This window comes from Diadema setosum, chromosome 6, assembly GCF_964275005.1.
Source record: "Diadema setosum chromosome 6, eeDiaSeto1, whole genome shotgun sequence".
In the NCBI taxonomy this organism is placed as follows: domain Eukaryota; kingdom Metazoa; phylum Echinodermata; class Echinoidea; order Diadematoida; family Diadematidae; genus Diadema; species Diadema setosum.
The window spans coordinates 15,565,794-15,709,972 of NC_092690.1; the positions used below are offsets into that span (position 1 = coordinate 15,565,794).

General features: G+C 38.5%; 2 protein-coding genes, 1 non-coding gene and 1 pseudogene across 3 annotated transcripts; 3 read left to right on the top strand and 1 right to left on the bottom strand.

Moving 5' to 3' along the window:
• Positions 1–4,048: 4,048 nt before the first annotated feature.
• On the bottom strand, positions 4,049–103,310 carry LOC140229972 (contactin-5-like). Its single transcript, XM_072310169.1, has 17 exons — positions 103,139–103,310; positions 92,691–92,842; positions 92,252–92,396; positions 78,375–78,554; positions 75,867–75,959; positions 61,221–61,336; positions 46,754–46,931; positions 38,395–38,519; positions 33,052–33,208; positions 31,329–31,491; positions 29,509–29,660; positions 28,236–28,387; positions 25,001–25,118; positions 19,998–20,167; positions 16,957–17,077; positions 9,869–10,018; positions 4,049–6,071 (listed from the first exon to the last, which is right to left on the bottom strand). The coding sequence occupies exons 1-17, from the start codon at positions 103,224–103,226 to the stop codon at positions 5,854–5,856; spliced, it is 2,478 nt and encodes an 825-aa protein (XP_072166270.1). The 5' UTR covers positions 103,227–103,310; the 3' UTR covers positions 4,049–5,853.
• On the top strand, positions 9,108–9,180 carry Trnas-aga (transfer RNA serine (anticodon AGA)). The gene has a single exon. It is a non-coding gene; the product is annotated as a tRNA-Ser (tRNA).
• On the top strand, positions 67,320–68,612 carry LOC140229866 (uncharacterized; annotated as a pseudogene).
• Positions 103,311–120,232: 16,922 nt separating the features above from the next.
• On the top strand, positions 120,233–140,008 carry LOC140229973 (vacuolar protein sorting-associated protein 26C-like). The gene is made up of 7 exons (XM_072310170.1): positions 120,233–120,324; positions 123,863–124,006; positions 128,741–128,890; positions 130,464–130,619; positions 134,483–134,660; positions 135,218–135,343; positions 139,749–140,008. Exons 1-7 carry the CDS (start codon positions 120,268–120,270, stop codon positions 139,829–139,831), a joined length of 894 nt encoding a protein of 297 aa, XP_072166271.1. The 5' UTR covers positions 120,233–120,267; the 3' UTR covers positions 139,832–140,008.
• The last annotated feature ends 4,171 nt before the right edge of the window (positions 140,009–144,179 follow it).

Here is a 144,179-nt window from a genome sequence, read left to right on the forward strand (position 1 = left end):
GAACAATTGTATTCTTTATCTGGTATGTGTTTGTTTGTTGTTTGCCATTTTCTTTTCTATTGTCATGTTTGTATAAGCATGTACATATAACTATCTTTTCATTTTTGAATCACCATGAGTACTGAAAGGTGGACCTATGCGCTATGTAAGTAGCCACTATTATCATTATTAGTAGAATTTGGGTATCTATTGAGTTTGAAATTACGGTCGACTTCATTTTGGTATAAGAAATGTGCCGAATTCCATCTTTATATGTATTCCTAAAGGTTTATGAAAGTCGTTTAGTACATGTATTACAAAACTCAATAATCTATGTGCATTAAGTCCTACTTCTTTGCAATGGAAGTATCCAACATCGAATCGGTAACTACTGTCACAACTTCACGTCACTATGCACGTTATGAAATCACTACGCTGATTATGCTGTATGTGCTGATTATGCTGTATGTGCACAACTACATGTCATTGTGGGGAGACTTTGCTAAAATACCAAGCTTCGTTATTTCATAACAACTTTATACAGTTCATTACGAGTATGCTAAGATTCCATAATAATTCTTTATTTGGTTAAAACAAGCACCCAAATAATTTCATCACCTTTGCACGATACATGTTTAGCAGTGATTCTATTTTGGATATTTCTATTGCAATCAAGTGAGAGGTAGGTATGTCAATGAAGCTTTAAGGATTAAAAACGGATCAAAGTTGGTAAATTTGGTAAATCAGTGCTGAAGTTGTAGGCCTATATCCGTAAATGAAACCATTACATAACGTTGAACCAAACGAAATACGGGCAACTAATTTCGAAAAGAAAGTAGCTGATAGCTCAAATTCAACTGATTTTACGCACATTTGGCAAGAGGGAATGATTTCGTCACCATGAAAGGTTTGTTTAGGAGCTATTTGATTTTACATACTTTTATAGCAAATTAATGATAAATTCAAAAATTCTTAAATGGCTTTGGTGAAACTTTAGGAATAACAAAGACTGAATTTAGCAATTCGAAAATCAGAGCTTTAAGATCCACATTCCATGACAAAGTTTGTTTCGTCACTTTGCCTGAAATATCTACGAATGAAGTGTGACTTACTTAGTGAGAAACGAGCCAAATGATGTTTAACGACTGAGGACACCAGAATTCTGTACATTCATAAAAAGGGAAACTACACATATAGATGCTACAGAATCTTAGATGAGACTAATATCTTCATTTCCAGATATTTAAGTTGAGATCCAATTTGTCATCCTTTCTCTACAACATAGTCGACATTAGTTATTTGACATAAATGAAACATAACAGACTTTGTAGGCTGGAATTTGGTAAATTCGTCAACATTGACATTTTGTTTGTAAAGATTTAGCAAAATGCCTTACTTCGTAACCCTAGCAAAACATTCAAAGATATATTAGCAGTCATTGGATAGGACATGCCTTCATTGGAAACAAGTTAAAAGTAGTGATTTATCGACTTTGTCATACAAAATTATTTAAGGAAGTTTTAGGGCATAAAAAAGCTCGAATTTGGCACAGCCTGAATATAACTTCCACTATATCGCTGATTCTTAGTTCTTTGCAGTGAAAGCACATAAAATCAGGGGCCCATTTCATAAAACTTGTCAGTGACAAGTTGTCGTAGATGTGACAAGCTACCGAAATCCTTGCATCTGATTGGATGAGAGCACATTTGTCATAGAAATGTGGCAATTGTCACTGATGACAAGTTTTATGAAACGGGCCCCAGGTCTCTGTACAATATCGTCAGATACTTGTGCAAGGACCATTTTTTTTTTTGTCAATTCTGATGATTTTGACAAATTTATAATTTAGTAAAGCTCCCTCAGTGTCATTAATTGTGGCAGAACTCATGTAACATCACTTTCTCAACTCAGTTTTAATGGAAGCATTGTAAATCCGATCTCCACTATTTTATATCTGAAATTCTGCCGTAAAAGTGCCAAGATCTGCCGCGTCAAAGGCTGTACAACATCTAGTGCCACTTTTAAAGAATTCACAGAATTTGGGCAACAGTTAAACAAATCTGATACACTTGTCTTCTTTTTTTTACATGAAAGTTTACAAAGCACAAATCAACTAAAAAACCTTAAGTCATTCAGCCAGATACACTAAATTGATTGATTCCAGAAGTGTGCGATAAGAATCTACAAATTTCAGGACTTTGTTGGATTTGCGAATTTTTTTATCCTTCAACAAATTAATTTAATGTAGAAAAATGCTACTTATATTTTGATTTTCTAGAAATGAAAGTTTCACACACCTTTGGAAGGGTGATGAATTAATTCTTTTTGAACTTGATGGAAATGTTACTCATCTTGACAATTTCAAAGAATTTTAGCCTAAAAACTCCATAAAACTTTTTATCAGTGTCATAATTTGCAATAAACCTTCTCAAATCATGTATTGTGACTTTGTTTCAATGCAAGATCCACGTCAAGTAAAATATTGGAAATGCTGCCACACAGTTGATATGAGTCTCGTCTCCGATCAGGTAACCACTAGGCCTACTAGTGCCTTTTTGAATGAATTTGCAGAATTTAGGGTACATGTATCACTAAGCTCCCTCAAACTTTATTTTACACATGCAGCTCAACAAATATGACATATTTGTCACATTGACTTTTTTTTAAAATGGAAGGTGCCCGCATCATATCAACAGATTTTCAGCTGTTTAAAAAAAAAAAAAAAAAAAAAAAAAAAAAAAAAACTACTTCATTTTCGATACATGCAAAATTCCCTGAAGTACTTGAATGTGCAAAATTTAAACTTCATTTGTCCTTAAAACCAGAACCTCCATAAAATGCTAATTCTTACTTCTTTGCACCTGAGTTCAAGTCTCTCTAACACCTCTTCAAACACTTGTGCAAGGTGATGAAATTATTTTTTAAGATCAAAATGACACAAATCTTGACAAATTCAGCAAATTTAAGCTTAGAAACTTAGCAAGGCTTCAAGAGTGTCATAAATTGTGAAAGAACTCATGACATGAAACATTCAGAATCTGTATTGCTTCAATCAGGTATCAGTGCACTATTGTTACAATGAACACGGTTATAACGAAATTTTGTTATAACAAAGTAAATCATCTGGTCCCAAAATTATCACCATTAAAGTCTATGTTACATAATTCGCTTATAACGAACACGGTTATAGCGAAATTTTCAGTATAACGAAGTCTTTTCCGAGCGCCACAGACAAAGGAAAAACAAAAAAAATGTGCTCCGTTATAACGAAATGAGAGTTGCTTTCGAAAATACGTAGCGGAACAAGCATTTATAGTGTCTCTGCATGGGCAAACGCTTCACATCACTGTGTGTTCGCTCCTTGTGTCACGCACAGTTTCTGAGGGGAACTTGCATTTAATAATCCCATCACATTTCACATAGCTTTCCAGTGTATGATGAGTATTCAGCAAACAGAATATGATATATATGTTGTTTCCTTGTTTTCATTATATATTGTATTTGTTCGGTTATAACGAAATTTCGTTATAACGAAATAAAACTGCTGGTCCCGAGCATTTCGTAATAACGGGAGTGCACTGTATAAATGAATACCAGATGGGAGGGATAGTTGATAAGGGGGTTTCATTGCAACAGTTCTGATTTGGCAACAAAAGTGTGTTCATTGCGCCTGTTTCTCTTCCATGACCACCATGTGTTCACTGTAAGTGATTGGTGGTACTGATGGCATTATTGAAATGCTGGTGTTCACTAAACATGAATGTCAGATAGTCATTGTTCTTGCTATTTTGAATTTTAGATAACATTTTGCACATGCATTTTCACTAAAATTCAGGGTTATGAAGACAAGAATGTGACTCAGGTGATTTTAGTGTATTTGTGTTTTGTTGCGGCTGGGTTTTCAACATGACATGTGCCCACTCGGTATACTACAGGCACACCACAGGCACACACAGACACAGTTCAGCACACACATCCTGCAATTTTGCTCTTATTTTCATCTGATTATTATTTTTTAAACATAGTCTTTCACCAGGAAAATAAAAGTGTGCATGAAAAAAGAGATGGTCCATTTTTATTCCATCTATTTACACATTCTAATTAATGTAAATCTGTGACAAACATGCAAACAATTGGGATTATTGATAAACAAATTGCACTTCATTGACATAAATAAACACCAATCACTCATTACTTTTTACTATAGCCATGATAAAAAGTCATGGGCATACATACTCGGGTGGGATGTCAAAAACTTGATGTGAGAATCATTAATTCGAATTGGTGTTACACACAATATTTTTTGAACATAAATAAAAAGTTGAGGCAAATTCGACATACATGGAAATCAAGGTTAATTTTGGTGAAATCCTTTTCTTCAGTCCGTATCATTCGAGGTATGCAGGTGTGATTGTATATTCCTACTTACAATGCATCATCCTTGACTGCACATCCCCTTGGCTGTTTGCAAACATTTAAACACAATTTCTGCATATCAGTTGACGATGTACAAGTGTGTATGTTCACAGTAATTCCTCATTTTGGTCCCTTGGCAGATTAGCTAACGACCGTATAAATTGACCTTTGAATAGCCCATTATTTACAGCTTATGCATATTGTTATGTTTGACTAAGCTACACTGCGCAACATCAAAACTGCCCTCTTCAAAGCCCTCATGTATCACAAGCACTCTTATTTCTAAAAGTGCAAAAAAAAAAAAAAAAACCCAACAACCCCCCCCCCACATTTTAGAACTACTGTACACTGTCTTTCAGCAGTATGAAGTTATTTCAAAACTTAAATATTTTACAATGTGAAAGAGCGTATAACACCAGCAGTGAAACAAGACGCAGCTACAACATGAACTTCACATATGATTCTCTGATCTGATTCCCTTATGCACACATCTGTGTGATGTATGATAAACCTAGAAGCATAAACTTGAGTTCATGTCATTTCACTCAGTACATCATTCCCTAACTGTTCTTAGGTCCATATTCATGTAGAAATAGCATTTTTAATGATTGTGCCTTTCACGTTGGCCCTTTGTTGGTTTTGGAAGTGGGCTTTTAAGCATTTGCCCCAGCCCTTGTAATCATGTTTAATCATGCAACATGCATTTCAGCAATCAATGACAAAGCACATATACATGTAGGCCTTGACAACATATTGGATGATGAGCCAACTGAGAGTCAGTTCTGTCCTAGGTTATCCTAGGTTATACTCAAATATCCACAGTACATGGGGTCTTCAAGATTGAGATGTTACATTCTTACAATTATGTACAAGCCATGTATTATGGGTCAATGTTTGACTCGAGTCTTGTCCTAAAGTCAACTACTGTAATGAAGCCTAGGTCACCCATATAAAAGCTGGCACTGGGAGAGTAGCATCTTTTTACTTGTAGAAGACTCGAGGGGCAAGTTAGGTACTAATGCTAGTCAATCTGAAGAAATAATTGTATACATACCTCCTAAAAACTAGTTTTTATATTCAAAATTTGTACAGGCAGAGCAATACAAGGGTCAAGAAAACTAGAGATCAATAATGAATTCATTTCTACATATAACAAGATGCAGACACCATTCTGCTGAAGTCAATGAGTTTCGTCTTTGCATCTTACATAATAGAGATGCTAGCAAATCTTCATTCTGCACAATTTTACATAAAAGCATGTGAATGACAAAAAGGCTTACAGATATTGCAACAGTTTTCAAGATCATTGCACATATAAGGTAAAAGTGTAGAGGCAACATGGCACAAAAGGCAAAAATTAGATATTGCATGTTCCATATTTACATACAACTTTGACTTTGACTATGAAGTCAATGAAGTATATATATCTCTTGACCTTTCTTTGAAGTCAAGGACATTCTAGGGTCCATCTTTTGCTGTGTTGTTGGACTCTTTTTGAGTGCCATTTGAGGCATTTTTGTCACCAGTTCCACTGCTGTCTGTAGGCTTCACATCACACAGCTCAAGGTTGTCAGTGGTGGCATTGTCTGCACTGCCATAAGCTGGGTTGACATGGGATGGGCTTTCCTGAATGGCATCCACTAAAGCTTGGCCATCCTCAATGCCATCATTGCGTTCTGAAAGTCAAAAGCACAAAGAAAATCACATTTAATGTTTAGCATCTTGCAACTTACTTCACTCAGAGGAGGGAATTTCTTTAAGTTTTGTCATAAAAGCTTTTCCACTGGCACACAAACCTCCATCTATCTATCAGGACATAATTTGAGGTGGATGAGGTAGAAAGAAGAAAAGGCCTTAACCTTCCTTGCAAATTCTAGTACACTGTATGTGCATAAATGTCTTTTCCCTGTAATCATAGCCATGCCAAAGGCCATATTCTTTTGAAACATCTATGTCTTACATGAATCCTAAAACCAGAAGTTACCTTATCACCAGAAATTTATCTGAAAAATGAGGAGTTGGGGAAATCCTATGAAGAGATTGTTAAATATCAAGGTTTACATATCAAGTTTTATATACGTAACACAAAAACAAAGAAAACTCAACTTCGATTCATTACCAGACAGTACATTTGATAAGGTTTGTTGAATGGGGCATGCGCATGGTCAGTAAAGGCAAAGGAGGGTTGGAAAAGAAAAATTGCGTAATTATTGTTAAAAACTGAAATGGTGTTTTATTATGCCCCATGAGTGGCATCCAGTCAAGTGAACTACAAATGCAAAACTGTGGCACTATGACAGAAACACAAACACAAAACACTCAATCTGACCACAGACACAAACGACAAATAAGCAAACTCTAATCACATATTCAAGAGAAAAACAAAATGAGGGTAAAAACAAAATATTGATAACAGTCTTCAAATTAAACTTCAGTAGTGGGTGTAAACACCAAAGGCATTGTAAACAGCCTGACATCTCCTCCTTATACTGTTCATCAATGTCCTCACTCGCTGTTAAGGGATGGCATCCCACTCCTCAACCTGGAGCTCGTGGAGATTGGCTAGTGTGGACTGGGCTAATAAGATGATCTCCTACAGCTCAGCTGTGTTCATCCTACAAATGTCCTATGATGATAAGATCTGGTCTGTTTGCAGGCCATTCCATCAGGTCAATTCTGTCCTCAAGGATCTCCTTGATGATCCTTGCACTCTGGGATGCTGTTATCCTGTAGCATAGCATTTGGCCCCATGTTAGGAAGATACAGGAGTGCTATGGGCTGATGAACCTCATCTCTATACTGTTGGGCATTGAGGTTTACTAATGGCAGAGTTGGTCTTTCATAGAATGACATACCTCCTGACTCTATCACATTCCTACCATTAAATGGCATTCCAGTGGTGACACAAGAATTGGTTCGCCTCACAGACACCCAAAGGGATGGAATGCATATAGATGAAAACCTGTCGAACACTAAGACAGAGTACATCTGATGGCCAAGGCACTGTGTCTTGCACTGGAGAACAAATCTTAGGACTTTAGGAGGCAAGGCTTGATGCTCACTGGGCGATGTCCAGATGAGTCCATACCTGGCACAACTTGAAATACTAAGCGTTTCAAGGTTTAGACACCAATCCAATTACTCCAGGGTGCGTAGACAAAGAGAACTTGAATGAGTATCTATTGATGAATGCTATATGAGACCACTGTGGGATTTCCTGAGCAACCACAAATTGCCTGACCTTGAACATGACCCATCAGTTGACACAGAACTGCCTTCTGCTCTGGTGAACTTATGTGGACCACACCTCCTCATCTGAAAACGTACCTGTGGGATGGAACAAATGAAGAGAACCTCTCCCAACCCCGACGGGATGCCTCAGTCACAACATACGGATGACGCAGATGAAAGGGACTCCCTTGAAGAAAGAATTTGTGAGTAGCCCACATCTGACTGAGATCTCTGACCTGCTAAATTTACTCAGAGTATTTCTGGTTTTAAACAGCATTTAAAAAAAAAAATCTAATAGAGGGTTCTGGGGTCCTTCTATCAATATGTATATAAATTGTTGCCCTAGTGACAATGCACTGGCTTTGGTGACAAATTTAACCATGAGTTTTAAGATGAAGAAGAAAATGTGCTGTCCCCCGAAGGACCCATCCCTCGAAGTGTTATAAACAGACTTAATTTTGCAGTCATCAATCTAATGACTTAAAGCACTAACTTAACTTATCACTTCTGGTTCTTAAAATGAAAATCTGTGAAGATTTCATAATTTGGGGACTCTGTCTCTTCCTCCTCACCTCCATGGGACAATGTGCCCCTGGGAGACCCCAAGTGAAGAATTTTGCCTAATTTGCACAAATATATTCTCTAGGCGATAACACCTGTTAAGTTTGGTGAAACTCTGATCATGCTTATTCAAGAAGATGAAGATGAGGAAAATAGAGTCCCAACTTGAAACCCATCCCTGCATCTGTAACGAACATACTAGAAACCAAAGTCACCAATCTACTTACTCACAGCACTAACTTAGCCCTCTCTTCTGGTTCTAGATTGATTCATAAAGATTTCTTAGATTTTTGTTACTCATAGCACTACTTAAGTCCATCACTCATGGTTTGACAGAAGATTTGTAAAGATTCCTTAATTTGGGGTTTCTGTCTCCCCCCCCCCCTCCATCACCACTGGTATTGTGCTCTAAGGGACCCCCAGGTGGGGAATGATGCCCATTTGTACAAATATAATCACCCAAGCAGTAATACTTGCCAAGTTTGGTAAAAATCATACCATGTATTGTCAAGAAGATGAAAATGCACCATTTAGGCCCAAATTTTGGACTCCCAGGGCTCCAAGGGGCCTATTTTATATCATGCAATGGGTACTGTGTAATTATTCAAATTCATGAAATTCTTCCGTCGAGATGTTTTCATTGCAACTGATTGACAAATTGCCCTACTGCATGCTAGAAGGATTAGAACCAACACTTGCTGTCGGGTGGAAGCTCGGTGGTCTAGTGGAGATGACACCTGTCCAGAGATCAGGAAGTTGTATGTTCAATTCCTGCTCGAGTATGTACGCACATGATTTTTTATCATGGCTACTACTAAATACACTTATCAATTCAGTGCTTATTTACGTCGATGTAGGGCAATTTGTCAGTACCCGCTGCATGCTATAAGGATTAGAACCAACACTTGCTGTCGGGAGGAAGCTCGGTGGTCTAGTGGAGATGACACCTGTCCAGAGATCAGGAGGTCGTAGGTTCGAATCCTGCTCGAGTATGTACGCCTATGATTTTGTACCATGGCTACTACTAAAAAACACTGATCAATTCAGTGCTTATTTATGTCGATGTAGGGTAATAAGTCCTCCTGGAATCTTCTGAAGGTGGCAGTCCTCCATGATGTGATGCAGGGTTTGGTCAAGATGGCCACAGTCACATGCCAGACTATCCAAGAATTCCCATTTATGTAGGCAGTGACCTGTCCTTGCATGGGGGGTTTGGATGCATTCAGGGTAAGCCACTGCTTCTGAGGGAGGTTGAAACCCTATGGCTTTGTTGTTCAGTCAGTTACAGTGTTTGCAGGTATTAAACTTGAATGGTATTGAAGATGGCATGACATCTGGGTAATGACTGCACATATGCTAGTACTATATCTTGTACAATGTATCACACAATGAATATAATTATTGCTCACATGCCCATGTATTGTGTTTGTGTTATTTAAATGTTTTTCTTAGTCCACATTCTGTCAATTTTTCCTCTCCTTTGCTTCTGCCTGCTCCGATTCCTTTGTGTTCCAAATATTAATGTACTTTTGAGTGTTACATGATAACATCATTTTGCTGCAAGTGAGAGATCAGTTTCGGTTCGAGTGTTGCATGAATGTTTCATTATACATCAGTCCCTTCTTGTGTCCCTCTTTTTGGGTACAATTTTTTATTTTAATTGGAATTGTGATGTACTCACTTCTAATGCTGGACGGGTCTGGCTTGCGTCTGCAGACAATGACAACGACAATTATGAGGATGAGCAGGAAGAGTCCTCCAGCCACCCCAGCTCCAATGTAGATCAATTTGAGATTCTCTTCAGACAGCCCCAAGAACGGGTTACCAGTGTCTGCAGGATTTAAACAAATTTTTAGCTGTTCTACTGGAATAAGCCCTAAGAGTAAATTCTCTACTAAGGCAAATCACACTAGCATATTGGTAAAAAGAATATTGTTAAATTGTACTCGAACTCATACAGATGATTTTGGCGATTGAAATGATGTCAAATATGAGAGACAAATCAGAGAATGTATTAAGATAAAACAAGTGGGTTTTGACAAGTTACATTTGGACACACGCCACGAAGAAATACAAAAATGTATATTGTTTCACATGAAATAACTGACCAGTATAAAAAAGAAACTAGAAATGTGGCTATGGCGACTGGTACGCCTCCGCCATAATGCACGGTTCTCCTAATAGGTCTATAGTACATTGTCTCGACAATGTGTGATGACAGTTTCACATAATATGCAAAATATCAAAATGACAAGTTTGTCACAAATGTGTTTAATGTTCACTTTCTTTGAACTAGGTTTAATTGGATGAATGGCTATACAGTCTAAGAGTGCAGGTATTTGGGGATTTGAGGACTTGAGGACTTGACTTTTGACCATTTTATAAGTTTATGCACTGAGCAATTTTCAAGTTATGGAAAAAGTATAATTTCAGTGTTAAATAGTAAAATATTAACATTTTAAGCAAGCCTTTGACCCTTGACCTTTGACCCTATGACCCTGAAATTCCCAAGAGGATCACTGTCAGGTAGAACATGCATAAATATGTACTAAGTTTCATGATGATACCTAGAGTCACTTTTGAGATATGGAGGAAGAAGTGAAATTCAGCACTTTCACTTGACCTTTTAACCTTTGAACTTTCGGAAAGAAACTTCCCAGGAATTCCCAGAGAATATCTATTGGGAAAAAATGTATCATGTATAAAGTTTCAAGAAAAATCCTGCAGGCACTGTATAAATATGAGGGAAATAGTGAAAATTTGAGGAGTTGACATTGACCTTTGACCCTTGACCTCTGACCCAATTCTCTAGATAATCACTGCCAGTCAGGACATGCATATGTACTAAGTTCCATGAAGACAGCTTGAACTATTTGCAAAATATGGAGGAAAAAGTGGAATTTTAACATCTTCTCTTGACCTTTGACCTAATGACCTGAAACTCTTTCTGGATAATCTTTATTTGGTAGTACATGTATACACTAAGTTTCAAGAAAGTACCTTCTGGCATTGCATAGATATGGGGGATACAGCAAAATTTTGAGCATTTAACCTTGACCTTGTGACCTTTGACCTTGAGCATGTGCAACCAAAAGTTGATAGGCACAACTTTGCATACTCATACATACACATGCCAAGTTTCATTAGGATACCTCAAACAGTTTTTTAGTTATGCTGTCCACAAAATTGATTACAGACGGATGGATGGATGGACGGACAACCTGAAAACATAATGCCTCTGACGACACTTAGTGGCAGAGGCATACAAATGGTGACAAGTGTGATGACAGAAGATGTTACACAAAGTGAAAGATAAGTAGCCCTGTACAGGGCAAAGCAAAGTTTAATAGAGTGGTCATCTTTCACCTAATGCAAAATCTTATTCCATTTCATGAATGAAGATCGGTATTTGATTTTTACACCTTGGACTAACATCTGTGGTCCACACTGCTTCCTGAATACAGTACAATGGCCTTTTTTTTTTCAGGAAAAGCAAATGGTAAAGTATGAGGTGGTTAGTTGAAATTTTCAATAGTAAATGCTTGAGTAGGCACTTGTCACAGATTGAGTATGCAATGCAGAAGTATGCTTATTGTGATATCAAAGGAGTCTGATGGTGCGAAACTGTGAGTTCTATTAAGAGCCTATCATTTAAGTAAAGAAATCTGGTTGATGATGTGAGTGTGAACGATCCAAACCAGCTTGACAAATATGACATTCTCAAGAATGCTTTAAGATATTGTATTGGTGTGTCACAAAATTCATTATACAAGAAATCTCTTTTCTTCATATGAAAAAACCCCCAACAAGATGGCATTGTAAGCCTTGAGACAACCTCAAACAAATAAAGGTAATAGCATTTTCATTTATGGCCCACATCACTGGACAAGCATATACTTTGTCTTACTTTTTTTCTAAAGAAGTAAACTATGACTGGAACAAGGCAAGTGCCAAAATGTGTCTCATCCATTTGCGTAGAAAAAAATTAATATTTTGTAAGTCCCGGAAGTTCATTGACCACGCCTATAACCTTTAACCTTGAGGTGAACTTCAACTCCCCAAGAGACATCTACTTTCCAAGTTTGGTCACAAACGGACATATAGATCAAAACTTATGAGCCACAATAGAAATGCGCCATAAAAACTTAAGATTGGCCCTAAAAGTTTGTTGACCCCTGTCTGTGACCTTTGACCTTGTCATGAACTTCAACTCCCCAAGGGACATCTACCATCTAAGTTTGGTCACAAACGGACATAGGGATCAAAAGTTATGAGCCATAATCGAAACTTGCCGTAAAAACTTAACATTGGGCCCTAAAAATTTGTTGACCCCTGTCTGTGACCTTTGACCTTATGGTGACCTTCAACTCTTCAAGGGACATCTACCATCCAAGTTTGGTCACAAACGGACATAGGGATAAAAAGTTTTGAGCCATAATCCAAACGTGCCGTAAAAACTTAACATTGGGCCCTAAGAGTTTGTTGACTCGTCTGTGACCTTCCACCTCGTGGTGACCTTCAACTCCCCAAGGGACATCTGCCATCCAAGTTTGGTCACAAACGGATATATATACATCAAAAATTATGAGCCATAATTGAAACACACCGTAAGTAAAGTTCATTGACCCCTGCCTGTGACCTTTGACCTTGAGATGACCTTCATATTTAGTAAAATGTGTAACTTTGTATAACTACTCTTCCCTCCAAGTTTGTTTGAAATTGAAGTCCTCAGTAGAGAGTTATTGAAGTTTTTGTAGCATTACCGACGGAAGGACGGACGGACAGTGGACAGACAGACGCCGCAGGCGATCCCTTAGTCTCTCCTTACCTCCGGTGGGCTCAAACAAAAATAGTGGGACTATTTCTTATTCTTACTTGGAGAAAGTATACATTCATTTCATCAAAGTAGGCCTGTACGCAAGAATAGAATTTAAAAGGACAACACATTGTGAGTGTAACAGGCAAGAGGCTGAGAATCTCCCACCATAGAATGTGACATTAGGGCCATTCTCCCGAAAAGTGTGCAAAACTGTGATTTTTGTGTTGCCAACATGTTTATACAGTTTAATTCGATATTTTGTCCCTCAGAAATCAATTTTTTTTACTTAAATTCATCTGAGAGGTCAGACCTGTAAAATACATATCAATAAAGCTATTGGGACATTCGAGATAATATTAGAAATACGATCCGAAGTTTGATGTAACCCTAAAAACCCCATGTTGCCAGGACAGGAAGTGTTCATATAACAAGTTGTTACTTGTTAACATATCATTCAGATCAAATCTTTTGTACCTCATTACATTGCCCCTTGAGTGCCTGAATGAAAAATAATATTACATAACAATATGATGTTTTGATATTCTTCTAAGAGATAATTTATATCATCTTATTATGACTTGCTAAGAGGATAGTTCTAAGAGGAATTAGAAGTTTATTTGATGAAAATCGGTTTTGAAATGGCCGATATATCCAATATAAAGTAAAAGAATGAGTTTCTAACAAAATGTGGTGGCTCATCTCCTTTTATTTGGACATCTTTCTTGTACTTTATTTTGGACATCTCCGTCATTTCAAAACCGTTTTCATGAAGTAAACACTTAATTCTTCTTAGAGTTATGTGCTGTAAAGTATTTCGTGTAAGTGGATTTCGATTATCTTGCAAAAGGTTAAAACCTATACTCATCTAAACCAGAAATGTACTATTGATCACTTATTGTGGCATTTACAAAAATTACCCTCAGACATGTTACAAATTCATTTTCTTTCTCTGCTTTGTTGTGTTTGTGTGTGTGTCTGTGTGCGTGTTTTGTTCCACAATAACATAGAAAGACTTTAAGGGCTGAGTTTTGGTACCCACCTTTTTTTTTTTCAACTTCACAGCAAACGCAACTTCATAAACGGTCTACCTTTTATTATTACCTTTCATTATAATGTTGCATCTTATTTACGTAAAATGGGGTTAGTATTATGATTAAAGTCAAGATCACTCCCTTCATTGCAGGTTTATGTTCTGAAAATGACGATAGGATTTGATGTCTAACAATGTCTAAGGTTTTGCATCAGGTTTTTTAATTATATGTTTGAGTGATCGGGGTTTGATGTAAATCGGTAGTTTATTATGTCAATAAACATAAATACTTTGTCAGATACGTTACCATCGCTTATTGGTTCTTCAGACCTAATTTATTACAGACAGCAACAAAAGAAATTGAATTTATATTTATCACTTGCTTATATCTTTTCCAAATTCATTCTTACCGTCTTCTGTGTATCATAATAACAAAATTTCGGAACTATATCAGAAAAGAAGCATTGTGGAATTGTGCCTGCTTGACTCTCGTATTTCACGTACATCTCAAAGTTTTATTGAAGAATGATCTTATCTTCTATATATGACGAGAACATTTTTTACGTTTAGAAGTGCAGTGTTTTAACGAAAATAATCATACTGTGATGTTCTTACAAGTTAAAATGAATATATTGGCATGATTGGTGTTGGGTTTAAAATTGTATACTAACGGAACGTCTGATGCGTCAGATAGGTTACCACACATCGTTCTTTTTTCGATCCGAAATGTATTTAATCTGGCAGAGATGTTACCTGGCATTTGCTATTTATGAGAAGTATGATACTTGTTCATAAATTTGCATACATAATCAATGAGATTATTGTATAATTCAAATGCAGGTAAAAAGTTAGATAAGGGCAACATATTTCAAGCCGAAATATGTACATGTTCTTGATTTTTATTTAGCCTTCATTTTATAAATTACGATCATTCTTATTACAGATTAGATCAAAGCTGACTCCAAAATGTTTCCTCGATGCTTGTAGACATTTAAGCTTGTAGTTTTACCTTATCATTGCCACTTTAAAGCAAAAAATAAGCAGACAATCAACAGTTTTGTAAGATGCTAACTGGTAAATGGTAACGTATCTGATATTTGGTTTTAATATGCAAAAACGGACTCTACGTTTGGAAATATTTCTAGGAAAAGTATGGGCTCTCAAAAATCATCCATTGATTGTATTGTATTCCTAAGGGATTGAAGTTTCTGAAATGATGAAAAATAAATGAAATCTCTGATGCTGAATTTTTGTCATTTCTACAACGGTAATTGCACACTTTATCGGAGAATGGCCCATGAGATGGATCATCGTGGGGATATGAGAAATCTTTGAGACCATCAATAACCTTGTTGTATGAAATACTGATTATGCACTGTTTCCATGTATGCAAATCTGTGAATTATAAGTCTTTCATAGATTCCGAGGCCTATGTAAGTTAATAACATCCCCTAAAAATTTGAGGATTTGTTTAAAAACAAGGCAAGTGACAAAATGTGTCTAACCCATTCGTGTAGAAGAAATTAATGGTTTTTTTTAACTCCCGGAAGTTCATTGACCCCGCCGATGACCTTTGACCTTGTGGTGACCTTCAACTCCCTAAGGGACGTTTACCAGCCAAAATTGGTCACAAATGGATATATGGATCAAAAGTTATGAACCATAATCGAAACGCGCCGTAAAAAACTTAACATTGGGCTCTAAAAGTTCATTGACCCCTGTCTGTGACCTTTGATATTATGGTGCCCTTCAATTCCCCAAGGGACATCTACCATCCAAGTTTGGTCACACTTTCAGTTCAATTTCAGTTTGATTTTATTTCTGCATTTTTTCATGAAAACAATATCACGTGTATCTGACAACAAAAGAGAGAGAAAAAAAATACATACATAGTAACATAATCATTAGTATTTGGACATCATGCTATCAGATCAAAGAAATTGATGATACACTTATTTACAGGTGAAGAGGGAAAAAATGTAGGATCCTGCCATCTTGAGAAAGTGGTTAATAGTGATGGCAGAATCAGAGATAATAATAAACATATACACATACAAAAATGGGCAATGTTTATGAATGCTATTTGAAAATTGCTCAAACAATAACAATAAGGACAAAATAAGTGAAAATCAATTTCTTTTAAATGCTGCTGTTGCTGCATAAGATATCAATGGTGATTAAACTACAACTGACCACATTTTCCCAAAAAGTTGTTGTAATCAACATTAAATTGTTTTGTGTAAAAGCCATTTACCCTATCATTCTGTTATGTTTTTCTAAATCATATTGTACAAAGCTTAATCAACCATTTGCAATCTTTGAAATACAGTGTTCAACCGTTAATCGGGAACCGCTTAAGGGGAACCCCGCTTAAGTGCAACAAAACCTGATGTAACAAAACTTCCATGTGTTATTTCCACCGCTTAATCAGAACCATGAACTGCTTTATCGGGACAAATCTGGCTGAAAACACGTAGCTGCCTTTTTTTATAAATTCATAGGGTAGGCATTGTAACTTTATGTACTTTGAACTCTAAAAAGAGTTATATTTTGTGGATCAAATGAATAAAGGTTTGTTCCAATGATGCATACCTTTGCCCAAATATGTGTATTTTCTTATCACCGTTTTGTGTCTGCGTGTCATAGCATATGCATACTTGTTGCTGTGGTTATCCACGGGTTTGAGAACTGTACATGGCTTAGTGTGCTGGCCACACTGGGCTTCATGTTGTGTGGTTTGCACAGGCCAATATCAGTCACTGCTTAAGCGGGAGCACCGCTTAAACGGGGGAAAAAAACTTGTCTCCAGACCCCTCCCAATTAAGCAGTGAGTACTGTATTTCATATTTCATGAGCTTCCATGACAATGGAATCAACAGCTAGTGATTTCAGAATATCTGATTATGATTGCATGACTCACCTCCTGATGCTGAAGTAGCAAAGACTTGCCTCAGGATGGTGCCTTTGCCTAGTTTGTTTGTGGCCCACATGCGTATCTCATATGTTGAATTGGGCTGCAGACCTTTGATTTTATAAGTTTTCTACATGGAGAATTAAAAACAAATTACAGTTAATTCAAGTAAAAAGGGATCACATGAAAGTAAATTGTATGTGATTTTATGAGTTTTCTACATGGAAGTTTAATGAGAAATTAATGTAGCCACAGCAGAATTGTACCATACAAATCATGATGGAATGGCTAATTAATCCAATGAGACTTCCATCAGTACAGGCATGCTGTTCACTAAAGCATATCACACAATGTGCCTGGTTGATACCGTTTGCCAACTATTGCTAGTCACCTGGGGCGAACCACTACGGGTCTGCGTCATTCGCCTGTTTTCTTGTGTGGATAGGTGGGGGAATTGTGAACAGTCTATGATATACTGCTTAAAGATAATTCAGTTTCAGTTCAATTTATTTTCATATTTCCACTTTTCTCAAAGAAATAACAAAATAATCTACAGTAATACAACAAGAATACAAAATGTATACAACCATGTCTTTTTATTGAAGTAAAAAAAAAAAAAGGGAGAACATACCAAAGACAAAAGTTAATGGTCATTATCAGGATATACAAAATTGTCAGGATATACAAATTGTAAAGGTGTCACAAGGAAATTACAGACATGCAGTTCTGTATGATAAGGCCTACATAAAAGCCAGCTAATGATAACAATAATAATAATGTAACACTGTAATTGGAAAAAACAAAGAAACTAAAATAAACATTCAGATAAGAATGTATAAAACAATACATTTTCCCAAATATGGGCAAAGTCAACTCTCAAGCCCTTCTCCTTCCAAGGCTATGACCTCACAGCCCTCTAGGCCTGACTTTGTCCACTCATACAAACCAATACCAAGTTTGATTAAGATAGCTCAAAAGTTCTCAAGTTACACTGTCCACAAAATTGCTTGCCAATGAACAGGATGGATGGACAGACAGGATGGACAGACGGAAAGACAACCCAAAAACATAATGCCTCTGGCGACACTTCATGGTTGAGGCATAAAAAGATGCAAAGCATGGTCCAGTGTATCGTTATACTTTTTGCTGATAAAACATTGATTGTTGCCAGCACATTGAAAGAGAGACAGAGAGAAGGAGCAAACTTTTTGCTCTGTGTGTGCCAAGTTCTAATAATATTTGTATTATATTGATTTATTCAAGCACAGGAAATAAGAAAAAAACTTGCTTTCAGCTAAAAAAAACTCTTTTCCAGCAAGTCCTTGCAAGTTACTTATTAGGTTCACAAAGTAAATACAAAAGTGATAGAAATGTATATTGGTACGACAAAGTATTTCAAAAGCAGCAACATCATTCATCCTTCTGGAATATTCTGATGTTTATCTCCATGATCCCCCTATGTATAGGGCCTACACCTGAGGAATACTGTAAAAGTGGATATTTTTGTGTGAGTAATTTTTTCGCGCTCAGCCGATAAGATGAGTTTTGCATATTTTTGACTCCACGGAATCAAGACATTGACTACTAGCACATATGAGAGAAAAAGGTTTGAGGTGACATCATGTGTATGTAGTCCTTAACCAGATCGTTGCTTGGTATAAGAGCCGCCTAGAAAGAGGAGAATTGAAGAGGGAAGTGATATGGGGGTTGTAAGGAGGGCAAAATGTGAAGAGTGGGGAAGTAATGGGCTGGAAGTTGAAGTCGCACTAGTGGAGATAGTAGAGAAGGGAACAGAGACAGTGGTAAGGACGAGTAGAGTGAGAATCAAGTAAGATGTTTGGACATTGTTAGGAGGAGAAAGATGAAATGGAAGGGAAGAGGAAGAGGGAGGAATTGAAGTTTGGAAAATCATGGAGATAGGGGAGAGAAGTGAAGATTCATGAAACCAAAGAGAATATCAAAGTCAACAAACAATGAGGACTAAGGAAAGAGGAATCAATGGAGAAAGGATGAATAATCCCGCGGAGGAAAGGTAAATCAATGAGAGCTAGATGAGACTATGTTGAGAGAAGGGGGGGGGGGGGGAGAGAAAATTACCAAGAGAAGAAGAAGAAGAAAAAGAAAATAAGAGGAATGAAAGTAAAGAAAGTAAAGGGGAGGGGGCTTGGGTGGATCCTAGAAATAAATGCTGCAGAGGAGAGAAAATTGTGGAGAGGAAAATTAATGACAGTTAAATCCTGAAGAGGCTCCTGTGGGAGAAAGGCAAAATGAGAGATTAAATAAAGTTACAGTGTAGTCCTGAGGGGAGAAGCCAAGAGAAATAAACCTGTGAAGAAAACTGTAAATTAATACGGTGGTCCTGAAAATGACTGTTGAGTTGCATGGAAGCAAGAAATAAAAGAAGAAGAAAAGATAAGTAGAGTAGAAACGGATAATAGTGTAGGAGAGAGAGGAAAGATAATTGAAATGGCCGGAGATTGGAGTCGGGATTAGATGGGGTGGAAGCCAGTGGTGTGGATGACTTGCGTCAGTGAGGGCGTCTTCTGGAACCAGTGTGAGTGGCAAGCAGAAATATTTGCATGCTTTTACTTTTGCACTAGTTTGCTGGTTGCAAGAACTGCATGAAAATTTCAACACTGCAAAATTTCCACTTTTACAGCATAATATGTGTGTACTGTGCATGTTTGTGTGTGGCAGACCATCCCCAAGGCTGTCTTCTTTTTTTCTCTCCTCTACAGGTGGTAACCAAGAATGGCATCAAATGGTGTCTGCAGAGTTCTTTCAGAAACTTTCATTTAAAAAAACAAAAAACAAAACAAAACAAAAAAACTAAAAATAAACAGAGGTCTTGTTTAAAATGCCCCTTATTCATATCAGCAAGCATAAAAGTGAATATTTGTAATTGTGGCACAGATCCTGTCAATGCTTTAGAGGAGGTTTTACTTTTTTACAATCCCATTTTCTCAACAGTCTCCTCTGCACCTGAAAAACAAAAGCATTTAACAATACATGAAGGGTTCAAATTGCTTTGGACATCGTATGAAGCTTACCATATTTGGCTCCAGTTTGCCCATGGACCACTTTCCAGTCTTGGGTGAAATCATCCTGTACTCATACTTGATGCTGGTTACTGGGTAACCACCATCTCCAATGACATTCCACTCTAACCTCACATTAGTTCCCTTGGGTTCTAGTTCCAGGTTCAAAAGTGCTGGTACAGCTGAGAGTATGAAAAAAAAACCAAATTAATGTAATGCATGGACAAACATTATTAGAGTTACTTATATCAGCAATTCATAAAACATTTTAATGCTTACTTTCATTGTGGATGATATGTGGTTAAAGAAAATTGTGTACTTACTATACCATATCCATAAGGGCATCCCATGTAAAGTTCAGTTAATTTGTTCTACTGGATAGAGATATGATGATTAAACTCTATAGTATGCTGACCATTGGATCAGCAACCTTTTTTTATGACCGCCATGGGGACCACACATACACATTTTGGACAACCTCAAATTCTCCTCCAATGACATGATTCTTGCCAAATCTGATAGCACATTTTGAAGAAAATGATGACAAGCTTAATTCAGAAAAGGACCCACCCCTTGAACTGCCATGAAATCTGCATTGCCTTGTAGGCATCTGCATAGATCACCACAAGTGTCCTACTTGATTTGGAAATTTGATCTACACTTGGATGCAGTGAACTGGGATCTCAATTTGGTGCCAAATTGGGCCACCACTGTAGGCTGTCCTGAACAATCCACATCCTCTCCATCAAGGGGCATGTGAATGTAATATGACGTGATTGTACTTTTGCTAGGTCTGATTTTTTTTTTCACACAGTCTTGAGCCTTTGGAGCCCATCTCCAGTTCCCTGTGGGAGCCATTTGAGAAATGTGAACAAATCAGTACCCCTCAGGGGCAGGGTACATTTTTCAAAGTGTGGGGCCGACTTTATGGGAGCACAGACTTAAATTTGTTTTTAATGATGATGGGGGGGGGGGGGGGGAAACATTTTCCTGCAGGTGTGTGGGGCATGGTGTCCATCTGTAAGAAAATATATTCTGTCACTTTTTAGTTTCAAGAGAAGGTAAATTGCAAACATTCCAAACATATAATTTGGGGGCTTTGTATCATCTCCTTTAGTGTGCATTGTGCCCCTGAGGCCCCAAAGTGGAGAAAAGTGCCCTTTTGTACAAATATGTATTCTGTCATTTCAGTGATAACATGTGCCAGAGTTGGTGAAAATTTGACCGTACCTCTTCGAGAAGATATGCAAATCTTCCAAGAATACCTTGATGCAATATAACATAGTTGTTCAATTGCATCTGCAGATCTTTAAAATCAACTAACAATTGTTTCTTTATTTTTTTCAATCTGCCCCGGATCCCAAAGGAGACTACTAAAACCATTTGAACAACTTTGCTTCACCTAGAGCAAAGAATGATTCATGTTGAGTTTTGTGCAAATGTGACTATTTGTCTTAAAAGGAGAAAATGAAAATCTTAATCCTAATCTGTAATCACAACAACCCAAATTTGTTTACCCTCTTAATTGTAGAGAGCCAAAATGTGACTCTTTAATTGGTATGTTTTACTGCCTCTTGTTCTACTATCAGATGGTCTACTCCCCAGTTTGTCTAATACCACTATGACTAACTTCATTTGGTCTACTATTAATTTTGTCTACTCCTTACTTGGTCTAATGCCCAGTTTGGCTAATTATCACTTCATCTAATGACCAGATGGTCTAACTGTCATTTTGTCTACTTGGATCTTTCCCACTTCATCTAATATAATTTGGTCTATTGTCAGTTCCTCTTAATTCATTTTGTCTATTTAACATTTGGCCTATGGACACTTCGGCTAATTAATGCTTAGTCCACTGCCTGATCGGTCAATATTTCACTAGGTCTAATAGGCAATTAGTCAACTCCCATTTTGTCTAATTTTGATTTGTCAAATTTCAAGTTAGTACACAAGACGATTCATCTAATTAGCATTTCATCTTAACACTGTTTCAGCTAATCACCTTTCAGTCTAACTTTCCCTTGCTCTAATTTCCAACAGGGCTACTCTTGTTTCCTCGACAAGATGCATGCAATACTTACCGACTTGGCTGCCATTGAAGGGGCTTTCTTGTGTGATATATTCACCAAATAAATTGTGACTTCATCTGTCTATTCCTGCATGTGCCATTGTGTAAATTGTGTATTCACCACCTGAAATTTGGCTCATAGACTACTGTGCCAGCCTATAGATATAATGCCTCATCACAGAGGTGGAAAGAAAATCTCTCAACCTCCTCGGTGGATGTATATCTCTTACATGTATTATAAAGTTGTACAGTGATCATGCACAGGAAAATAGACTATGAAAATACATATAACTTACGAACAACTAGCTGCTAGCTCACCATCAAAGCACTGATCTAGACTCTAGAAAATTAGTCATCCTGTGATTTGCACTCCACATGTATCTCAAGAAGACCCATATTGGACAAATGCAACTGCTCAAATTCTGAAATCTACTGGGTATACATTGTTGTTAGCCAACGTGAACATTGGACAAAATGTACATTAGACTAAGTGGTCATTAGACCAAGCAGTTAGTAGACTTACTTGATAAGAAGCCCAACTGGTTATTAGACTAATTGAAAAAATGTCGAAGTGGATATTAGACTTAGTGGTAGGAGCCCAAGTGCGAATTCAAACAATTTGAATATTAGACGAGCAAGCGATAAGACAATGTGGTAATAGACCAAATTATGGATATTACAGCTCATCTAGTAAGTAGACAAACTGGCAATGAGTCTAAGTGGAATTGGACGAAATGGTTACTAGCTGAACTAGATGGTTACTTTACTAGAAGGCATATATTTTTGCTCAATCATATAATTAGTTGTTTCTTCATTTCTTAGGCACTGTCATTGTATTGATGGTATAATTGCACTGTATTGTATTGTACTATTTTTTGTACCCTTTCTATTTTCTATTTTCTTTAACATTATCTGGAGAGAGCAGCAAGCTCTCTGAGTAGTTTGTAACTAGATATAGCACTATATTATACAAATATTGACTGCTTCAGAGGGGGATGGTAAAACTATTTGCATTGAGGTGATTTCTCAACAGTACTATACCCCAAGACGAAGTCGAGGGGCATGGCACTGTTGAGAAATCACTTGAGGGCAAATAGTTTTACCATGACCCTAAAGAAAGCAGTCAATATTTGTTTTATATCCATCTCAAGCATTTTACTAGAGTGATGACAAGGTTCCCTTTTGGAAACGTGTAGGCTTAAACGTTAGTTCTATAGGCCATGGCAGTGCAGCAGTGCATTCAGCGTGTAGCGAACGACACTGCTGTGTAAATGTAGGCCCTAATAGGCCACCGTACGATACACTATACATATACGGTATTCACCATAGTTGATTCCTCAGACTCGAGGTATAGGCCTACAGCTTAGAACTGCAAGAGGAGGTCTAGGACTAGAAGTAGGTCTACAGTGGCTACGTTATCCAGATCATCTTTAGAATTGGTCTTAGCTTCCTAAAATAATTCCTAAACTGTACCTGATATGTTGTATTTCTGCTGCAATTTATGAAATTCCTCTGTTACTTGAAGCAGTCACTTTGTCAACTGAGCTGAATTGCATTGATCACACACACACGCCATCGCACCAAAGATTACTGTGATGCCATCGGCACACACCGTACCGCGCTAGCTAGCTACTGTCTGCAGTATCGTTACTAGGCACACTGCATACATTCTAATGTGAGAAATTTAGATATCGATCACAGAATCTTGATTACGTGCAAATCGTGGATTCCCAAATGTACTGTATCACGCTAAGTCTTTGCACCGCATTCAGCTGCGCGTAGAGTTCTAGTAAAACTACCCCCTTTTTGTGTTCGGTACAATTATATTTCAAGAAACTTTACACAAGGGATATAAAAGAAATTACTCATTATTATTATTATTATTATTATTATTATTACGAACTGATTGTCGATGAAACAGTTTTGGACAATGTGGGTTGAGACTAAACAGGTATTAGACCCCGTTTACAGTGCGAGGCTCGGCCGCGGCTCGGCCGCGGCCGAGTCCAGCCTCGCTTCAGTGTAAACGCGCAAAAGGCCAAATGCGAGGCCAAAATTGGCCTCGCATTTGGCCTCGCTCTGGAGGTGGTCTCGGCCGCGGCCGAGCCCTGCCCCTTCTTGGTGTAAACGCAAACTGGGCCAAATGCGCGGCCAATTGCGCGGCCAATTTTAGTCTGGCTTCCAAACCCACTGCCTGTATCCTTCGCTATTCAGGATATTAACCCCCTCAACGTCGAAAACCAGTATAGTTTAAGGTGGTTTTGTCCTGCAAAGGATTCTTTCCTTCGGCAAAGGCCTTTGCCTGAACGGCGACTTCGTCGCCACGGAATTCATTTGGCAAAGGGTCTGAAAACCAGACAATACCAAATTGCGTTTGTTTACAAGCAGAGCGCCACTACGACAAAATATTGAAAGGTTTGAATCAAAAGCGCGGCCGAGCCCAGCAGTGTAAACGGACAAAATTGCGAGGCTCGGCCGCGCAATTGAGGCCGGACTCGGCCGCGGCCGAGCCGCGGCCGAGCCCGGCCCGGCACTGTAAACGGGGTCTTAGACATCATGGGAGTAGACCAAGTGATAGCTCACTCTCAGTACATCGGGTCACTAAATACCACATTGTGTTCAGTCTACATGCATTTCCTCCAGTCCCACTCCAAGTGGACTTTAAATACATATCTATTGCTCAAGTTATGACCTGATTTAATACTTGTAAATATGGAGAAGATTTTAGAATGTGACTCAAGTTCTGGTCCTTGGGGACCTCCTCCCTAGCTCCAAAGGCAGCCATTAGTACCATCTGACTAACCTCATATCCCCTAAGAATGATTATTTTTATGTACAGCTTTGTTAATACCTAAATAAGACAAAAATTAATGGACAACAGAAATTACAATATCTTGAGTGGGCCTTGGGTCCAATAAAGTATCAAATGATAGAAAGTGGTACTCACAGTTTACCCGAATTCTCACTTCTTGACGTGCCTCTGTGATGTTATTGCTGGCAAGACACAAGTAGTGACCACTGTCTCTAACAAGAAGTCGCTTGAATTTGATGGTTCCACCAGAAATCTGTGGGGGGGAGGGGGGGTGATGAAAAAACTCACAAAATAAGGCTGGATACAGAACAATGGAAATTCAAAATGCTATAGAAGTAAGTTACACCATGTTGTGCTGGTAAAATATTGAGTACATGTGGAAATAAAAGGAACACTTTTTTAAAGACAGGCCGACCAGACACAAACACACACACTCAATGAAGATGTCAATTTTACAAAACTGTGAAACTGCACAGTCCATCTCCTATTCCTCATCTTGTAGACTGATAATGTTCTGATGATAGGATACATTCACACTGCATATTTCATGTTTACAGCAAAAGCGATCACTGCAGCAAAACATTGCATATTGATTTAGTAGAGCTTTATATTCATACGGCATATGGTTATAGTATGTTTGTGTTTTTAATTTCATAATGAACTGGATTTATCACTTGTCTTTTTTTTTTGACCCTAAACATGAGGATTGGCGTTTAAATCACCAGATTTCTGTGACTCATACTTTGCCTGTTCAAAGGCCTGCATTTTGCCAAAATGTGAACTGGCTTACCACAGTAGAAGCAATTTGGTACATGCTTCCTTCTTGCTAGTCCATCAGAACCTGAGGCTGCGTCTTCTGTGAAATCATTAATTCCACAATTTGTTCCTGCTGCTATTGCATGCACTGGCTCAATGTTGCTTGCTGATGAAGCCAACTGATCTTTCACATCTTGCTCAGCATGCAAAACAGCAGCCTCAGTTTCCAATGGCCTATCTTCCACTGACATTTCACTTACAAAAGTCTGTCTGGCCTTTGGACGCTTGCTATTACACTGGTCAAACAAGTCTAATGCATGGCAAGAAATCTTGCCAGGATTAGCAAGTTGTAGCATAGAGCAAGGCTGCTTGCTCTGGCAACAATCCTCATCAATGAAAGATGAATATCGCAGGAGAGATGAATATCGCAGCTCTTTAAATGTTTTGCTTCTGACCATTTGCAGGAGTTACACTTATAATGCACCATAAACACAAATCGGGGTCATTGAAAATTGGTTGAAGGATTCCCCCTTGTGCTGCACACATAACTCCTTTTACAGCAACTGCAATATCTCTTTAGAACCAAGATACTAAGAGTTTCAATAATTTCACTAAGGACTTGAAATCTGAGGAAGAGGCAGAGTGACCTTTGACCTCTTGACGAGCATCTCCATCAAAGTGATTCAAAATGACCTGTGCTTTTTGACTGTCAGGGATGTCACATTGGACACAATAAATACCTGTGTCCAACTCTGTCTAGCCATTGTGCTTGAGGAAGTTCCCCAGCAGTGGTAGGTCTCCAAGAAAACCTGAACATTTTGGTGCTTGCAAATGGGTCAGTCTACCTCCTGGTAACACATTGGTTAGATTCGTGATAAGTTTCTCTACCAATTCATCAACCTCATTTTCTTTGGGCTGTATAGCCATCTCCAATTTGCTGCCACACTTACTCTGTAACTGAAATTCACTACACCAACAAGTCAAGTTCTAAAGTTTCAACACACAGCTAGGAGGGTGAGGTAAAGGTTCAACTTCATGACCAGATATGTGAGTACCATGTAACCACACCCCTACAAACTTTGAAACATGTGTAGCATGCACCCATCACTTGGACAACAACATGCCACACACAGCTTTGCATTGGAGACTTGTGGTACTGTAAAGAGCGTGTTTCTACTGAGAGCACCTCGCATCCCTCGCATCACCACGAATTTTGTCCAACGCAGCACCTCGTATTTTACGACCACTCGAGCTGTTTCTACTGAGCGATAAAATACGCGGTGATGCAAAGGTGACGTGCAAATGCAGTGATTCCGGAAGTCAGGTATTTTTAGGTCACATTATCGGGTCACGCGCGCACTGCCGGCATGCCTTATGGGAAAGTAAACAAAAAGAAGATGGCACCAACCAAAGACAACATGTTTCTTCTAGCGTACCTACATTTACTCATATCAGCCTTAAGCACGGGGAGCAGTTGGTAATACAGGGGGCATACTTTCAGGATGTCATCCCTTCCTTTTCCTGAAGTGGTCAGCCTATCAGCTTTAAGCGTTCCCTCAAGTACTTTAGCTTGTTCCTGATTGCCGCCTGGACAGTCTTCTTGTTTCTCTCTGTTAATACGAGCCCTGCCTGCTTTAATTGCTACTGCCTCGGCTATTTTTTGATAAGCCACGGTATTTCTCTTCGTCTTCCCATCCAATATACCCCGAACTAACATATCCTGCCACTGACTGATGAGAAATCTTTGGAGATCGAGGGTCCAGTTGAGATTTTCTCCAGGCTGCGACATACTAATGTAGTACTCTCGCGATTCGAGACGATATAAAATGAAATAACGCGGTGTAAAATCAAAGTATGTGATGAGGGCTCAGTAGTGCAATAATAGGCTGTTAATCACGCGAACAATAGACGATGAATGCCACAATGCCTACACCTAGTACCTACACATGTATACAAGTGAGTTGGTACAAAGCATAATGCGAAAATGGTCGCTGTGTGTACACACGTATTTTGTACACATGTGTCGGAGGAGTGCGTGCGATGAACCAACTGAAAAGCGCAAGGAGAAATTCTAGACGTCCGGTATGGGGTAGCAACACCACGAATTTCGCTACCCGGTGTGTTTCTACTGAGAATCGTCCCTTGCGTCACCACGCATCGACCACCTCAGAAGGTGGACGACGGAGCACCTCGCATCAGCGCGCATCGGCCACTACCCGATCTGTTTCTACTGAGGAAAAATTTGAGGTGTCACCACGCATCGGCTGGCATCGGCTGGCATCACCTCGAATTTTCGTCGCTCAGTAGAAACATGCTCATAGATGGATCTTTGCCCTATGTATTAATGCAGCAGTACCTTAGCAAACTTTTTACACCAATGTACTTCATTTACTGCAATGTGTATGCAGGGAGGTATGATCAGCAGGTTCACAGATGTAATTCCAAGGAAGTTCAGGAGCGATTCATTGTGCTTTCAGATGTTTCAGACATTGTAAATGCAGCATTTTCACTGCCCCGTAAGAACAGTCATTTAAAAAGGTGAAATCAATCTCAAATATTTTGATGAACTGCAGTGTCATCACCACAATTGACTAATGAAGGAACTAGAGCTTACCATCCTGTGAGAGTCATTGAGTAAGTGGAGGCCCCTGTATATCCACTCAACTACAGGGGGAGGGCTGCCTCTTGCCTTACATTCAAGCGACAACGCCTTGCCTTCATCTCCCTCATACGTGGCTTTGAGTCGTGGGTAAATCACAACAGGCTCTGGAAGAATATAAAACATATTTAGCATCACATTACCAAAACTAAACCAAGACATGAAAGCATAGTATCTACAGGCGGATGAAAACCCTGGGAAAAATAACAAATGGCATGATGAGATAGAGATAAAATAATAACTTTACTACCAGAAATCATCTTCATGGTATCTCCAAGAAATACGATCCTGGTCACACTTACTACAATGAACGACGACTACTGTTGGGTATCCTCCCTGTGACATCTCAATGTCATGGATTCTCCAGAGAGCAAAAAGACTCTTAGTTTTGCAACATTTTTGCAAAACAACATTAATGTTGAAGTCAAATAATATGGGAAAATTGTTTTGGTTACATTAATAAGTGTTCTGTTTTAAAACTCAAATCAAAATTTTTGATATTCAAATTGAGCTAGGATTTTTGATGCATGGCAATTGAGACAAGAAGTCTTGTCACTTCAAGGGCAATGTATGACATACATGTATTTAAAGAGGCAGATTCAAAATACAGATTTTACCAGCTGGATGAAATAAAGAGGAGAATACCATTTTTTATGGTTGCTCATCATTACTCCATTAACTCAGCATCATCAGTACACTGTACTTTCTCATGCACTGGAGCAATGTTCAAAGTCTACATTCATAATAGTATACTAAGAACATCCTGATGTACCTTGGGCTCCCGTTCTTGCAACAAGACAAAATTGCAAATTGCAATGCCCCATAATGTTCACAATGAAATTTTTCTTATTCTGAGAATATCAGCATGAAAACTTCAAGACTTTCTTGCAGATATTAAAATCATTTGATGAGATTCTCAGCCTGCCTCGTATCACAAATGCCATACAAACACACATAGTTGCTAACTGACATTGCCCTAATCTTTGAGACATAAATACTAGGTTCTGCATAGTTTCTGTGCTTTAAACACACTCAAAACAAACAATGAAATCATACCATATTGATTTTTGCATTAATTCACATTTTCATATTTCATTAAAATGACAGTGAAGTGGAGCAGTCAATGAACAATGACTTACATAATGACAGGGGAGCATAAAAACTGTCAAAATGGACAGGAAACAGTTAAATGTCATGGAAGTCCTCTTTCTAGAGACATGAACCTCACCAGCAAGTAAAACTGTGGTTTCAGCTTCAATGACTTCTGGGTTTTCTTTGCCTAGCTCTGTGGCACGACAGGTGTAGGTCCCAACATCCTCAGTGGAGACCCTCAGGAGATACAGTGTGTTGTTCATCAACATAATCTTACAGGAAGGGTTGCTGCATGACAAGCAGAGAGAGAGAGAGAGAGAGAGAGGGAGAGAGAGTGCAATAAAACTATATACATGTCTTGGTTCATTCTTCATAGTGTCTGGCTCTACTGCCCAATTTTTACTGTCTCATATCAAGTGCTGGATCCTTTACATTTCCCCATTGTGATTCTGCTTCTATTCTATGTAGAACAAATGATAAACAATCTTTACTCATTGGTTCAACTGCTGAGAATTAGTGACTTCTGCACTCTGTGTCAATGTTTAGAATAGTTTCTCATAGTCCAACACAAAGATTATTTCTAAGCTCATACTGAGCATGGACTGGTAAACTCACATGAGGACATAATTTACACAGCCTGATGTCATGGAAATGACTATTGTAATCTTGACAGTCACTGCTCTATCAAATATTGATGACTTTTGTAACATTATGAAAACAATATTTGTTTACAATGTTTGAATTGTTATGATGGCTGAATTGTAAACTTACATCACAAAGCCAAACTCATGGTGTTATTAAGGTAGAGTTCATTGAGCCTGAGACTGTAAATGCACTACAATGAGTCCTATGTCTTCAGTTAAAGGACAAGTTCACCTTCATAAACATAAGGATTGAAAGAATGCAACAATATTAGTAGAACACATCAGTGAAAGTTTGAGGAAAATTGGACAATCGATGTAAAAGTTATGAATTTTTAAAATTTTTGTGTTGGAACCGCTGGATGAGGAGACTACTACAGCTTGTGAGTCATATGCGTACAACTGTATAAAGGAAATGTAAAGAAAATTCAACATATTTTCACTTTTTTCGCATAGTAAAAGAGCACTTGACCTGTCTCTTTCTAAAGGCAGGGGGAATAATATTACCCATAACATTTGTCGGTAATGAGTCAGGGGAATGTGTACTTTTTTCAAAAGATTAAATTTTGTGAAATTCTCTTTATATTTTCCTTATATTGTTGTACGCATGTGACATCTAAGTTTGCACTAGTCTTCTCATCCAGTGGTTACGGCACAAAAACTTCAAAAATTCATAACTTTTTAACCCATTGTCCGATTTTCCTCAAACTTTCAATGATGTGTTCTACTAATATTGCCACATTCTCTCAATCCTTATGTTTGTGAAGGTGAACTTGTCCTTTAATAATGGTAAAAAGTGAAATGGCAGCATAACAGACCATGTGCTGGTTCAACCACGAAAAAGCAGACTTTATTGTGATCGTGCTAATCAATACTTACCATAGTTCATAAAATATGACTGTTAGCTTGATACAAAGTTTTGTGACGATCTGTAAAGGAAGTTCTCTTCACATACTTATGATGTATTCACGTACAAGGCATGGGCGACAACATACTTATATTCATGGTGAACAAAGTAATGTAAAATGAGGAATGTTAACGTGCATTTTAATTTCACGAATTTTGTGGGCGCCAAGATTCGCGAAATTAAAATGCACATGAAAGTTTTTGTCTACACTATGTGCATTGTAATTTGAATGCCAGTGGCAGTTCGCGAAAATTTCATGCCACAAAAAAGGCCGTCGGCTCCAATTCGCGAAAAATTCATGCCGCAAATATGTCATGTTTTACAGTAATATTCAATGCAATAAAGTAGGGAATAACATACAAAGATTGCAAAGAGTAGTCAAACGGTAACATCTGCAGTGTGTCATACCTATCAGCCTGATCTGGTGTGCACTGAGTTTCAACTGGCATCCCGTTCTTAAGCCATTCAATGCGAACACCACGGTCAGCTCCACCCACTTGGCATGGTAACTGGGTAGAGTTGCCCTCCTTCACAGCTACTAGTCGTCCAGCTCTCTCCACAAAGTAGATTCCTAGATGTCAGTTTAATTATGCACAATTATCATCTTCGTATACGTTTCAGTGATTCTTGGCATAATCTTAGATGCTGCCAATAGTAATGAACATCAAAATGTTTTAAATGAATGTTGTGCAAGTGATGGCTTCTACTTTTTGTGAGAATAAACAAGATACAGAAACGATGGAATTGTTAGCTTTCTCATGAACATATATGCTACAATGACAACAATGAGTATAATATAATGCTCTGTCATATGTTGTGGTGCTGTAAAGTGATTTATAGTATCATCCCACTCACTTCTCACAAGTCTGTAAGTGCATATGCTCATCAAGGTATTATATAACCTGCACACTCATATCAAAGAAATAAGAAGACCCCCTGTAATCTGACTGCTCCATTATCATGTAATCTTTTTATCTGGCAGCACAATGCTATCAAAATAATATCTCTGATATACACCAAGAATCAAAAGCCACAGTTACACTGGCAAAACCTCTTAAAGATTAAGTTGCCAAAGTTTGGCCAGTGTGAATGCAAACTTCCCAAATATGTTCTTTATTTTTTTTTTTTTATAACTTTTCATGAAACTTCTTTTTCCCTTATGTAATGTCATAAGCAACAAGTGCAGAAAATCTTCCTCTTCACAGGTTGTATTGTGTTCTATATTATATCAAACTATAGTCAGTACAGAGTTTAACCTCTTCAGGGAGAAAGGTTTGGGATAACACCATGCGTTGATAGCTTCTTTTTTTTTTTTTGGATGTAAACTATGAAAAAAAAAAGACTGCTTGTAAAAATAGTGTCCTACTTATCAGAGGTCTGCGCTCCATTATCAAATGAAAATAGCGTACACTGAAAATGTTTCTAGGAGGCACATTTCCTTCACCATACAAATCTTCAAGCAACATATAACCTTCCTTTTTAAGAATATTTGGGTCCATTTGAAACAGATAATTTTCACAGATTTATTCTGTGGATCAACAGGAATTGTGTTTTGGTACAGAACTCACTGTATAATTGGGAGAGACTGGGAGGAGCAAAAATGGCACCTGTAAGTGGGGTGCCTCAAGGCATCAATAATACATACTACATAAATACCTATACATGCATATGTACATTGTATGGTACATAGTAAGCACCACTTCACTGTACATTATACCTCCCCCATCCCTATGTGGCTGGCTAGCTTTTTGAGTTGCATGCACACAGTTTCAACTGGGTGCATGGCTCATGCACTATCATATGGCTTGTTGCTTTGAGATCCAGTAATATTTTTTGTTCTTGTTGCAGCAGCCATCTTTAACATTGTTTTTTGTTCCCTAGCTCAAGGCGATGTCAATTTCAGTTGCAAACACACCAGCAGTTGACTGAATTATATATGATTACAGTTTAATCATGTTACAATCCATTGATCAAATGAGTGAGGGTGCTGTGGCATAGTGGATAAGACTCCCGACTCCCAATTGGGGGACACGAGTTCGATGCCAACACAGTGCTTACGTCCTTGGACAAGATGTACTACAATGATCACATGTAGCTTCAAAAAAATCACAGACAATTAATCACTCCTCACCAAATATGTCAAGTCTGGTTGTTCCACTGTAGACATAACCAACATCGTTGACTGCCTGACAGGTGTAATTTCCTGCATCTGTTGCTAGGAGGCTGTTGATAGTCAGTAAGCCATCCCATCCCTCTTGGACATGAGTATTTCCTATGCGAGGAATGGCCTAGAAAATGGAACTGAAAATAATCAGCTGTCTGAACAGTGGGAAGTTGTAATTCATGTGTACTTTGTTCGTAAACAGCCATTGATTTAAGACTGATGTACATTTCACTCAACTGCAACATTTTTATTTTTAGGATGCCAGCCCTGAGGGTTGCATGTTCACCTGAGCCTCAAAATAAATTCAAATCTGATGAAAGTCATCATGGGTATCATTAACTGATTTGTCAAATACTGTTCAGAAGTTATCTGAGTGATTACTATCCTCCACTTAAAAAGGTGCTGCTTGCAATTTTGAGCATTTTGGCCCTTGAGGGACCTGGCCCTGTCCAATGACGCCTATGTAGACAATGTATGGTATACCTTTAAGTATCTATGTTATCTACTTTAAAGATACTGCTGCTAAGTGTGTTAAAAATCTGTGACATGTAGTTAGTAATGAAAAAGTAACTTTTTATTTTACTCCAGAAAAGGCTCCTTCATTTGGTCCATATTCCTCCACATATCTGCCATGTAAGGCAGCAAATCTGATTAAGTAATAGCATAATATATAACAAGGGGTATCAGGCTGTGTGCAGCTTATGTATTTCCTATGTTTTGTAATGAGCTCCGGCACCAAAACTTGTTTAGTGATATCACGTTAATAAAGAAATAAGGTCAATATCCACACTATCCATACACTTTGTTGACTTCATTTCATTCCTTTGACCTGATTTTCAAGATCTATCCTCATCTGAGGATTACTTCCTGAAAAGATTTCCTTAGATCATATGAGTCAAAAGCCCAGATACATGTATTAAATGAGGTCAACTACTTGACTATAAAAGCAAATGGGTAGAAGGACCGATGTGATTCAGCCAGTTCTGATCAAATGTCATCCATGATTGTAAGCTTTGGCTTCGAAACAGAAAACTCTAAGGTTCTTGTGTTTACTCTGTATCTCAATATTGCCACTAAAGTAAAGACTTTACTGCATCTACACACTCAGTCATACATCTGTTGCTAGGCAGCAGGACAACCATGGATTGAAGTCTCTGAAGTCCAAACTATCATAGTTTGTTCCTCAATTGTCCCAAGGTGTGAGATTGGCTTAAAAACAAGGGTGTTTGCTGCAAATCAAGTATTTCACACATTTGTCGACAGCTCAATGGAATAATACAAAAAATTAACAACATATTTTGAGCAATTGAAATATCCACTTGAAAACATCCTTAACCCCTGTGGTACATGGACTGATTTTGCTACAACACGCATTTCCCACAAACATCTGCCTGAGTATTCTCGGGACTCGTCTTTAACAGGTTAAGAATGCACTGCCAAGGTAACAGCATCTTTATGTAAAACATTATATAGATGATGACTGGCAGGGGAGGGAACATACCGAATGTTCCATCCGAAGGGTTTGAAATGCTATTGAGGGAGGTTATAAGTCCCGAGATGAAGTCGAGGGACTTATAGCCTCCCGAAATAACATTTCATTCCCTGAGGGTTGAACGTTTGGTACATGTTCCCGACAACAAAAATCATCATCTGTTATATTACATGGGCTAGCCAAATCTGCTTTTTCTCATAGGCAAATTTATCCTATCGATTGCGTGAAAAATATGATCGTTAATCGTTTGGTATCGTTTGTCATTTGTTACATGAAAATGTTTTAACCTGGGAGAACATTACAAAAATGTTTTGTCCATGGGCAGACATAACCAATGTGCCTCCATTACGTGACTGTGTTTAGCCAATCACCAACCGGTATTTGATTAACCCATTTAATATTGTGGATTGAGGTGATTTTCTCCCACGTAGGTGGGGGTATTAACCCGTTCCTTCCGCAATTCTCTGAGTGCCTTTAATGCTCCCAAACGAGATTCTTTTCGCCCGTCGACATAGAAGCACACAGGTTGGTAATCCAGCTGTGTGAAGGCAGTCAAGCGGTTTATTGTGTCCCCCTTTCTACGGTCAACTACATGTGCCCGTGAACAATGGAAATATCGATTGGGTGCGGGGTATGAATAGAGCGTGCGCTGATGAGCTCTCAGAATCTTTTGTTCTACACAAAACCAGGTACCTGAATGAGGTGACTGGGGTCAGCGAAACCCCATTCTAACTGATCTCAGCCTTGATCATTATGTACATGTTCGTACGAGTTTACAGCAGAACAAGCAAAAAACTAAATCAGGAAAAGGTACATAATACTGTAAAACCCCCCTGTTTTTAAACAGCAGGAGAACAAATCCTGATAGAATAAACTCTGATCTTTTTATCAAACCCACTTTTCTGAGCATTTTAACACAAAGAAACATGAATTTAGGCCACTGAAGCAGGCACCCTTGTCTTCATTTGGGAACCTGGTAAACCAGGTTCCCGTATATCAGTTGCTCCCACGGGAACCTGGTAAACCAGGTTCCCGTATGGAACGGGTTAATTACATTCAGTAATAGTTTTTGTTATGTCCATTGTGTAGCCTTTTTAGCCTTACCTAGAAAGTTAGATTTGCTTGTTTTTATCATATCTTTATGTCATTGTTAATTCAGAGTACTGTAATATCTATTTTTATGAATATGATTGTAAACATGTGCAATTCAGGCTTTGGCTGGCAGACATGATTTAAAGGTAAAACATAGTTCTGGTACGCCTGAACAACTGACAAATTTTACTCCAAAATGTACATGTATGCCTAAGAAATGTGTGGAATAATGCTGTAATAAAGAGATATATTGCAACTGATAAACAAATTGCCCCACATTGACGTAAATAAGCACTGAATTGATCAGTGTTCTCGGGTATGTATGCCCATGATTTTTTTATCATGGCTACTACTAAAACACTGATCAATTCAGTGCTTATTTACGTCGATTCAGGGCAATTTGATAATCAGTTGCAATGAAAACTTCTTGACAGAAGAATTTAATGAATTTGAATAACAAGATATTTGTTGGGTAATGACAAAAATGCACATTATCAACCAAAAAGGTTTGCCTCTCAGAACTTACCCAATCAGGGTCAGGCTAACTCGGACTCTGGGACAATTTGGCCTCGCTTTGACGGCAGGGCCGAGTTGCCCCTCTAGATTGTACGATGTTGTACTATGGTCACGCTGAGCATTTCTGGCAGGTTGCAGTTATGGGCCGAGTTGATACAACACACGCATCAAAGTACTTCTTTGGCGCGCATACAAAATGAATGTGCGCCTATGTCTAGAATGTGACCATCATGAGCTGCATGTAAATTGTCTGAAATATGGCCGGGTTGTCCCTGAGATCAAATTGACCTGGATCCCTCTGGAATACAAGAGACCAGGGGTCTCATGCTCACCTGAGCATCACAAGTTCACCTTCCACGCATTCTTGCAGACACTTCCATGAGAACATTGGAAACTTCGGACTATAGTCATCAATGTACAATTAACTCATAGTAACTTTGCTTTATCACTTCTGGTTCTAGAGAAGAAATATGGGGTGGGGGGATTAACAAATTGAGATCTTATAACCCCCTGGCATATTACGTGCCAAGTTTGGTAAATATTCATCAAGGGGTTTTCAAGAAGAATATAAACATGTACAATTTAAGTCTCCATTTGGACCCATCCCACCCCACTCCCCCTGGGTCCCAAAGTGGGGGGCACCCCTGCAGGGTTCATACTCAAAAATTTAATTCACTGACCTTCCATGACCTTTCTAGCCAGAATTCCATGACCTTTCCATGACTTTTATACATTTTTTTTAACACTTTAGACTGAAAATTGATCTCAAATCAAAGCGAAGCAAAGGACATTGATTATTTACACATCTCACACAAATAACAGATAAATTTCTATAATTTTTGCAATTCCATGACTTTCCATGACCTTTCCATGAAAATATCACTTTTCCATGACTTTCAAGGCCTGGAAAAAGACTAATCCAAATTCCATGATATTCCAGGTTTTCCATGACCCGTATGAACCCTGCCCTGATTCTACCACGAACAAACTTGAAACAACAGTCATCAATATTCTGACTCATCATTGTATTAACTTAGCTGAATCACTTCTGGTTCTTGAGAAAATCTCACTGGGGGTGGGTTGAGCCCCTTGGGCATGGTGCCCATTTGATGGAATTGAGATTCTGTCCCCCTAGGAATGCTACCTGCCAAGTTTGGTGAAACTTAATTATGGGGTTTTCAAGAAGAAGATGAAAATGTACAATTTAGGCCCCATTAGGACCCCTCCCCACCCCCTCCCCTGGATCACAAGGGTGGCACCCCTGATTCTACCATGAACAAACTAGAAACTACAGTCATCAATGTACTAACTCATTAACTTAGCTCTATCAATTCTGGTTCTACCGAAGAAGATCTTTTAAGATTCCTTAATTTTAGGGGGTTTGGGCCTCCCAGCCCCCTCCCCCCACCCCCCTCCCCCGGTGGGGCATGGTGCCCATTTGAACAAATTGAGATCCTATCCCCATAGGGATGCATCCTGCTAAGTTTGGTGAAAATCGGTCATCAGGTTCTCAAGAAGAAGATGAAAATATAAAAAATTCATGCACGACGGACAACGCACACTGGACGACGCATAACGAACAACACACGACAGACGCTGGACCAAGAGCGATCGCAATAGCTCACTTGAGCCTTCCGCTCAGGTGAGCTAAAAAGTCGGTATACCGACTTTATTATTGATCTCAAAATATCCAAAACAACTCATCATCTCAGCAAATCGCATCAGCCAGGTAACTTTCTTGGTAGCTTCTTTCGAGATATTGCAAGCAGATATAAAATGGTGCAAGACAGGTTCTCAAACCCTTACCTGAACTATGTTTTCAATTACTATGAGACTTGTATATGAGCTATGCATAAAATATTTTAGATGAGCAAATACATGAACAAATTTCAATACATTATCTTTCTGACTTGGTAGACTGCATACTACCGTACCCAGTTATAGGTCAAGATGAAGCTACTTGTAGTGCTGCCATACAGACAATATGGATACGCAATGTTGGCCTACTGACCACAAAGAAAACGGGTTGATATTTGCAAAGCTTTCAGGTACTCTGTAGTACTTTTGTCAAAGTAGTAAAAGCACAAATAGCTTCTACCGGAGGTATTCCTGAACATGTGTTTGTCTAGCAATAATACTGATCTGTAACATGTGAAACTTGTTGAAATGAAAAGAAAATAAATAATCATATGAGATGGTCCACACATTACCCGTCCATTCCTGAACCAGGTGAATCTTGGGGGAGGAAACCCCAAGGCTGTACACTCCATGGTAAGTTGCATCCCAACATGTGCTCTTCGTACAGCAGGGTGTTGTGATGTAATCCTTGGGGGTGCTGTACACAGGCAATTAAAGTAATCAATTTTTATTCATAATAAGCAATGATGTTCATAAGGCTTCGCTATACAGTTTACAGTGTTCTGCACTATAGCAATCAGTGAATACTCTGATCATAATGGAAACACACAGGTCATGTGTAAACCACACTAACTGACACAAAACATACTTTATTTCTTCACAAATCAAAGCATGTTATAAACAATTCTAGGTTACTACCTGCCCACAGGCAGGTAATTACAAGGGGAAAAAATACATATTTGGACCGCTTCAAAACAATAGACAAGGACACAAATATGCACATATATTTACAAACATAATACATTTGATCAGCTGTTCTAGGGCAAAAACAGAAAATAAAATTATTTCAACATACATATTTAACCTAACACAAAATAAAAAAAACTAGAATTATCACTGAAGGTGATTAATACCCCCGCCCCTAGTGTTGCTTTATAGTATGTGATGTCATGAGGGCAATGACGTTAATACCAAGTTTGTGCACTTGTCGAATTGGAAACAGAATAATTTTAGTTTACTGTACAATTACAGAGTTGACACTGAGTTCCACAAGGTTTGGGTAAAAAGTGTGGTTACCATGGCAATGCATTGTATGATACAAACACAAGGGACATTTTGCATAACTACACTTAAAGACCATCATACACACCAAATTTGACCTTCATAGCTTCAATGCTTTATTTTGATACAAAAATGAGTGGTTACCATGGCAACACATTTTCCTTAAACTAACACATTGGTGTCTTGCAAAACTACACTTCTAGATCATGATACATACTAAATTTGACTTTAATTGCTTGAATGATGGAAAATTTATTCAATCTGCAAGGTTTTGGTAAAATTGTGGTTACCATGGCAACGGTTTGTGTGACAAACACAAAAATTATGTGTTCCACATCTATACCTCAGGGCCATAAAGCCTACCAAATTTGGTTTCAATTGCTTGAAAACTGTGGAAGAAGTTCACTCCACAGGATTAAAACTAGAAATGTCGCTATGGCGACTGATGCCTCCGCCTTAATGCATGATTCTCCCAATAGGCGTATAGTACAATGTCTTCACAATGTGTGATCCATGACATTTTCACATAACTGGCAAAATATTGAAATGACAGGTTTGTCAGAAATGTCTTGAACTGTGTTTGCCATAATTTTCTAAGAGTGCAGGTATACATATTTGGGGAATTTTGGGGAAGTTTATGCATTGAGTAATTTCAAAGGTATGAAGAAAGAGTGTGATAACGGTACAAAATATATATTTTTATTGGGGGGGGGGGGGCATTGAAACCTGGCCTTTGACCTTTAACCTTTGACCTTCAGGCTGGAAATTTCCTGGAGAATCTCCATTAGGTAATGCATGTACTAAGTTTTGAAACTAATAATGCAAGCATTGCATATACTAGTATATGGGGGAAATAGTAAAATTTTGAGTTGACCTTGACCTTGACCCCTGACTATTGACCCATGACCCCTAAATTCCATAGAGAATCCCTGCCAGACAGTACATGCGTATGTACCAAGTTCCATGAAAATACATCGAACCATTTGCGAGAAAAGTGATATTGCAACATTTTCACCTAACCTTTGACCTTTTGACCTTTGACCTTATGACATGAAACTCTCATTGGAGAATCTTTATGCAGTAGTACATGTCCACACCAAGTTTCAAGAAAATACCTTCGGGCATTGCATAGATATGGGGAAAATTGCAACATTTGTAGAATTTGACCTTGACCTTTTGACCTTTGACCTCTTGCCAATGTCACTAAAATCTACTCAACTAATTGTCCCATCATACATCATCCTTGGACCAAGTTTGGTGAAAGCTGCTTCATCCAGTTTTGGGTTATCACGTAAACAGATAAATTTTAGGATTTGACCTTGATCTTTGACCTTTGACCTCTGTCTGATTTCACTGAAAAACTAATCAATTAATTGTCCCATCATACATCATCCTCCAACAAAGTTTGGTGAAATTTGCTCCATCCAGTCTTGAGTTATCGCGTAAACGGATAAAATTTCATGATTTGACCTTGACCTTTGACCTTTAGCCGATTTCACCAAAAATCTTATCAACTAATTGCCCCATCATACTTCATACTTGGACCAAGTTTGGTAAAATTCCAGTAAATATTACTCAAGTTATCGCGTAAACGAAAGCGGACGGACGTACGGACGTACATACGGACGTACGGACGGACGGACAACCTGAAAACATAATGCCTCCGGCACCACTTCGTGGCGGAGGCATAAAAAAACAAACATGCGGTTACCAAGGCAACGCATTGTCCGATACAAATACAAAGGACATTTTGCAAAACTACACTTAAAGAGCATCATACACACCAAATTTCACCTTCATAGATTAAATGGTTCAATTTGATACAAAAATGAGTGGTTACCATGGCAACACATTTTTCTTATATTAACACATTGGTGTCTTGCATTACTACACCTCCCCATCACCATACATACTAAATTTGACCTTAATTGCTTTTATGATGTGGAAGTTATTCAATCCACAAGGTTTTGGTAAAATTATGGTTACCATGGCAACGCTTTGTCCGACAAACACAAAAATTATGTGTTCCACATCTATGCCTCAAGGCCATAATGCCTACCAAATTTGATTTCAATTGCTTCAACACTGTGGAAGTTGTTCACTCCACAAGATTTCGAAGAAAACATGCGGTTACCATGGCAACGCTTTGTCAAGTACAAACACAAAGAGTGTCTTGCATAACTACACCTATAAATCATCATAGATACCAATTTTGAAATTGACTGCTTAAATACTATGGAAGTTATTCAATCCACAAGGTTTTGGTAAAATTATGGTTACCATGGCAAGGCATTGTCTGACAAACACAAAAAACATGTCCTGCACACCTACACCTCAATATCATCATTTACCCTAAGTTTCGTTTAAATTGCTTCAAAACTGTAGAAGGAGTTCGCGACTCAAGATTTTGCAACAGACCGACCGACCGCCCGACCGACATCACGGTGATTCCTATATACCCCCTTCACACTATGTGTGGCGGGGGTATAAAAATCTGAACTGAAACTTAATAGTATAATAGACATATGGCAATTTAGCTCTCTTTCAATACAAAAATATTTGATACACAAGGGAATTTAAAACAATGATAACGATAATAATCTTTACTCAGAACAGAAGTACTCAACTAAGTGCTGGAAAGCAGTTGAATGGAAAACAATACAAATAGGGAATGATACAAAACAAAGACAACACAGAACGAAACAGACAACTTGCATGCAAAATTAGATTGTGATTTCAGTTAAACTTTAAATACAACAATATTGTGAGTTCCCTGAATATCTATTGGCAATTTATTCCAAAGTTATGGACCTGCAGTAACAAGAAATGAACTATCCCCTATTCAGCATGAACTTTTGGTACAACACATCAACAGTCGCATTTACAACTTCTAACAGCGCGATTTTTAAAATCATGATATTTTGGTTCCACCGTTTACGCTTGCGCCAAAAAACATGCAAAGTTTGAGCTTCACGAAACATCGCGATTTTTTGGTCGGTAGTGCGCATGTGTAATTTACCTCTCTTCAACACGGTAGACGAGTGGAAGCGCGGGCTATTCGTATTTATTGCAGTGCAGTCTAGTTTGCTCAGAGTGTAAGAGTGTAAACTTATGGTAAAAATATATGGGTAGCTTGCTATATTAGATCAGTCACATAATATTATGTAGTTGGTGTGTAAAACTTCAGCTTAGTATGGGAAAGTTGATGAAAGTAGCATTCAGGAGGATCATGAAATTTCGCCGATATGACGAATGTGAGAAGTAGGACTTGAAGTTAGGACTGGTATTTCATCAGGCGGCAGCAAGGACTCACCACTGTTTTACCGACACTTGTTACGTACTTATACTGAGAGCAGTATGGGCACTCCCAAAATCAACGCATTTCTGGGAGAACATTATTTTGTTAAGTCGTTATGGGGTGATGATACGTGGTTGGAGAACTTCAGGTTTGTTACTAGTTTTCATATACAGCCCTACAATATAGTTCCATCAGGGAGGTGAGAGACCACGAGATCGACCGTTTACCTGTACAGCATGTACCCTGTACTCTGGCCTGCGGCCGACATACTCTCTACATGTTCCACAGAGGGATCGGGAGCACGCATAAACGCCCGGTGCAATCTGATACCGAAAGTCATGTGATGAAAATCGCAATATTGCTGCAGCTTGGGTTTACACTCGCTAAACTTCTCCTCAAACATCGTGATTTATCAAAAAATTGCACTCCGGCTGGCGATTTTTCTGGCGATGTTTCAAGGGCATTTGGGTGTAGTTGCTTAGCAACTTGCACCCAAATGTCGTGATTTTAGAAAAATCACAATTTTTCCAAGCAAGTGTAAATGGGCCTAATGAGGTTCAAGAGATAGAGTTCCAATTGGCTGTGATTATCCAAAAAGCTGTCAGTTTTCTACAGATAGACAAAAGAATTCCACAAGTGCATTTGTGCCTTGATGATTGTGGTTCGATAGTGACATCTTTTTGAGCAATCTGAAGATTCATTTTTAATGCTAATATCACATTCAGTATATTTTGCTTGTTCATGCATTAAAGGAAATTAAACTTCACTTACCGGTAATGATAAAGTATACAAAGCAAAAGTCAATCCCCCCCCCCAAAAAAAAAAAATATTGTGAGAAAGTGTAAATCTGAGCTGTATGTCATAAAGTTGTGAAATTGAACTCTCCTGGAAAGTCAAATTCATCATTTTTCTGATTTCTGACAAATGAAACTGGTTTAGTACATTTTTTTTCAGATAATTATTTACAAATTGATATGTCAGATTATTGTCCAGACATGCCAAGGACTAGCAATTCTCATTTTTATATCAGCAATATTTGCGCAATTCTATTCGCACATTCCCTATTCTGTACCATCATTTACTGTTCATCTTTGATAAGTAGGGGATGGTGAAAAGTCATTACCATCATAAAGACATATCTTCCTCAGAGAGTGTCTGGTCATCATGTAATGAGACATGAATCCATCAGTTACATTCAGACAGTGATCCTTAACTTTGAGGATAAGCTAACTTCTAGGATAAGCTCATAGTTAAGTAAGGGGCGCCAAGAGTGGCATGGTCTCTTTTATCACGAAAACAGTCAATTTGTCACAAAATTACAATTTCATCGACAAAGTTGTCATTTCTTTGACGAACTGTCATTTCGAGAAAAGAAAAATGACCGATTTCATGATGAAAGATACCATGCAACAATTGGCACCCCATACTTAAGTACGAGCTTATCCTCGAAGTTAAGGATCACTACTGTCTTCCTATCTGTGGGGCAGACCTAGTTTGGCACATACTTCAAAATGTTTGAATGGCAACATCCAACATGGGACCAAAGGGAATAAGACTGTTGAGACTTCATCCCTGAAACATCCTTGAACACAATAATCAAATGGAGTCAGAGAAGTATTAATACTGTAAAGTTCCGTGTATAAGACGCACCCATGTATAAGACGCACCCCTACTCTCGGACCTAAAATACTTTCTTTTCACGGTATTCATCGGACATCGGCAAAATATGGAAGACGCAAAATGTGAAACTTGTCTCGGTACTCACTTGCTATGGTTTTGCCTTTCTATCGTAGGGGTACAAGGGTATGGTATCATCAAAGATCGTACTCAGAGTGTACAGTACGATCTTTGCTATCATACTCGCATATTGGCGCGTGTCAGACTGGAAGCACAATGTTAGAGGGATCGTACGCCGAGACGTACGGTGTGTACGGTACACTCACTGTTGTTTCGCCTCGGATTACCAGTAACACATGTGTCTCTTGTACCATGCTTGTATGCAGTGCTAGCCTTTTGCAATAAGGCAGCTCGCTATCAGCACACGCACACAGACAGCAATGTAATGGACTTGCACACGCAGCGCGCAATGGGCAAGCGCACTCTGATCCGATCGCTGTGTGCACGCGAGTCCATTGTGAGAGCCTCCGCCACCTTTGCAAAAGGCTATGTGAAGAGCTAGCAAACGAACGCCATGGATATGCATACTATAGTGCATGCTTGGCACATTGTTCACATTTTACGGTGACATAGGGTCGATCCTACTCCGTATTTTACAGCTTTTGTCTATGGCCAGATTGATACTAGTACATCGATAAGTTTTATGGTATCGGTAATTCAGTAATGATATCTGTATATCGTGTATTTACAGCTACTAGGTTGGCTGTTGGTAGCTTGGCAGACCGATATACATCGGTATAGTTTTAATGATACATCGCGTATTTACAGCTGTTGTCTACGGCCAGATTGATACATCGTTACTACACAAGGCCAATGTAAGTTTATCCCGTATTTACAGCTGTTGTGTGTGTCCAGATTGATACATCGCTCGTTTATCCGTACGTTGTAATGATTGCTTACCCTCCGGATGTCGATGGGCGTAAATGACCCCAAGTTGACCTTATAAAATTGGGTGTACGTGACAGATTTTTTTCCGTGATTTGACTGTATAAGACGCACCCCCGATTTTTCATATTTTCCGACGGAAAAAAAGTGCGTCTTATACACGGAACTTTATGGTGGTTGCCTATCACAAAGGTATACTGAACAAGAGAAATATGGGGCTGTGCCATGGGCACAATGAAACATGAACAAGGGGATTTTGAACAGAATTTGTGATTCTATGAGCAACCAAGGTAATAACTGAAGCACAGGGGTGATGGAATCATTTTTTTTTCTTATGTGAGTTATCATATGTGCAGCTGTATTCTGAAGTTTTTGAAGACCTGAAAGCTGATAACCGGGCAAATGAAAGAAATGAACATTACAAACATCTATTTTAGAGGATATAAAGGCATGTACATGAATGAAATTTATGATTTAAATAGTATGAGTAAGTAGTTGTTAATCATCATTTGTGATGATATTGCATATGTATGTATGCATATATGCAGATATACTGATATCCCTGCAATATTGAGAAAATCAACTATATATGAAAGTGTTAAGTCACCTACGTATCATCATAGATAGCATCACAGACATTACAGAATTAAAAAAAAAAATCTGCTGAATAATATATGGCTGAAAATATCAAAAATTGTTAGCTGTGAGAAATATCATGTTTACAATACACATAAAACACATTGCAAGTACATTACAAGCGATGGAACTAAAACTGAAACATATTGACATAAAATATATCATACACCATTACATTAACATAATACTTTGTACATCAATCCATCATATACAACTAAAGCATGTACTATTGACATGTAGGACCCCGTTTACAGTGCGGGGCCGGGCTCGGCCGCGGCCGAGCCTGGCCTCAATTGCGCGGCCGAGCCTCGCAATTTTGTCCGTTTACACTGCTGGGCTCGGCCGCGCTTTTAATTCAAACCTTTCAATGTTTTGTCGTAGTGGCGCTCTGCTTGTAAACAAACGCAATTTGGTATAGCCTGGTTTTCAGACCCTTTGCCAACTGATTCCGTGGCGACGATGTCGCCGTTCGGCCAAAGGCCTTTGCCGAAGGAAAAATCCTTTGCAGGACAAAACCACCTTAAACTATACTAGTTTTCCACGTTGAGGGGGTTGATATCGTGAATAGCAAAATAGTACGGGCAGAGGGTCTGGAAGTCAGACTAAAATTGGCCGCGCATTTGGCCCAGTTTGCGTTTACACCAAGAAGAGGCCGGGCTTGGCCGCGGCTCGGCCGTGGCCGAGACCACCTCCAGAGCGAGGCCAAATGCGAGGCCAATTTTGGCCTCGCATTTGGCCTTTTGCGCGTTTACACTGAAGCGGGGCTGGGCTCGGCCGCGGCTTGGCCGCGGCCGAGCCTCGCACTGTAAACGGGGTCTAAGTTTTGTACAATTATTCAAATGACAAAGTGAATGGACATGCTTGTTCTATGTTTTCTTATGTATGTTTTGTAGGTTGTCTGTGTCTATGTGTATGACTAGTCTATATAACAAGACCTATACTTACAGGCTGTAAATACATCATCCATCTTTCTATAACTTAGACAGCTTGTTGATATGAGAGTACTAAAATGTGATATGTCTTAAACGCTATTTTTTTTTCAAGCCCTCTTGGAGCACAGTGGTTATTTGAGTGTATTTTGTGGTGACAGTGAAAATGCGTTGAAATCAAATATAAGCAAACAAATAAGGCAATAATGCATATGATTGACTCACCATGGACAACGAGCTCAAAGTTGTGGATGATCTGCTGGTTCACATTGGTCGCTTCACACTTGTACATCCCATTGTCAGTGACATTAAGTGTGTCAAAGGTGAGTCTTGACCAGGCCACCCTTTCTGAGTAGGTCACTTCAATGATGGTGTGACTGGTGTTGGTCAAGATCTCATCATTCTGCAATGAGTTTGAATAGACAATTGAAAGTCATTTGATGATAGGATCACATCACATCCAGCTAGTGCAGTCGCTTGTCAGGGATATACTTTCTACTTACAATGTACTCACTATTCATGATCGACTGTACGTACCTGCCACATATAAGCTATCTGGAAGCCAGCCTGAATGTGTTTACTCTACTATACTACTGTGCAAATATATGAGAATCCGTTGTGTTCGTGTTAATTTGGTTTATTTTGGCAAAGATGGGATTAATCACCTATCAGTGCTCAGATATACTAGCACATTGGGCTTGGAATGCATCAACAAGAAAGGGATCGCAGGGAGCATTACTTTGTGGGATTATTTTTGCCACAGACAAAATAACATCACTACGATGATGTTTTTCATTCTGGCAGTGTACGGATCATCATGGGAATCAATTGCTTGATCTGGTCAGTGTCCATGTTCCCTGCACTGACGGAACAACACCATGCTGGCAACCTGGGATGATAAACGCACATACCAAAACACAGGAAAAAAGCACAATACACAGGAGGCGTCCAACGTGTACGGAATTGCACTGCATGATATAAAGAACAAGCGGATGCAGTGAAAGCTTAGAGTGATAGGTACATTGTAAAAGCTAAAAATGTCCAGATATTTGCATCATGATGGTGAAAGACAATCAAGTCCTGGTTAAAGATTTGGTTCCTGTACTTTGGTTAAAAATGTCATTCTCAAGCTAAAATTCAGCTTGAAATGTCATTGGTATTTCTATTTGGTAATAGAAATAGAAATAACATCAACAATTATTGTATAAAATGACAGGGCAATAGGTCGAAGCTCAAGGGTAAAAGTCATCAACTTCACAACTAAAATATAATTTTCTGATAATGAATTTCACTAGGTAAAAGTCCATGTATACTTTTTTTTTTGTGATGCATGGAAATAGATAGGAAATACTTTTTGTGTGCAGAGAAGGTTAAGGGTAAATCCTCAGTCAATATCAATGAAATTATGAAAAAAAAAATGTAATGTTATGTGAGGGAACTATGTTCTTATTGACGATGTAGTAAATGCAAGACAAGCAGACTCTGATGCATCTCAGTTGAAAAAGTGGAATTGCTTGAGATTGTCACACAAGATGATTTTGGGCATCAAGAAACGGGCATAGAAATTAAGCTGTATGGCTATTTTTTCAACTTTTAGCTATTTTCAAAATAAAGACAAAAGTGGGAATTTCAGCATTTTGTCTTGATCTTTGCCCCCCTGGCCCAAATCTTTCCCTAAATAATCATTTACCAGTATGCACTGAGCCAGTATGTACTAAGTTTCATGAACATACCGAGAGCAATTTTTGAGTTTTAAAAAAAGTGAAATTTTAGCATTTTCACTTGACCTTTGACCCCATATCCTAAAACTTCATGCAGAGAATCTTTACCTGGTAAGACATACACTAAGTTTCTTGAAAATTGTAGAGATATTGGGGGGTGGGGGACTTGACCTTGACCTATGACCTTTAATCTTGAGCTTGTGTGCCCAACAGTTTACAGTCACAGCTTTGTCCACTCATACACATGTCAAGTTTCACTTGGATGCCTCAAACAATGCTTAAATTACACTGTCCACAAAATTGATTACAAACAGACAGACAACCAGAAAACATACCTCTGGCAACGCTTTGTGTTGTGGAGGCATAAAAAAGAAAAATGATATAAAATGACCAAAAGGAGAAACATGCAGGTTACTGCCCTTCTATGTTCATGGTTGTTGTCTCTAAGAAGAATTTTCACTCTCAGTAACAAAGGATTAAGTCATGTGTTGATTTCGCAACTTAAGTTTCCTGCGTGCATTCCACAACATGTAGATACAATGTACAGCTAAAATACCATCATGCAATAACCTAACTCTAAACTGCTCTCCTGGAAAAGTTTGAAAAACAGGATGCTAGTCCATTTATAATGCATACATGTCCATTTGTCACACCTACTGCCCCTCAGATCAATAACATGTGCCAAGTAATTCTAACATTGTTTAACATATGCCTGTGCAGCCTCTCAAGTCAAGTCTGTTTATTTTAAGCAAAATATGATTTTGAAATGAACAATGGATTTCACACGCACACATGGACCGTTAGTCTTGTTGACATTGTCTATATCTTGATCTGTGCATGTTCAGCCAGATTAAATATGTATTCCCAAATCTAAGGAATGAAAAGTCTAAGAATCAAAGCTTCTTTTACTAGCAGGTTTGAATGTATACAACCAAATTTTACACTCTAAATCACATTATCTATATTTTGACCTCACCCTGCAACCTTTATCCTCTTGTAACAGATCCTAGTCTGTTCACATCCAAATGGTCATAGTCTAGTTCGAGTTCAAATGTCCTTCACTTATCATGGCAGTAAGAAATCATTATACCTTAAACAGAAAGGTGGATGGACAGAATAGTAACCCTGAGATCATTACAAATTACAGCCTAAACAGTCAAGGGAGCATCTCTTTTAACAGTATGTATGCCATTAGCTACCTATCACACCGAGAATATAATGTGATATTTTGCTGAGTTACATGCCTAATTCATCACAAGAAAATCTGCACCTCATTGAAAGAAGAAAAAGGAATGAGAGAGAGAGAGAGAGAAAAAAAAAAGAAAAAAAAAGCTGACTGCTGCAGAAGCTGACTTGGCCCTTTAGGCTCTGTTCAGGGAGTCCCCCCTCCTTCCTCCTGTTGAGTCACACATTAATACCCCCTCACCACTTCCTGTCTCTCTCAGCCAGGTACAACACTCTCCCTCTATGTCACATGACCACAATAAAAAAGGGTCAGGAGACTGAGTGTATGTGCATGAACACATGCCTGTTATGAAGACCAGCGTTCCATTTTCCTTGTCATTCCACATGACCCAACTATACTGATTGATTTTGAAATACTTAATCTTCTCTGACTGTATGTCTAGTGCTCAATTAAAAAGCTGCAAATCATTTCCAGTGGTTCCAGCTGGTTTATCACTGAATTTCTATTTGATTTTACATAACACTTTGCACAGCCTCTAAACAATATGGATAAAATAAGTAAATAAGTGAGAGGTAAATGTAACAGACGACAATTTTTATGAGACAGCTGACAATACACTGTACATGGAAATCTCAATAGATTTACATTGCAGAAGTGACTCTCGGCCTAATTGTAATAGCCCCCTTTCACAAGTAAATCCAATCTTCTTATTCCATCATTATATTCACTGACAAAACTATTCCAAAATGATCAACATTACTAAATACAGGAATACAATACATAAACTGGGGAAATTGAATGGAAAAGAGGAAGCTGAAAATAATGAAAGTCATGATAAAGACACTATTCTACAGTTCCACACAAATATTCTAACATTTACCTCATTCATGATTCTTGAAACTACATTTGACATTTGGGCCAAGTACTGCACATAAACATTTTATATTGACCAACATTCTGGTTTGACAACATTAAGGAAATCATCTCTGACTTTCCTCACTGTCTGCAGATGATTATTGTGAGTGAAATACTATGACAAATTTATACTTGGCATTGCATCATGAACAAGATAAGTCATATTGTTGGGTTATCCTACAGAAACAGCCCCTTTGAAATAATGAGACAAATTTAACTTAAAGAACTTATTTTACATGGAAATATGTTGTGGTTACCTTACGTAAACTTGAAGGAAAAATTATGAGTGAACATTCTGGTGAAATCAGATATATGTGATGCGCTCCGTCGGAATGAGTCAAAAGTCGCAAAAAATGAAATCGTAGTTATGCCTATATGTGAATTCTACAGACTCTAAGCTTTACACTGATATATAATACAACTCATTTCGACATCCCTATAGATCATAAAAACGAATATTAACTACGCTTATGATGTCAGTCCATTTTCTAAATAACGGAGAAAATCGCTCTCAAAGTTCAGGCTATGTTCAAGCTCACGACCTGTTTCTTTCACGGGACGAAACAATACAACAGTCCTGCTTAGCGACGGCGTTTACGCTCCATCGCACGCACTACCATATAAGGCGATAGCTTGGGTGTGTAAGATAATTAACCAATCGCAGGACAGGGTCCCGTTGCTAGAAACTTTGCGTTTAAACGCAACTTGCAACTGATTGTCACTGGCCAATCAAAATCATTGTTGCATGCATGTCTTCTTAATAGGGCAGACCCTGAGCCAATCAGAATGGTTGTTTCAAAATTAGCAATTATTTGCAATTGATTGCAACTTTCTTGCAACGGGGGGGCCCAGGTCTATCATTAACGATTCTGACCAATACGGCAGCCCGAATGTAAACTTCGGTGCGTTTGTCCGTTTGTGTCCGTGCCGCTGCCGCCGCATGAATGAGTCGGTATGCGTTGTGTGTCGGCTGCGGTGTAGTTTGCCGCAAGTTTTGAACTCACAAACAATAGGAAACAGTAGAAAGAAAAAAAGGCACGCAATGCGTATTACGAGAAGCGTCTTTTAGTGAGGGCGTTGATCGCTTCCATTCTCCTCCCATGTTGTTGTCAATGGAAACGTTTAGCAAGTTCCAATAGCTAAATAGAACCTGTGAACCCATTGTAGAGGGGAGTTCAAAAGACAGCATCGGTAGAGAAAATCAATGAAGTTGATTAACGATAGTCGTCTTTTGAGATCGTGTTCTTTGCATGTACTAAAAACCCTCAAATTATGCACATGGTCGTAATGTTGCAGAGCATCAAAGACTGCTTTCGCGTCTGTTCTGATGCAGCTGTATACAGTCGTAACATTCTGAATTCCCGCCATATTAGGCACATTCCTTTATAGACGTTGCGTCCACAGTAATTATCGCTTATCACACTTGCCAATGCTGCACATACTATACGTATCAGAAGCAAAGGTTGATGTAGGCCTGAGAGCTTCACGTTGGGTTTATATTATGATTGTATCATAAATATACTTCTTATTCTCGGTCACTTTTGTAATGCCATAGCATATAAAGAACCATTAACTTGTGGCTTAAGCTTAATGTTTTTTACATCATATTTTTATAGTTACAATCTTTCTGCATTTGAGATAGATAATTATACTGACAAATATTCGGAATCAATACTTAGGCCTTCCTCATTTCATTTTGTATTCACAAACCTTACTGAAATAAAAATGATTGCTTGATTACTTTCGGGTAAAGGAACCACCGGAAAAGGAACCGCATTTGATTTTCTTGTTAACGAACCTAAGCTAATAGCAAACCATATTTCATTGTGTGATTAACAAACCTTCAGAACAATCAATTGTATTACCCCCCCCATAAAAAAGCATTTCAATGTCATGCGTTGTCAACAGTGATAAAAGGCCCGTTTTTATTTCGTAGTGTGTCTCAGTACTCCTGTGTTTATTTTTAAGGATGTGCCTCTCTTTATGATTGCGATTGATGTTCAACTATTTCTTTCCCGCAAGCTTGAAAAGGAAGAAGCTAAAATTGAGGCAAGGAGACGAGTTTTCTTCCATGAGATACAATCATTAAGACATACATCTATTCCCGAAAGTTGTGTGATTGCTTATGCGCTAAAGAATTATGTCCATTACATGTATCAGGCACTATACAAAACGGTTGAAATGTGCTGAAAGTCGAACTTCGTTTTTCTTTTTCTATTTCCATTTCAAGCGGGGATAGACTAGAAATTAGTTTGTCTATACTGGCAGGAGACATTAGTTTTCCAGTACATACTCCGCATTTAAACAGTCGCCATATTTTCGTGGTCAGAATCAGATAATGGACATGTGATATATTATAAAAATGAAAATACAAAACAACGAACATGTCATATGTACAAATATTATGAATTTATACTTACCTGTAATATTCTGCATAAAAAACAAGCACGCCAATTAGATAATTTAATAGAATTAATAGAACACACTGTACACAGCGATATCATGCATGGCAGATCCACCGATCAAATCAAATTCAATTGGTGAGAAAGCTAAATGAAGTTAAAAAGTTGACTTCTTTACGTTTCTCTTTCAATTTATGAAAACAGAATTACATTGTACATCTATTGAAGCGGATTGTCTCTGTTGCGAACGATCGTCATACATGTATATAGCACTGTTAGTCTTCTGAGCAAATCCGAAACCCTAGATACTTTAATTTTTGCTTGATAATGTAATAACCCTTATAACTTTATAAAGGACTCGCAAATTCAAAGTTTCAAACCGTATACTAAAACATTACATTGTACACGATGTATTTTAATGCGTTGTGCGTTAATAGCATCAATCTGCCTTTTATTTTCCGTACGTAAAGCGCACAGAAACGTAACCAAATGTTACCAAATACAGTGGAATGCATTGTACGGCGTGGTATACTATTATCATTAGAAGTATATCCCATTCCTTTTTACTTTTATTTGCTTGAAGCAGTAGTCAAACCATGTGTCATTTTCGTAGCGACATCACTTAGGAATTAGAATGTATGAAGATAATCGTTACTTAATTATTTTGCGCTAATAGCATTTACATTTTCCAACTGTTATTGACAGGATTATGTTACTGTGATGGTTACGATTACGAATGTTGGTTATGAATTCAAAAGACTGGTTCATTAATCGAACTATAAAGGTAATAGCCGTTTTGAAAGTAGTTCGGTACAAGTCCAAAACGCAATCGAAGTCATCGTCATAGGGGGAACTGATAGCTCTAGAAAACCTGTTTAGGCCAGTAAAGATTGCCGTATGCAATCTTTGTAGAAAGTTTTGACTTTAGCCATCTTTTGAGTATTTTGAGAAATTACATAAAGAACTATTTGTTTTGATTATGTCAAGAATTAGTTTGAACTATGAGAATAAAAAGGCGCGGTTACCTCAACAATGTCGTAGTGCGATTAGACATGATGGGTAAAGTGAATTCATGACTTGTTGACTTATCCTTACGGAATTGATGATCACTTCTGTAAACCATCAGTTAAATCTTGTAGATGATACCTCTGTAATCGTAGTCAAAATTCTTTTGAGCGATGAGACGAAAACAAACAAACAAAATTCCATGTATCATCACTCGAGTTTCCAACATTTGGAGTCACCCGACCAACAATAAGTGCCGAATCAAATGGAACATTATATTGTGGGATAGCAGACTGTGTTACGATTTTTAAATATTGCGAGCAATTGTTAAAAAAAAAGAAAGAGAAAATGGGGCAAAGTTCAAGAAATTCGAAAAAGCATGTAAATGCAGGCGATCATGTTTAATAGTCTAAGTAAGAGATTACAATCGGCCATGCGGATGTATATGATTGCCTTATTTACATGTCTGATTTTTGTAAACTATGTTATATTCAAATTTAAGTTTCCTTCCCTCGATAAAAGTTGTGTTGGGTTTTCGCTAAAGGCATTTATTAGGAAACGCTATAAAAACGACAACAAATGCCTACTATACATCAAAAGATGACCTATACATACATGAAACACAAAAATTCTGTACGTTCTGATATAATGCAACTGCTTGTTTGTTTGTTTGTTTGTTTGTTTGTTTTGAATTACCATGGTCTTTGTCGGGGTAAAGATGAAGAAAAATAGTAAAGTGTATCACTCTCAAATCCGGATTATTGCGATATGTGTGTATTCCCGCCCTTTCTATACAGGTTAACGATTTAAGCTTGGTATGCTTTTATAAAAGCCTGGTGTCACGCAGAAGAACTGATTCCGCAATCGCTTTTAACTTTTCATAAAATTCACGTTTTAAGATAGTAACGATAGCTTGTAAGAGAATAAAGTAAGTTAGCGTCCCTGACTGTGGTTCTGAACACAAAAGGGGACTGAAAAATTCTTTTACAAATTAGCAGACATAATGCCAATCCTCCAACACTGTTGCTCCATTACAGTATGTCACTGATTCTGCTATCAATGGCGAAGAAAGAATACTGGTTGCGTGATTATCCACCCCTTGATAGCAGGAAGTTTACCTCTCATTGTTCAAGGCTTCGTTGATGCGGGGTTTACTCGGATAAAAGGCGTGAACAGTGTCGCCCGAGTTCTTTCATTCGAATTCCTCACAATACACAATTCAATAGGCAATTAGTGCTGCTACTTCGCAAAGCTGTTAGCCAAATTCTTTGCAGACTTGACCTCTCACATGTCAGCTACACGTAATACACGACAAACAGCTATCATTACAAACATTCTGATAAAAAAAAATGAAGAAGCACACTTTTGAGTAGCGACACAGCTTTCTGTCACTTTCTCAAATAGGTCTTACTTCTAAAAAATACACAGATGACAAGAGTCAGAATATCCTCCAAAGGGAACACGAGCTATTTGGGCATAATAATAATGTTTGTCTACCGATTTCTCTCCATGCCGTCACGGCCCAAACCATCATAAGTAAATAGGGCAATAATTTTTATTAACCAGGGAAATAATATTACGCATTACATACATTTGGCTAATTATCGACTTTATAAAAACGAGAATAATTGACAACTTAGGCCCTACTATATCTCCAAAGATGAACTTTAAACAGCAAGTCACATACCAGGGAACGAAAGTTATAATCATTTGACCGAATTCATTAATGAGGCCAATAACCGTTGTAAAAGTACCACACGCATCACTAGAGAGGTTTCATGTTCGAATATGTGATCATTTTAGCTCATTGATAAAGTATCATAAATTTTGCATGATCGTCGTTGGAATAAAATTTTTCAGCGCCATTTGTGCGTCGCATCAATCACCACTTCATGAAATGTGGTGCATGTATCAAACGCAACTCGCTGGTCATGCAATTGATAGCCTTGGTCAGCTCACTATTATTGCGTAATTCTAAAGCCCTCGCCGCCGCCGCAGCCGCACGCACCATGCTTTGTTTTGTCTTCAATGGGGTCAAGAGCAATGCTTCATTAGCATAAGCCCTAGCAACGGAGGCGGAGTCTCGATCGGGCGAGAACAATAGGTGCGAAACGCAACGCAAAGGCGAGCGTTCGAAAAAAATGTAACCGAAAAAAATGGTCTCAGAAAAACTGTGATTTGGGACACTTGTACTCATTTTTACACGCTGAAAGTTTCTGTACAAATAGATAAAACATCAAGGAATCAAAATCCGTCATAAAAAAATTTCGACCCGAGCAGTGCTTCCCCTTCATTTTCGGCTCATTACGGGAAAACTCCCTGTGCGACATATGACTCATTTTGTTGGAGCGTCACACATATACCGAGGTGAAATTCACTTCAAATATATATATGCCAGTCATTGACCATGATGTTCTTTAGGGATATACACTCAGAAAAAATAAATAAATAAAGAATGCAAACACTTTTCCATAGTTCATATTTCCAAATAGAACATTTGGCTAGATATTGATGTCTTATATACCACGTTAAAGGTAATTCAATTGGCTATCAACCTGGTAGGTCATTGACTCTTCATGTGCCATGGTGTGGTGTAAATCCCATGTGTGCCATATCATTCTACAATAGTAATGTAGTCATGCTTTGGGAAACGTTCTGCTCTTTAAAATCTTAGTTAATTTTGCGGCATTTGTGTTACCCTGAACATGTAAAAATGAGCAAAGTTGTAGAGAAAATGCCACGCTTTGCTTTGATATAACTTGGTTCTCAAATCGATGATTTTTTTTTTCTTTCGAATGACCAATAGCAGCATTATCATAAATGCATGAATTTTCCATAGAAAACAGCGTCAGAAATTTAGAATTTACTCACAAAATCAGTACGGTACACCGCTTCATAGTCAATCACAACATATAATGCAAGCTACATGTGACAGGAATAGAATTGCAAGAAATGCTTCATAGCACTGGGGCATTTGGCGATTTAACAATTGGTTTGTGGGTTTAGGCACAATATGCGAATTTGGCGTGCAGTCGGCTGAGTCAGGCATGCGAACGTGGCACATAAAGAGTTAAATTGGGAAACTTTAAGCATGAATGACTACATTCATTTGTCTCTTTCAAGGCACAAAAGTAAAACTTGAAAAAATGGACAAGCTCTAATTCATGTGTATGTGCTCTTCTATGTAACAATGAGAACAAAAGATAATGTTTACACAATACATTAAATAAATACAAATTAACTTATAAATATTACCAACTGACCTTCATCTTCGTGGCCCCAAAGATAAAGAAAGGTAAAAAAATAATGGAGAAAATGAAGGTTCTTCTGTAAAAACTCAAATATAAAATGACATTAGAGAAGAGGAAATATTAATAAAAATCGTTCAAATTTGAAATGTTCTTTGAAATAAAAAAAAAATAGAAATGATATTTGGTTCTTGAATTTGTCTCATGAATTCTTCAAATACAGAAATAATAACCACTTTAGAACTTTTGTGGTTTTCTCTCTATGTCATTTGAATTTGAGTTGACAAAAAAAATCTTATTTTCCCCTTTAGTCTGACTTATTTTTGTTTTTCATTAATGTCTCCCACTGTATTTAGTTGATCTTTTGTTATCAATGCTCATGAATGACAAAATATCAATTTCTGCAATTGTTACTTTTGTGCCTTTGGAGACAAAAAGAATTTGTTCACTCATGCAAAAAAAAAAAATCTTGTTCTATTAACCTACTGGGTTGGTAGTCAATTATAGATAACCTTTAATATGGTATATGACACAAGGATTTTTACCAAAATCTTCTTTATGAAAAATATGTAATGGAAAATTGTTTACTTTCCTTTTTCTGCTAAGTATACAATGATATAGAAATATCTAAATACTTTGGTGTTCGGTACAGGAATGCATTCCTGTTGAAAGAAAAAAAGAAAATATTTACAGTTAGATACAAAGTCCAAATATATGTTTATCTTGAGATCTGTATATGTAGTAATATAATAATACACTATGAAAGCTTCCTTTGAAAGTGTCATACAAAAATTAGACCCCAAATGTAATACTAGTACTATTTCCAATTCAAATTAACAAATTTGTTTTAACAATTTGTTTACAGGCAAAGTATCAAATTTACCTATATTAGTAAGATTTCCACCTTTAATCCCTCTTCTGACTCTTAGCTAAGTCTACATATAGTATCACTTGTGTGCTGGCACCTGACATATGTTAAAATTACACCAGAGCTGAAATATTCTCTATCTGGTTGACAGGAACAATCAATTTACGGGGAACCTAAAGTGTATGGGCTTGGTGCATAGCATTCTCTCTAGGCTAAAGGATAAAAAAAAAAAAATCTTAAACACATGTTATTCAAGCTCTGTACTATGGGGAAATGCAATCTTCAAACACTATTTTTTTTTAAACTATTCCTCCCCATTTCCAGCATTTTCATAAGATAGTCATTTCATTTCATTTATCATTTCATTTATTGTCTGTTTTTAAGTTAATTTATGTATTCAGATTCTCTAAAAATCATGATTTTGTTGGAAATGGGAAAAAATATGAAATAAAAATGGACAGCAGACACTGACGTTCTACAGAGTTATGTGCATGCACACATATACACAGAGATATTGGAAGAAAGGGATAGACATGAAGCCATTGTAGATCTATATTCTAGATGAAAAATCATGATACTTGTTATATCAATTTGTCATTAAACTACTTCAGGCATATAATCCCATGTATTACTTTTGACTGCACAGGAAGCTTCATATTTTGATATGCTTTAACATCTTTGAAGCTGTTGTATAATCTTAGTCTTGAATGCTATTAAAATACAAGAAGGAACACATAAAGTTCATATTCTCCTAACTTTTTCAAAAACATCTTTGTAGAGTTTTTGCAATATTTTACATAAAGTCTAAAAACCTGGAACCAATTTGGATCTGTCTTTCTGGTCTTCCTCACATCAACAGAATTCTTGCTCATTTGTTGGTATGATTTGGTATTAGAGTCTGAGTCACTAATTCTATGTGCATTTGAATGTGGCAAATTAAGGATTACATAGATTACCAAAACTGTCCTGTCTACAGTATTCTCCTTGAATGAAAAACCTTTTTAGACAACAAATGCCAAATCCTCATCTATTCATTTTTATTCAAAACTTTTGAAAATCAGGAACACCTACAAGCATAGTGATAGCAAAACTCATTGTTTTCAAGCATTGGAAAGCTCAGCAAAACTATGTAGGCATGTCTTAATCAGACCAAAATTCAAACCAGCAGGCTATTTTGCGGTTTAGGTAATGTGACATTACAAATGTGCATCTTTATTAGCTCAAATACGGCCCACTTGGGAAATAAGCCCGAGGTTGACACATGCGTTCTCAGCTCGCAAATTTCGCACAGCCACAGAACTCTATGTAGAGTTTTGGATATCTCTCCATCAACCCAAAATTTTCTCAATCCCATCATTTCAACCGCATGCTGAGCCCACAGAACTCTACGTAGAGTTCTGTGGGCTCAGCATGCGATTGAAATGATGGGATTGAGAAAATTTTGGGTTGATGGAGAGATATCCAAAATAGTGTGCTATTTCACAAATTAGACCACGATGTTTTTTGAAAATATCTGGATCGAATAGCATGCTATTTGCTACTTCATTGCACAAATAGTGGGTTAATTTGACATCAGGCTAATTTCCTAGCCACAAAATAGTGTGCTATACAATTAAAACCTTGGTCAGATGAAGACAGGCCTAATATGCGTTTTCACATCAGCCCGATGTTTTGAAATAGCGCGCTATTTTCTGACTTGGGAAATTAACCCGATCACGAAATAGTGCGCTATTTGATAATGTGAATACGAATTGATCGAGAATATTTCTCCAGTCCAACTCGGGAAATTTCTGAAATAGCAGGATAATTAATGCGAACTAGCGCGCTATTTGATAATGATCGGGTTGATGTGAATAGGAAATGAAATAGTGCGCTAATTTGCGATCGCGAAAAATATCTCGAGCTTGGATTTTTATCAGGCTGATGTGAAAACACCTACTGTTCACTGCATTCGGGATTTTCCACCTTGGCATCTGTTTTACTGCTTGTATAATACACATCTCATTATGCATTCAATTGTACAATGTATAGGGGTGCATCCTGTTTAAATTACATGCCATTACAGTCAGCTTGTCTCAATACATTCGAAATTAATGTCACATAATTAAGTTGTGCTGGGTTGGGCATATTTCCATCAAGTTTTGGTGCTATCTAGGTAACCATAGTTACTGTATCTGCATGCATACTAGGTATTGAATGTATCATGACAGTGATACAATGAGAAAAGCCAGATGTCATATCTCTTCTTATACATACATGCAAGGAGGTTTGAGAAATGGAGTTTCAACTGGTTGTACACATTCAAACAGCTGTCAATTTTCTTTTGATGTACAAAAGAATTCCACAGGTGCATTTGTGACTTTGATGATCGGGGTTTGATGCCGCTGTCTTTCCGAGCAAAGAGATGATTAATTTGGAACGCTAACATAACGTCAGCTATATTTTGTTTGTTTTTGTATTAAAGGAAATTAAATTTCAGTTAATGAGAAGGCATATGAAAAAGAAAGTAACTCCTGTCCAGGATTATGTCAAAAAGTGTAAATCTGAACCGAATGTTGACAAATATTTGAACTGCACCCTTATTGGAAAGTTGATTTTATCATCTTTCCAATCACTTCCGACAAATGAAACTGATATGGTATAATCTTCAAGTGTAGTTCTTCATTCATTTATGTGTTAGATTAGTGTAAAAACATCTAAAGTCAGGTAATTTTAATTATTATTTCATCAATTTTTGTGGAATTTTTATTTGCACATCCCTGTGTCTGTACCTTTATGTACCGCTCATGTTTCATATCATAAGAAGGGACAGCAAAAAGTAATTACCATCATAAAGACATATCTTCCATTGAGAGTGACGAGTCATGATGCAATGCAGAGACTCCAACTCTCCCGTTTTCGACGGGAGATCTCCCGCCGAAATCCCATTTTTGCAAAATCTCCCGTTCTCCCGTTTGAGATTTGATTTCTCCCGCCCTGGCTCTTTGTCTCCCGTTGGAAAGGATTTCTTACATATTTCTATCGTATGTTGAAAAAATAAGCCTTAGATAGCACCAGAGAGCATCTAGAACCCTGGGAATTTCTCGCTTCGCACACATCAACTTTGAGTCTCCCGTTTGCTAGGGGTTTCAGGCGGGAGAATCTCCAGATCAGAAGGTACTTTGGGTTGGAGTCTCTGGCAATGTCACATGAATCAATTGTCTTCCTATCTGTGAGACAGCTCCACTTTGGCACATACTTCAAATATTTCTGAGTGGCGGCATCAAACATGGGATCAAAGGGAATAACACTGTTGTTACTCCATCTCTTGAATCTCCTTGATACATGTAGACTAAGAGGTAAACTACCTGGTACCACAGTAATCTGGCATGGGGAAAACCAGTCACATTACACAGGAGAGTGATGTTGTTCCCTTCCCTTTGGTCTATCACAGATGGAGGCACTCGCACAAACTTCAGTGGCCCTGCACAGAGATATATGATGTGAGACATTAGGTCAACATTGATATCATCATTACAAACAGATGAAGGTTACTATATCATTTACACTGTGTAACAGTACAAAAGTAGATGAGTTTATTTCTGTCTCACACCTTTATTCTTACATGTTAAGTTGTATTCTTTCCCCTACTACTATTTTCCCATACATAGTCCTGCTTTCAAACTTTGAATACAAAGGGCATGAATTAATTCTGTTTCCTGATATTTTGCACACTTTCCCATCCTTCTCAAAATAAAGACAGATATATAATCTTGGAACAATATTCAATCATGGAAGAAAATAAAGAAAAACAATATTAGATACACTGTTCCTCTCTCACACAGCATATAAAGGATTCCAAAACAGTCCTTAATTTGCATACCAGTACTTAAATATAGCACATAGCTAAAAACCAATCTGATGTCAGAGGATGACTGCAGCAACAGACATGACAGCAGCTGTGCTCAAGGTCACTTAAAAATTTTTACAATGTATGGTGCAAAAATAAAACAAAAGGTTCCTATTTATCTACAGCATTGAAATAGCACAATTATCATGAAAATAAACTGTACATTTAGAGGTGAAAGCACAAAGACAAAAAAATAGAACACTAGATTCCTCACCTCTTGGAAAATGTCCAACCCTAGTTTACAGAGTAGGGTAGGAGGAGGATTTATAATCTACAGAGCAGTGTATGGGTCAACATTTTAATCCCTTTTCATCTAGGTAACATGCATACATCTATAGTTATGTGCATATGTTTTATTAAAGCATAAACCATTCCAAAAATATTGATGAAGTATGCCTGCTTTTGGGAGCGTTTGCACTTTTAATAGAAGTGAAATTTAATGATCTAGTGAACAATTTGTGTGGAATATTTGGAAAATTGTCAATAGGGAGACAAATATACGTAAAAAAAATCAAAACAAACTGAACTCTTTCATTGTGTGATTTAAAAATAAATCAATTTTGATAGAGCAGACCCTATATACTCACCAGCAGGGGTGGGTAATGTTGTTTGGTCACTGAAACCCCCTAGTAATGGCCCTGGACAGGCACTGATTCTGGCATGTGAGCTCAAAAGCCCACACCTTGTAATATATCCAATCACAACATTGCACAAGGGTTTAAGGTGTACCAGTTGATTATTTACAAGTCACTCCTCTTCTGAGAGTGCTATACTGGTCTCCAATTTGTAAACAAATATCATTTAGGAGCTCACTGCCTATATAAACCACTTTGAAATACTGATTACATAACTGAACTATTACTGTAAAACCAGAAAGTTTCGTATGCATTTAAATTTCTCAAATTTTGCAAGAGCCAAGATTCACAAAATTAATATGCACATGAACGTTCTTGCCTTCATCATATGCAATGAATGCCAGTGGCAATTTGCGAAAATTTAAGAAAATGTCTTGCATGTACATGGTTAGTACTATTATAGATCTCTATAACACACTCATAACTAATTCAGTCAGACACTCTCTTTTTACAAATCACAGCATGTAAAACAAAACTAACATTAGGAGACCGAGAATTTGCCTGTGCAGCTCCAAAGGTGAAAAAATTAACATTAAAATCAGGAAATCCCCAATTGTAGGAGTCTTTAAATCAAGATTCACAATGTACTTTGTTTTTTAATCTAACTGTTCATTATTATTAAGACTATCAGGACTTTTAAGAGCACAGAATTAATATTATTATTATTATCATTATTTGTTAAAGAAAAGGTCAAAAGATCAGAGGTCAAACATTGAGATCATCACATCAAATCTTATAATATTGGCAATACTGAGATATTCTTTAATAAAATGTGGTTCATCTACAATGAAATGCAGTGTGACCAGGCAAGTCACACTGATTGAAGATGGGACAAAACTTTGGGAATGTCCCAAATGAAACATGCAAGTTAAATTCTAATCATTAGAATATTGGTCATTTTATCAAAATAGCCAGGATAAAGATGCAGTACAGGAAAAAAAAATCATTGATGAAACTTGATGACATAAATGGTACCCTGGGGTACCAAATAAAAATCAGTCATGTTATTGAATTATTATTATATCTTTTTTTTGAAGGTTGTACCCTGGATTGCCAAAAAGTGAGAAATTATTTTGGTGCGATCAAGTTTGAAGCCAAATTAAGCCACACATGATAGCTAGCTGGAGCTAGCGCACATTAGCCTCTGCACTGCACTGAAGCACATGCTATTGCTAGCACAGCGTACCATGCATGCATAGTATAACATGCAGTGGCATGGGAATGACTATGTACACGCACACACAGTGCATGCATTTCTCTGCGCCTGTCCTTGAGTGGACGTGAGGTGGCACTACACAACATGGTACCCTGGAGTACTACGGTACCCCAGGGTAACGCATGATGCATCATATGAAGAAACCTCAATTTAATATCAGGTAATAACTGAAATTGAAATTGGTAGAAGGAACAGTCCAACAAACATCAGTCCTCTTATATGTTCTTCCCATTTACAAGAGCATTACAAGCAGAGAGTGTTGGAAATGATCATTGACAACAGAAACACTTTCTCCATTAAATGACAACATCATGGTAGTCCCATTAATGGATTCATGTAGCTGGGTGTTGTTGGGTGTTTAAAAACTTAACTAAAGTTATTCATGGCTCTTCCCAGGGTGATCGACACCACACTAAGCCTCAAAGTGAAACCCTATGCATCACATAACAAGAACTCATGATCGTCTTCAGCAAAAGGAGGTATCATATCAACAACAAATCAGCCTGAAATCTTCCATATGGGTAGGGAATGCAGACAATGCTATTTGTGGTTCCTATTGGGGCACAGGGGCAGTTTTGGGTTGAGGGGATTATCTTTTTGTAATTAGTACTGATAAATTGTGTTGTGTGAAGAAGAATGATTGTCAGTAAGTCCATTTAAAGAAGCTGTGACAATTAAAGCTCACATGAGCACAAACAACATAAGCTTGTAACGGGGATTGGTTGATATGCACAAATGGAGGGGGAAAAAAAAATCACATCAAAAATCCAAAACATTCAACGCCCCCCCCCCAAAAAAAAAAACCACCAAAACCAACAACAGCAACATGTTATACTTTATTATTCTCTCAGAAAGCATAAATTGCCTTCTGCCAGTTCATTGTAAGCTTCTTCTCACATTCTGTCAGGTGCTGAAGTTTATGTACACAGTAAAAACTGCAGATTAAACTATTGGGGGGGGGGGGGGGAGGAGGGAGCTAGCCTCTTGTTGATTACCCAGTCACTATTGGAGTCAGTTCAGTCCGCAGCGCTTGCAATAATGAGGCACGAACGACAATTCTATTCAGAATCACGTTTGCGCAGTTGGTGCCCTTGAGACTGATGAGATTTCGCGATACTCTGCGAGAGTTTTGCAGAGGTCGCTAAAACAGCTTTCATATAGCTTTCGCAATGCATTGGTCGACCCAGGATGGTTGGGTAAGTTATAGAGCTGATTATGCTCATTAATTTGATACCTAATTTCCCTATCTTTGATCTCAATATAATAGTCCATTTTAGCATCAAAGTAAATGATTATTTTGCCAGTGTTTCGGGAGCTTTTAGATCATAGTTTGATGTTTTGCTAGTTCCTGACTGCTATTGAAAATAGGTCTCTGTAATTTCTTCGATTACACAATCGTAAAACATGAGCAAGTATGATCAATTAAAAAATGAAGAGAGGTACCATGTTTAAGGTTGTGAACATTCCTGTTGAAAACAGGGCAAATTATGTTTTCTTACCGAAAGTGGGGTAGTGAATGAACACGCGTGAGAGCGATGTGACGTCGTAAAGTGAGACTACACTTGTGCGAGTTGCGAGTGTGTGTCATTATTTCAAAGGTATGCATTGTCATGCAAGTGTTTTGTCTAGAGATTATATTACATCTTGCGCCTGTGCACGTGTGTGTATTATTTCGTCTTTCAGTTAATGTTCCATGTGATTCTTGCTTCCCCCTTTTTGGAAGAGTGAATCATATTCAATGTACTACGTGTTACAAAAAACATTTCCCACTTAGTTCAAAAACTATATATTAGATAACAATAACGTTGATATGAGCAATAACTGAATAGTGTACAATTTTGTTGGAGGTAATTTGAAAATGAAAGCATGATTCAGTTTTGTTAAATTGATTTTTCAGTTAGGTTTCAGATTTTGCTCTATTTTCAACCCTATGTACTAAACTTTAACTTTGCACAGGGGTTATTGGTGTGTTTTGGAGTGTGTTGTTGATACCCAGACAATGGTCGTGGACAATGACCGGGATTGGAATGCTTCATGAGGAATTCCAATATTGCAGCTAGTCTTTATTCATTCTGAAATGTGGTGTGTGCAAGCACATGGAAACATGTGCTTACTTCTTTCATGTGCATACATTTCACCCTGTGTCAAGAATTCAGACTAGCAGTGCTCAGGGCAATCCACATGAATAATTGATATAGCATTCATGTGCCTTGCAGCACAGCTCTGAACAGGTGGTAGCCATGTCCATTGTTCAGGGTCATTGTAAGCACACACTCACATACACATCATTGAGCGTGTTTCTACTGAGAGCACCTTGCATCACCTCCCATCACCGTGAATTTTGTCTCGCGCATCACCTCGTATTTTACGACCACTCGAGCTGTTTCTACTGAGCGATAGAACATGTGGTGATGCAATGTGACGTGCTAAATGCCGTAAATCCGGAAGTCACATATTTTCAGGTCACAGATCGGGGTTGCGCTGCCTCAGCCATTTTGTGGTAGGCCACTGAATTTCGTTTAGTCTTTCCGTCCAAAATGCCCCTCACCAACATTTCCTGCCAGTTGGTTATTAGGAATCGTTGCAGGTCGAGGGTCCAATTAATGCTCTCCCGGAGCTCCGACATACTAACGTTAGTATTCCAGCGAAAACGAATTAGGGAATCTACAACTTCGAGACAATACGATATTATGGGAAAATGAACTCAGTGTAAAAATCGGAGTATATACTATGATAGGCTGTCGGGCACGCAAACAATAGACGATGAATGCACGCGAATTCACAACATGTACCATACCACCTCATGTATAATAGTAGGAGTTGGTACTGATGCGTGCGAAACTACGCGAGATACGGTCGCTGTGTACACAAGTGTCGGAGTGTGCGACGAACCGATTTGAAAAGCGCGAGCAAAAGCTCCCAATAATTCCAGACTTCCAGTACACCGCAAATTTCGCTACCCCGTGTGTTTCTACTGAGAATCGTCCCTCGCATCACCACGCATCGACCACCTCAAAACGTGGACAACGGAGCACCGCGCATCACCGCGCATTGGCCACAACCCGATCTGTTTCTACTGAGGAAAAATTTGAGGTGTCACCACGCATCACCACAAATCACCTCGCATCGCTTGGCATCACCTCGAATTTTCGTCGCTCAGTAGAAACACGCTCATTGGTTCCTGTGTAAAGTTCAAGTTTTGTACAGAGGGTTAAAATTCAATCAAAATCTGGAACCTAACATTGAAATAAATCACGGATTTCATGAAACTACTATATAGGCTTTCATTTTCAAATTACCTCCAACTAAATTGTACACTATTCAGCGATACTACTCATATCAATGACAGTTTTATCTGATATCTAGCTTTTGAACTATTAAGAACCAAAAGTGGGAAATGTTTTTTGTAACACCTAGTACAAAGTATGAACATGTATTATCTTATTTCGGAAGTCTTGAAAGAGACTTCGATGCATAATGAGTAATAATAGGAGAGCCCGCAAGCGCGTCCAGCAATACGTTCGCGTTCGTTCCAGCCGACAGGACGTTCTCCAGCTTAGCTCCGCGGTTGGTTCTTTTCTTAATTTTCATCGCCGGAATTGATCTTCTCGCGAGGTAATTTTGCTTCGCCGGTCATCGCGAACCAACTGAGAAGTGTTAAGACACATCTTCGAGCCTAAACTATATGGTGGCTCGATAAATATGAGCTCGAAAGCAGCACGATTCATCCTTCGCTTTACGTGCTACACGTGGACAGGAGGTCTGTGCCACCAAGTTACCACCACCAGCGCCTCCCTCCGGCGATGCCGGTACAGCGCACGTACAGAAGAATGTGAGCATCGGTAAGGCTAAGTCTCCAGATTCAGGGAAGAAGCCGATGAAGAAAATTCCCAAAAAAGCTCCTCATACGGTATCAAAAGCCCTTCCGAGGATCGGGCGTCTACCTCCGGGGACGATAGTTTTCGTCTAGACAAACTTGAAAATCTCCTCGCTGAAGTGGTAAAACACCTTCCCCAATCGCATGATAAAACCACTAGCCGTGCTGCTGTGGTACATTCAGGTGCATCTACATCTAGATCTACAGCAGAGGAATTTTCCCGCTTGCCTACTGACGTCTGCCATTTTGTTGGGGACGATTTTGATACATCTGACGACGAGCGTGATGGACCGTTCGATTTTGACGAAGGGGTGGAAGAGGTTCCCCCTGCTGTACAGCTACCACCTTTGTCAGCAAACTATGCTATCCCCCTCGGGATTGGGGAGGCAGTTGACGAGGAAATCGCAAAATCGGTGAATTACTTTATTGGCAACAAACTGGAAGATAAAGCCATCGAGGAAACGGTTGGAAAATACCCCTTTCCGAGCAACTGCCCCCACCTCGATACACTTAAAGTGAACGCTCCCATTTGGGAACACCTGCAGTCCGTCACGCGTAATCGAGATCTGAAATTACAGAGAGTGCAGAAATGTCTGACTCGCGGTATTGGGGGCTCTTCTTCGCTCTCTTGACGCGCGAGATATCTCCGAGTCTCAGCAGGACGCACTTGCTCTATTGAGTAATGCGCACTTCGAACTGAATTGCGTGCGGAAGGAGCTGATTAAACCGGACATCAACTCGGAATACATGCATCTCTGTAAGCTGTCGACACCAGTCACGCAGCTGTTGTTTGGTGATGATCTCACTAGACAGATGAAAGATCTAAAAGAATAACACAAGGCCTCTGCTGGGGTCATGAAGACCCAGCAGAAACATACTTCTCGTCCGAGCGGCTCTTTCCATCCGTACAGACGACCCTTCAACAGCGGAGCTCGCCGGCAGGCTCGCGATGCGGGCTGGACGGGCGCACGTAGTGCTGCAGCCTCGCGCTTCGTGCATGGAAAGGCAAATCGTTCTTTTTTAGACCAGCGCTACCAGGGGAAGTTGTGACCTCCCCCTCAGCAACGGCCGCAGAGCAGAGCTCATCCACAGGCCAGAAGCAAGACTCCCCACAACAAGTAACCAAATAGCCCTCCTCTGAAGAGGTAGGAGACAATGATTCAACAGATTGCTCATTTGCACACAACTGACCATGATGCATTTCCATCTTGTCTAGAAGAACAGTATTCTAGATCTACTCCTCGATTTACTAGATCTATGGAATCTAGACCTACCACTTCATGTGTAATTGACCATCCAGTTGGAGGTTGACTGAGGCTTCATGCATGTAATTGGGAGAAGTTAACTTCTGATCCCACAATACTACAAGCTGTGAATGACTATAAACTTGAATTCAAGCCTGAATGTTTTCCACCTTAAAGGCTTAAACCTTTGGTTCAGTTCAAAGTAAAGAATGAAGATTTGGCCAATATCCAAGCTGAAATTGATTCACTGGTAGCCAAGAATGTTATTGAACTTTGTTCACATGAAACAGGAGAGTTCATCTCTAACATTTTTACCCGCCCCAAGAAGAATGGCAGCCTTCGGGTCATTCTTGACCTCTCAGAGTTGAACAAAAGCCTAGTCTACCAGCATTTTAAAATGGATTCCATCCATACAGCAATGCAATTTATTACACCAGATTGCTTTCTAGCCTCAGTCGACCTTCAGGATGCTTACTATTCATTACCAGTTGATCCGCAGGATAGGAAATACCTGCGATTTGTGTGGCAGGGCAAACTTTGGCAATATTGCGCACTGCCAAACGGGCTTAGTACAGCACCGCGTTTGTTCACAAAGCTTCTCAAACCAGTTTTTGCTCATCTGGGATATGGTAGTGGGATACCTTGATGATACTATCATTATTGGGAAGAGTGAGGCTTGCACTCAAAGAGCAGTCGATGCTACGACTGATCTCCTCGAAGACTTGGGGTTTCTTGTCCATCAGACTAAATCAGTGTTAAAACCCACTAAAGAAATCATCTTTTTGGGATTTGTCCTTAACTCTGTGAACATGACAGTTACTCTCCCTGAATCTAAGAAGGAAGATATCACTGCTGAGTGCACAGGCCTGTTGAATGCCACAGAGTCTTCTATTCGAGAAGTGGCTAGAGTAATAGGGAAACTAATTGCTACTTTTCCCGCAGCCCAATATGGGCCCCTCTACTACAAAATCTTGGAAAAAGAGAAGATTTTGGCATTGAAGGCCATTAAAGGTCATTTTGATAGGAAAATGAGCCTGTCTAATAGAGCCAAACAGGAACTGCAGTGGTGGATTGACCACATTCAGTACACCTCTATCCTATCGGTAGACCCAGGCATACAATAGAATTGCGCACAGATGCGAGTGGGTCTGGTTGGGGAGCAAAGGACATGTGCACAAACATAGGGGGACGATGGAATGAAGTGGAAAGAGAAAAGGCTGTTAACAATGAGATAAATTATCTAGAAACCCTTGCAGCAGGATTGGCATTGATGTCCTTTGCTCTAGCCTGAGAAATGTTCATGTTCTCATTAGACTGGATCATACTACTGCAGTCTCATATATCAACAATATGGGGGGCTTCAGATCACTGGACTGCAACAATTTGGCACATGACATTTGGAAATGGTGTATTGAAAGACAAATTTGGATCACAGCCGCCTACTTGCCAGGACGGCTCAATACCACAGCAGACTTCACGTCAAGGAAGTTTAACGATCAAACAGAGTGGATGCTAAACAAAGCCCAATTCACTGAAGTGGTAGAACATTTTGGCCTCCCTGAAATAGATCTTTTCACTTCCAGACTTAATGCACAGCTACCCAGGTATATCACTTGGCAGCCCGATCCTTCGGCAGAGAATGTAGATGCATTTACAGTGGATTGGGGTCCATTATGGTTCTATGCTTTCCCTCCTTTCTGCCTTATCCCTAAATGTCTGCAAAAGATAAGGGCAGATAAAGCCACAGGGTTGTTAATAGTACCAAACTGGCCTACACAAACATGGTTCCCAGCACTTTAGGACATGCTGACTGAAAAACCACTTGTTCTACGTAGACATGCACAACTTCTTGTTCAACCTGTGTCTTTAATGCCCCACCCCTTACACAAACATTTGGATTTGCTCTGTTGCAGGCTTTGGGCCAACCCTTCAGGTCCCAGGGATTGAGTGCAGGGACCGTCAAGGTCATCATAGCTTCTTGGAGGAAATCTACACGACAACAATATCATAGCTTCATCAGCAAATGGAAAGTTTTCTGCACTGCCAACAACAGTAACTATCTCCAGACATCATCAGAATGGGCACTAGAATTTCTTTCAGACTTGTTCCATAAGGGAGCCAGCTACGGTACCATAAACTCTGCTAGAAGTGCACTGGCTTCTTTTCCGACACTCACCGACAGTTCGCTTTCCATAAGCACACATCCTCTAATAACTAGATTTGTGAAGGGAGTCTTTCACTTACGACCCCCAAGACCCTGCTACACGGAGGTGTAGGACGTTAGAACTGTCCTCAACTATCTGAGGAGGAAATCACCTGCAGGCAAATTGTGTTTGAAAGAGCTAACATTGAAATTGACAATGTTATTAGCGCTTCTCTCAGCACAGCGGATACAGTCATTGAATGCTTTGAGAATAGACAAGATGACATTCAAAGACAACTCCGTCAAATTCTTCATTGATGACTTGTTAAAGCATCACAGACCTGGTAATACAGGCCAAGTCGTTAGTCTAAGAGCGTACCCTCCAGACAGAAGAGTTTGCATTGCATGATACCTTCAAGAGTATCTAAGAAGGACTCAGATCATTAGGAAGGACCAAAAGTATCTGTTAATAATTTCTCGTAAACCTTATCACAGGGTTTCTACCCAAACTTTGTCTCATTGGATTAAGACAGTTATGACAGAAGCTGGGATTGACACCAGCTTGTTCTCGGCACACTCCACAAGAGCAGCCTCGGCGTCTGCTGCCCAGAGAAAAGATCTGCCTGTACATGAGACTTTGGCACAGGCAGGCTGGAGTAACGAGAAGACATTTCAAACATATTACGCGAAACCCCTCAGGGAGGAGAATGGGGGTTTCAGCCAAGCAGTGTTATCGTAAAAGGTAAAGCCATACCCCTCAGTGGTAAATACGGTCATTGGTACAATTCTGTATGGCCAAAAAATGTGACTACTGGCTTTAAAGTCTCCTATTATTACTCATTATGCTCGTAGTCTCTTTCGAGACTTTCGAAATAAAATAGAAAATTTAAATGAGAACTTACCTGTTTGAAATTTAAATTGTATTTATGAGGAAGGCGAAGGAAGAGACTACAATCCCTCCTCTCCCACCCTTCTTCATAATTTCAGGTAGTTCCCATTAGCAGTAGGATGACTGTTTGATTGGAAGTCACATTTTTCGGAGCTACTAATATTGCTAGACGCACGTGTGAGCTCTCCTATTATCACTCATTATGCATCGTAGTCTCTTCCTTCGCCTTCCTCATAAAATACAATTTAAATTTCAAACAGGTAAGTTCTCATTTAAATTTTCTAGTCCTGAACAATTATTTTTGGATGTAAATCCTTTGGGGACACTTTACCTTGCGCCATGAACCAGAGTTGTTCTACTCTATTGTTCTTTCCAGTACAGATTAACCTGCACATACATGTATCCATGTGTGTATTGAATGCAACAGGACTTACAGGCGACATTTCATTTAATTTAACCTCAAAGCTCGTAGCCGACAGCATCGAGTCAGCAGCCGATAGATATTACGTAATGCGACATGCCATGTCTTGCGACAGATTTCGACCAATCACAGACCTGGAATTCCGGTGCGAACGCGAGGGTAATTTTTTTTAACTCGACGCTAGACATTTCTCTGAATTTTGCTAGTTCCTGACTGGTATTAAAATAGAAATGAGAAAATGTGCCCTATTAATGTGATACAATATAATTTAGCGGACATAGTCTTCACCATATATTTTAGAGGGGCAAGAACCGAACTCGAGAGAGATTTTGATATTCTATATTCTTCTTTTCCGTTTTATTTTTATCATGAGCACATTTGTTGATGTTTTCTCTTTCAGTCGATGCTAAAAGTGTTGAAAACTGACAATACTCGTTCTACACGGATTTATTCATGACCATGTATCTGCTCATTACATATGCAAGCAGCGCTCAGCCATGCATACGACTTGAATAAATACGGCGATTTCGCTCGCGCTGCGGACTGACTGGAGTCTGTAGAGTCTATATATCTTGGGGGAAATTCTGGTGAGCAAAATGCCTCACATTCTTTTCACAGTGACACATTTGCTCCTGTGACAATTGTTCCGGGCTTATTTTCTCCAAGGACTTAGGGCTAGGGGTATATTTGTAAGTAGAATTTATGTTTGACTTAGTGTGCAGATATTTCATAGCAGCATGCAACTGTCGTAAGAGCAAATGTTATTAACCCGTTGAGGACGAGTCCCGAGTACATACTCATGCAGGTGTCTACGGGAAATGCATGTTGTAGCAAAATCAGTCCGTCCTCAATGGGTTAAGGAACCCGTTTTGACATCAGCCAAGAAATGTACAATTTGTAATGCTGAAGAGTGATTAAGATTCAAATTATCATCCATTCACACAACTGAGGAAGGCTTCAACAATGCTGTGGCTTTGAATTTTAGAGTAGGGAGGGAAGGTGTGGCTTTTTTTAGAGATTCCATCAATCACTCTTGAGCGGTAGGTAGCATTCGCTTTGACTGTTTTGCTATCCGGCTGATCACCAAACTCATTTGACTCTCTTGAAGTGAACTGAAGAGGGATATGCGATCACACAACTGCTTTACCTTTGTGAGTATTTGAGGAGCACATTTATTTTTTTTTTTCTTCAGAAGCGGTTAAAAAGTCACTCTAAGTTCCACTCCCAAAACCTGATTTTGGGGTCAATCTGTACACACGACTGTTTCGTTCCATAATTCTGGCATATTGTGATAGGAAAATACCTCCAGGGCCCTGTTTCATAAGGCTGTTTGTATAGTTACGAACAACTTACGAGCGACTGGTGATCAGTTCCGATGTGCTATACCTATCAGAATTTCAATAATTCAGCACAAGATCTGATCACCAGTCGCTCGTAAGTTGTTCGTAACTTTACGAACAGCTTTATGAAACAGGGCCCAGATCATTATTTGAAACACAATTGGAATCATGATTCAAAGCATCCTCCATGCTTATGTCATGATTGGTCAAGGGGCAATGCTTGCATTCCCTTTGTTCTTGGGAATATCAGACTGAAGCCTACCAGCACCCCTACCTTCCCCTATTACAGTACATACTTCATTCCCCCAGCAAGATGAATTCACGAAATCAAAGATTCTAATAGTTGAATAAATGTTATGAGAAATGCATTTTATTGCAGTGAAGGCTACCAAATCTTATCTAAGAGGTAAATATAACATACCTTCAGATGTTGCCACAATTCTGTCTCATTAAAGTAGTGTCAAAGTTAATTCAAGTCCCACATGAGTGGTGGTGATAAAGTGGAAGTGACTAGACACTCTTCTAAAAAGTCATCTCATGCTCTATCCCCCTTCTGGCCATTACCAAAAGCCATTTGAAATCGGTACTTCATGTTGGAATAGCTGATAATTAAGTGAGAGATTAGATCGCTGTTCACAGTGATGAATAGAGGAAGGGCCATGAGACACCGATACTGGGGTCAAAAGCAAGAAAGACATTAATCCCATATTATATCTATCATGTGTGGCTGGATAAACACCCATGGTGTCATACGCTTTACAAGCCTTGAGAGACAGAAGGAAAGACCGGCATTTCAGGAAGCATTTTCATGATGTGCGAGTGTGGGAGGGGGTACATTGTTACTTTGTCAAGCAGATATCTAAATCTAAATATGAATTTGCACATAAACCACTCAGATTAGATGAAAATATTAAAAAATCACAACAGAACCATCACAGATGGAAGAATTTAAACATGTTGATGCCTTCCAAATTAAGATAGCACCGTTGGTGTTCTGTTTTGTGGGACTGAATATTTATTCTATGGGAGGGGAACTCACTTTTGTGAAAACTTTCAGCATATGATACGACTGCAATAACTATTGACATTTAATGGAGATTGTGTTTTCATAGTTACAAGATACAGCTGCAAAAGGACTTTGGCATACTTAGAGATTCACCATTCATGAAATATATTTTACATTTTCATCTTGAAATTCTGACGGAGTCCACAAAAGGAGAACATTTTTGTGACCTGTTACAAAAAAGGATCCGAAAGTCGGGTAAGGTCCATTTTCTCAAAATGACATGGCATTATTCATGCACTCTTGCACTTTAATTTCATATAACATGACTTACAAAATAACTCAGTTGCGGAGATATTTATGATCTTATGAGAGTATGTTGAGTGGTCTAGGAAAGCAGCGTTTAGAAAAAAACGCCTTCACAGTTTTCCTTTGATGCAATTGTGATCAAGGGGAGGTAAGACAGTTCACCTCTTGACAAAAGAATGTATGCTCCTAGCAACCTCCGCGATGTTCATTCAAGCTTAGCGCGAGTAGTCTATGCATGATCAATCAGTAACCAGAATGCCACGCACTGACCAATAAGATCACTCCCTTGTTGTTAGGGGCGGAGTCTATCTGTGGTGTTACATCCAAATCTTTGGACTCGTTTCTCTTCCATTGAAGATCGGAAAATCATGGCCAAGAAAAACGCTTATTTCTTGCCTTTCCATTCATCATTTAGCTTCAAAATTTCGGCAGATGATAGACGATACACTAGACTACAAAAGTATGCCAAAAACAGAGATTCCATGTTTTTGACAGATTCTGAGGATCTAATTTCAAAATCGATTTTCTCTGCTCAGCCGTCAGTGACTTTCGGATCCTTTTGTTGTGGCAGGTCACATTTATCTTTTGCCAGGCTTCTGTTATGATACAAGGCTTGATGCAATTGATATGACATAAAGAGAATTATCACTAGTCCCTGCATGCACCAAGTCACAACCATAGCATTTGCATGTGATACAATATAACTGATCTGTGACTTGCCCTGCATATTGTATCTTAGTGTGGACAAACCACATTTAGTGAAACAACAAAAAGTATTCATCTGAGTTTAGCAGACATATTGATAATGGTAACCTCATTGTATGACCTCTGATTTTATATCTCAATTTACAATTGTAGATCAATATGCATTAATTAGCTTAATCAAATTCACATAAGTTATATTTTCATAATGTAAATAAAATAAAACTGAGAAGCTGACGGACTAATGAGGACATTAATTGTGCTCTTCCCAAAAGGAAAAAATTAGGATAAAAATGAGAAAATCTGAAAGCTGGTAGATACTTACACTGTATGTTGACAACGGTGACAGGACTGATAACAGACCCATGAGGATTGGCAGCTTGGCACTGGTACTGTCCTCTGTTTGCTTCTGTCAGTGCTGCAAAGAAAGAAAAAAAAAAGTCCAAAGAAATACCTTTTGCCCATGTTCATTGGTATATGAGACAACTGTTCAATCAAAAGGCAGATCTCATCAGCTTCCAGCTAAGCGGCGCCTTGCCTGAGCAGAGCACATGCTTTAGAGCATGAATGCAAACCTCAAATACACACTGCTTGAACTCCTAAGTTCATTAACCCCATCTGCCAAAAGATAAAAAAATCCTTCGAAAATCCATACAATTTCTGGATTACTACCAAAATTTGTAATTATATGTTTCTAGTGTCATTGTCAACTTTTCCTGCAAGTTTCATTCAATTCTGTTCGAAACCTTTTGAGTCATTTTGCAAACAGACAAACAAACAAACCAAAACCGATGAAAAAAACTTCCTTCTTCCTTGGCGGTGGTAATAACAACAACAATAATAATAATAGTAATGATAATAATTCAGGTTTGTGCATGTATGTCTGCAAATGAGGTACACTGGACTCCTGGACCGGCAGTTTTCATTCGTTGTATCGTAATTTCGTTATAACTGAACATATTAAAGTATGGTGAACAAGAAAAAAAGCACGATATTCATAAAAGAGGTGATTTATACATTTCTGGAAAGCTTAAGTCTCTAGGAATATGAATAATTAAAGGGACTGTACAGTACTGGCTGAGGTAGGGATTCACGTTTTGAACATTCCTAAGTGAGATAATGAAAAGCCTCTTAAGAAATATGAAAGAGCATGTAATTTTAAGAAGGATTCAACGTTTATTTGATGAAAATTGGTTTTCAAACGGCTGAGATATCCCAAAAAGTGCTAATAATAAAAGGTGACATGCCACAACTTTATTAGGATCTCTTTGTTTCACCTTGTTTTTGGATATCTCAGCCATTTCAAAACCGATTTTCATCGAATAAACTTTTGATACCCCTTAGAACTGCATGCTCTTTGACATCTCATAGAGTGGTTTCTGAATATCTCGCAAAACGTTAAAAGCTAAATCCTCACCTCGACCAGAACTGAACACACCCTTTAACTTTCAGAAGGTAAAAACGTCTCTAGAACGATGGAGAGATGGTGTTTTGAGACCCTTTTTAGACCACCTGTACCCGATCTGATGGCGAAATTTTGGTGACCAAAATTATGACGTCACAAAATGAACGAATCAGCCCTGCGATGATGCGCTGTGCTACGCACTCCATCCAACACAGTGGGCTCCGTCTATGGAGGGCCGTTGCGGACATGGTTTGTTTGGGGCATACGTATAGAGCTCTAGGCAGTTGCATACGTATGCCCGTTTCCATACGTATGCCCCAAAAGAGTTGTGTCCGCAGCGGCCTTCCATATCCGTCGCCTCTCCCTCGCTTCTTCTACCATCCCGAATTTGCCACTGTCACTATCAGTGTCATTGTCACTGTCATCACTCAATTCACTCTTGATTTCAAACTCAAAGTCTTTCCGTACAATATAAGGTAAAAATTGGGCGTTTTAATGTCTCAGCCGAGAAAGTACATGCGACTAAAGACAAGCCAGATATTGTATTCGCTCACCAAGAAATATGTGCTTTATGAATGGCGGCCTCAATGTCCCGCTGCAATCGTAAAGGGTTTTGTTCATTTCGTGACGTCATATTTTAGGGCTCGAAAAAGACGGCTGTTCTGGAGCGAAAATCGGTGAAGTAAATCAGTCAGTTTTAACTCGCGATTTCTCAGTGGCGTGAATATCTTTTAATAAGTCACATTAAACATCTGTTTTAGGAGACATTTCCCTCTGCTCTGACACCTTTTATATGATTTTTCTTGATTTTAATGTCTTGCTCACCATACTTTAACAATAAAAATACATAGAGAGTGTGGATAATGTTGCAGCCTGAACTTTGTTGTAAATGGAATTTTGTTAAAACAGTGTCCGTGATTTCTTATCACTTTTATACTGATGTCAGAGGTGAAATGCAGCAGAAAAAAAAAAAATGTTTGGCCTATTCAATTCCCCTTCTTTGTTCAACCTCAGACTCTTATCTGTGCATAATGTGCATAAATGTGAACTACATGCAAGACACTGCATCACGCGGCAGACCATTGAAAATTTAGGATTTTGCTTGCTGACCAAGCAACTGTGGGGGCCATTCTGGAAACAGATCTACATCAAATACATGTGAGACAGCTGGAAATATGTAACCTTGGTGATCTGACAATATCTGATAAAGTGACATACAGTGTACAATACCACTTCTTAACATTACTGATTTTTCGAAAATATCAACAATGCAGCAAACTAATTTTGTCATAATTTTTGATGGGTATTGCTCAACTAAATTTGCTGGTTTTATGAGGGCCTTGTCCTGACAAAACTTCAAAATAACTTGCAGTAATTGGTTTTGGGTACATTTTCAGTCAGTGACAAAGTAAGGATAAGAGTACTCACAAATGAAGGTAAGGTCCAGACCACTCATGCGAATGCTCATAGATGGTCCCATGGTGCGGCCATTTTTCCTCCAGAGGACTGTGGGAGCTGGAATAGCCCTTACTGGACAGGTAAGCACTAATGACCGTGAAAAATTACCTACTACTGAGGTCGGGAAGGTATCAGTCAGCTCAGGGCCATCTGCAGGGACATAAATTCAGAGGGTGCTTTTAACACACATTAATTTTGCACAGCTCGCTCTGATTGTAAAAACAACATAAAACTAGAAATATCGCTATGGCAACTCATGCCTCCGCCATGATGCATGGTTTGCCCAATAAAAAGTCTATAGTACATCTTGACAATGTGTGATGACAGTTTCACATAACTGGCAAAATTAAAATGACAAAATTTTGTCACAAATGTGGCAATTGTTTACATTCCTTGAAGTAGGTTTAATTGGATCAATGGCTATATTGTCTAATGGAGCAGGTATTAGGAGATTTGATGATTGTTATTTGACCTTTAAAGGGTGTGTACAGTTCTGGTCGAGGTGAGAATTTAGCATTTAACGTTTTGCTAGATATTCAGAAACCACTCTATGAGATGTCAAAGAGCATGCAATTCTAGGGGGTATCAAAAGTTTATTTGATGAAAATCGGTTTTGAAATGGCTGAGATATCCAAAAACAAGGTGAAACAAAGATATCCTAATAAAGTTGTGGCCTGTCACCTTTTATTATTATCACTTTTTTTCGATATCTCAGCCATTTGAAAACCGATTTTCATCAAATAAACGTTGAATCCTTCTTAAAATTACATGCTCTTTTATATTTCATACGAGGTTTCTCATTATCTCACTTAAAAATATTCAAAACATAAATCCCCACCTCAACCACTACTGTATAGTCCCTTTAAACCTCTTAGATGCATTGACTAATTTCCAAAGCATGGAGAACTAGAAATGTCGCTATGGCGACTGATGCCTCCGCCATAATGCATGATTCTCCCAATAGGCATATAGTACAATGTCTTCACAATGTGAGATCCATGACAGTTTCACATAACTGGCAAAATATTGAAATGACAGGTTTGTCAGAAATGTCTTGAAATGGGTTTGCTATAATTTTCTAAGAGTGCAGGTACACATATTTTGGAAATTTTATGCATTGAGTAATTTCCAAGGTACGAAGAAAGAGTGTGATGACGGTACAAAATAGATTTTTTTTTTTTTTTTGGGGGGGCATTGAAACCTGGCATTTGACCCTTAACCTTTGACCTTTGACCTTCTGGCTGGAAATTTCCTGGAGAATCTCCATTAGGTAATGCATGTATTAAGTTTTGAAACTAATAATGCAAGCATTGCATATACTAGTATATGAGGGAAATAGTAAAATTTTGAGGATTTGACCTTGACCTTTGACCCCCTGACTATTGACCCATGACCCCTAAATTCCCTAGATAATCCCTGCCAGACAGTACATGCATATGTACCAAGTTCCACGAAGATACATTGAACCATTTGCGAGAAAAGTAATATTCCAACATTTTCACCTAACCTTTGACCTTTGACCTTATGACATGAAACTCTCTCTGGAGAATCTCTATGCAGTAGTACATGTCCACACCAAGTTTCAAGAAAATACCTTCGAGCATTGCATAGATATGGGGGAAATTGCAACATTTGTAGCATTTGACCTCGACCTTTTGACCTTTGACCTCTTGCCAATGTCACTAAAATCTACTCAACTAATTGTCCCATCATACATCATCCTTGGACCAAGTTTGGTGAAAGCTGCTTCATCCAGTTTTGAGTTATCATGTAAACAGATAAATTTTAGGATTTGACCTTGATCTTTAATGACCTTTGACCTCTGTCCGATTTCACTGAAAAACTAATCAAGTAATTGTCCCATTATACGTCATCCTCCAACATAGTTTGGTGAAATTTGCTCCATCCAGTCTTGAGTTATCGCGTAAATGGATACAATTTCACGATTTGACCTTGACCTTTGACCTTTAGCCGATTTCACCCAAAATCTAATCAAATAATTGCCCCATCATACTTCATACTTGGACCAAGTTTGGTAAAATTCCAGTAAATATTACTCAAGTTATCACATAAACGAAAGCGGACGTACGGACATACGGATGTACGTACGTACGGATGTACGTACGTACGGATGTACGTACGGACGGACGGACAACCCAAAAACATAATGCCTCTGGCACCACTTCGTGGCAGAGGCATAAAAAGTGTAATTTCAGCATTAAACAGTAAAAAATCAGCATTTTAACCTGCCCTTTGACCCTTGAACTTTGACCCCATGACCCTAAAATTACCCAGGGAATCACCAACAGGCAGCACATGCATAGCCATGTATGAAGTTTCATGACGCTACCTTGAGCAACTTCCGAAATATGGAGGAAGAAGTAAAATGTAGCCTTTTCTCTAGCCGTTTAGCAAAAAACTTTCCCAGAGAATTTCTATTTGGTAATACATGCACTACATACACTGAAAATCCTCCAGGCATTGCATGTTTATGAGGGAAATACTGTAAAAGTGGATATTTTCGCGTGACTAATTTTTCGCGCTTGGCCGGGTCGGAAGAGTTTCGCTTGTTTTTAATTCCGCGGAATCAAGACATCACGCACAGGCACATATGGCAAGCAAAAATATTCGTGTGCTTTTATTTTTGCGCTAGTTTCTGGTTGCGCGAAAATTTGAACACCGCGAAAATTTCCACTTTTACAGTAGTGAATTTTAAGGAGTTGACCTTGACCTTTGACCCCATGACCCCAAAATTCCCAAGAAAATCATTATCAGGCAGTACATGCACATGTTCTAAATTCCATGACAAAACCTTGGACCATTTCCCACATATACAAAAAAAGTGAAATTTTAGCACTTTCACATGACCTTTGACCTTACATCCTAAAACTTTCTCGAAAGAATCTTCCTTGGGTTATACATGTATGCACTAACTTTCAAGAAAATAGCTTCAGGCATAGCATAGATATGGGTGGAATAGTGAAATTATGAGCATTTGAACTTGACCTTTGACCTTGAGCATGTGCACCCAAAAGTTGATGTAGGCACAAATTCCTCCACCAATGCATATATAAATATCAAATCTCATTAGGATATCTCAACCGGTTTTTAGTTAAGCTGTCCACAAAATTCATTACCGACGGACGAAAGGATGGACAACCAAAAAACATAATGCCTCCGGCGACACTTCATGGTAGAGGCACTACAATGCACACTAATATTTTTATTTTTTTTTCCAATATTGTTTTGAGTTTTCTTTGACTCTATCAAAAAATATTGTATTTTTTAACAAAAATGTCAAAGATATAACGCCTTTGTGCAGTTCTGGCAAAATAACACTTTGTAGCAAAGAGCAAAAAATATGATGAAATGCTTTGGGGACAACTGTGATTGTCAAGATGAATTTGACACTGTAATTATTCACATGCAGTGAAACGGCAGTGAAATTCAATGTTAATAATCAACATTGCAAAGTGTTGTTTTCATGGTATATCAAAAAAAAAAACAAACAAACAACACACAACCTGCTTAATTTTGGTTGAAACAATTCCATTGTCCATCACTAATGTCTGAATATGGCAATGAAATCAAAAGAAATAATCACAAATAATTTCCTCACCAAAATATTTATTTTCCAAAACAATCCTACTAAACAATGGAGTGGCACTGCACTGGTGGTGATATCAAGCACCATCAGCTTCCACTTAAAAATGAATTTCATTTCTTATTGTCTGTCAGTCTGTTGGTGCTGTAGCACTTGTGTTTATCTGTTGCCATTAGTTTTCAGTGCGTGGTTTAGTGCCATTCTTCTCAACTGGTGGGCCGTGATGACAGCAAAAAACACCAACAAACAAACAAAAAACCCCAAAAACATGATGATACTTGGTCTACTGGACTATACTTTAAACAGATTTGTAGGAGCCAAAGTGGGCCTCATGTTGAAAAAGGTTGAGAAGTATGGTTAGAGTAACATGTTTTGTGTGGGGTGATTTGTACGAGTCAGTATCAGCTACCGTTTAACCCATATCTGCCGATCTACGGGATGTCTCATAGTTTGCACGAATACTGCAATCACCTATCTATGGAACAATCCATAGCAGAAGTTGACCTGGATGATGACATCATCTCCAGAGCTTTTTATAGCCTGTGTACTCTGACCTAACATCTTTATACAGTCCCTTGCTTTGCTTCCTGTCACTAGAGATATCAGTGATGTGGATTGGCATTCACTTTTGAAATTTACAGCAAACAGAATAGGTTTACATCTATGTGAGATAGAACAATGTTGTACCCATACATACTTTACTCTCCATAGTCCCATCCATAGTTTTATGAGTTAAACCACACTAGTCCACAGCTACATTGTATCTACCAGTTTCCATTCAATGTAATTTTCATATTTGCAGGTATTGAACCCTATGAGTACTGTAAAAGTGGAAATTTTTGCACATAGATATGGGAAAGCTTTCACTGTGACAATTTCAATGATAGTCCATCCCTTAAAAAACTAAGTTTTATAAATTTCATAAAGTAAATATTTATTCATCAGAGGACTATAGTTTACATCTCATATCAAAGACCATTATTTTTTCTTTTAATCAATATATGTATACTTTCAAGTTTCTACACTTTTCTTCTCATAAGTTAGTGACATTAATCTAAAAAGATGAGAGAGCACAGTTGAGTGAATGTGCATAATATAGACTCCTGCACCAACACCTTACAAACTGCATTATGCGACCTGCGGACATGAGATAAGCACGATGCCCACTTAAACAGGTGAGAAACTTGTTTCCTAATCCCTCCCAAGTAAGTTGGGGCCATTGTACCAGTAATCATCACAGCAGGTAAAGCTATAAAATTGATAGTGATTCTGATAGCAGCAGCCCTTCACAATGCCATTGCTCGCTCTTAGTTCAACAAATTGCCATTGGCATTTTCTCCTGCTTCATTAGATGTTAACAGCCCAAAAGAACAAAGTATTCATATTATGTAAGTCAGCCCTGCTGCCTGCAATGTGAGTGCATTTAGGGTGCTTGTTTTGTTTTTATTGTTTTTTTGTATTTTTGTATTTTTGTATTTTTGTATTTTTTTTTTTTGGGGGGGGGGGTTACTGCTGGACATTATTCAGTGCTCAAAGGGCCTTACTTGGGATCAAGCTCGCCCAATACCTCAATGAAAATTGTGTTGTGCAGGCCCACTAGCTGATGTTGTGAGGATGTTTCTACTGTTACTGAACTTTCCATGACTTACCCTAAGATTACTTATAATGGACCAAGGTGATATTTTAGAACAAGTCTCTGTCTTGTCTTGAACAAGGGCAGCACTGATGACAGTTTCAAGAACTTTAATAATGAATGTACAGGTGGAAATTTTCATGCATTTTAGCAAATTAGCATGAAAACAAGAGTGCATGAATAGTTTTGCTTGTTATACGTAATAATATCTGAATGTCTTGTTAGATTACATGGAATTACAAACATGTGCTTTTCACTCCACCTGAGTGCAAAAAAAAAAAAAGTATACATTTACAATACATAACTTTGTGGTATCTATACCTGGTTTTATTGTATATAAATGGAATTTGAAATCCATGTAACAAACAACCCTCCATCCCCCACTTGGCCAGCAAGCATCAATCCAAACCAGCCTACAGACCCCATGGTGAGAGACATTTAAATGGGGCAGTGACTTGTCCTTTCATATCTACTAAAGCCCCCCTTGGCTGAATCCCAGACTTGGACCACGCCTTCCTTCCCAGGGATCCATATTCTTCCTACAAGAGCAGACTTCTTCCTCTTGGGAAATTCTGATGGCATTTAAAGTGTCTGGCATTCAGAGTATCTGGATGCATGATGGTGCTAATTGCGTCTATTCATCAAAAGCCTCAATATGGAGATGCTGAATTTCGCACTAAACGCAAAACAAAATCTGCTCACAACAAAAAGGTACAGGGAATTCTTCAGACTTTGGATTAAAAACCTCCCTCTTTTTAGATTTTTAGATTCACTTTCTTGCCATCGACATACAATCAGATCATGCATTCATTTTATATAACATACAAAAACTCATTCCACTTTGCTGCTCCTAAACGTGCTTAAAAAGTAGATTTAAAGGTAGGGGATACCTTTTACAGACCTCCCAAAATGCAGCAAAACATTAAATATGTACCTCAGGGGACTTGTTTAGGCCACTGCTGAGAAATTTGGAAGTCAACAGTTATCTACAATTTGAATAATGCACAAAACTCAACTACTCGGTAGTTCTGTGTGTCAGCCACACTTAAGCCTTTTTGTTGCAGTCTTCTGTATTTTTTTATCTATAAACACAAATCTAAAAGCATAAGAGCTGATGTAATAACATATAGAGTGTGTGGCAAGAATGTATATAGAAATGTTTGTAAGTTTTGATGAACTTTCTTCACAAAATATACATGATGGACACACATGCATTGCATGGGTCTGCAAAGGTAGCCTAGTAATGTACTGGAATTTACGGTGAGCCCCGAAAAAAAATTCAATTCAAAATCTAACGGTCAATAAAAATGTACTAAATGTTACCTTCCACTTTCAGTACTTTATGGGAGTTTCTAAAATGATACTCTTTTCAACATACCACTGTATTTATACAACTCTTCATTTGAGGCATGCAAATGGGATTCCCTACCTTTAAGATGTCAAGTAGTATATAGCTATATGATGTGGCTGCATAGTATTGGATCTGGAGATGAACAATTTACAAAGTTTGGGCTCTTGTGGCCCATCTCTACCATAAAACATCATTATGTTCCACATCTTTAACTCTTTATGTGCCATGGTGTAAACCCTCTGTGTGCCAGATTATTCTGATGAGACAGCAATGTAGCCATGCTTCAAATGGGGAAAGCATTTTGTTTCTCAAATCTATCTAACTTTTGTATATTTTTGTAATCCTTGACATGTAATAAACAAAAGTTGTACAGAAAATGCTAGGCTTTGCTGTGATGTAAATTGCATGACAAATCGGTGATTGTTTTTGTATTAAATGATCAGTAGCCACATCATTGTAGAGGCAAGATTTTTGAACACAAAATAGCAACATGATTTAAAATTTACTCAAAAGCCCAGTAGGGAATACACTTGATAGTCAACAGGTCAAGGGAAATTACCCCCTGAGCAATTACCCCGGACCCTTCCCCTGGCCCCTAATCCTAATCCTGAACCTTATCCTAACCCTAACCCAAACTCTATCCCTAAATCTCACCCTAATCCTAATCTTTACTCTAACCTTATCACTAACCAATATTTTGTTGGGAGGTAATTGTCCTTGGGGGCTAATTGCCCTGATACAAGTCAATCACCATATAAAATGCAAGCAATACGTGATAGGAATTGAGTCGAGAGAAACACTTTTACTGTACTGTGGCTATAGGCAATTTATCGAGGTTTGGGTGGGTTTGTGCGTTTGCACAAACCCACCCACCCATGCATTTTTTTTCTTCATGTACAAACAATGGCCCGAATTCACGAAGGTGGTACAAATGAAACCATGGACAAAAACCATGGAGCGCCAAGGGTCGCACGGAATATGTTACAAAATTGGTAATTTCGTCGACAAAATTACCGCTTTGTTAACCAAATTTTCATTTCATGGAGGAAATGTTCATTTAGTTAGTCAACGAAATGACTGATTTCGTAACGAAATATTCCATGCCACACTTGGCGCTCCATGGTTTTTGTCCATGGTTTAAACCATGGTTTCATTTGTACCACCTTTGTGAATTCGGGCCATAGTGTTTTATTTGCTGCATATTAGTTGGTGTTGTAATGCTGGTGGAAATGCCACTGACATAAAGAATTACACAAGAGACCCAGGGGTCTCGCGCTCACCTGAGTATCGCAAGTTCACCTTCCATGCTTTCTTGTAGACTCTTCTGAGAACGTTGGAAACTTGGTGGGGGGGGGGGGGGGGGCAACTTTGAGAGCTGGGGGCATGGTGCCATTTGCATATTTCATCACACTGGTAAAAATACTGCCCAGCACACTGTACTTTATAGAATGTTGAACTATGCAGTTTGGAAAAAAAGATTAGTTGCGAGCTATCATGTGCCCAGTCTTCTATTTTGCCTGTAGGTCAAAATTTACTTTTAACCAGGCTTTTTTTTTTCCTTTTAAAATAGTATAATTAATGACTGGCACTAATCATGAATGATCATCTGTACTCAGCTGCACTGCCTGCGAATCAAAAATGCATAGCAACTTTTTTTGTGTGTAGTTCCTTTAGTTTGGAGCTTGAACCGGCCTGGAAATCTTATTAAAGTGCCTGCCACAGATTTTAAATCATGAAACCATTTTCTGAAACAAATACTGCACATTACATGGTCCGGCCTCAGTGAATAATTCATCCATCTATTAATGCCCTGTGTATTGTACCATGGTACATCATTTGAATACAAACAACTTGCCTTTATCAAAGAGGCCTCTGTATTTGCCACTTACGTTTGTCTCCTTAAGCATTTTACTGGCTTGAAATGCAGCATTATGTAGTGTCGAGCAGCACCATGCTCTTTGTGTACACACTCCAAGGTGGTTTATTGTCAGAAAGTATGAACAATTCTTGATCTTCCACATTTAAGTATCAATCATCTCAGCATTTTTCTGAGGGGGACTGCAATGAACATCAGATTGATTATCTTCTCCTGTTGGGAACTCCATGAAAGTGACAAAATGTAATGCACAGTTTAGTAAACTCAAGAAGTTAATACAGTGCTAACCTGTATAGAGCAACCACGAAAGACAAGTATGCCACAGCAATGCAGTTATAATGAGCCCTCCTCACCCAGTCCATTGCTGTGTGTAGCATGAGCAAAAGCGTTACCACTCAGTTAACATGGTGTTCAAAAAGGTTTCCTGTTTTGGGTAGTGTTCTTAAGGGGACCTCCGGATGATTTTCAGACTTTTACATTTGAACAACTATAAATCAGTTAAACTGAGTACAGACTTTCAGAATTTATAGTGACTAGGATGAGGAATGAGAATGTTTTCAAAATCTACATGAAGGTTATAGCGCCACCATCGAGGCAGCACGATCATATAGATCGCTCCTAAGTTTTCGTCTCTTTTTCAGACTTTTCGTGAGTTTCATGTCGGTAGTAGTGCATTAAATGGCAGAAGAGATTCTCTAGTACAGTTCTGTCATTTGTTGGACTTTTGAATTGACTTCTTGGTCGCTGATTCTCGAGCCATGAAGACCCGCTGTGTGCTCCCATATTCGGAGAAACAACTATCAGAACAGCAGCAGGAGACACCGGGTGACTTCCCCGTGCTGTTAAGCCCAGCTTACTCCCCTGTCTGACTCTGTCAACTTGAACTCATGCTGTATACGGTCTTCCTACTCTGGACTTTTATTGTCCAGTGCCCTTTCAAACGCGAAGCAGTGACCACAGCTCTTTGTGAAGAACTGAATGGAACGAGTATGTCTAATCCTTGTGACGTTCATTCAGCTGTGTCGACCGTGAGTGGACGATCTTGTCCTACTTTACGTTACACAAAAAGACAGCTCTTTGACATTAAGCGCTCCATCAGAGGAAGAGGCACATCTGTATGTGACTCTGTGGTTGATAACAATATTGGCATCCTGGCTCTCACTGAGACTTGGCTCACCAACACAAGTCGAGATCATCACGTGTTAGCTACAACAAGAAAGACACTTCTGAATTATGACTTCCATCAGGTTCCCCATACATCAGGTAAAGGCGGTGGCGTTGGTGTATTGCTCCACAAGGGTTTTACCGTGGCGGCCAATGATCAACGCAACTTTTCATCTTTTGAGTACAGTGACTTGCTGATTACATCACCTACTGGCAGCATCCGTCTAGTCACTCTGTATAGACCACCTACTAGCAAGAAGAACAAGTCTACCAGAAGCGATTTCTGTGATGAGTTCTCTTCTCTCCTTGAAGTCCTTGAAACTTAAAACCATCCACTGCTTGTTTTAGGAGATTTCAACATCCACGTTGACAACTCAGCTGATCATGGCTCAATGACATTTCTGCGCCTCTTGGACACTATGGGTTTCTGCAATCACATCTTTTTTCCAACTCACGTAAACCACCATACCCTTGATCTCATAATCACCAGGAGAGATGATTCCATTCTGACTGATGTGCTGTCTGATCAATCGCTGCCTTCTGATCACTTCGCAGTTACCTGCAATCTACATCTCTGTAGACCGCCTCACATTCAACGGAAGTTCAAGTCTAGGTCGTTGAATAGCGCAAATGTTGCGGAATTTCGGAACGATATACGGTCCTCCACAGTCGTCAACGATCCCTCAGAAGATCTGGAAGTTTTAGCTGATCAATATAACAGTGACCTCCGCTCCATTCTTGATAAGCATGCACCGGAAGTTCAGAGAACTGTTACACTTCGTCCGCACGCACCCTGGTACAACCAACACCTTAGGAAAGCCAAGCAAGAACGCAGAAGGTTAGAACGACGATTCCTGAAGCCAAATTCACTACAGATCGATAAAGAGATGTATGCAAAGCAGTGCAAGGCGTACAATACTCTGCTGTATGAGACCAAGCAATTATATTTTTGAGACAAGATAAAAAACTCAGATGAGAAGCAACTTTTTCGACTGATTAATGACCTAACATCACCGGAAGTAGCGTCACGCATAGCTGAGCATCATTGTCCTGTGAAACTGGCACGAGATTTCAGCGATTTCTTCACAGCGAAGATCCACCGTCTTCATAACAGCAGTGGCCATGAGATGTATGATGACCTTTCAACATCTCCACTGCTAACGCAACAACAGTTCTCCAGTTTTGAGGTGGTTTCAGAAGCTCAGGTCTTGTTGATGGTAAAGTCATCGTCATCAGCGTCACGCGAACTTGACCCGCTTCCAACACTCTTGATCAGACGTTGCATTCCTGACCTGACTGCGGTCATCACCAAGTTCATCAACTGCAGCTTGCAGGCAGGTACAGTTCCATCAGCTTTGAAGAGGTCTATAGTCACCTCTAGGCTGAAAAAACCTGAATTCTCTGTAAACGATCTTGGAAACTTTAGACCTATCTCCAACATCCCTTACCTCTCTGAGATCTTGGAACGGGCCGCACTGGAGCAACTTCAGGAGTACCTAGACGAATGCAATCTACTATCTCCTACCCAGTCTGCATATCGCCGGCATTACAGTGTAGAAACCGCCCTTGTACGAGTGCAGAATGATTGCTTGCGAGCCCTGGACAATCATCAAGAGGTCGTCATTGTGCTTCTTGATTTTTCAGCAGCCTTTGACACTGTTGACCACCAGATACTCCTTGATCGAATGTCACATGAATTCGGCATATCAGGCAGTGCGCTTGAGTGGATGAGATCATATCTCGAGGTTCATCACCTCGGGTTCAGGACTCCTGTGGCGTTCCGCAAGGACCCCTTCTCGAACCCCTTCTCTTCTCGCTCTATACGACATCAATCTATGACATCATCTCCACTCATGGTCTGCAATCAATGATCTATGCAGATGACGTCCAAGTGTATACGTCATTCTCATCATCGGACCGGGAATCGGCATTACAAAAGATCCACGACTGCATTGCTGACATTCGGTCCTGGTCGATGCGAAAGAAACTAGTCATCAATGATGATAAGACAGAACTTCTGCATCTATCCTCTAAGTTCCTTGAAAGGCCCCCAGGGGTCGAACTGACCGTAGGCGACACAGTCATTGAGGAGAAATGTGAGGTTAGGAACCTGGGAGTCTCCATTGATAACACCTTATCACGAGAATCACAGATAAACAGTATTTGCCGATCCGCCATGGCAGCTATCAGGAAGATCTCTCCAATACGCACTGTCCTAGATCGTGACACCACCCTCAGACTCATTCATGCTTTTGTCACGTCAAGACTGGATGCATGTAATGCACTTCTCGGTAACGCACACATATGCAAAAACCATCGCTAAAGGCCCGGTCCCACTGCACTTACGGATGCAAAGAGGATGTAAAGCGTACAAAAAATCTTGCCATCCATTGGAAAACGCTACGAATCCGCTGTGTACCCATCGCATACGTGTTTCATCCGCTCTATCCATCGAGCATCCGTCCACTGTGATTTCATCCGCGCAAAAAGTTTTAAGCTGCTTAAAACTTTTAGAACGGATGAACTTTCCGCTGTGTACGATGTAAATCCGCGACATACGAGCAACAAACGTTGTATGTCCGTGCGGCATCCCTTAAACGTCCGCTGCATCCTCTCTACATCCTCTGGGCATCCTCGCAACTCACATCCGCTGCAGCTAAAAACGGAAAGAGGGAGGAAAGATATGGTACGTGGAACGTCTTTACATCGTTAATAGCACGTTAATAGAAAGGATGTAAGCGTATGCATCTCGTATATAAAGCATTTCGAAAGCATCCCCCCTGCATCCGCTCTGCATCCGCTCTGCATCCACTCTGCATCCGCTTTTTCTGCTATGCGTCCGTTTCGCAATTATCTCCGGTAACCCCTTCGGAGCTGTCATCCCCTTCCATCCGCTTTCATCCGCTAGGCTTCCGATGAACATCCGTTTAACATCCCCGCTACATACTACCCACGTCCGTTCTACTTCCGTTCTGTTACCGCCAATTTTGTCAATTTCTGGAGCGGATGAAAGCGGATGAAGCCATCCCCGAAATTTTGCTCGTCCGCTGTGTCCTTTCTGCATACGCTTTGTGTCCGTCGGCCAGTGGGACCGGGCCTTAAGCTCCAACGGGTACAAAACATAGCAGCAAGAATCACAGAACAGGCGACCACACACACCAGTACCAAACTTCTCCTCAGAAACCTCCACTGGATCCCTGTCTGCAAGCGTGTAGAATACAAAATACTTCTTCTCACATACAAAGCACTCACTGGTGAAGCTCCATCCTACATTTCTGACCTCATCCACGTCTACACACCTCCTCGTGCTCTCCGATCACAACACCAACTACTTCTTCAAGTCCCCCGCTTCAACACTCAATACTATGGCTCAAGTTCCTTTTCTGTCATGGCACCCGCCCTATGGAACACCCTACCCAACTCTGTTCGCACCGCACCAACACTAGAGACTTTTAAAACTAAACTAAAGACGTATTTATTTAATCAATACTTTGGTCATTTTTCGTAATTTCTTTATTGTTGTTGTAGTCAGTTGTATTGTATAATGTATTTTCTAATTGTATTGTTATAGAAATCTTTGTAAAGCGCATAGAGACTTCAGTGTAACATGCGCTATATAAGCAGAATGTATTATTCTTATTATTATTACAACAAATTGCAATGAACAAGGACGATGACATGGCAGCCTCACCATAAGAATGCATGAGTTGGCGGCTCAAGGAAGCAGAACAAAAGAAGAAGGCATGCATAAATTCTTCACAGGTGAACTTGTTGAACAAGCAGTATTGTAATAGAATTAAACCACAACATTTCTGAAATATGTGAGGCTCCATGTCATCCAACACTGTTCAGTGTAATTTAAGATTTTCAGTTTATTGGTTTCTCTGCTCAAGGACCACAATAAATTCCATGAATCTATACATGAAGCTGTTGATTTATGTACTTCATGATGCGAAATTATGAAAATCAATATATATATACATATATATAATATGAATGCCCCTTTAACACTGATCACTAATTTCGGACCTTTCAAGCCCACTGAAAAGACATAATGTCCAATTCGGGGTGACTAGGTTCAGGGTCATTTTTGGAAGCAGGCAACCATCTCCACTAATGCCATAGTAATTGTGAAACAGCATGAACTATGAAGGGCTTTGGCTGCTAATACTATATTCTTTAATAATTCAAAATGCAAATAGTATCACAGACAACTTACACTCCACAGTAACTTCAAATGTGCACTTGACAATCCTTCTGGAGGTATCCGTGACGCTGGCTGTGTAGAAACCAGCATCAGTTTTATCCACTTTATTGATGACAAGTACATCTGACCTCAGACTGTATTTAAGAGACTCGGTAATCTGAAAGACAAAAGCAAACATCCATAAACTAGAAATGTTGCTATGGTAACTGGTATACCATTTGCAATTTACAAAAAAATTCATGCCTCAAATATTTCTAATTTTTACAGTACACATATTTCTGATCTCTGTGCAATGACAGACAGGTACACACAGACAACCTGACAGATGAAGGTACCAAAAACTATAGATCTATAGATGTCCCTATAGGACCATGACAATCAAATGCATAATTGCAGTTGAAGGTGACAACAGTCCTCTCATGCTTGTTGCAAACCATTGTTAATAACCTACTGTATTTCCAGGTGTGAGGTGCTTGGCAGGTGAATACTTCCAAGTGAAGATAACTTGTCCTGCTACATCTGCCACAGGGCAGGACATCTCAAAATCTCTTGCCCCATCAACCGTGGTCAGCACTGTGTTAGGCTGTGAGAGCACCCTCAAGCCTAAAATACCAGTAAACAAGAGAAAGAAAGATTACACATTAATAAAAATTACATTTCTCTTTTAAAGAGACTGTGACTGCTCATTAATTAGGTGATCCGAGTATCCTCTCGGATCACCTTCTGTATCTGTACGGATTCTTTGTTCTTCTTCTTCTTCTTTATTCCTTTATTTCTCCTAAAAAGTTGTGTAGAGCTGAACTCCGAAAGTCCTCTGCCTATCAATGTCAAAATTATACCATATCGTGTCCCAAAGATGACAGATCTAATAAAATCATTGTGATCAGTCGACCGTGCCGTCACTATGACGTCATTATATGAAATCACATTTTCATTCATATCTCATTTATGGAATGGAATTTCTCAATGAAATTTACGTCTCATATAGTTCAAGTCAAGCTCTTTTTACTCATATTCTCAAAATTCATCTCTTACACTTAAAACGTACGCGTACGCGGATGTTGAAATGTTGACATGCTCCAATCGAGCTCAGAATTTTTTTGCACACGTTTCAGATCATATGGAGCATTTTTCAAAAAATTGAAAAAAATGGACGGACGCGTACGCGCGCGCATATACGCACGCACAGCTCATATGCAATAGAAATTTCCCGTTTTTTCACACGGATCGGATGTCTGAAATGTCAAGGAATAATTCTACCAAGTTTCAAGTCAATCCGACTCAATATGACATCATATTAGTCTTATTCTCCCTTCCTAACTTTATCTTTTTCTGATTTTTTTATGCTTCTCCTTCAAATTTCTACACAAAACCTTAACTTTTTCTTTATTTTTCTTTCTTTCTTCCACTTTCTGTGCAATAGATCAACAACAACAATGGCTACCAACCCCATATTTTGCACATGTTTAGTTCATGTCACGAACATTTTATAAAATAACAACTAAGCCTCCGACACCATCTTGGGTAGGTAAATTAGGGTCAAAGGTCAAAAGTGTTTAATCCTGTATCTTGGTAGATACACATTCTATCTTTCCCACATATTGCACACGTAAGGAACATGTTGCAAGAATCATTTCACAAAATAACTTTTTGCTCAGATACCATCTTGGCTGTGTAAAGTGAGGTCAAAGGTCAAATATACTTCATTCTGTAATCTCAATAGTGTATATGGTATCACCGTCATATTTTGCACACACATGGACCTCGATAGATGGATCATTTTGTAAAATAACGACGCTTTGGTCGGACGCCATTTTGGCTGCGCAAATGAGGTATTATCTCTATGGGAGTACATTTTTTCTGGAAATGAAAAATGACATGACTGTCTTTATCGAGCACTAGCTAATTTATCCTTTAGTGAATTTCTCCCAGATTTTAATATCTTGTAGATGAAACTTTGGGCTATCGTTCATGTGATCCATATTCTTATTGGAATTCGGCATTACATCCATTACGTCTGGTTGAAATTGACGCTTAGCTTCAATGTCAGGAGATATGTCTTTCTTTCTGTGACTTTCTTTGCAATACATGTAGCTCAAGAAAAATATGCCCTTTAACCCCCATATTTTGCACATGTTTAGTCCATTTCAAGTACACCATTTCATAAAATAAAAACTACTTCATCAGACAATGTCTTGTGTAGGTAAATTGGGGTCAAAGGTCATAAACGTTTCATCCTGTATCTTGGTGAATACCTGTCCTATCTTTGCCATGTTTTGCACACGTATAGATGGTGTCGCAAGAATCATTTCTACACAAAATAACCACTTTTTGCTCAAATGCCATCTTGGGTGTGCAAAGTGGGGTCAAAGGTCAAATATACTTCATTCTGTATCTTCGTTATAGTGTATACGGAATTTGGTACCAAAGATGGCAGATCTTGACTCCCTTTTCTAAATGAGAATCCAAACATCACACGGCCAATGTCCCTAAACACAGATGAAACCTGTATGGTCATGCCTATTGGGATCAGCCCTGTTTCATAAAGCTGTTCGTAAAGTTACGAACAACTTACGAGTGACTGGTGATCAGTTCTGAGGGGGGCGTTTCATGAAGGAACTTGTCGGATAAAATGTCCGACAAGTCAATTATATCCGACAAGTTCAGAGAAATCAGCCAATCAGACTAAAGAATTTCTCAAAACTTGTCGGATATAATTGACTTGTCAGATATTTTATCCGACAAGTTCCTTCATGAAACGCCCCCCTGATGTGCTATACCAGGGCTGCACACTGGCGCCGGTCCGACGGTCAAAGACCGGTAAAAGTCACTGTCGGACCGGTAACTTTTCAGGAAATCCACAAGTTACCGGTCCGACATGACCAGTAAAAAAAAAGCATTGGCGGGGTCAGTAAGAGCAGCCCCGATCAGGGAGAAACAGAATGCAAGATATCGCACTGTTCAACAAGTTTTACGCAAGTTTTCGTTTATGTCTAACGGTGCAATTTGTACAGTAAACATACAGTATTAGTTTTGAGCACTAGCAGTCGACCGGATTCGATCGCGCTCGCTTGAGCACTGGCGCTGCTCACGCACTGCCATGCCATGCAATACATGCGAAACATGTACAATGTAACTGTTAAATGCCATGTAATTCCCCGATCCCCCGTTTTGTTTGTTCGTTTGCTTGCGATTGGCGGTCATGCCAGACAAGAAGCATTGATAGAAGCGCACGCATTTCTGGGTCATTTTACTCATGATTTTTGAAGGCAAGATCGATCCGATCCCGGCTTCGCAGCAGCGTGGCAGTTGACATGTTAGAACTAATTTACTTGTGCCGATTTTTAGAAAAAGTAAAACACATTCGATATTCAGCGATATAACAGTAAATGGATCTGATTGCGTTCATTTTCATTTTACACAGTCATTTCACAAATGAATACATGTATTTTCATTCGTTCAGAATGGTCTCATAATGAAGATAGGCGCAAAAAGGATCATGAACTCGGCCCATCCGTGTACTTTTGAAGAACGTATGCACAAAATGTGAAGAGATCAATACTAGGGAGAAAAAAAATCATGAAATCATCGCAGTCCCGCTTACATGTTTGAGGTAGAAATCGTCCCAAAAAGGATCATGAATTCGGCCGCGTCGTACACCTTTCAAAAGCTCATGTACGAAATGCGAAGAGATTGTAGAGGAGAAAAACAAAATAAAGGACACATTTGTTGCGTGCATCATAAAAGATTACAGCCGAATAACAATTCAAGAAATCAACGCAATCCCGTTGAAATTTGAGGAAATATTAGGCGCAAAAAGGATCTTGAATTCAGTCCTGCACGCCGTGTTGGTTATCAAAAACGCATGCACAAATGCGACGAGATTATCGGGAGAAAAATAAAAAAACACATTTTTACCCTTCTGGTGCGTGCATTACAAAAGATTACATCCGAAGCAATTCATGAAATCGCCACAATCCCGCTGATGTTTGATGTAGAAATAGGCGCTAAAAGGATCGTGAATTCAGCAGTGTCGTATACCTTTTAAGAACGCATGCATGTACGAAATGGGAAGAGATTAGCGGGAGAGAAAAAAAGGACACATTTTCAACCCCCTTTGGCGCTTGCATCATATAGATTACAGCCGAATAGTAATTCATGAAATTATCGCAATCCCGTTGAAAATTGAGGAAACAACAGGCGCAAAAAGAATCATGATTTTTGGCCATGTCGTATATCTTTTAAGAACGCATTTACGAAATGCGAAGAGTTTATCGCGGAAAAAAATAAAGGACACATTTTCAACCCCTTTTGGCGCGTGTATCATAAAAGATTACAGCCGAAGTAATTCATGAAATCATCGCAATCCCGCTGATATTTGAGGTAGAAATAGGCGCAAAAAGGATCGTGAATTCGACCGTGTTGCATACCTTTTAAGAACGCATGTACGAAATGCGAAGAGATTTTGGGGAGAAAAATAAAGAACGCATTTTCAACCATTCTAGCTGGTGCGTGCATCACAAAAGACTACATCCGAAGTAATTCATGAAATCGCCACAATTCCGCTGATATTTGAGGAAACAATAGGCGCAAAAAGAATCATGAATTCGGCCGTGTGGTACATCTTTTAAGAACGCACTTACGAAATTTGAAGAGTTTATCGGGAAAAAATAAAGGACACATTTTCAACCCCTTTTGGCGCGTGCATCATAAAATATTACAGCCGTAGTAATTCATGAAATCGCTCAATCCCGCAAATATTTGAGGTAGAAACGGGAGCAAAAAGGATTGCGAATTCGGCCCTGCGTGTCGTGTACCTTTCAAGAACGCATGCACAAATGCGAAGAGATTATCGGGAGAAAAATAAAGAACCCCTTGTAGCGCGTGCATCAGAAAATATCACAGCTAAAATAATTCATTAAATCATCGCAATCCAACTGAGCACCAAGAGCAGGTTACGCAGCAAGTTCGTCCGCCGATGTTCAGAAAAAGTCACAAACGCATTTGATACAATCTGATTTTGTTCTTTATCATTTTACACTGTAATTCACAAACAAACATTCTATTTTTTTTTCTTTTTTTTATTTCTTGCGCAATAAATAATGCAAGTTTTAAAAAAAGATTGATCAGTAAAATGTACATGGGGGGGGGTACGTCCATAAAAAACAAGAAAATAAGTTTGCAAGTCATTTAATGTGTTTTTAGGTTGTCGTTGTTGACCGGTAAATTTTCTGTTCGGACCACTAAAAAATGGTAAAACGGGGCATTTACCGGTCCGACAGAGACAGGTCGGACCGGCAGAAAAACTGGGTTAGTGTGCAGCCCTGGCTATACTTATCAGAATTTCCATAATTCAGCACAAGAACTTTACGAACAGCTTTATGAAACACCCCCTGGACTCAAATCATTGATTTCCGAATAGATCGGATCACCTAATTTGTCAGTGTTGACAAATTCCAAGTCTAGTCATTTCTGTCATTGCTTGTAGTAAGAACTGTTCTGTATTGTAAGCTGAATAAAGAGTTCCCGTCAGATATCCACTTCTGCATCAGGTTTATAGCAGAAACACCTTTCATTTGCAGAAATGGCTAGAGAGGCATCAGAAATTGGATCAAATGACTTGGGTAAATCAAACTTGGGTATTTTCGTAATTCTCACTTGCAATCAATCACATGTTGCATTTGATTTTCCCATTAATCCAATCACAATTCATTTTCATTAACTATTCTCTAAAACTATTCCACTACCTTCTCAGGTGTACCTTTCCTAGTTTAGATAGCACTCATCCATTATCTCACTTGTTAGTGTATTAATGCAGCCCCCATTCATATCAAGTTGAAGTTATGAACAGAAGTCTCCTGCATTTTTAAAACTTTGTCGATGAATTATAGTTCCCGCTTTTTCAAGATTGGAATAGGTTTTGTACAAATTTATTAATCTATGCTCAGCCTCACACAATTATTTATCATCTTTCATGCCACTAACCTGAACCATATTTTTCTATCATGATTGTGAGGATATTTGTTAGTTTGAAAATATGCAGAAATCAAACCTACATCAAATAAGATCTACCAGACAGTGATTCCCAGGGTTACAAAATACAATTTTTGTAAATCAAAATGTCATAAGAATGAACAAGCCTGATTTTCATTGGAACATCTGGACTCCTTTCTATTTGCTTTTTATATTCTTCTGATTGTAATTACTAGTTTGCTATCAAACAACGATGCTTAACTGCTGGCATATCCAGTTTAGGACTGAATACAACAAAGATGATGCCTGTTTCAATCTATTCTAATAGCAAAAAGTAAGCAAAAGACAAATGAATGTTGTACACATTGTGAATTAGTAAAACAAATAACATTTTGGACATGTTAAAAAAAAATCTGATCCAGTGTACATCTCTGTGAATCCTTATGAATAGCTAATAAATGTAAGATCTTAAGACGTGTTACAAACTTTTCTAACATGGACAACAAATGCAAACATATCTTCAAATTTTTACATAAATTTTGTTAGGCATTTGTTGGCTCATTATGCTTTTAATGTGACAAGGCCCTATGGTTGATCAAAATACTGCAGTGGTGACTACAAATATGAGCCGATATTAGGCATGGAAAATACAGAGGACTGTTAAAAAATGATGAAATAAAGGCTGGTCAATTTGGTAAGGGGTTGAATACGGTCAGATTGGTGACAGATAATTATATGTGACAGATCTATACAGATGGGTATTTCCAAGGTAAAAGAGATGTTGGGTTATTTTCTGTTTCCAAAACATGTGCATTATCCCCCAATACAATTCAATCTTTTAGAACATTTAAATGAGATACAACTTTGACTAACGATAGCTTTTAAGAGGTGATCTATCAGAATTTTTGCCAAAATGACAATTTTTTGGGGAACGTAGATAATGCTGGACAGACATCTATGTACTAACATATGATGGCCAAATATGTTCATTTAAAATTTGTAAATCAATTATAAGGCCTGATATTGATTATAAAATGCGATAACAGCTCTAACTTTCTACTGAACCTTTTCTAGACCTAATGGTGAACATACAAAACATGGACTGACCACGGACAGACAAAACTATCACATTTTGATCCGTCCATGTTCCTGTATGCACATTAACCACTAAGTCTAGAAAGTGGTATAAAACACAGTGCTCAACAGAATTTCAGGGCTGTATATTGCCTTTTTTCTTCAATATTAGGTCATTCAGTTGAAAAACAGCAAATTTACGATGAACACTTACTATTTGACCTTCATATTATATGTTAGTTCACATCTCTCATTAAGTGTTCTAAAAGATCATTTAGCATTGAGGTAATAGACATTGGAAACAGAACAAATCCCGACATCCCAAAAATGTACCCTTGTACCTTGGAAATACCCCATTTCAATATGTGCGCAAGTGTTAAGACACATATATTTGGGGGAATAAGTTTTATTCTATATCATTGGTGCATGTCAAACATAACAGACTTCTATACTGTTTTTTTTTTTTGGTTTTTTTTTTAGAAATCAGTGGAATTGTATCATGATGTTATAGTGATTTGAAATTAAAAGAAAATGCACTATAAATCAACTTTCAATATCTACAGATGGATCGGTTTGTAGTCTGAAACATACACTAGAAAAGTTATTTCATTCATGGAAGTCATTGTTTCACAGCCTGCACAATCAAGTTTATTGGCTTGCATCTATCTGCAGAAATAAAAAGCCCTAACACTAACAGACTCTCAAAATAACAAATTGCTAAACTACATACATTGTACGTAAATGCCCCAGATATGGTCAGACAAAGTGTCCTGCAGCTTCAAATTAATATACAGATTATTCCTGTCATTTACTGCTTGGAAATAGCAGATTTCAAACTGCTGGCAGGAAGGAAAATGAGCAAACTTTTTTTTTTCTCTTTCTTTTTCTTTTTGTAAGATTTCTTCATGAGCCTAGCCCCCACTGATGTAGGCCACCTACACATGTTAGTCACTTGCTTTTCCTGGCCAGGATCGGAGGCAAGCTGTCAAGATGTGTCATGAATCTTTGAGATTAAAGTCGTTACAAAATCAAACACTCTCTTGTCAATTGCAGTGATTCACAATGCAGTCACAAAGGGGCCTCCTTTTGTGCTATATGTCCGTTGCGCAGCGGCACAGAATCCAGCAGTTTGCTTTGTTTAACAAGAAAAAAAAAAATCATACAGTATCTCATTCAATCAAACTGAGGAACTTTTCATATTCAAGTAGTTTTTTTTTTTCATAAATATGCCTACACATTTTTATTGTAAGTTATACATTGCACAAGCTGCACATTGTTTTAAAGAGCTAATGGTAAACATTTTCTGCATTTAATAAGAGGAAAATATGACGAACTGGATGCTATGATCTTTTATACAGTTGAAAAAATTGTCAAAATCTCATCTTCATCATATTTTCATTACCATAATAGCATGATCATTACCATTATCACTTTAGAATGTCTTTACATTGATATTATCATCTCTACACTGTACATTCATTTGTCTAGATCTTTTTGTATAGCACTTTCAAGCATGTATACAAAAAGGCTATCGAACAAGAAATAATAAACGCAATGATCAAGCTTGCCATCAATGATGTACAGTTGTAACTGCACATCAAGTGATGGCTACCTGAACTGCCCTCAACTTGATTGACAACTACAATTGTAAGATGGTGACCCTGTACTACTGGGCCTCCTTTATGAATTGTGAGGTGGTGAAATCAGGAATAGGTCTGCAACCTCTGCAAACTGGCTAAATTAGACAAGAACCAGGAAACTTTCAATAATGTCAATCTAAATGTGTCAACAAGATATGCTGCATGGACCTCAAACAAGCCCCCTTGGTCATCAGAATTAGCTGGTGCTTGCATAGATTTTTTTTTTTTTTTTTTTTTTCTGAGATGGGCAAAGTATGTATAAATCTTTTCTCTACTAATATTGCAAATTAGTGAGTTGATGATGTCCTTACCTCACTACACACAAAGGCTTAATTAAAAAAAAAATGCAATTTTATGCCCCAGTTTCAAAACCTAACATATCTGACTGATCCTCACTTGAAGTTTTTCAGCCAGGAAAAATCATGTTTTACACTTTAATTGCAGAAAAAAAAATTTATTTCCGTCGGTCTTAACATGATCAATGAAAAATAGTGAGGTAATGACACCATCAGCTCACTTAATATTTGCATGTACAGATCTATATTTACATCAACTATCCAAATGCAAATATTAAGTTTGTATCTTTCAATTTCTTATTGAGCCATGTCAAATATTGTCAAATTAGCTGAGCTTTGCAAGCATATCTTTTTCCTACATGAGAGACCAGAAGGGATGGAGTATAATGAGCTATCATGATTAGTATTGAAATCAAATGGCAATCTACTGATCGATTACTTGACAGCATGTCATTTCATGCATTACATCTGATCCTTTCAATACTTAAAAAGATACATTTCTGTGAGTGCACGGAAGAAAAATGTAAACAAAACAAATTAATAATTCATTTTTGGCATGTGCTTAAAGGATATCTGGCAGCTTGGGGTTCAGTACACACTGAGAAATAATATCAAAAGTTTGTGATTAGGTCAACCAAGATACTTGTCATATTTTTTCTCCTGAATAATCAAGTATTTTGAGCTCAGAACATAAATCACCTCAGACTGGTTCTTGCTTAAAGGTGCATGGTCCCCGTGTTTTAGTCAGATGCGTACGCGGGCGCACGGCGCAAGTTTCCTATAGAGACCTACGCTATCGACTCCTCTTTGGCGCTTACACTTTGGCCCACTTCCCCGAGTCCGAAGAAGTCCGATTCACTGTATTCAGTGGTCGGATTACAGTTTGGCTCATGATTCGGCTGAGGGGGATGACAGCTTTAGCAAACTTCTTTTGTGATGTCATAATAACAAGCACATAAGCACGCACCCTGGCATTACTACAGACTGCGCGATGCGCAGAGAAGACAACGAAGGCAACATTACTTAGCAACACCTACGCACTTTACTCTTGATGACAGCTCAACTTCGGTAATCTTCATATCAATGCTAACGGTGATCGGCAGTATCATCAACAGCGCCCTCTACACTACCGGGACTATGCCCCTTTAAATATTCATATAAATGACAGATTGGCTCCATATGCATGTAAGTCACCATTACTCCATCATGAAATTCCTCATCCTTTTGCAGTAATTTATTGTTCATGATCAGTGATGATGACCAGACAATATAGTGTCTCTGTCACTGATCCCTTCCACTCTTTAAAACTGAATACTTTTGAAGTCTTTAAAGTGCATTACAGGACTGCAAAGATCTATCATCTTATAATGGCAACATATCAAAACTGTTTAAAAATAATCTGTACCGGTACCTATGTCAATGAACTTGATTGTGGTTGGATACAACTTATAGGCTATTTTACAAGTAGAATATTCCAGTACCGGTTTATATGATTATGAGATAGATCTAGTCTAGATCTATTCCATAATTACCAATTAACATGAGGAGTCAGCCTTAACGGTTAGAAACGAGGAAATGCGACCATTTAATAGCACGATATAGCACGCCTAACCTGAACTAGAGTGAAGACAACATTTGACAACGGTTTAATCTTAATCTTAAAAAAAAAAACAAAACAAAAAAAAAAACGGTAGGCCATAACTTTAAATTTACTCTGCCTTTGAAACACGTACAGACCAAACTAACAATCTGCCGTAATATCGAGCTCTGTATGTAGTTGACACGAGTTGGGAGCATCTCTGTTAATAAAATCGAACACGATTTATAAAACGCAATACGAGTATAAAAACATTGCAAATCTTTATTCTATATAGATCTGGTCATCGAGTCGGAGTCCATACATGTGTAGTACGTACCAGAAGTTTGCTCAACCCCGACGAGCAGGCACACAATCGCAAGCCACAGCATGCGGCAATCCATCATCGTATCACCCGATCCTCGCATAGCAAACACTTCTGAGGAAAGTGTGGAAAAATTGTGCACAATCTCCAACACAGCTGCAGTAAAGGTTCACTTCTTGATATTATGTCGAAGACTTTCCGCATTTGCTGCGTGAACTAATGAGCAAATCTCTGCTGGCACTATACAAGTACTTAATTCTGTTATAGTTAAGGCGAACTTCATTGGGCAAGCACTTTCCTTGTCTTTGCGGAGCGGATAGGGTGTTCATCGAGCACGATAGTTTACCAGGAGCGAAACAGACCCTGCGCATCCCGCATTGCACCCGAACGTATGGATCAAATGCATTCTTGAACCATACCCCTCCCCCAACCCCCGGCGGCCCAGGGCCCCATATCGGCAGAGAAAGATGTCTTGCCTGACTCCCAAGTTTAGTGCGTACCGGTTTCCCCTCGCCCTCACAGCCTCTGTCATGTCAGGTTGCATATTTTCGGGTTGTTATTCCTTCCACCAGTCTCTCTTTTTCTCTCCCCCCCCCCCCCGTCTCTCTGTTTTTTCTCAGTGGGCCTATACAACCACAGTAGGCCTACTATATAATATGTAAATAGCGTCTATTAAACCGACCAGTAAACACAAATTAAATTACACGTGTATTTCAATTATTTGGCATTTCAGTCATCATAGGCTAATATAGGCCTACATCAATTTTTTAAGTGATACAGTGGCGTATCTAGGGGGGGGGGGGAGGGGGGCACGTGCCCCGGGCGCCACTCCTTGGGGGTGCAAAAAACGAAAAGAAAAAAAAAACGAAGACGAAGAAGAAAAAAAAAAGAAAAGAAGAAGAAGAAAAAAAAAAACATGATGACGCGGACAAAATGAAAATGTTTATTGTGTTCACACAAAAATTCCATGTTCTGTGAGCTGAAATACAAAAATTTTCGGCTCGCTCGCTGCGCTCGCTCGCCAAAATTTATATAAAAAAGAAGGTAAGAACAGAACGTGATGATGACGAAATGACAGTGTCTATTGTGTTCACACATGTCATCTTATATTTAGCAGGCAAAATGTTTCACGGAGCAGCGGCTGCAATTTCATTCGTTCTGAAGCGATCGCCAATTGGATCAAAAGAGGGCGTCAACGGTTTCGAACATGGGGGGGGGGGGGGGGCGCAAAAAACAACAAATCAAGCAAGATAAGAACAAAACGTAATGATGACGCGGAAATATACAAATTTCGGCTCACTCGCTCGTATTAATTTAGAGTATTTTTTCAAGTCCGCAGTTTGTTGGTATAACTCGTTATCTATAAGTCCGTCACTATATCTTGATTAGAATTGTAAGATTTCGAAGCAAAAAATGACAAGAGTTTCATGATTTATAAGCTGAAATACAAACATTTTCGGCTCGCTCGCAGCGCTCGCTCGCCAAAATTTGTATAAAGAAAGGAAAGAAGATAAGAACAAAACGCGACGATGACGCGGACAAAATGATAATGTCTATTGTGTTCACTCATGTCATTTTATATTTAGCAGAAAAAATGTTACACGGAGCAGCGACTGCAATTTCATTCGTTCTGAAGCGATCGCCGATTGGATCAACAGAGGACGCCAACGGTTTCGAACATACGGGGGGGGGGGGGGGGCGCAAAAAAAATTTTAAAAAGATAAGAAAAAAACGTAATGATGACGCAGAAATAATATACAAATTTCGGCTCACTCGCTCGTACTAATTTAGAGTATTTTTTTCAAGTCCTCAGTGTGTTGGTATAAATCGTTATCTATAAGGTCGTCACTATAATTGTGATATTTAATAAGCAAAAAATGACAAGAATTCCATGTTTTGTAAGCTGAAATACAAAAATTTTCGGCTCGCTCGCTGCGCTCGCTCGCCAAAATTTATATAAAAAAAAGATAAGAACAATACGTGATGATGACGAGGACATTTACAAATTTCAGCTCACTCGCGCGCACTAATTTAGAGAATTTTTTTAAAGTCCTCAGTTTTTTGGTATAAATCGATATCTATAAGGCTGTCACTATATATCTTGATTAGAATTGTAAGATTTGGTAAGCAAAAAATGACGCTTCATGAATTCCATGTTTTGTAAGCTGAAATACAAAAAAAAAAAAATCATTACATTTAAATCACCCTCAAAAGATCCCTTTTAAGTGCTTGAAAAAGCATCATGTGGACTTTGTTTAAAGTCCTTACCGGGATGAGGTTGGGGTTGAACACTTTTTCAGAAATTAGGGGCGCAATTTTCGTGCTTGCCCCGGGCGCCGTTTTGCCTAGATACGCCACTGAAGTGATATCATGCATAAACTCATCGACTCTGAAATTTACTGTCATATAAATTCTAGGCCCTATTGAAAACCGTTGACGGGAACTTGACCTCCTTTGAATAAACACCTTTATTATATCTAAATGATCTGTAAATTGATTGAAGTTCATTTACACCTGATAGATACTTTATTGCATAATGTGTGTGGGCCTAAGTACGGTCAAATGCATCACATGAAGACTCACATGCCTATTAAAGCACATTGAGTAAAATAACGAAAACTCATGTGAGCCCTAGCTCATGTGTTGCTTTCCTGTTCACATTATTTGTATTATGCACATGCACCTATAGTGTCCCTACCATGTGATATACGGATATGTTATGTAGGTGTTATTGTGATTTTCTTCTGCTTAATAAATAATAATAATAATGAGAAGTGCTAAAAAACGCGAAACGTGATAGGGCCTAATACCTCCATAAATTCACAGTGCACAGTGTGCAGCCGAATAGTAACCCTCAAAACTTCATTTGTTTGCTATTTTATCATTTAAAAATCATGTTTTTTTGTCGCTGATTTAAAAATAAATACAGCCATAGGCCCTAGACCTATAGCAACCTACAGGAATACGACCTCACTTATCAGACCGTTATTTTTACTGATTTTTACGATACTAGGCCTATAATCATTTATATAGGCGCCTAATTCGCAAAGGAGCTGACGAATAAGAATTATCCCCGTTTATCTCGTTATACATAACCTCCCCGATCACAAACTTTAATGTCTCAAGTGGTCACCAAAGCGACTCGTGGCTCCGCAATTCTCGACAAGATCATAACTGATCTCACGGATCATTACGAGGAACCAGACATTTCTGCCCCGATTTCCACGAGTGATCATGCTGTGGTCACTCTCAATTCCAAATGTGCCATTTCTCCGCGGTCTTCGTTACGTGTTTCCTTCCGCCCCTTCCGAGACTCAGCTGTATGCGCTTTTGGTCAGTGGGTAACACAGACGGATTGGTCCTGCATCACCGATTGCGATGATCCTAACTTGATGGCAGAGCAATTTCAACAACTACTCGCTCGTCAACATCAAAATTTCTTTGAACTCGTCACAATCAAGCGTCGACCGAGTGACAAAAATTGGATTACGAATAAAATTCGCAGATTGATATTGAAGCGTGACAAGGCTTTCAGGAACAATTGTGTTTCTTACAACTCTCTGCGTAATGCTGCTATGTCCAACGGGAGATTAAAGCTGCCAAGAAGGCTTTCTACGAACAGAAAACGGCCAATCTAAGAAATGCTGAACCAGGCAAATGGCACCAGCAAATTAGGCATATGGCTGGACTTCGTAAGCAGTCACTGCGTCTCCCTGACGACGAAAAATCTTCCGCAGATGTTGCCAATGAACTGAATCAATATTTTGCCCATTATCTGCTCTACCCTCCCTCCACTTGACACATGTGAGCTCCCTGCTTATCTTCCGCCTGCTACTTGCCCGCCTATCATCGACCGTCGTCAAGTTTACGACCGGCTTCGTCGTTTGAACGTGTCAAAGGCGTGTCATCCTCAGGATTTGCCGCCCCGCCTGATAAAGGAGTTCGCTTATGAGCTTTCAGAACCTCCTCACTGTACTTTTCAACCTCTGTCTGGAAACCGGATGCTTTCCTGATGCCTGGAAAAACTCATCAGTCTGTCCCATTCCAAAGAGCAGTCCTGTCATAGGATACGACCAGTTGCGACCGATCTCTATCACACCCATTCTAGCTCGTGTATTCGAAGGATTTCTCGCTGACTGGGTAATGGAGAACATAAAGTCCCGAGTGGATCCCCGCCAATTTGGATAACATGACAGGCTCTTCAGTCAATCACTACCTTATTGATATGCTCGACCATATTCACAGAGGCTTAGATCACCCCGGTTTTGTCGCGAACGTCTGTGCTATCGACTTCTGTAAAGCGTTTGACAAGATCAACCATACGATTGCTATCAGGAAAATGATCGATCTTGGTGTTGATAGGGCAATTCTTCCAACCATTTGCAGCTTTCTTTCGCACAGAACTCAGTCTGTCCGTTTCAAGGGTGTGTCGTCTGATTCCCGTCAGCTCTCTTGCGGCGTGCCCCAAGGAACGAAACTTGGTCCCATCATATTCCTTGTCATGATCAACAACGCTGCTGAAGATTGTGAACACTGGAAGTACGTCGATGACTTGTCGCTTGTGGAAGTTGTGCATCATTCGCAACCGTCCGAAATGCAGTCAACTCTCGACTCTTTGAGTCGTTGGTGTGATGGTAACGACATGACTCCAAAGCCAGAGAAGTGCAAAGTGTTGCAGATTTCATTTCTTCGTCATGCTCCCCCTCCTATTCATCTCACAATCAACGATGTGCCTCTGCAATCCAGTTCTTCCTTAAAGCTCCTTGGAGTTATCATTCAGGATGACCTCAAGTGGAATGAGCAAGTGAAACGTATTGTAAGAAATGCTTCTCGACGCCTTTTCATCTTGTGTAAACTGAAGAAGTTCGGTGTCAAACTGGAGGATCTTGTTTTCATATACTCTACCTACATTCGCCCAAGTTTGAAGTACGGAGTGCCAGTGTGGGGGTCTGGTCTGACCCTAAGCCAAGCAGCTGAAATCGAAAGAGTGCAAGAGAGAGTAGTTCGCATAATATCCTACCCGTCTAATGCTAGTTATGACGACCTTTTGGATCAATTTGAACTACAATCCCTTGCAGATCGCCGCGTTGAAATCCTGTCACGATTTGCAAGATCGCATCCGCACGACACCGCCATCTCTTGCCACTGTTGCGCCATGTTGAAACTGGTCGTAGTCTTAGAAACAATCATCATTTGGCTTTGCCACGTTGTAGAACACAGCGGTACCAGCGATCTACAGTGCCCTCTTTAGTTCGTCTGTTTAATTCAACTCATTAGCTTTTTTTTTGTTTGTTTGTAAATGTGAAATATGATTTGTAAGATCGCTCTTAAGATCCGCACGATATAGTCGTAGAAATGATCACTTTTTGGTTTTACCATGTTATAGAACACATCGTTACCAGCGAACTGCAGTGCCTTCATTACTTTGTCCGTCCTAATTATCCTTTCATTAGAATTGTTTTGTAAATGTGAAATACGCATTGCATTCTTTCTTTTTCTGTGGTGTACTCGATACTATTCTCCCTCTGTTTCTTTCTCTCTTTGTCCATCCTTTCCTTTCGACACTTTTCCTTTCAGTTTTCTCCTTTTTTTTACTTCGTTCCTATATCAGTATTGAGCTCAATTATAATTGGAATGTGAATTTTTGGAAATTTCGTCAGCAAGTTTTCATTTCAAGCTTTTTTTTTTTTTTTTTGGTGGTGGTGGTGGTGGTGGTTTCAATAGTAATGAATAATTTTATGGTTTAATTAGAATTCTCTGAATAAGAATGGTTGAATGCATTATATACTGTTGTTGGCAACTATACAGCATTCTCTCGGTCACATCTCTCATGTACACTGTATGTAGCGTTATCCGCATTGTGATTACCTCCTATGTTATGCTCTTCTTCTTTCTATTTTTTTTTTCTAATTGCACATTGGCACTACGCATGTATACTTCATATGTGTAGCTCGTTGCTGCTGTTGATGGTATTTTTTTTTTATCTGTAATCAATTTGAAAGATTTAAGTTTTTTTTTTTACTTTTTCTCCCTGTTTCTTTTTGTTTTACCCCTTCTCTTTGATTTCTCCGTTCGTTCTCTCTCGATCTATATGTTGCTGCTATCCTTTGATTATCTTATTCGCTTTCACACCTGTTTGCGAATACTTATTCACACCTGTTCGTGAGTACTTGTTTTTCTCTCTGCTCCGCTTTGTTTCCCTCCTTGTCATGATCCCTATGTTAGTCTCTTCCCTCTCTCTCTTGTATTTTCTTTTTGTCCTCTTTTATTTCTTATCCGCTTCCACACCTATTCGCGAATATTTATTCAACGTCTCCTATTTAACTCCCTTGATTTTTTGTTTCTTTTCTCACTCTCTTCTTGAATACTGATAGCCTTGATTTTTTTTTTTGTCATGACACATTATGATGTTTGCATTAGGCTGCGTTTTTTTCCCCATAACTTTATTTGCACTAGCATGAAATTGATTCGAATTTCTGTGTATGACTGCATTCATTTTTAGTTTCTGGTTTTTTACTCCAATATTTATCTATCAATATGATAACATTTAAAGTTTTTTAATGTGTGAATTATATATAATGAATTTTATCATATGTATATTGTATGTGAGGGTGTGTGCAATTTCTCTTCAGTTGATGCCTTATCTTTGTTGTTATTATTGGTGCTATCAATTTTTATGATAATGTGATTATAGTTTGTCTTTTTTTCGGGGGGTGTCCATATGTATCAGTTGTGTAAAATGTCAGTTTGTTTTATTTCTTTTCTTTATGTTTCCCTGTTGTAAAGCTGTAAAGTTTGGTGTAAACCAAATATGGTTAGTCTTCGGACTTTTATTTGGTGTTTTTTTTTAATAAAACCGAAATAGAATTGAATTCAATTGAATTGAAAATACATTTTCAGTGCGAAGCCTGATCACAAAAGCAACAAATCTCTTGCAAACATACACGTTCTACATCCCCGTCAACACACACACACACACACACGCACATACACACACACACACACGCGCGCACACATACACACACACACACACTCACTTTGGGACCTTTAAACAAATCTGAAAAAAGTAACATCTAAAGAAAAAAAAATAGAGAAGCACTCTGAAAGCGCAGACCTCCGTCAAGCCACTGATTTGCACCATGCACTGATCTTGTTCTTCCTATAGATATCAGTCTGTGATTAGTTTTCTACCCATAAGTATGCATGCTGACAATCGCCAGATTTCCCAAGAACATAGAAACAAACAAACATACAAACAAACAAACTAACCAACTAACCAACGCCAATGAAAATATAACCTTTAGCTCCTCCCTTGGCGGAGGTAAAAATACGCAGTTAGAACTCCCAAGTTCCTTGATCCTGATACTTGCCAAAATATCGAAAATCCTTTAAAAAATCCATAAAAATCCTGGGTCACGACCAAAATTCAATCATCTGTTACTTGTGTTATTCTCAACCTTCTCTGTAGACGAGTAAAAACTTCTTAGACCTGGAAAAGTTTTTAAGTACAAGTTTTTTGTTGTTGTTGTTGATCCGTGTTCTAGAAGGGTATTGGAGAAAATTTAGCTTGGTTGCCATGCACCTGGGCAACCTTGGGCAACTTTTTTTTTAATTAGCCTAATTAGCCTAATTACGTTATTAGCATATATAAAATATGTAATATATTGCTAATTTTAATACAAGAAACCTGCAAACATGGGAAATAAAACTTTTTAAGGGTTTTCCATATCGAGAAATCCATTTATAACATTAATTTTCAATTTCAAATAATGTAAGTGTCTCAAAATAGAATACCGTAATTAGCATAATGAGCGTATTTGCATACGTACAATAGTGAAGTACATGTAGATGGAATATATACCATGAATTGGACCTGAAAATGTTGTTAAGCCCAAGGTTTTGTTGGTGTTGTAGTTGATTCATTCTTAAGGTGGGTCTTGAAGTAAACTGAGCTTGCTGTGTACCTTGGCAACCTTGAGCAATCATATTTATTAGTCTCATTAGCATATTCAGTTAATTAGCGCAATTGTAATACAATGTATATGCTGTTAATTTTACTGCAGAAAGCCCGAAAACACAGGTATAATACGATTTTCAAGGGTGATTTTTAAGACCAGGAATTCATTTGTCACACTTTTTTTGTCCTTCCAAAATATGTGTCTTAAATATCATAATAGCATAATTACATAATTACAAAATCACATAACTAGCATAATGTACAGTGTCCAATAGTCCAGAAGATGGTGTCATATGCCATGTTATATACTGTACGTGGCCTGGGTACAAGGTCTTTGTAGACTGGTGTTTTAGATGGGTACTAACAACGCAGTAAACTAAGCCTTGTACTTAACAACTTTTCCAGATTATGGTGTATTTATGGTGCTGTCTACTTTACTCTTGTACACATGCAAATTAGGTCATTATGCTAATTATGACATTTAAGACACTTGCATCATTTGAAATTGGAAACTGGTGTTACAAATGGATTCCTCGTTATAGAAAACCCTAGCAACAAGCTATATTTTGCATGTTTGCAGGCTTCCTGCAAGTATTATAATGTGAAATATCCAGGCGTCCTGGATTAATATTAGCAACATACATATTACGCTAATTAGCTAAATTATTATGCTTACTTGGCTAATCAAAGATAATTGCTCTAGGCTGAGAGGGTACTGCACATACATAATATGCTAATTATGTAATTATGCTAATTATAATATTTAAGACACTAACATAGTTTGGAAGTACAAACCAGTGTTACAAATGGATTTTTGGTCTTAAAAAACCCTTGAAAAATCGTATCATACCTGTGTTCTCGGGCTTTCTGCAGTGAAATAAACAACGTACTACATAGCATTGCGCTAATTAGCTGAATATGCTAATGAGATTAATAAAAATGATTGCTCAAGGTTACAAAGGTACCAAGCAAGCTCAGCTGACTTCAGTACCCATCTTAAGAATGAATCAACCACAACACCAACAAAACCTTCAGGTCATATCCATGTAACCATCTATACTAAGTATAGATGGTTTTCACCATTGTATGTCTTCACCATTGTATGTATGCAAATACGCTCATTATGCTAATTACGGTATTTGAGACACTTCATTCATTCATTCATTTATTTTTTTCATCTCGAACAGAACTTGTAAATACATTTTTTTTTATTACACAAAACATAAGTACATATATGTGTCAACAATGACAAAATATGAAATATGATAAAGGAAAAACACAAAACATTTTGAAGTTTAGAAAATGCAGGAGATGATGGGGGGGGGGGGGGAATGCTGAAGAAGCAAAGCTTGTATAAAGGGCATTCCCCCCGAACATAGGAAAGTATACATAAGATATCATTGATATTTTTACTTTTGTACACGAAATTCAATCTACAAAAATGAATAACACAAATTACGAATAAAAACCTACTCTCTAAAAAAAAAATCGAGTGAAAATATTTACTCTTGAAGGAGTGAATACAAAAAAGAGTGAATTTCGAGTGAAATTGGAGTGAATTTCGAGTGAAAATGTTCATTTTCACTCATTTTGGAGTGACCTCAGGGATCACTCGAAAATTTTGGAGTGATCCCTGACGTCACTCTAAAACGAGTGAAAATGAACATTTTCACTCAAAATTCACTCCAATTTCACTCTAAATTCACTCTTTTTTGTATTCACTCCTTAAAGAGTGAAAATTTTCACTCGATTTTGTTTTAGAGAGTAACTAGCCCTACACAGACACCCAGACAAATCCAAACACTACGTCGCTGTCATGCAGAAAATAGAACAGGAAAGAAAAGACAGAGAGATGAAGAAGAAGAAAAAGAAGGAAAAATAATATGGTTGGAGAATAGGAGAAAGAAAGAACTATGTCCATTGACAAGACAAGAAGTGAAGAGTGAATGGAACCGCTAAGCTATGCGTAAAATATGAAGGGAACAATGAAAGTGAATATTCCAGTAATTCTGAAATCATTAAAAAGTCAACAAAATTTTACCTTTTTAATTTGAATGTGAAAAATATATATGTTTAATGATGACGTTCAAAAGAATTTTTATAAATATCTAAAAAAGATTCTTTAACTTGACTTTAAAACAATTCAAACTTGGGGCCGTTTTTAAGTAATCACTATAAGGCTATTCCAAAATTTTGGTCCAACAAAAGTAAATAATTATGGATTGAGTGAATATCGTTCTGGTTAAAGGTAAATGAAATTCATCAGAATGACGAGTTGGATATCTGTGAAAGGAGTTGTTTCTCACAAACGTCCCAGTAAAAATGGGAGGTAATAAATTATTACTGAATTTATACATGAATTGGCCAATTAAGATGATACTTGTACAAATCAGTTACTTTTAAAATCTTACTTTCAAAAAATAATACGTCTGTATGAGATCTCCAAAATACATTGCAAATTATACGCAGGGCTTATATAATTTGAAATTTAAAATTAATGTTATCAATGGATTTCTCGATAGAAAACTCTTTAAAAATTTTATTTCCCATGTTTTCGGGTTTCCTTAGCAGCAACTTTTGTGCTCTGTTTTTACAAAAAGTCCCTCCGGTGGGGGGGGGGGGGGTATCCCCCCTCCCACACCCTCTCCCGATCGGTCGCTTCGCTCTCTCGCCGAGGATCTCACACCGTCACATAATGTACCCTCGTAAGTTATAATCGTATAACATAGTCCTTCACACTATTTTTTTCACTCTGTTTAATTTCCCAGAAATTTGCTTTTACATCCTCTTTAGTATATAAACGCGACTTTTGTACTCTGTTTTTACAAAAAGTCCCTACCGTGGGAGGGGGGTGTCCCCCCTCCCCCGCCCCGCTCGGTCGCTTCGCTCCCTCGCTGAGGATCTCACACCGTCACATAAAATATTATGTACCCCCGTATGTTATAAATGTTGTAATCATAGTCCTTCGCATTTTTTTCCCACTGTGTGTAATTTCCTAGAAATTTGCTTTTAAATGCTCTAAACGCGACTTTTGAACTCTGTTTTTACAAAGAGTCCCTACTGTGGCACAGCCGCTCAGTCGCTTCGCTCTCTCGTCGAGGATTTCACACCGTTGCCCCCGTCGAGATTTTGCCCCCCAAAACCAAAAGTGTTCCGGCGCGTTGGTATAAGGTTGTGATATACACTGTAGTAGGTATTTAGGTTTATAGTTTGATGTGAGGATTAGGATTAGCGTTAGGGTTATATGTTTATGGGTATGATTTATGTTTGTCTCAGCGTGCAGATATTTCATGGGAGCAATATTGTCGCAGGAGCAAGTGTCATGGAACCTTTACACCGTACTATCAATGCCGAATGTATAAATCATGATTAAAAATGCAATCTAGTTGTTAATATATCGATTGAAATGGCTTGATCTGAACAGAGTTTTTTTTTTTTTGTACATGTATTTTCATGTGAACATACTCATACTCACAGCATATACTAAAAATCAAAACAAAGCCGACAAATACTATAGTTTTTTTTTTTCCGGTCTTGAAATTTCATACCTTTGTCGTTCAAGTTCCTATTCCGAGCATTCAATTTCACGCATTCCACGCTCGCAGCACTGAATCAGCAATCGAATTCAAAATCTTGTCTCTCGATTTCTCTATCGGAGCATTCAAATTCACTATCGGAGCATTCAAAATCATTATCGGAGCATCTAAAATAATTAAGAGAGGAACACGCATTTTAGCAATGAGCACTCAAATTCATTTCAAACTGGTGACGGAATCTCGTCGGTCATCTAAATTCGTGAATAGGCAACCATGTTTTAAAGAACTGCATTAAAAAAAGAAATCCTGAATTGAATTAGTTTTTGGCCGTGTATGTGTGTCTTTTCATTTAGCCTTGAATATATTGGGATTTATGATGAAGATTATTTATTTTGCAGCATAGATCCACCTGTTCATTCTAAAATTTGAACCCGGGCTTCACGATAAGGAATATACCGGCACATTATAGGCACTGTATATAGGACTACAGACGAGCATATAGGGAAGGTTGATTGACATCTTCGGAAAAAAAAATCGACTACATTGAAACTGATAAGATCAGTGGCGGATCCAGAGGGGGCGCACCGGGCGCGCGCCCCTCTTTATTTTTGGTTTAAAAAAAATAAATAAAATGAAAAAAAAATTGGGGGGGGGGGGGTGCGTGCGCCCCCTTTAATTTTGCAAAGGCGTCTCCCCTTTACGGAATTCCTGGATCCGCCCCTGAAGATGAACGTGCATTATGTCTACTATATAATGTTGTTTATTGCTATCTACCTAACTGGTTTACTTTTGTGGGACTATGTAAGATCATTGTAAGTCAGTTTGTCTTGAAACTGATGCATTGTCAATACGTGTAATGTTGGGGCGTTGTCAGCATGCAGTGTCATCAATAAGAAAATTCTGATTAGATTGTCGTTGTGTTGTTTGGCTGCACTGCTGATTGGACCTTACAATTTAAAATCTATTGAGATGAAAAACAAAAAATACACGAACACAAGACGATGCAGAACCTTTAAACAATCAAGTACACTACTCTCAAAAAAAATCGAGTGAAAATATTCACTCTTGAAGGAGTGAATACAAAAAAGAGTGAAATTAGAGTGAAATTGGAGTGAATTTTGAGTGAAAATGTTCATTTTCACTCATTTTGGAGTGACCTCAGGGATCACTCGAAGATTTTGGAGTGATCCCTGAGGTCACTCAAAAACGAGCGAAAATGAACATTTTCACTCCAATTTCACTCTAAATTCCAGCCTATCTACCCTTGTGCACTTTCAAGCACCTGCACGCACATTCACCACCATCACACATCAGAGTTTATTTTCCCTTGCTATCTTCGCAGCAGAATTTGTATTGTTACGAATCTAGTACGTCCCTGTTTTTTCCTCGGGCCGGCCATCTTTTCAAGCAATGCTTATAATGGCGGCCCCCTGCATAATCGCTTCTTAACTACAATTATTGTTATTGTAATCCCTGCTGCATAGACATGCATTGTTATATCATTAATTTCCTCTTATATCGTTGTTTATTCAAGTCAAACGACTCTGTGTTAAATTTACTTTGTATATTTCCTACATGTTCATGATTATGTAACTTATGTATATTGATTTACAGAAAATAAAGTATCTATCAAACAAACAAACAAACAAATTTACTTTTTTTTTTGTATTCACTCCTTCAAGAGTGAATATTTTCACTCGATTTTTTTGTTGTTGTAGAGAGTACACGTGTATATACATTTATGCAAGCCTTCATTGGTTTTGTATGCCCCTTCTCCTTTCTTAAAAAAAAGTCTACTCCATTTTCCTTGTTAAATTGATTGGACGAAGTATACGACAATAGGAACTTGATCGACTGAAAATGAAATTGAACGCTCCAAACAAGCTAATCGGGACTATCAATGACTATATCGTGTGAATTTGAATGCACGAGTCGGAAATGCAGTGCTTGCATTTGGAAAGTGAACGCCCAAGCGTGAATTTGATTGGATGAAAATGAAATAGAACTCCCATAAATGAAATTGGTCGGATTCTGAATTTGAATGGCCGAATATCTTCGCGTGCGTGCCTTGTGTGAATTTGAATGCACATAAATGAATTGGAATGACAAAAGTATGAAATTTACCGAGAAAATCTATATGCGTAATTGAGTGCGCAGTTGGCATCTTCTTTTTCAAGAAGATGCTAAAAATGTGGAAAATCCGTAATTAAGAGTGCGTAATTGTATAGGATGTTCCGATAGTTGCATCAGGAAGAAATGAGTGATGGAAAGGGGGAGTTGCCCTTCCTGACCCCTTGAAATTTCAAGACCTTTATTTGTGTGTGCGTGTGTGAGTGTTTATGCAAAAAATTAGTAGAATTCCCTAAAAGTGCGCACCAGGGCCCCATTTCATAAAAAGTTGATATGATAGCAACTCTTGTTGGAATGGCAATTGTTATAGTAACGACAAGAATCCAGCTTCCTGATTGGCTGTTGCTATTGGTTGCCATTCCAGCAAGAGTTGCCATCCTAAAATCTTTTACGAAATGGGGCCCAGATCTTCCTACTTCAATAAAAAACCAAAAGCACCTTTTGTTTGTGTACTAACTCCTCGACTTTTTTAAAGGTATTCTTGCCTCCCTCCTCCCTCCTTAAAAAGAAAAGTTTGTGCACAGTCATGGTTACTAAAGTCTAGTGGGATCTTCGAAAAAAATGTGACTGATAATATCAAAATTCGTTGATAATGCCTCATCACAATAATTTTAGTGTGCTAGTTTATAACAGTTCTATATGAAACAAAAACATGTACCTTCGCCGTCCGTTTCCATTCCCATTCCTTATTTTTTTAGAAGATCGAGGATTAATTACCCCCCGAAACTTTTCTGTCGCTTCCTGCAGAATACACACTCACTAAAAAAACAAGCAAAAAAACAAAAAACAAAACAAAACAAAACAAACAAACAAACAAACAAAACAAACAAATAGACAGACAAACAAAACAAACAAAAGCAAACAAAAACAAACAAACCAACAGTGAAATAATGTACATTTATGATCAATGTCGCATGGGAGAGCACACCTGCATGATGTAACCATGAGAGGGGGCATAGTCATCAGCGAAGGTGCAGAACCCTTTATTACAAAGGGCTCTGCGAAAGTGTGGATTTGATGCATTCACAGAAAATAACGCAATATTCTATACCAGGAAAAGACGATGCATCCATGAAAATAGTTATTTTGTTCCTTCAAAATTTACCGTTCTGATATGAGAATTACTGTATTACAAGCGATGAAGAAAAGGGGACAAATCTTACAGTCTGCACATGCATCTTCCAGCTAAATGGGAATTTAAAGTCTTTCAAAATTAGCACGTTGTCATTATGAAAGACCTGAAGTCGAAGCCATAATAGAGCATTCTTGTTATATCCCCTTTCCCTTTTATGACATTAATGCAACACACTGCAAGGACACATTCAATCATAGCTGACATAATATGGCACTGTTCATCCTGTCGGACTCACTGGCCTTCTTTGCCTATAAGTGTCGGTCTCGTGAACTTTTTTTTCCCTATCACGTGTCGGTCTCGTGGGCTTTGTTTGCGCATACTAGTGTCGATCTATACCATATAGTGAGTTGTATTTGTTTGTTCGTTTGTTTGTTTGTTTGTTTTTTTTTTTGCGTAGTGTCAAACTCATGGGCTGTATGACTCGTGAGCTTTCCAATTCAAATTGGTGCCGGTTAGCTGAACCATGATCACGTGGTAGTACATGACTTTTAAAAGGGATTGTTAATAGCGGAACTTCCTTCAAGACCACCCCAGTTCCTCCCCCGCTTCCTGCCCGCGCCCCCGATCGAAATCTACTGCCGAGCTGTTGGGGCCGACTAAAAAAAAAATAAATAAACAAACAAACAAACAGACAAATAAATTAATAACAAACAAACGAACACCCCCAGAAAAAAAAAAAAACAAGGGAAAAAGAGCTAGCGTGTTATTTCATGTTCATGGAATAGATCGAGAACACAGTGACGAGACACTAAATATATAAGCTAAATACTGCCATGGATGTTGAAAAATTTTCGCCATGTGATTTTAGGATGCACGTTTGTGTTCTTGTTTTTTTTTTTTTTTTTTTTTTTTTTCCAGAGCCACCATACGCACCTGTATAGCCGTGTCCATAGAGGGCGCTACAATCAGTGCATAAGTGCCCCAACAGTGTATGCTTACCATTACACAACACAGTAAAAAAAAAAAAAAAACAAACAAAAAAACCCCCCCAAAGTAAAGGCTTTTTCGAATTCATATTTTTCACAGAAAAGTTTGATGAAAATCAAGGTATTATATACCATATTAAGGGTAATTCAATTGGCTTTCACCCTATAGCTACTAGGTCATGAAAACTCTACGCATGAGTGAACACATTTGTTTTGGTTCTCCAAGGTACAAAAGTAAAAATTGCAAAAATTGACATGTTGTCTTTCATTTGCAAATGCCCTACAAGATAACAATGATAATAAAAGACCAGCTGAACACAATGAGAGACATGAATGAAGTAGCAAGAAATAAGTTTTCGTCCTGTTTGTATCCTTATAACCTCAAACAAAATTAAGATTGGAAACAAGGGGGGGGGGGGGGAATAAGAATTTTCTGTCAACTCAAACCTCAAATGGTAGGGAGTAAGGGCACAGCGGTAATTAAATGAGCAGGATATCTTTATTTAATTCTTTAATAAGTTATAGTCATTTAAAAATTCACGAGACAAATTCACGAACCAACTATTGTTCACAATTGGTGGTAATCCCGACGTTTCGGCAAGCATGTTTTCGCCGTTATCAAGGGAATGTTCTATTACCACGGAAGCCTTCAAAGATTTCATCATATTATTCACAATTTTATTAATTCAATAAATCAATTCAAAGTCCTACCATTTCCTTTTTTATTGCTTCTTCTCTAATTTCATTTGTTTGGATTTGACAGAAGATTCTTCATTTGCCTCCATTTCGTCCTTTATCTTTTTAGCATTTATTGATCTTTTGGGCTTCAATGAATATTATTGAGATTGCAGGTTTATTTTTGCAACTCAATTAATGTTTTTATTTTGTTTACTTTGTCTTGTTCTATATTATTGTTTCATGGAAGAACACTTACGCATGAATGATATCTTGTTCATTTTTGCAATTTTTACTTTTGTGCCTTGGAAGAGAAATATAAAGATGTTCACTCATGTGCTATCAGGTTGATAGCCAGTTAAGTTACCTTTCATATGGTATTTATAATACATTAACTTTTAATCAGTGTTTTCTTTCTCTTTTTGCTTATGCTAGTACAGCTGCTGTACCAGCAAAGATTGTACACTCCATGGAGGATACAATCTTTGCTGGGACTGCTGGTGCCACTCCCGCGCACGAGCGCAACATGCAGTCATGATCTGCAGCAATAGTATAGAAGCGCACTCCGTGCGCTTCACTGCGTGCGCTCCTATAGTACAGTAGTCGTTGATCTGCCACGCGTAAGCAGCCTAGCCATCACTGATGGCCACAAGGAACTGACTGGTTGTGGTCCGCGCCGGCGGGGCGGGGGGCGCGTGGGATCTGGAAGGAGGAATCCATCACGAGATCATCGTAGCATCTACGTTGGAGAACTAACTGTCATTGCTAGACCGAACTTTGCCAGAATGGCATCTCTTCTCGACATCCGGCTGAAAAAAGCCAACAAGATATATAATGAAGGTGTAAGTATATCGACCAAATTATGAAATGTCGACATGCATTTTGCAGGTGTCTTTCCACCACTGCACTGTTTACTTACTAACTAACTATACACAGCCCAGTCGCTGTACATCAACATGGTACGTCGCGATGTTTTCGCATAGCGTAACACAGTGTCTGGTCGGGCTACTTACTAACGTGAGATTCTATACACTACCGACGTCGACAGTACCGTGTATCAATCATATCAATAGAAGTTCTAGTTTAGTATAGTAACGTAGGTAGGAAGCTCATAACATAGATCTAGGCCTTGGCTACATGAATGTGAATAAGCTCCGGGGAAAGAGTTCCTTTAGGGTGCAGATCTATACAATTCTACCTAGCCTACCTAACCAACTGGTCTTGCCTGCGATACACACGGATGCACGAACTCACTTTTGGGTGGCTGTCCCAAAAAAAAAAAAAAAAAGGAACTCTTGATCTTGCTAGCTCCGGTTTGTAGAGTCTCGAGACTGTCAGTACCACTACCACCAGTAACGTTTTTGGATTACCACGTTTTTACTGCAGTAATGGATAAACGCCACGGTTACGAAGCTAAGCTTACAAAGTTCTACAGTAAGGAGTATTGTTTATAGATTAGCTGGCAATCATGCACTTAGAAAGATCCATCTGTCCAGAGAAGTCTTTTATTTCATTTATTTATTTATTTTTTGTAAGTGGAAAATTGAGCGAAGAAAATCGGATTCCATTGGGATTCGAACCCGGGACCTCCAGATTGCTAGCCTGGTGCTCTACCGACTGAGCTATAGAAAGCCCTAGATCTAGTTCAGTGTTCGTCCCAGAAACCCTAAATTCTCAATACTCGAATGGTCAGAAGTAGCCCGACCAGACGCTGTTAATACGCTGTGCACGCTACGTATGTACAGCGACTGGGCTGTGTATAGTTAGGTCAGAAGCTATATAGCACATTAGCAGTGTGTTTGTGTGTGACACACACGTATACACACATGAACTTGGCATTAACCCAAAGGATAATTCAACTTGGGAACAAATGCGAGGGATCACCGAAGTGATGCAGCTTTTTGAGTACCGGTATGCAACAAACGCAAACAGAAAAACTGACCAGAAATGAATATTATTTATTAGTGGAAAATTGAGCAAAGGAAATAGGATTCCATCGGGATTCGAACCTGAGACCTCCGGATTGCTAGCCCGGTGCTCTACCGACTGAGCTATACAACAAGGCCCTAGTACAGTGTTCATCCCAGAAACCCTAAATTCTCAATGTTCAAATGGTCAAAAGCTATAACAGTGTGTTTGTGTGTGACACATACGTATACACACTTGAACCTGGCATAAACCCGAAGGATAATTCAACTTGGGGATAAATGCGAGGGATCACCGAGGTGATGCAGCTTTTTGAGTGTGTAACAAACGCAAACAGAAACACTGACCAGAAAGGAATATTATTTATTAGCGGAAAATTGAGCAAAGAAAATGGGATTCCATCGGGATTTGAACCCGAGACCTCCGCATTTTTGCCCGTTTACAGTGAAATAAAGAATGAGCTCGGCCGCGGCCGAACCCGGCCTTTTCACTCACTGTAGATGGGGTCTAATATTTGGCAACAAGCATATGTTTAACCGATTTAATGAATTGTGTCAAAACTGAGATGGTAAAGCATTCCATACGTCTGGGCCTGTGTGTTGAAGTGATTTTTAGCTTAAAAAGTTCTGAGATTTATTATTACATGAATATTTTGGAGATGTTTCTTGTTGGGTATAAAGAGTGAGTTTGTTTATTGAGTTTGAAAAGGCCTTCGGCGCAACTTCTCGTTGGCACTTCAGTGGCATTTCTTCAGGTGACAAAAAAAAAAAATGGTCTTCAGCTCATCTTTCTCATTCCACTTCCTGGTTTCTTCAGCTGGCAAGCAAAAAAAAAAAAAAAAAAAAAAAAAAAAAAAAAAAAAAAAAAACACCAAACAACAACAAACAAACAACAACAACAACAAACAAACAAAGAAAAACAAAATGGTTGATCTTCAGCACATTACTGGGCTCAAAGGTTAGGGTTTTATTCTGTTTTCTTTCTTTTTTTTCCTACTGCCACTTCTTGGGTAAAAAACGGGGGGGGGGGGGGGGCAGAGTGGTGACACCCTATATGTATTCCTGTTTACGGGTGCGGGGGCAGCACCCCCCCCCCCCCCCATGAGGAGAGTACACACTGAGCATTTTAGGAAAACAAGAATGTAACAGTCTGTAAGAAATTATTGTTGTTAACTTTCAAAATCTTATGTTATTGAAATATTGGGTCCTTGTTAGCTCTATAATCAGTTCCAGCACAGATATGCATAGCTTTCTTTTGGAACTGTATGAAGTTGCCTAGACAATATATTGCAATAGGTTTATATGGCAGATACTGAGTGAGTAAGGCAGTGAGTAAATGAGTGACTTAAACAACATAAAAAGAATTTTCATCGGAAGATAATAAGTAATTTTTTTGTAAAGCACCCATGTTGTATGCTATGGGAGTATGTATGTCTGACATGATCAGACCAAGGAGGTTCGAGAGAAAGGAGTCACAACTATCTTATTACAATCTACCTTTGCTAGACGTTCGATGCCGCTGCTCAAAAATATTTGAAGCATATGCCAAACAGGACCTGCCGCGCAGATAGGAAGACAATTGACCTATGTCTCATTGCATAATCACCAGCCACTTTCAAAGGAAGATATGTCTTTGTGATGGTAAATTTCACTACCCTTCTAATGAAAGGTAGGTGGTACAGACACGAGGATGCGCGAATGAACAGATTCTGCTACGTATCAGGTAAAAATGAAGACTGTACCATCTGGGACCATGTTGCCTGAGTCACAAGCATCAGCAATATGGGTATAGTAGATAGTAGGGGAATTAGTAATGAGGAGTACCAGAGCTGCCAACTAGTACTGAGTTTCAGTAATTTCTACTGAAATTGGAGAAGAATACTGAAGGTTACAATCAAATTACTGATTTCAGAAATTAGTGTCTGTGATATATTCTATTGCACTTTTGAGAATTACTGATTTTCACTCAAAAAAGGAGCAAATTACTGATTTTCAGCCATCAAAGTACTGAAAGGCTTGGGCAAAAGTCGGCAGCTCTGGAGTACCCTGAAATAGGTCTAGGGCAATTACCCCAGATTCTTCCCCTGACCCTAACCCTAATCCTAATCCTGAACCTAATCTTAACCCTAACCATAATCTTTAACATTTTCAGTAACCAGTATTTTAGTGGGGGGGGGGGGGGAAGGGGAATGGTAATTTCCTTGGGAGGTAATTGCCCTGATACTCCTGAAATGACCAAGTAATATTACTATCATTGTGTATTATTTTCTCATATATTTATCCAAATAACCATCTGTTGAAGAACTGATCTTGGCATACTGTATGTTGCAAAAACTTATCTAAGAGTTTTTATCTACATGTGAGAGTGGTTATTTTAAATAATTATTGTTTGTATGTAACACATTATACTTTCAAGAGTGTTAGCAAAGTTTGTTTTCAACTTTTTTCAATGTAGGAGGTTCTCGCAGGTGTTATTGTGATTCAGACCAAAACTGAGTTCCAGCATCAGGGAATCACACTCACTGCTGATGGATCTGTCAACCTTCAGCTCAGCAGCAAGAGCGTGGGGCTCTTTGAAGCCTTTTACAACTCAATCAAGGTAAAGCAAAATGAAGGAGTACCTTTGTGCCAGTGGTTTCCTTATTTGTGGTATGAATTGTGCTTATTGTGCTTATTGAATCCAGATCTGCAACCATTTGAAGGTCAGGGGTGGTATTCTGAGGCCGTAATTAAGTCTGTAATTAACTTTGTAATTAAGTTGAGAAGTTAATAGGCCCTTAATCATGGGCAAAATCTGTATTCTGAGGACGTAATTAAGGTATGATTAAGTCCCCTATGATTATCTTAGGTTCCTCCCATCTAATTGTTATTCCATCCAATTAGACGCATTGTTAGAAGCCAAAATGATATTCACGCGCGCAAATATGCCCTCAATGCGCGCTCCTCCACACACCCCCTGTAATTACAACGCAAGAGCTCCTTGCGCACACTCCGGTCTTTGATTACAACCCGTCACCTACGCACGCGAAGAGCTCACATAAAATGACAAAATTCCTCGAAGATCGCCTATATTCTTTTTTTCTCTGAATTCTATGAATACCATAACAACAAGACTCAACCGCTCCTTGGTTACCGAAGACGGTAAGCATCGTTTTGGCCGAGAAAAAAGGCTGTAATGCTTGATATCGGAGTAGTTAATGACACTCTTTGGTATCATTAAGTTTTTAATTTACTTTCATACTTATTCACACACTCAGAATACCGATTTGTAATTAACTATGTGATTAAGTTCCCTTAGAAGTGCACACGCGTCAATACGCGCAAGCGCGTAAGACTTTCCCGCCAAAATGCTTGTTGTCATGGTAGTTAATAGACCCCCTACTTTATTAAGCTCTCAGAATACCAATTCGGTAATTACAGTTGAACCTCTCTTATCCGGCCTCCCTTTATCCGGATCTCTCTATTATACGGACGGGAGGAAAGGGGGATTCCCAACTCCTTGAGAACTCCTACACAAACACACATGAATTACATATTACTTCCAACATGATTAACATACATTACATCAAATTTCCTTCCAAATTGCTTACCTTCAGACATTTTAACATCCCCAAACATCCCCACATGTAACAATGAAAAGGTTGCAGTATACACATTACTACATGTGGTACTACAATTGGCTACATCAGTACATGTGTAAGTATATGTACAAGTGTACATGTATGAAGCATCGAGTCTCCCGTATCCGGCCAAATCCCTTATCCGGATGAGACCCGGTCCCGACTTGTCCGGATACGAGAGGTTCAACTGTAAGTGCTAATCAGACACTTAATAAGCCCTCAGAATACGGCCCCAGATTGTCTAAGGTTGGTTTTCTCAGTTTTCTCACATGAAGCATGTAACAGTGTACAGTGCACTCCCGTTATAACAAAGTCCTCGGAACTGGCTGTTTTCTTTGTTTCTTTGGCTGAACAGTACAGGACATCCATATATGTATATAGCTGCTAATCTTTTGACCTGAATTTTTACTTCGCTTTAACGACCATTTACAATTTCTATAGTGCCATTTTCCATTCTGATTAAATGCACAAGGCGCTTTACAGCACAGCAGAAAGACTGAAAATATGTATACCATAAAAGAAGAAGAAGATGAAAAAGAAGCATTTTGTTATAACTGTGTTTGTTATGGATCAGTCTATCACTGTAACGTCTTATTCATGCATTTGTAACTTCTCATTTTGATTACCGGTACTGTAATTCTTGTGTTGGCCTCCCTGCTCTAGTATCGCACCACTACAAAAAAATCAAAATATTGCTGCTAGGCTTGTGACCCTCACAAAAAGATCTGATCACATTACTCCAGTTCCCCAGTCCCTCCACTGGCTCCCCATACATCAAAGTATCACTTTTAAAACCCTTCTCATTGTTTGTAAGGTATGTAATAATCTTGCCCCATCTCATCTCAAAGACTTGATTTCTCTCCGCTCCTCCACTTCAACCCATTCTCTCCGTTCTTCCTCCACTTTGCAACTATCCCATGGTCCACGCACCTGTAGCTGTTATGGTGATAGGGCTTTTTCTGTTGTTTCTCCAACTCTTTGGATCAAACTCCCTCTTTGTATCCAAAATGCAGAAATGTTGATAAGTTTAAATCATTGATGAAAACGTTTATTTACCCAATCCTAATTATTGTTGTTGTTATAAAGTGTTCTATTTTGGTTTACTATTTTCTTCCATATTAATGAGCTTAGAAACGTCAGTATAAAGCGCTATATAAGTGTTATTTATTATTATTATTATTTGTTATAATGGGAGTGCACTGTACATAAAAACCAAACAGAAAACAGTCACCAGTTTGAATTTCTTTTTCTTTTAATTATTACACATGGAATGTTGCTAATGACTTCAAGGTTTGAAAGACACTGTTGATGATTTCTTGACAGTCAGTCCGCAGCACCCGATAATTCGCTCGTATTTATTCAACTCGTATGCAAGCCCACTCTAGGCTTGCATACGTAATGAGCTGCGTAAGGGGATTTTGTCCTTGGGCTTTCGGCAACAAAAATACACCTTATGTTCACAAATTTGGTATCAAATTCAAGGAAAATATGTTAATTATCGTCACATGTTACTCAGATTATTGTAAATGAAAAATATCATAGCGTAATTTGAGCTTGAAAAATGATGAAAAAAGTAATTCGTGCAGTACACGTTCAAGACGTCAAAAAAAATATCAAATTCACCTTGCGTCTCAATGAAAATGCTTTATTTGGTAGCCCATCTCCTAATCTTTGTATCCATGTAAATATCTTGACAATTTGTTGCTTAATCCGGTCAGGAACCAGTAAAATACATCGATGTCAGTGCTGATCAGCTTGAAACCATGTAATCTCAAGAGTAAGCTCTCTCATTGGACAGCGCTTGCATTCAGCGCTTGCATTATGTCATTACGCTGCTACATAACGGTTTCATGCCACTTGCGGTTTCTTGGCACGTGTGTAGTTCAAGCGCTGAATGCAAGCACTGTCCAATGAGAGAGCTCTTTCGCGCCACTGTACACTTTGTGCGGAGCATACTTCCGGCTTAGGAATGAATTTTACAGACATTTCAAAACGGAAAAACTAGTATAAATCATGCTTGCGTCTCCTTGACTCCAGTATACATGTATGATGAGCATCTAAGTTTCCTCTCTACGAAAAAGCCAAAATCAGAAACAACAGTTTCTTAATCCGGTCAGGAACCAAAAAAGAACTTTAGACGACAAAATCTTCTGTGAAAAGCAGGTAAAATTTACGCAAATTCAACTGATTATATAGTCATGATAAGATCCGATGTTATACGCAAATTTAGTATCAAAATAAAGATCAAAGTCTGGAGAACAATTTACCGTGACTTGTAGCCATGACAAATGTATGTACAAGTCGCTACACTGTGAAAACCATAGCCCTATCAAAGTCTCACAAAATCTCGCACGACGAGACACCTTTCGAACGCAAAGATCGTCAACGAGAGTGCTGAATAAATCTTGCCGGATCGGCTCATTAGCATACGTGCTGCGGACTGACTGTTGATAGCAGCTGCCATTGCATTAGAATTCCTCATTTCTACATGCAATAAGAGATAAGTTGGTCCATGTGAATGGACCCTTGCCTTCAAAGCCTATTTGCTTAAAGCTGGGCAATTCCGCAGTTAGTAACGTTACATTTAAACAAATTTAGGTATTCATTTTTACTACTAAATCACCATTTATTCATTTCAAGTCAAAATCATGTTAAAAACATGTTTATCCTTCCCAGGTTTATGATATAGAAAAGAATGAAAACAATCCAATAAATATTAAAATTGCTATGGCAACTTATAAAGGGCTGGTTAGTAACGTTTGGAAAAAAGGACATGACAAAAAAAATCAATGTCTTGTAACAAAAAGTGTGCAAAAATTCAAGTTACTTCAAACAAAGTGTTGCATTAATTCTAATTTATGCATCATGGCAAATGTTCACGCAAACGTTTTTAGCAGTTCGACTGATAATTTATTAGCTAGACCCCAAAAAGCATGGTTAGTAACGTTACATTTGTCCGGAGTAATTCTGTAGGTCATTTCACCCTTTTGTAATTGACAAAATATCACATGACTTCTGGAGTATTTAATTGTATTCATCTTTTACCCTTTAGCAAAATTTTGAGGAAAAATTTTCGAAGGAACCCACTGTAATTTGCATTAAAGAGAATTTCAATGTCCCCAGTCCCACATGTACATTTTAAATGATGGCTTTAGATCTCGCAAAACGAATAAATCCGAAAAATAAAATCTACTAAATTTGAAAGACCTTAATGATTGGTGAACATCCATGGTATAAGTTGATACCTAAATTAAAGAGTAAGATAAAGAGATACATTTCTTTTATCCACGTCGTGTCCACCTAACTGCGGAATTGCCCAGCTGCATTTTTACTGGCAAGATTCCCCATCATGTACTTTGGTGGATAAGGGTAGGGTCTCTCAATTTTTAGTGAGTTATAATTTTAAAGCAGAAAGCTTCCACTATCAGTATTTTTCTTTACCCCATAGATTTTGCTAGGTGATGTTTTGTTGGATTTGTGATCCAGGTACACTTTCATTTTAGTCTTAAACTGCTTGTCTCTTGTGTTTTGTTGCAAATATGTTTCCAAAGAGTTATTGAACAAGTGGAGTACTTTTCAAATATATTGGCATATATGGTACCACCATTTGGATTGTATGATTTTAAGTATGATAATGTGAATGTAAGGGATTACTGCCACTGTTACTCCTAATGTGATTTATCTTTTCTTTCTGGTGGAAATTCAACTGGCAGCCAATTCAACTGTTGAGTGTGTCCCTGAATGCTGCAAAGCCTGGAAAGATACCTGCTGGAAAGACAGAGATTCCTTTTGAAGTGCCTCTCAAAGCCAAATTAAACAGAACTCTCTATGAAACATACCATGGTGTGTTTGTAAATGTGCAGGTGAGTCTTGTTCTTTTTAAAGGCCGTGTCACACCTTTGGGAGCAAGCTACGTGGGCTTGTTGCGAGTAGGGATTTTCCAGCAAGCAGGAGAATTTTCTGCGGGCGGACAAGAATGTTTGCGAGTTTCGCACTTGCGTCTTACATGCTAGACATGTGTTACTTACCTTCTACTTGCGTGTATTCCGTGTGACCTCTGTGAGAGCTTTGAAATCGATCTGTTTTCTGTTACGAGCGACTTAAGGTACTGCAAAGTACCTGCCTGTGAGGTGCTGCCGGTAAGGGTCTCCTACTGGTGTTCTGCATGCAACTCTGCGAGCGAACCCCCAAAACTCACTCGGAACAAGTTTTGAGCGTGCTCAAGGCCTTATCGTACCATATCTGGGGAAGTTTTACAGGTTGACTTGAGGGGAAACAAATTTGCTACCCGGAGCTCTTCGCAGTTGGTCTGCACCTGCCAGTACCTAGCGCGTATCTCACGCATAGTTGCCTGGAGGTGCGCATGCAAATCTGATTTACCCGCAGCCAAGTTTTAAGCATGACCAAAACTTTTCCTGGGTGAGTCGCGGGGATTGCCCGCAGAGGTCCATGAAGAATGCCAATAGGAGGCCCTTAGCGGCAGCACCTCGCAGGCAACTCCCACGCAGGTACTTTGCAGTCCCTGTATGCGGCTAAGATAATGACATTCTGTGGGACTTCTGCCATTCCTTCAGAGGAATTCCTTCACTGAGTTGTCAGCTCCCACGCACCTGGCACGCAGTATACCTGCAAGTAGAACTTAAGTAGAACATGTCCAGCAAGTAAGACACATACACTGACTCGCCCAAATCCTTGTCCACCCTCAGAAATTGTCTGGTATGCTGGAAAATCCCCACACGTAACAAGCTTGTGTAGCTTGACTGGAAAGTGTGACAGGGCCTAAAAATCTGTTAAATTTTTGAAACACTATATATTGTGAAACTGGATGATTTTCAGCATGTGCTTGGTGGAGGTCTGCGATCTCAGAGTGCTTTTCTAGTTTCTACTTGTCTGACCTTTCTGTCGGACTAGTAGGAAGGTACCCAGTTTTTCCATTTTTACCAGTCCATTCCTGAAAAAGTGTAAGGTCTGACAGTGATTTTTACTGGTCAGGGACCGTCGGACCAGTGCCAGTGTGCAGCGTTGCCTCAAATATATTTAAATACCGCCTTATTTGTACTCTGCCTACCTTTTCAGACATACTTGAAAATATTGTGTACAACAGAGCTGACAATGTTTTCACATGCAATAAATTACATAATCCTGATAAGTATGGTTTTCATGAAGCCCATTCCACTGATGCTGCTGATTACAACTCTCATATTACAAAACTGAATATTGTGCTAGACAAATTCATGTCTGGGCAGCAAGATGATTGCTATGTGTAACAAAGATATTGCAGATTGCATCTCAATCCACTTCACACATCAACATTCTGGTTGTCTGATTCTGGTTCTGGGTGTCTTCTTGACACTATCACAGCAGATTTTTTTTTTTTTTTTTTCAGACAGTTTTATTTCATATCTGCGTAACTATGTTTTTTTTTTTTTTCCACAGTATACCTTGAAAGCAGAAGTGAAACGATCTCTTCTTGCCAAGGATTTGGCCAAGACCATTGAATTCATCATAGAGTACAAGGCACAGAAGGACAAGGCAGAGCTCAAACCAGTACCATTCCATATCACACCAGAGTCACTGCAGAATGTCAAAGATGTAAGGCCTTTTCTAGCTCACCTAAGCCAAAGGCTCAAGTGAGATTTTCTTGTCATTCATTGTCTGTTGTCTGTCATGCATTGTATGTAAACTTGGTACATTTTTAGCTTCTTCTTGAAAAAGTCCTGACAGATTTTCACCAAAGTTGGCAGGTGCCATCCTTTGGGTGATAGGATCTCAGTTTGTTCACATTGGCACCATACTCCTATGGGGGCCCTGAGGGGGCACAGAAGCCCCAAATAAAAAAAAAAAATCTGTGAAAATCTTCTTATCTAGAACCAGATGTGCTAGAATTGTTATGAGTACATTGGAGACTGTAATTTCAACTTTGTTTTTGATGGAATGGGGGGCACCAAGATCCAAGCCCCAAGGGGGCACCAAGTTGGGACCCAATTTTTACATTTTTATCTTCTTAAAAATGCATGGTCACATTATCACCAAACTTGGCAAATATTATCGTTAGGATGATACATTTTTTATTTGTATAAAGAGGTGCGATGCTCCTGCCCCCTCCAAAAAAATAAAATTGTGGAATCTGTATAAATTTTCTTCTCCAGAACCAGAAGTGATAAAATCTAGTTAATGCTACAAGTTAGCGTATCAGTGACTTTAGTTTCAGGTTTGTTCATGGCAGATCTAGGGTTTGCCCTCCCCCCCCCCCCCCCTTTAGGGTTGGGGGAAGGGAATACCAAAATGGGATTCAATTTTCATCTTCTTGAAAATGCATTAGGATACGTGTACGTCTACAGCAAAAGGGCACTTTAATCAGGGATGTTAGGTCATTTTATGTTTCCATTGTGCATTGCCCCCAATGCAATATTTTCTTTCAAAACACTTCAATAGAGGATAAATTTGCCCCAAAATTTCTTCAAGCAAGCAATCTATTAGAATTTATACAAAATGAAAACTTTTGGGTGAACATATGTAATGCTAGACTGACATAAATTTGCTCATATGAAGGTCAAAATGATAAATGTTCATTGAAAATTTGTATTTTTTTTTCAAATGAATGATTCTAAGAAAAGATAATAACAGCCTGTAAATTCTATTAAACATTGTGTTTACTGGTATACCATTTGAAGACTTAAAAGTGATAAGTTTAATAGTAATCCCCACATTAAGAAATAGTAAATCCTAGGTTATATTGTGGTCTGTCGTAGCATTCTTTTAACTTGATTCCAAGATGGAACTCTATTGTCTAATGTACTGAAGAACATGTATGCCAGTTGAAAACTTACAAGGAGGGTGATGTATGCATTTACTCTTGGATGTAATATTCTCATTTAGCTATTGAACATGACTTTTTTTTATGCTCCGCCACGAAGTGTCGCCGGAGGCATTATGTTTTCGGGTTGTCCGTCCATCCGTCCGTCCGTCCATAATCAATTTTGTGGACAGCGTATCGAAAAAACTGTTAGAGGTATCCTAATGACACTTGGCATGTATATGTATGAGTGGGCGAAGTTGTGCCCTATCAACTTTTGGGCGCACATGCTCAAGGTCAAATGCTCAAAATTTTACTATTTCCCCTATATCTATGCAATGCCTGGAGGTATTTTCTTGAAACTTGGTGTATACATGACCTACCAAATAAAGATTCCCCAGAGAGAGCTTTGAGTCATGAGGTCAAAGGTCAAAGGTCAAGCCCACTGGAGGTGCGGGGAGACTAAGGAATCGCCTGCGGCGTCTGTTCGTCCGTCGTCTGTCCGTAACGCTACAAAAACTTCAATAACTCTTAAAGGGGAAGGCTAGTAACTGATCAGTGGGAATCAGTGGAAATGCTGGGAGATGATTGTTCCAATCCTTATGGGATTCATTCAAGAGTTCATTGTATATCTATTGTTGTGTGAAAATGATTTGCTTCAGAATGGTCTCATATTCAAGTAATGTGCAGTTTAATGCTTCCAGGCTAGCGTCCCTGGTCAGTGACGGAGCATTAATCTGCACATTACTTGAATATGAGAACGTTCTGAAGCAAATCATTTTCACACAACAATAGATATACCATGAACTCTTGAATGAATCCCATAAGGATTGGAACAATCATCTCCCAGCATTTCCACTGATTCCCACTGATCAGTTACTAGCCCTCCCCTTTAACTCTTGGCTTCAATTGCAATCAAACTTCGAGGGAAGAGGGGTCATACAAAGTACAAAGTTTCACATTTTACCATATATGAAGGTCACCTCAAGGTCAAAGGTCACAGGCAGGGGTCAATGAACTTTAGGGCCCAATGTTAAAGGGGCATAGTCCCGGTAGTATAGATGGCGCTGTTCATGATACTGCCGATCACCGTTAGCATTGATATGAAGGTTACCGAAGTTGAGCTGTCATCAAGAGTAAAGTGCGTAGGTGTTGCTAATTAACGTTGCCTTTGTTGTCTTCTTTGCGCATCGCGCAGTCTGTAAATGCCAGGATGCGTGCATATGTGCTTGTTATTATGACATCACAAAAGAAGTTTGCTTAAGCTGTCATCCTCCTCAGCCGAATCATGAGCCGAACTGTGATCGGACCACTGACTACAGTGAATAGGACTTCTTCGGACTCGGAAAAGTGGGCCAAAGCGTAAGCGCCAAAGAGAATTTGATAGCGTAGGTCTCTATAGGAAACTTGCGCCGTGCGCCCGCGTACACATTTGACTAAAACACCGGGACCATGCACCTTTAAGTTTTTATGGCGCGTTTCTATTATGGGTCATAACTTTTGATCCATAACTCCATTTGTGACCAAACTTGGAAGTTAGATGTCCCTTGGGGAGTGGATGGTCACCACAAGGTCAACGGTCACAAGCATGGGTCAACGAACTTTTAGAGCCCAATGTTAAGTTTTTATGGCGCGTTTCTATTATGGGTCATAACTTTTGATCCATAACTCCGTTTGTGACCAAACTTGGGTGGGAGATGTCCCTTGGGGAGTGGATGGTCACCACAAGGTCAAAGGTCACAAGCAGGGGTCTTTTAGAGCCCAATGTTAAGTTTTTATGGCGTGTTTGTATTATTGGTCATAACTTTTGATCCATTGTTCCGTTTGTGACCAAACTTGGATGGTAGATGTCCCTTGGGGAGTGGATGGTCACCACAAGGTCAAAGGTCACAGGCAGGGGTCAACAAACTTTAAGTGCCCAATGTTAAGTTTTTATGGCACATTTCTTTTTTGCCATAAATTTTTACCCTTTTATATATCTTTTTATCTGTTATATCTCTTTTTTTTTATCTGTTATATCCCATTCGCATACAATTTCTTGTAAGCGAATGGGCGAGACACATTATGGCACTTGCCTTGTTTCTCCATATCTCACAAATATTTCAAGGTATCTTCATGGAACTTAGTATGTATGCATGTACTGACTGGCAGTGATCATGTAGGGAATTTAGGGGTCGTGGATCAAAGGTCATGGGTAAAAGGTCAAGGTCAATTCATCAAAATGTCATTTCTCTCTTATCCATGCAATGCCTGCAGGATTTTTTCTTGAAACTTAGCGTATGCATGTATTATCCAATACAGATTCTCTTGGAAGTTTCTTGCCAAAAGGTCAAAGGTCAAGTGAAAGTGCTAAATTTCACTTCTTCTTTAAACTTATAAAGGGTCAAAAGTTGGGTACAAATCCTCAAATCCCCAAATACTCGCACTCTTAGACAGTATAGCCATTCATCCAAATAAACCTTGTTCAAGGAAAGTGAACACTCAATGCATTTATGACAAACCTGTCATTTTAATATTTTGCCAGTTATGTGAAACTGTCATCACACAGTGTCAAGACATTGTGCTATAGACCTATTGGGAGAACCATGCATTGTGGCGGAGGCATACCAGTCCCCATAGCGACATTTCTAGTTTTTTTTTTTTTTTTTTTCTGGCACAGAGAACTGCATTACCAAACTTCAGCATCAAAGGCAGATTAGACTCGGCAAGTTGCTGCATAAGGAAACCTCTTACAGGTCATGTGGTCATAGAGCACTGCAATGCACCAATCAAGTCTGTGGAAATTCAGCTAGTGAGAGTTGAAACCTGTGGCTGTGCAGAGGGCTATGCTCGGGATGGTAAGAACATTATTACCAGCATGTTAACAATATTTTCCTTAATTTCATAGAGAGAAAGAGTTTCCCACCATAACTTGTCTTACCAGTTACTCTTAAGAGACAAACCCTGTTATGAGGTCTCAGGACTTGCTGGTGTGAAGTAGATGTTGTCAAGAAAGGTCACAATCAGTGTCATTGTAGAAATATGTCTCAAAATTGTGAGTAATATCAGAAGTTTGCTGTAAGTAAATGGATTTAAGTCATCACTGAAGTATTCCTCTATCGATATAGGTCTTTGACAATGAGGGATTTTTACGCAGATCAAAAATGGATTGTGCACAGTGTACAGAAGTGGGAGTCCTGATATTTGAAGACAATGTTGAATCATCAAATTCAAAGTTGAAACTTTGGGTTTATGTCATTATGAAGGTGGATCATATGAAATTAATATCTAGCATGTGAAAAGCTTTGCCATATATACCAGATTTCTGATTAATGACTGTTATTGATATTTCGCCCCTGCTTTCTTTTTTATGAAAGAATCCAATCTTGCTATTCTTTAAATTATTGTATTTCAGCAACTGAAATCCAGAACATACAGATAGGTGAAGGCAATGTGTGCAGAGGCATGACGATTCCAATGTACATGGTCTTCCCTCGACTCTTCACCTGTCCGACACTTGCCACCAGCAACTTCAAAGTTGGTAAGTGGATAGTAAAGAAGAACCAAAATTTGTGGAGAATGAACATTTGCATATGAATGTGTCTACTTTATGGAGTAATCTACCACGGACACTTAAGACATATTACCAATATCAATAAATTCAAATCTGCATTGAAAACATATCTCTTCAGATTAAGCAAACATGAAATTCAGTTACAATTGTATAGTCTTTCCTTAAAAAAATACATAGGGACATAATATGCTTCATATCATCATCCGTAATACCTTGTAATTATATCCCCACCCACACATAGTGTGTATGGGGTATAGAAATCACTCTGAGATTGGTGGCGGGTTGGTCGGTCGTTGCAAACTCTTGTGGCTCGAACTACTCTCTCATTTTCTGAGCAATCAACCTTAAATTTGGCATATTGACCACTATCATAGGTAGATGTGTAAAAAAAATAATAACATTTTAGTCTGTATGGAGTAATGCATTACCATGGAATTAACAAATTTTCATAAAAATCATGCAAAATATTGTGTCTTCTCTCTTATTCTTTGATCAATTAACCTAAAATTTGGCATGTGTGACCGCTATGTTAGGTAGATGTGCAAGACACATTTTTTGTTGTTGTTGTTGTCAATATTGTGTAATGCATTGTCATGACAATGGCAAATTTTTATAAAAATCACAAAATGTGGATCAAACTACTTTCAATTTTAACCCATTCAGCTGAAATTTTGCACATGCAATCAATGTAATGTATAGTTGTACAAGATCTCTTTCATGAGTGTTAAGAAGTCTGTTGCCATAGCAACATCAGTTTTTAAACAAATCTATAAAAATATGTGGATTGACCCATGTCCCCCAGTTTTTGAGCAGTTGACTAAGAATTTGGCGTGTGTGACCGATGCACAAAGCATCTTTTTTCTTTGAAGGATCCCATAATGCGGCAAATTTTCATAAAAATCACTAAATGTTTGTCGTTTTTTCTGAATCAGAATAAATCGCTTGCCATGACAATAGCAGTTTTAGTACAAATCATCTAAAAAAATGTGCATTGATAATAGTAATAATAAGTAGTGCTTATATGTGACCCTGCATCACAAAACAAACAGAAAGTCGCCAGACATGAAATTTTAGTTAAGAGCATATTCTGAAAGAGTAGACTTTAAGCTTTAAAATGATGTATAACTCAAATCGAATGGCCTCTCCTAACCTATCTAAATATTGGAAAGAAAGCACACACTCAGGAAAAGTGTGAACTGAGAAAAGAGGCTCTGAAGTACAGTGTCTATTCAAGCACTTAATCTTTACCAAGCCCTGCTGGCTGTGCAATGAATGGGACAAAAAACAGGAAGTAAACCACGGGAGTAACGACAGTGAAGGGATTATCAGATTAAACCGAAATTGAGCATGCCTTATTAACACATTCTGTCCATAATTAATGCCAACTTTCAAAGCAGTAACATCATCCTTTCAAAAGTTATTTGAGTTGAAAGTGAAGAGTGTTTACAAGGTTTTTCAGAAATGAAAATTGGACTCTAAAGACACACCTAATCACGCTATTCTACCAAAAATATTCGAGACAAACTGCTAAAAAATACACTTTCCTGCTCATTTTATGATCCCAAATTTTAGCATACTGTAGAAGAAGACTTGCTCTTTCAGAAAATATGAAAAAGTCAAGATCAGGGGGGCATTTCATGAAGCGTTTTGGTCGGATATTTTTCTGACAAACTGTTACAAGCTACTGAAATCCATGCATCTGATTGGCTTAGAGCAAATTGGTCCGACAACTTTGTTGGACAAAATGCTTCATGAAATGCCCCCCAGCTAGGTTGACCCATTTCACCTATTTTCAGTCCTCACGCAAAATCAATGTGTGTGACTTTTTGTTCGTTTTGTGATGCATGGTGACATATAGTGCTGAATACTGACGTTTCTGTAAGTGCATTAATCGGAAAAAAAAATTTAAATCAATATATAGCAATGTACATATGAATTATAATATAACAACCAAAAAAGAATAGGATTGAGTAAAAAGATAAGTTTTCAGCAATGATTTAAACTTATCAACACTTTTAGCATTTCAAAATAAAGAGGGAGTTTGTTCCAAAGAGATGGAGAAATAATAGAAAAAGCCCTATCACTTATTGACCTAACTCTCTCAATTTTTTAGCATTTGACATGAATTTTGGCACATTTGACTGCTACAGTTTGTAGATACTGTATATGCTGTTATTTTTCGCAATTGATGAGGTCGCAGACATTTTCGGGAGATGTTGTTTTCGCAAATCAACACCGATGCTTATAAATGTTAATGCTCTATTAACAGAGGGCATGGAGACAATTTCGCGTGTTGTCAAATTCGCGATCCAACTGTGATTTGCAAAATTCGTGAAATTTAAACCCTCTCGAAAATAACAGCTTATACAGTATGCAGACTTCATCTTTTGTCATTGATGAACAATGTGTAGCCATTGTAACAACCTTTTCTTTTAATGAAAATCATACAAAAAATTGTGGATTTTGCTCATGCCCTTATTTCTTTTTTTTTTAATCATTTGACTTGAAATGTGCCACATGTGATTGCTGTAGCATGTAGAAGTGCAGACTTCATATTTTATTATTGTTGGACAATATATTGCCATAGTAACAGTATTTTTAAATGAAAATCATACATATTACAAGTGAATTTAGTTAACTCTCAGGTTATGAGCATTTGACTTTAGGTTAGACACATTTGACCAATATAAATTTCAGATGTGCAAAACTCATCTTACAGTAATGCTGTAAACAACATTTTTTTTTTTCAATATAAAGCAAACAAAAATATTATGGATTCAGCTGACTCCCTCAATTTTAGAGCAATTGGCTTGAAATTGGCACATGCATTTAACTGGTTCCAGTGGTATATGGTGCATAGATGTTCAAACTTATCTTTTGTCATTGTTAGAACAATTTGTTGCCATGGTACCAGCATATTTTGTATGAAAATCATAGAAATGTATTGTGGATTCAGCTGACTAACTCAGTTTTTGAACATTTGGCCTGAAATTTGGCATATACATGTGTATGACCACTATGATATTGTGTGCAAACGTCATATTTTTTATCATTGTCAAACAATGTGTTTTCATGGTAACAGTATTTTAGAATAAAAATTACACAAGAATATTGTGGATTACACTAACTCACCCAGGTTTTGAGCATTTTATATGAAGTTTGGCACATACATACATAACCACTGTACAGTAGTTCTAAGATGTGCAAAACACATCCTCTGTCAGTGTTGAACAATGCATTGCCACAGTAACCACATTTTTAATAAAAAACATACAAAAGTTTGTGGATTGAGCAAACTCCCTCAGTTTTCAGCATCTGATGGGAAATGTGATACATGTGACTGCTTTACTATCTATGTAGATGTGCAAACTTCATTTCTTGTCATTGTCAAACAATGTGTTGCCATAGTAACCAAATTCTTTTTAAAATAAGAATTATACAAATTACCAACTGTGTGTTTTGCTCAATCCCTTTTGAGTTAAAATTTGGCTGATGTGGTTAATTTTTAAATAAGCAAAGCACACCTTCATAAGGTTGAACTATGCATTGCCATGTAGCATATTTTTCAGTAAAGAATATACAGAAGTATTTTTGACTGAGCTAACTCCCTCAGTTTTAGGTGGGCTTATTAATCACATTCAGCGATATTTCTAGTTATCTTTATCTCTATTGCGGTTGAAATGAGAATGAATAATGTCAGGCATTTAATCATTTGCCAAAATTCAGGGGCCTAGATGGTTGCAGGATGAATTGTAGTCTCAATTTTTAAAACTGAAATTTTATCACAGTCCTATAAAACCCAATCAAAATAAGTGCCAGTGTGGTCTTAACAAATCCCATGACATAGAAATGTTAAATAAACTGATGTGTATGTACAGTATATATACAGTATATTATATATACTGTATATATATATATATATATATATATATATATATATATATATATATTGCATTTCAATTGTTCATACTCACATGTGTGTTAGCTGCTTGCATATTAGCCCTCATATAGCTGATAATGAGCCTCTTTGTAGCAAGCATTTCATGTGAAATGTGTACAAAAGTATTAAAGATACATGATATGTATGAGGGGTAAACGTGCTCAGGAATACGAAACATTCCAGAACACACAATGTTGCTTTCTGTCAAAACCTTATTTGCAGGACTGCAGCATACATATAGGAGTGAGCTTCTTATAGTCTGGATGTTTGGAAACCAACAAATGGAAATGTTAGCTATGACCTACATGTATAACATCTAAAGCTCTGATTTCTGCTTAAGTAGCTATGATATCCTTGACTGATTCTGTGTGAAGTTTTCAGGGTTTGTAACATGTTTTTCTGATATTTCTTCTCACTTATTTTCTGCTACAGAATTTGAAATCAACCTTGTCATTGTGTTACATGATGATCATCTCATCACAGAAAACTTCCCAATTGTCCTTACGAGGTTCTGAGCTGTGACTACACTACGTTGCTCCCTAGTCATCAAGCAAAGAGACTGGTGACATCCTGGAACACTGTCATGTTGCAGTGTAGATTACTCCTGATATGTTTATTGGACTTAACTCAGAGTGCAGACAGAGACAATTTCTTATAAGTATGGCAATTTCATTATTTCCAAATGTACTATTTTAGCCCTGAAAGGGTGGATAGGGGTGGGGGAAATCTGCACCCGTGTTGTTTTTCTATGATCATTTCCAAACAAACAAAAATTGCACCTTTGAACCCAGCGTCTGGCACATCTTCTAATATTTGTTTTCACAAATTTTGACAATGGATATTGCAACACAGGGCATTTTACAGTCATGCATCCACCAATGATATTTCATGAGTTTCGTGAATTTCGTGAGTTTTTTTTTTTTTTTTTTTTTGCCATTTGACAGCTACAATTTGTAGGCTATTGTTAGTTCACTGATGCATGTCCATTCACAATATTTTTGTGTGTTGTCAAATTGGTATGCCAAGAGTGACTAGCAAAATTGATGAATATTAAACCCTCAAGAAATTAACAGCTTTTACAGTACATGTGTGTCATGTACAAGACATGCATTAGCATGGAGTTGTATTAAGCTGCATTATTACAGTCATTCTCTTTATGTTTGTAATATAGTCATATACATGTATTCTCAAATGCTTGAATATTTGTGTGAGTTCTCAAGGCCAAGTTGAAGGTGACAGTGTGTCGTACACCATTTTTTGCTGTTGTTTTTATGCCTCCGCCACCAGGCATTATGTTTTCGGGTTGTCCGTCCGTCCGTACGTCCGCCCGCATTCGTTTACGCGATAACTTGAGTAATATTGACTGGAATTTTACCAAACTTGGTCCAAGTATAAAGTATGATGGGGCAATTACTTGATTAGATTTTGGGTGAAATCGGCCAAAGGCAAAGGTCAAAGGTCAAGGTCAAATCATTAAATTGTATCTGTTTACGTGATAACTCAAGACTTGATCCAGCAAATTTCACCAAACTTTGTCTGAGGATGATGTATAATGGCACAATTACTTGATTAGTTTTTGAGTGAAATTGGACAGAGGTCTAAGGTCAAAGATCAAGGTCAAATCCAAAAATTTATCTGTGTATGTGATAACTCAAAACTGGATGAAGCAGCTTTCACCAAACTTGGTCCAAGGATGATGTATGATAAGGCAATTAGTTGAGTAGATTTTAGTGACATTGGCAAGAGGTCAAAGGTCAAAAGGTCAAGGTCAAATGCTAAAAATGTTGCTATTTTCCCCATATCCATGCAATGCCCGAAGGTATTTTCTTGAAACTTAGTGTAGACATGTACTACTGCATAAAGATTCTCCAGAGAGAGTTTCATGTCATAAGGTCAAGGTCAAAAGGTCAAAGGTTAGGTGAATATGTCACAATTTCACTTTTCTCGCAAATGGTTCAATGTATCTTCATGGAACTTGGTACATACGCATGTACTGACTGGCAGGGATTTTCTAGGGAATGTAGGGGTCATGGGTCAATAGTCAGGGGGTCAAAGGTCATGGTCAACTCCTCAAAATTTTACTATTTCCCTCATATACTATTATATGCAATGCTTGCATTATTATTTTTAAAACTAAAACTTGATATATGCATGTATTCCCTAATGGAGATTCTCTGGGAAATTTCCAGCCAGAAGGTCAAAGGTTAAGGGTCAAAGGCATGTGCCATAAGTGATTTACTAGGGGTCCATGTAAGGTATACTTTGGTTATTATGTCCACATAACAATAATGTGTTTAAATTTACATCCTTTCAGTGTTCAGTGTCCTTTCTTTGAACGTAAGTTTAGGAATAGGAACATATTGCAAGATACTACATAAGCACTTGCCCGGTTGAAAAGGCAAGTGAAAATCAATATCGGGCAAGTGTTTTGGAATAATGGGAAAAGATGCTTGCCCAAATTGTCCAGGCAAAAAAGTTTTGAAACCACCTTTTTTTGTTTTCTCCCTATAAACCAATACAGTGAACCATACACAAGTCAAAAGATATTGACTGTTTAGTGATGCAGCACACTTTCTAAAATTTCATTTCAGCGACTTTCCAACACTTTCAATGTATGTGAAGAAGCCCAAATGTAATGCAAAACCAACACTCGATTGAACCAAGTTTTTTACTCTGATGTGTTTAAGCATGCCAATCAACATGTGCTGTTCATTCATGTGATCCTTGACTTCAAAGTGATTTCTTGTATCATTTATTCATTTTTGGAATTTCTTTTCGGGCAAGTAAAATTCATGTTCGGGCAAGTGTTCTGCAACAAATTGAAAATCTGCTTGCCTGACTGGGCAAGTGGTGAAAAAAAGTTATGTAGCACCCTGGATAACCAGTACACGGTATACACAAGTGACTCCCATAATGACAAAGTCCTCAGGGCCAGCAGTTCTTGTTCATTATACACATATTTATTTTCATGATCACCAAAAGAATTCTGCACCACAGACTTCAATTATAGTTTGTTTTTGTTATTTAATCTGAATTTTTACTTTTGTTGTAACCTTGTTCATACCATGTATGTAAAGGGAGCACCCAGTTATTATTTATTTTTTTCTGTCACTAAAATTTTGGGAAGACATCAACCATGCACAGCACTACTTGACCAACATTCTGACATTAAAGTGGGAGATGTGTGCTGATAGCCATCAGTTATTGTAAGGATACTGTCACAGCTGTAAGACTATGTACAGTACTGAGGGTGTGAAATGATATACATTGTATTGTATCTTTTATGCAGGAAACAGTGTTATTGTGGACATTAATTTGTTAATAAGACTAAGCATGATCTTCTTTATAGAAAAGGACACAGATTTGGATTGTGGAGTTTTGCATATCAATGATTCGATACATACCTGAAAAAAAGGCAACAAAAAAATTGTGGTTAATCAATATTTTGTTTGATCAGAATACTCTTGATATTGGTGCGCCATTGGGTTCCACAAGTGGCCCTGTTCTGTTTATCATGTACACCTCTACACTGTTGGATGTGATAAGGGCTGTCAATTGTGTCTAGTAAATGTTATGCTGGTGAGAGAGTTCTCACTACTTTACACCTTGTGAATTACACACAATTATACCCCGAACAGTGTTTAACAGATCTCAAACATTGGTGCGTGTTCAACCATATAACCACTGTTTTGTTTTTACTACAGTGTTCGTCCCAGAAACCCTTAATTCTCAATGCTCGAATGGTCAGAAGCCATACCAGTGTTTTTGTGTTTGACACACAAACACACACTTAAACCTGGCATAAACCCGAAGGATAATTCAACTTGGGGATAAATGCGAGAGATCACCATAGTGATGCAGCTTTTTGAGTATGTAACAAACGCAATCAGAAAGAAATGTTATATTCACATAGTTATTATTGTAAGCACTATTGTATGCCTGTATATACAAAAAATAAAGTACTCGTGTATCATAAAGCCATTCCATGAAAATAAGCTTTGCATTTTCCAATTATTTGTGACCTTATTTAGGACCGCAGCAAATATTTGAAGTTGTATTGGGGTAGGATTAAATCCATGGTGCAATTATTAAAAACAGCACGGGTGAGGCCATGTTACGTTGAATGCAGAGTTTTCTGCATTTTGTTGGATGTGTATGTTACAGGTTATGCATCAATAGTCTGTAGTAGCAGATTGTGAGATGCATCGTAATGTTTTACTACAATATTATTTGGTATGAAAATCGATTTTTTTTCAAGTGTGTTTGTATGTAACCAAAGTTAGGAGAATGTGAGGGCCTGTTCAATGGAAATGGGAGAAGAGAGTGATTTGAAAGCATGTACGACTATAACACCTTTGATCGTATGTCTTTGCAAGTGTACCTGGTATCTTAGACAAGATGACATTGGGCCGAATGCATAAAACAAGCAATTGCTTGTAAGCAATTGCTTCAAGCAAAAGCACAAGCTCGTCTAGCAAAAGGTCTAGCTCAAGCAATTGCTTAAATCCATATGCATAACCTTTTGCTTGCCCCGCATAAGCAATTGCTTGGACGTCACGCCTGTGCGAACACACAAGAACAAAGGCGAGTATGACAGCATGTATTTGAAAGGGCGTGTGTGTGCGGAAACATTTCCTGACATAGCAAAGGAGCTATGAAATGACACTCATAAATGCACACACAGACGCACACACACACACGTACTGGCTGATTCCCATCACTGCTTATAGTGGCCTGGATGTGCCGGATCGCACGTGAAGAGAGGTCTCCTTTGCTCTCCATTGAAGTCAGACATCCTACCTGTTTTTCATCACATTTTGCGTGCTAACCACTGGACATTCATTGTTGAAACGAAAAAGTTTT

What these genes read in the sequence shown, in the direction of transcription:
- LOC140229972 (XM_072310169.1), bottom strand. Translation starts at nt 103,226, where the DNA reads ATGCGAGGATCGGGTGATACGATGATGGATTGCCGCATGCTGTGGCTT. An exon ending in CGGGGTTGAGCAAACTTCTG is followed by an intron (nt 92,843 to 103,138) that starts GTACGTACTACA and finishes CTGGTATTTTAG; the next exon opens with GCTTGAGGGTGCTCTCACAG. An exon ending in CTTTGAGCTCGTTGTCCATG is followed by an intron (nt 38,520 to 46,753) that starts GTGAGTCAATCA and finishes GCCTGTGTACAG; the next exon opens with CACCCCCAAGGATTACATCA.
- LOC140229973 (XM_072310170.1), top strand. Translation starts at nt 120,268, where the DNA reads ATGGCATCTCTTCTCGACATCCGGCTGAAAAAAGCCAACAAGATATAT. An exon ending in CCTTTTACAACTCAATCAAG is followed by an intron (nt 124,007 to 128,740) that starts GTAAAGCAAAAT and finishes TTCAACTGGCAG; the next exon opens with CCAATTCAACTGTTGAGTGT. An exon ending in CACTGCAGAATGTCAAAGAT is followed by an intron (nt 130,620 to 134,482) that starts GTAAGGCCTTTT and finishes TTTCTGGCACAG; the next exon opens with AGAACTGCATTACCAAACTT.